The sequence below is a fragment of the Cetorhinus maximus genome, chromosome 2 (genome assembly GCF_964194155.1).
Source record: "Cetorhinus maximus chromosome 2, sCetMax3.hap1.1, whole genome shotgun sequence".
Lineage (NCBI taxonomy): Eukaryota > Metazoa > Chordata > Chondrichthyes > Lamniformes > Cetorhinidae > Cetorhinus > Cetorhinus maximus.
The window spans coordinates 4,478,065-4,614,180 of NC_135880.1; the positions used below are offsets into that span (position 1 = coordinate 4,478,065).

Below are 136,116 nucleotides of genomic sequence, written 5' to 3' on the forward strand. Positions count from 1 at the left end.
AAGTAGAGGCCTCCCTGTGACCTGGGGTTCGGGTTCACCCCCACCATGGGCTGGGCTGTGGGATGAGGCTCCTGAGTAAGCTGACCTGGCTCTTCCCATATCCCACAACATAACAAGAACTCCAAACAGGAGTAGACCATACGGCCTGTCGAGCCTGCTCCGCTGTTCAATATGATCATGGCCGATCTTGGTCTTCATCCCCACTTTCCCGCCCACTCCCCATATCCCTTCATTCCCTGAGAGACCAAAAATCTGTCCATCCCGGCCTTAAATATATTCAACGATGGAGCATCCACAACCCTCTGGGGTAGAGAAATCCAAAGATTCACAACCCTCGGAGTGAAGGAATTTCTCTTCATCTCGGTCCTAAATGATCAGCCCCTTACCCTGAGACGGTGCTTCCCCCAGCCCCACCCTGTGTTTTAGATTCCCCAGGCAGGGGAAACAGCCTCTCAGTATCTGCTCCCTGGCTGCTTCAGAATGTTGAATGTTGAATCTTGAACGGTGAAGTGTCCCACCACGGCAGCTGTTGGAATCTGAATTGAACTTTAATAAATCTGGAATTGAAAGCTAGTCTCAGTAATGGTGACCATGAAACCATTGACGATTGTTGTACAAACCCATCTGGTTCACTAATGTCCTTTAGGGAAGGAAACCTGCTGTCCTTACCTGGTCTGGCCTACAGGTGACTCCAGACCCACAGCAATGTGGTTGACTCTTGACTCCCCTCTGAAATGACCTCATGAGCCACTCAGTTCAAGGGCAATTAGGGATGGGTAACAATGCTGGCCTTGCCAGCGATGCCCACATCCCCGAATGAATTTTTTTTAAAAATCACCATCTTTGTCATGTTTAAAATAAATGCTCTCACCTTTGACCTTTACCCTCCCAGGTACCAGGTGATCAGTACTCCGACAGACATATTCATGGTGATGGAATACGTGGCAGGTGGGGAACTCTTCGATTACATCTGTAAGAATGGGAAGGTAAGGCCAGCGTCTGAGCATGTGGGGAAACCCCAGGTCTTTTGACCTGTTCACCTGTCCAACCACCCCCTTCAACATCTTATATTTTACCACATTTCTATTTATCTTTAGTTCTGATGAAGAGTCATACGGACTCGAAACGTTAACTCTGTGTTCCTCTCCGCAGATGCTGTCAGACCTGCTGAGTTTTTCCAGCAGTTTTTGTTTTTGTTTTAGATTTCCAGCATCGGCAGTATTTTGCTTTTACCCCAGTGAGTTGACTTCAGTGCGGACGATAGCTGGGGGTGTGACAACTGACCACTGGGTTCATGTCCCTGAGCACTGTCCAGCCATCCTGGTTGGGTAGGTGAACCCATGTAGATTGAGTGATGGCTGTGATGCCCCCTTCATAGCCAAATTGCCTGCTTGGATACTTGAGCTGAGCTTGCATGTGAGGTCTGGTGTCTTAGAGGAGGTGCCAGAGGGAGGGCTGGTGCTTGCGCTGTATGTTAGCACATTTCAGCTTTGGGTCTGGGGGGTGGGTATAGGGAACCAGCAAAAAGAAAGGTTATTTTTCTTTAAAGTAAGAGTGGGATTGTGTCGCCTGCAGCTGGACGAGAAGGAGAGCAGACGCCTGTTCCAGCAGATCATCTCAGCGGTCGATTACTGCCATCGACACATGGTGGTGCATCGGGACCTGAAACCAGAGAACGTGCTGCTGGATGCACAGATGAATGCTAAAATTGCCGACTTTGGTAAGCACCCTGTGCCCACCTGTCCTTTTGTTTCCTGCCTGTCTGTGCCCCCCAAGCCCCTCTGCCCCACCGTGAGCCTCCCCTGTCCCCCTGCAATCCCCCTTCCCATTGAGTTCTCCACCCCCCCCTCCTCACATCCTGTTATCTCCCACTTGGGGAGGGGGTGTAGGCAAAAGGCTTGGTCTTTGCTGTGGGTGGACTGTCATTGAGGGGGTCAGCTGTGACTCAGTGGCTCGCATTGTTTTGTGTTTGAGGCAGAATGTGTTGGTTTATTGAACCACTCCAGAGACTTGAGCGCAGAATCCAGTGCCATACTGAGGGAGCTCTGCACTGTTGTAGGTGCTGCTTCTTGGATAGGAAGCTACACTGAGGCCTTGTCTGCCCCCTCAGGTGGCTGGGAATTCTCCCCAATGTCCTGTCCAATAGCTTCCCTTAACCAATACCAGCTTTTACAGATTACCTGCTCATTCTCATATTACTGTTTGTGGGCTCTTCACTAAGGCCCACGTCTTTTAAATCCAACAGTGCAGCTTTGAAGCCCCACTCTCTGGCTCAGGTAAGAGAGTGTCTGAGCTGAACTGCCATCTGATATTGAAGAGGGTGTGCAGTGTCTGTAAGCAATTTACTTTACAAATTGACAAAGGCAGGGGACTGATTCCCTGGTCCAGGGAGTGTTTATTGCTCAATGTTATTATCTCCCTCGGTGATGCCATTATGAACTGGCCCTAATTCTCCCCTTTCCCTTTTTCCTCTGCGACCAGGTCTCTCAAACATGATGTCAGATGGAGAGTTCCTGAGAACCAGCTGTGGCTCCCCCAACTACGCTGCCCCTGAGGTTATTTCCGGAAGGTACTGTCAGCAGTCCCTGTGAAAGCCAAGTTCATGCCATCCTCCAAACCCACTCGCTGTCCTAAACAATAGCTCAAGGCCCCCTGTGGGGTTCAGCTGAATGAGTGAATCTCAACCAGGCCGTGGTAAAGTCTCCAGCATCTCTTGTGACAGAGAGAAAATCAGCTGGGGGAGCTGTGCTGCAAACAGTGTGTATGCAGTGTGACTGTGCTCGAGGGTCACTGTGTGTGTGAGGTGTCTGTGCATGAAGCTCTGTGCGTGCGGGGTGTGTGAGCGCGCGAGGCTCTGCGTGTGTGGTGTGATCGTGTGAGGCTGTGTGTAGTGCGCCCGCGCGCGAGGCTGTGTGTGGGGTGTGGGCGCGCGAGGCTGTGTGTGGGGTGTGGGCGCGCGAGGCTGTGTGTGGGGTGTGGGCGCGCGAGGCTGTGTGTGGGGTGTGGGCGCGCGAGGCTGTGTGTGGGGTGTGCGCGCGAGGCTGTGTGGGTGTGTGGGCGCGCGCGCGAGTCTGTGTGGGTGCGTGGGCGCGCATGTGAGGCTGTGGGCGTGCGTGTGTGGGGTGTGCGCGCGAGGCTGTGTGCGTGTGTGAGGTGGCTGGGTGCGAGGCTCTGTGTTTTTGGGGTGGCTGCGCGCGAGGTTCTATGCATGTGTGGGGAGGCTGCGCGCGAGGCTCTGTGTGTGTGTGTGTGTGTGTGTGTGTGTGTGTGTGTGTGGGGTATGGGATGGGACCCCTCATTGCTGAATGGTGGAGTGGGCTCTAGGGATCAGATGGCCGACTTGTGCTACATCTTGTGGATTCTGTGTATACTGATCTGGTGATTGCATACAGTCCCCCCTCTGGTTATGCACAGGCTGGGCTGACACCATAGTGCAACTGGGAGTCTCTGAGAGTGGTGAGGGGTTTATGATCCTAAGTGACATGTGCCTTGTGAGCTGTGTGTGTGTGGTCTTCCCTCAGGCTGTACGCTGGGCCGGAGGTGGATATCTGGAGCTGCGGAGTGATACTCTATGCTCTGCTGTGTGGCACCTTACCATTTGATGATGATCATGTCCCCATGCTCTTTAAGAAGATCTGTGATGGAATCTTTTACACACCGCAGTACCTCAACCCGTCTGTCATCAGCCTCCTCAAGCACATGCTGCAGGTCGACCCGATGAAGAGAACCACCATCAAGGACATCCGGTCAGTGTGGGCAGGATTGTATGTGTGACCTCTCAAGTGTAGCCATAGCTGAGAGTGTTCTGAATGCTTTGGTGGGATGTGGGTGTTGCTGGCAAGTCCAGCATTTGTTGCCCGTCCCTAATTGCCCTCGAACTGAGCGGCTTGCTGGGCCATTTCGGAGGGCAGCTAAGAGTCAACCACATTGCTGTGGGTCTGGAGTCACATGTAGGCCAGACCAGGTAAGGACGGCAGATTTCCTTCCCTAAAGGGGCATTAATTGATTAGTTGATAGATTAGATGATAGTTTCAGGGTATTACTGAGAAGAGCTTTATATTCCAGATTTGAATAATTGAATTTAAATTCTACCAGCTGCCGTGGTGGGATTTGAACCCAGAGCATTCGCCTGGGCTCCTGGTTTGCTAGTCCGGTGACATAACCTCCATGCCACAATCTTACCCCAGTCGAAGCGATTGGCTCTGCTGATCTTCTGCTCCTCGTCATCACTGCCCCTAGACCTGCCTTCTCTGGATGTCAGTGTAGAATGATTGCTGGAGAGCGGCCTAACCAACATGACATGAAAATGGAAGCAGGAGCAGACCATACAGCCTGTCTAGCTTGCTACCCCATTCAGTGCGATCATGGCTGATCTTGGACTTCAACTCCACTTTGCCACCTGCTGCTCCCCATATCCTGCCCACTTCACACATCCTGCCAGCTCCCCATAACCACACATCTCCAATCCCTGAATTCCCTGAGACCAAAAACCTGTCTGTCACATCCTTACTGTAACGTCAAATCCCGAATACCAAAGCATTTCTGGATTTCAGAATGATGTTAGATGTTAGATGAGAGACACCACAACGAGAAAGCATTATAAACATTAATTACTTAACCAAAGCGGTGATGAAACATTATAAAGCAGTAATATGTTATAAAGTAGGGCAGGGAACGCAATGACTGTACCACGGGAAAACAGGAAACAGAATTAACAATGGGCCCAGGTCTTACCTTATTAGCCTCCATCATCCATTTTGCATCCAGATTGCTCTTATCCAGCATTTCCCAAGCTGGGTTGTGATTTCTGATGGATTTGCAGAGAGAGATTTTGGGGGCGCAAACATTTAAAAAAAAAATAATAAATTCCCATCGTTTGAGATGTCATTACTTCAGCAAATCGCTAGATTTTTCTGATATTTTTAAACCAATTTCAACACTTTGTCTCCAACGCTAGGACCCATCCAAATATTTATACTAAAAACGGAAAATGCTGCCAAAACTCAGCAGGTCTGGTAGCATCTGTGGAGAGAGGAACGGGATTAACGTTTCAGGTCGCTGACCTTCCATTAGAACATCATCAAAGGTCATTCTTGTGCATGATAGCACCTTTTGTGTGGCACCTTATTAATTGCCTCGAGGGAAGGGTGTCAGTGGCTGAAGTAATCGAGTAGTCGCATGGTGTCGGGGGAACTGAATCAAGTTGAGTATCAGATAGAATTACTGAGAATGCAGAATGTAGAGCACAGAAACAGACCATTTGGCCCATACTGGTGTTTATACCCTACATGAGTCTTTTCCCATACCCCTCTATCATCAACATATCCTTCTATTCCCTCGTGTTTATCGAGCTTCCCCTTAAATCATCTGTGCTATTCACCTCGACTACCCCATGTGGTGGGGAGTTCCACATCCTCACCGTTCTGACTAAAGGAGTTTCTCCTGAATACCCTGTTCGATTGCTTAGTCGCAGTGTTAGGTTGGTGATGCCTAGCTCCGGTCTCTGAAAGTGGAAATATTTGCTCTATCCTTTTCAAATCCTTTCATAATATTCATAGACCCAGAAAACAGCCCCAGCCTGTCCCTTCGCTCCTGATACTAAAGCAAAATACCGTGGATACTGAAAATAAAAAGTGGAAAGTGCTGGGAACGCTATGCAAAGAGAAAGAGTTAATGTTTCAGATAAATGATGTCTCATCAGAGTGGGGGAGAGGATGCAATTCACACTTTGCCCAGTTCTGGTGGAAGGTCACAGACCTGAAACCTAACTCTGTTTCTCTCTCCAGTGATGCTACCCTGACTTGCTGCGTATTTCTAGCTTGTTCAGCCTTTGCTGATAGTTGATGAGCTTTCCGTGCTGGTATCATTCTTGTAAAGGAATACTGTCCATCCTTTCAGGGAGCATGAGTGGTTTAAGCTGGACCTGCCTAAGTACCTGTTCCCAGAGGATCCTGCCTACAGCACCAGCATGATCGATGATGAGGCCCTGAAGGAAGTGTGTGAGAAGTTTGAGTGCAGCGAGGAGGAGGTGTTGAACTGTTTGTACAGCCGTAACCACCAGGACCCACTGGCTGTGGCCTACCACCTCATCATCGACAATCGCCGCATTATGAACGAGGCCAAAGATTTCTACCTGGCCTCCAGCCCACCGGACAGTGCCTCCTTCCTTGACGATCAGCACTTTGTCTCGAGGGTTCACCCTGAGCGGGTGCCCTTCCTGGTGGCGGAGGCTGCTCCCAGGCCCCGGCACACCCTGGACGAGCTGAACCCCCAGAAATCCAAACATCCCGGGGTGCGCAGAGCCAAGTGGCACCTGGGCATCCGGAGCCAGAGCCGGCCAAACGACATCATGGCCGAAGTGTGTCGCGCCATGAAACAGCTGGGGTATGAGTGGAAGGTGAGAAACAACTGGAGTATGGGGGGAGAGAGCGAGAAATAGCTGGGGTACGGGGGAGAGTGAGAAACAGCTGGGGTACTGGGAGAGAGTTAGAAACAGCTGGGGTACGGGGGAGAGAGTGAGAAACAGCTGAGGTACGGGGTAGAGTGAGAAACAGCTGGGGTATGGGGGAGAGAGTGAGAAACAGCTGGGGTACGGGGAGAGAATGAGAAACAGCTGGGGTATGGGGGAGAGAGTGAGAAACAGCTGGGGTACGGGGTAGAGTGAGAAACAGCTGGGGTACGGGGGAGAGAGTGAGAAACAGCTGGGTTACTGGGGAGAGTGAGAAACAGCTGGGGTACGGGGGAGAGTGAGAAACAGCTGGGGTACTGGGGAGAGTGAGAAACAGCTAGGGTATGGGGGAGAGTGAGAAACAGCTGGGGTATGGGGGAGAGTGAGAAACAGCTGGGGTACGGGGGAGAGTGAGAAACAGCTGGGTTACTGGGGAGAGTGAGAAACAGCTGGGGTACGGGGGAGAGTGAGAAACAGCTGGGGTACGGGGGAGAGTGAGAAACAGCTGAGGTACGGGGGAGAGTGAGAAACAGCTGGGGTACGGGGAGAGTGAGAAACAGCTGGGGTACGGGGGAGAGTGAGAAACAGCTGGGGAACTGGGTAGAGAGAGAAACACCTGGGGTACGGGGTAGAGAGAGAGAAACAGCTGGGGTACGGGGGAGAGTGAGAAACAGCTGGGGTACGGGGCAGAGTGTGAGAAACAGCTGGGGTACTGGGAGAGAGTGAGAAACAGCTGGGGTACGGGGTAGAGAGTGAGAAACAGCTGGGGTACGGGGTAGAGAGTGAGAAACAGCTGGGGTACGGGGGAGAGAGTGAGAAACAGCTGGGGTACGGGGTAGAGAGTGAGAAACAGCTAGGGTACGGGGGAGAATGAGAAACAGCTGGGGTACGGGGGAGAGAGTGAGAAACAGCTGGGGTACGGGGGAGAGAGTGAGAAACAGCTGGGGTACGGGGGAGAGAGTGAGAAACAGCTGGGGTACGGGGGAGAGAGTGAGAAACAGCTGGGGTACTGGGGAGAGTGAGAAACAGCTGGGGTACGGGGTAGAGAGAGAGAAACAGCTGGGGTACGTGGGAGTGAGAAACAGCTGGGGTACTGGGTAGAGAGAGAGAAACAGCTGGGGTATGGGGAGAGTGAGAAACAGCTGGGGTACGGGGAGAGAGTGAGAAACAGCTGGGGTACGGGGAGAGAGTGAGAAACAGCTGGGGTACGGGGGAGAGTGAGAAACAGCTGGGGTACTGGGAGAGTGAGAAACAGCTGCGGTACGGGGGAGAGTGAGAAACTGCTGGGGTACTGGGAGAGAGTGAGAAACAGCTGGGGTACGGGGGAGAGTGAGAAACAGCTGGGGTACGGGGGAGAGTGAGAAACAGCTGGGGTACGGGGTAGAGGGAGTGAGAAACAGCTGGGGTATGGGGGAGAGAGAGAAACAGCTGGGGTACGGGGGAGAGTGAGAAACAGCTGGGGTACTGGGAGAGAGTGAGAAACAGCTGGGGTACGGGAGAGAGTGAGAAACAGCTGGGGTACTGGGGAGAGTGAGAAACAGCTGGGGTACTGGGAGAGAGAGAGAAACAGCTGGGGTACGGGGAGAGAGAGAAACAGCTGGGGTACGGGGAGAGTGAGAAACAGCTGTGGTACTGGGGAGAGAGTGAGAAAGAGCTGGGGTACTGGGAGAGAGTGAAAGAGCTGGGGTACTGAGGGGAGAGAGAGAGAAACTCTCCCTGTCTCCCCCTCCCCTTTTTTCTCAATGTCTAACTTCCTGATTTTCCTTCCACTTGGTCACCATTTCCCTTTCCCTCCTCTCCTACCCCTTTGTTCTCTCTGCTCCCACTCATTCCCACACTTTGCCTGATCTGTCCTTGGTTTGTCTCTTCCCGTCTAAGACATCTCTGTCCTGTTCCTGCCAGGTGGTAAACCCCTACTACTTGCGAGTTCGGAGGATGAACACCACTACAGGGACATTTTCCAAGATGAGTCTTCAGTTGTACCAGGTGGACAGCCGCACCTATCTGGTGGATTTCCGCAGCATTGAAGGTGATTGTTTGTCTGAGATCCTCGCCTCAGCTACTCCAGCACACCCTCTCGACACTGAGCATCCCTATAACCCAGCTTCTCTTGAAGTCTCAGGAGAGATGGGGCTGAGGGATCTGGTAAAGAGAGGAGGGAGTGGTGCGATGCGGTGAAGAGGGGAGGGAGAGGTACCAGGCTGGGTACGGTAAAAAGGGGAGGGAGGGGTACAGGGTGGGATACGGTAAAGAGGGGAGGGAGGGGTACAGGGTGGGATACGGTAAAGAGGGGAGGGAGGGGTATGGTAAAGACGAGGGGGCGGTACAGGGTGGGATACGGTAAAGAGGGGAGGGAGGGCAAACGAGTGCAGCTTTGGATCTGAGACCAGACCTGGGAGTTTGGTGAGTGGGGCAGTTTAAAGTGTTCTTGAAAAATCTAGTCTTGTCTGCAACGAGCAGTAACTGGAAAATGCCGTATAAGTAGACAAATTTTCTTTCTTTTTTCCAGCCTTAGGCAGGGTAAACACACTCTGCTGAGAGAGATATATATGAGTAATTAAGTAGCTAACTGGTTCAATCTGGTTTCTCTAGCACCAGTTCAGTTTACCATAAAATCAGGGTTCTTTCATGCAGCCTTGACAATGTGTGTTGCTTTGGAATTTTGTTTTGTTCATTCATGGGCTGTGTGCGTCAATGGATACACCAGCATTTATTGCCCATCCCTAATTGTCCTTGAGAAGGTGGTGGTGAGCTGCCTTCTTGAACTGCTGCAGTCCATGTGGTGTAGGTACATCCACAGTGCTGTTAGGAAGGAAGGTCCAGGCTTTTGACCCAACGACAGTGAAGGAACAGTGATATATTTCCAAGTCAGGAAGGTATGTAGCTTGAAGAGAACTCCCCTGTTGTTTCCATGTGTCTGCTGCCCTTGTCCTTCTGGATGGGTCGTGAGTTTGGAGGGTGCTGTCTAAGTAGCCATGGTGAGTTCCTGCAGGCTGTGGATGGTACACACTGCTGCTGTGCTTTGGTGGTGGAGGAGGTGAATGTTTGTGGATGTGGTGCCAATCAAGCGGGCTGCTTTGTCCTGGACGGTGTCAAGCTTCTTGAGTGTTGTGGGAGCTGCACTCATCCAGGCAAGTGGGGAGTATTCCATCACACTCCAGATTGTGCCTTATAGATGGCGGACAGACTTTGGGGAGTCAGGAGGTGAGTTACTTGTTGCAGGATCCCTAGCCTCTGACCTGCTCTTGTAGCCACAGTATTTATATGGCTAGTCCGGTTCAGTTTCTGATCAATGGTAACCCCAGGATGTTGATAGTGGGGGATTCAGTGATGGTAATGCCATTGAACATTAAGGGGCGATGGTTGGATTCTCTTTTGTTGGAGATGGTCATTGCCTGATACTTGTGCGGTGCGAATGTTACTTGCCACTTGTCAGCCCAAGTCTGGATATTGTCCAGGTCTTGCTGCATTTGGACATGGACTGCTTCAGTATCTGAGGAGTCGCGAATGGTGCTGAACATTGTGCAATCATCAGTGAACATCCCCACTTCTGACCTTATGATGGAAGGAAGGTCATTGATGAAGCAGCTGAAGATGGTTGTGCCTAGGACACTACCCTGAGGAACTCCTGCAGTGATGTCCTGGAGCTGAGATGATTGACCTCCAAAAACAACCATCTTCCTTTGTGCTAGGTATGACTCCAACCAGCGGGGAATTTTCCCCGATTCTCATTGACTCCAGTTTTGATAGGACTCCTTGATGCCACACTCGGTCAAATGCTGCCTTGCTGTCACTGTCACCCTATCTCTGGAGTTCAGCTATTTTGTCCATGTTTGAGCCAAGGCTGTAATGGGGTCAGGAGCTGAGTGGCCCTGGTGGAACCCAAACTGAGCGTCAATGAGCAGGTTATTACTAAGCAAGTGCCGCTTGATAACACCTTTGATGACCTCTTCCATTACTTTACTGATGATCGAGAGTAGACTGATGGGGCAGTAATTGGTCGGGTTGGATTTGTCCTGCTTTTTGTGTACAGGATATACCTGGTCAATTTTCCACATAGCCGGGGAGATGCCAGTGTTATAGCTGTACTGGAACAGCTTGGCTAGGGGCGCAGCAAGTTCTAGAGCACAAGTCTTCAGTACTATTGCCAGAATATTGTCAGGGTCCATAGCCTTTGCAGTATCCAGTGCCTTCAGCCGTTTCTTGATATCATGTGGAGTGAATCGAATTGGCTGAAGACTAGCATCTGTGATGCTGGGGACCTCCAGAGGAGGCCGAGATGGATCATCCACTTGGCACTTCTGGCTGAAGATTGTTGCAAATGCTTCAGCCTTATCTTTTGCACTGATGTGCTGGGCTCCCCCATCATTGAGGATGGGGATATTTGTGAAGCCTCCTCCTCCAGTGAGTTGTTTAATTGTCCACCACCATTCACGACTGGATGTGGCAGGACTGCAGAGCTTAGATCTGATCTGTTGATTGTGCAATCACTTAGCTCTGTCTATCACTTGCTGCTTATGCTGTTTGGCACACAAGTAGTCCTGAGTTGTAGCTTCCCCAGGTTGACACCTCATTTTTAGGTGTGCCTGGTGCTGCTCCTGGACAAACACGTCTGCAGTAAGTGTTTGCAGCTCGAAAAGCTTTGGCTCAGCATCGTTGAGCTGGAGGCTGAGCTGCAGATATTGCGACTTCAGGGAGGGGGAGCGTTACCTGGATGCTTTGTACCAGGAGGCAGTCACACCTCTTAGAACAGGTTCTTCTGATTTGGTCAGGGGCAGGAGAGTGTGACTGCGAATGCAGGTAAGGGGACCCAGAAGGCAGGAATGCAGGAGCTTCAACCTTTGCAATTGTCCAGTAGGTTTGAGGTGTTCTCAGCTCATTTGGATGAGCATGGGGACTGCAGGGTGGATGAGCGTGGCACCGTGGTACAGGAAGGCATTCAAGTGTGGGGAATGTAGTGGTAACAGGGGGAAGTCTAGTGAGGGGGATTGACTCCGTTCTCTGCAGCAAAGAACGGGAGTCCAAACAGTTGTGTTGTCTGTCCGGTGCCAGAGTTCGGGACACCTGCTCAGGGCTGTAGAGAGGCTTTTAAACTAAATAGTGCGGGCAAGGGATCAAATCTGGGAAGATGTGGTAACTCAGAGCACAGACAAGGCAAGAGAGAAAGGTATTAATGTGGGAAATGATAAACATAGTGTGACAGGAAGGGACAGGGTGTACACACCTCAGAATAAATCAGCAGCTAAGGCTAGATGTTACAAAAATAATACAAGGACAAAACTAAAGGCTCTGTATCTGAATGCACATAGCATTCGAAACAAAACAGACGAACTGATAGCACAAATAGAAATAAATAAATGCGACATGATAGCCATTACAGAGACATGGCTACAGGATGGCATAGATTGGGATCTGAATATTAAAAGGTTCATGACATTTAGGAAGGACAGGAAGCTGTGAAAAGGTGGAAGGGCAGCTCTGTTAATTAATGATGGTGTCAGCATTTCAGAGGGGGGTGACCTAAATTCAGGAAAGCAGGATGTAGAAATGGTTTGAGTAGAGATGAGAAATGATAAAGGCGAAAAGTTACTTGTGGGAGTGGTGTAAAGGCCATATGGTAGAACTAACAGTAACCATGCGGTAGGATGGGGAATAAAGGAAGAAATAATGGGCGCTTCTCATGGGGGATTTTAATCTAAATATAGACTGGAAAAATCAGATGTGCAAAGGTAGCCCAGATGAATTCATAGAATGTTTTCAGGATAGTTCCTTAGAACAGCATGCTCTGGTGCCAACCAGAGAGCAGATTATACTAAACCTGGTGTTGTGCAACGAGATGGGATTAATTAATGACCTCAGAGTGAAGGCGCCCCTAGGTAGCAGCGACCATAATATGATTGAATTTTACATTCAGTTTGAGGGAGAGCAGAGTGGATCTAACACTAGTATTTTAAACTCAAGGGCCACAATCAGGACATGAAAGCAGAACTACCTAAAGTGAACGGGCTAATTAAGTTAAGGGATAGGCCAATAGGGATGCAGTAGCAGACATGTAAGGGAATTTTTCAGAATATACAGAATAGATACATTCCAATGAGAAAGAAAAAACCCACCACCTGTGGTTAACTCAAAAAGTTAAAGATAGTATCAATTTTAAAGAAAAAGCACATAATTACGCATAGATGGGTGGCAGGTCAGAAGATTGGACAGAATATAAAGAACAGCAAAGAATGACAAAAAGATTAATAAGGAGTGAAAAATTAGGATTACAAGAGAAGGCTAGCTAGAAATATAAAGACGGACAGTAAGAGTTTCTATAGATAGTTAAAGGAGTTAACAAAGTGAGTGTTGGTTGTATAGAAAGTAGTCTGAAGACTTAGTAATAGAAAATAGGGAGATGGCAGATGAACTGAACAGGTATTTTGCATCGGTCTTCACTATTGAGGATACAAGTAATATCCCAGAAATAGCTGTAAATCAGGAAATGGAAGGGAAAATTACAATCACCAGGGAAGTGGTACTGAGCAAATTGTTGGGGCTGCCGGCTGACAAACCCCCGGGCCCTGATGGATTTCATTCTAGGGTCTTAAAATAAGTGGCTAGTGAGATAGTTGATGTGTTGGTTTTAATTTTCAAAAGTTTCCTAGATTTGGGGAAGGTCCCAATAGATTGGAAAATAGCAAATGTAACTCCTTTATTCAAAAAGGGGAGGGAGACAGAAACTACAGGTCAATTAGCTTAACATCTGTCATAGGGAAAACGTTAGAAGCTATTAAAGACGTTATAACAGGGCACTTAGATAAACTCAAGGCAATCAGGCAGAGTCAACATGGTTTTGTGAGAGGTAAACCATGTTGAATCAATTTATTGGAGTTCTTTGAAGAAATAACATATGCTGTGGATAAAAGTTGGATGTTCTGTGTTTGGAATTTCAGAAGGCGTTTGCTAAAGTGTCACATCAAAGGTTATTGTGGAAAATAAAAGCTTATAGTGTAGGGGTTAACATATTGGCATGAGTAGAAGATTGGCTGGCTAACAGGAAGCAGAGAGTAGGCATAAATAGGCCTTTTTATGGCTGGCAGGATGTAATGAGTGGAGTGCCACAGGGATCAGTGCCGGAGCCTCAACTGTTTACAACTTATATAAATGACTTGGATGAAGGGACCAAAGGAATGGTTGCCAAATTTGCTGACGACACAAAGATAGGCAGGAAAGTAAATTGTGAAGAGGACATATGGATGCTACAAAGGGACATAGGTTAAGTGAGTGATCTGGCAAATGGAGTATAATGTGGGAAAATGTGAAATTGTCCATTTTGGTAGGAAGAATAAAAAAGCATATTATCTAAATGGTTAGTATGCAGGTACAGCAAGTAATTAGGAAAGCTAATAGAATTTTATCATTTATAGTGAGGGGAATTGAATATAAAAGTAGGGAGGTTATGCTTCAGGGTATACAGGGCACTCCTGAGACCACATCTGGAGTACTGTGTACAGCATTGGTCGCCTTATTTAAGGGAGGGTGTAAATGCGTTGGAAGCATTTACTAGACTAGGTTTGTTAGACGAATACCTGGAATGGGTAGGTTGTCTCATGAGGAAAGGTTGGACAGGCTAGGCTTGTACCCACTGGAGTTTAGAAGAGTAAACAGGTGACTCGATTGAAACATGGAAGATCCTGAGGAGTCTTGACAGGATGAATGTGGAGAGGATGTTTTCTCTTGTGGGAGAATCGAGAACTAGGGGTCACTATTTAAAAATAAGAGGTCGCCCATTTAAAACAGATGAGAAATTTTTCCTCGGAGGGTCATGAGTCTTTGGAACTCTCTTCCTCAAAAGGCTGTGGAAGCAGAGTTCTTCGGATATTTTTAAGGTAGATAGATTCTTGAAAAGCAAGGGGGTGAAAGGTTGTGGAGGGTAGGTATGAATATGGAGTTGAGGTTGTAATCATGTGAGCCATGATCTTATTGAACAGCAGAGCAGGTTCAAAGAGCCGAATTGCCGCCTACTCCTGATTCCTTATGTTCATAACTATGGGGCGGGGTTCGGTAACGAGGAGAAGGAGGGGTACCTGGTGGAGTATGGTTATGGGGGAGGGGTTGTGGGGGGAGGAGGGTACAATGCACAGGCTGTGTTTCAGAGCTGGAGTGAGTGAGGGGTCGAGCGATAAGGTGTGGGTGAGATGAAGATTTGAGGGGGTCTAAGTTTTTTTGGGGTTGTAGGTGGAGAGGTGTGAAAGTTTGGAAGGGTCCGGCTTTGTGGAGCTGAATTTTGCGGTAGAGGCTAAGGGGAATGAGTTTTGGTGGGAGAGATGGGGCCAAGCTTTTGGGTGGGGAGAGGGCAAGGCTGAGTCCTTGGCGGGGTGGGGGTGTGGTGGGCAATGTGGGCCGAGCTTTGGGGGAAGGGCAGAGCATGTTTGTGACCTTTTGACCCTCTGTGTTATAATGACGTGTGTGTTATTAACAGCGGACGAGGTGATTGAGCCCAGATCCGGTTCCACCACTCCTCGGCGTTCCGGCTCCATCGGCAGCTATCACCGGAGCGGTTCAAAAAACGACTCGGACACAGATTCCACGGGGAAGCCTGCTGACGGGACCATGTCGTGGTCTGGGACCTCACTGGGCGAGTCTGGCCTCCCCTCCGAGCTGAACCCAAGGCCTGGCAGTCACATCATTGAGTTTTTCGAAATGTGTGCCAACCTGATTAAGCTACTGGCTCGATAATGGATGCCAGTTCCTCCTTTCTCTGTCTCCGCATTACAGTCTGATCGACTTTCACACGCAATGCACAAAGCAACATGGAGAAACAGATTAATGCTTCGAAACGTCTTCGTCTAAACTTCTATCTCACCTTGAGCGTTAAGCTACTGCCGGCAGTGTGAATCAGGAAGTGAGGCTGAGAGTTTAGAGTTACTCATGTGTTCCCTTCTCTCTGTGTCACTTGCTAGTCCTGTCCTTAGCTATCTATAGCTGGTGGTATGTTGATGTGAATCCATTGCTTTGCTGCGTCTTTTACAACGTGGAAGTACTATGTGTCGGACTGGAGCCCAGTGTTTGCCCCCTGCACCCTTCTCTGATCTAGTTGTCCAATGTCTGTCCATTGATTGGAACCGACCCAAATCCAACTCAGCAAGTGAATTCAGCGAGGGATGAGCAGAATTGTCTGGCAGCCTTTCAAGTAGAGAGGTTTGACAGTGTAAAGTCCCTTAAGATGCACCCCAGCCAACACCACTGTGGGGCAGTGTTCCATACACTGGCGTTGGGTTGTCTGCTCTGTGATAGTCTCAACTGTAGTGAACGACCCCTCTCAGGGCTTTTGCCCACGGTTCACTGCACAGTTTCAAACTCTTTAAAATTCTGGAAATGTTAGCTTGACCTCTTTCTAAGGTGGTTTCCTCAAAGGAACTCATGGATTCTGTCCCCTCAGCTGTTTGGAAAACAGCTGGCCATAAGAGTTTATAGCTTACTGGAGCCTGGGTATTGGAACTCAATGCCCTGTCTGATTTGGGGAGAGCTGCAACTGGAAAGGAAAGTCCTGAGTTAGCTACCTGTATTTATATAATAATTTTATTACAGTAAAAGATCCCAGTTCCCTGAGCTCTGGATTTGCCAGATTGTACTTTCTTTGTACTGCTTGCTGCCTGTGACAGTGTGACAGCCATCAAATGGTCAGGGTTTTTCATTGGGGGTTCGTTGACTCATCAGCACAGGTTGAGATGCTAGCTGTCCTTCAGGCATTGGGGTTATGGTCACTGTTAGAGCCTTGGTAGTGGGACTGAATGGTCAGTGTGGTCTGGGAAATGGTGGTGGTGGTGGGGAGGCGGGGGTGATGCCTGTTTGGAAGCCAAATGTCTCCGGCTCTGAGACTTGTTCAAATGGAGCCCAGATCAAGAGACGTGAGCTGCCTTTTACCGTGTCCTAAACTCAAGAGCTTGAGGCAGCCGCATGGTGGCTCACAGCAACAAGTGCTGTGGGAACACAAGCACGTGGCCACTCATCGTGAATTTTTCTATCACAAAGGATAGTTGAGTAGGAGATCAGGAATTTAGCACTGTAGAGGGAGAGAGGTAGCAGGTCTTGGGCAATGTGGAATCACAGAATTGTTTCAGTGTAGAAGGAGGCCATTCGGCCCATTGTGTCTGCACTGGCTCTCCGAGCATCTTAACTTAGTGCCAGTCTCCTGTCTTTTCCCCATAACCCTGCACATTGTTTCTATTTAAATAATCATCCAATGCCCTCTTGAACGCCTCAGTTGAAACTGCCTCCACCACACTTCCAGGCAGTGCATTCCAAACCCTAACTACTCGCTGTGAGAAAAAGTTTTTTTTTCACCTCACATTGGCTTATTTTGGAAAACACTTTAAAATTGTGCCCTCTGGTTCTTGATCCGTTTACGAGCAGGAACAGTTTCTCCCTATCTACTCTGTCCAGGCCCCTCATGATTTTAAAAACTTCTATCAAGTCTCCTCTTATCCATCTCCTCTCCAAGGAGGTATCGAGCCCTGTGTTGTGCCTTCTCTGGGAGTTACTGAGTTCCATAAAAGAATAAATGAAAAGTATCACTGGCAAGGCCAGCATTTGTTGCCCATCATTAATTGCCCTTAAAGTGAGTGGCTCACGAGGCCATTTCAGGGGGCAGTTAAGAGTCAACCACATTGCTGTGGGCCTGGAGTTACATGTAGGCCAGACCAGGTAAGGACGGCAGATTTCCTTCCCTAAAGGACATTAGTGAACCAGATGGGTTTTTATGACAATCGACAATGGTTTCATGGTCACCATTGCCGAGACTGACTCTTCAATTCCAAATTATTAATTGAATTTAAATTCTACCAGCTGCCATGGTGGGATTTGAACTCTTGTTCCCTTAACATGAGCCTGGGTCTCTGGATGACCAGTCCAGTGACATTACCACTATGCCACCATCTCCCCCACCTGTTTTTGATGGGGACAATGTAGAGGGAGGCTTACTCTGTATCGAACATAGAACTTAGGAGCAGGAGTAGGCCATTCGGCCCTTGGACTCTGTTCTGCCATTCACTAAGATCATGGTTGATCTGGCTGTGGCCTCAACTCCACTTTGTTGTCTGCCAGCCATTACCCTTGACTCCCTTGCCAATCAAAAGTCTGTGTAACTCTGCCTTGAATGTATTCAATTTTTCACTGTTTTCTGGGAAAGGGAATTCCAAATACTAATGACCGTCTGAGAAAAAAAAAACCTCACCTCCATCTTAAACAGTAGACCTCTTATTCTTAAACTGTGTCTCCCGGTTCCAGTCTCTCCCACAAGTGGAAACACCCAGTATCTACCCTTTCCAGTCCTCTCAGGATCTTACATATTTCAATAAGATTACCTCTCATTCTTCTAAACTCCAATGGGTATAGGTCCAACATGTTGAACCTTTCTTCATAGTATACATCCCCTCAGCCCAGGAATGAGTTGAGTGAAAATGCTCTGAGCTGCTTCTAACGCAATTATGTCTTTTTTTAAGATAAGGACATCAAACCTGTATACGGTATTCCAGATCTGGTCTCACCACAGCTGCAGTAAAACTTTCCCACTTTTATATTCCATTCCCCTTGCAGTAAACACCAACATTCCATTTGGCTTCCTAATCACTTGCTGTACTCTCATACTAACTTTTTGTCATTCATGTACAAGGGCACCCAGGTTCCTCTGTACCACTGGGTTCTGCAATCTCTCTCCATTTAAATAGCATACTGCTTTTCTATTCTTCCTGTCAGAGTGGGCAAGATCACATTTTCCCCACATGATACTCCATCTGCCAAGTTTTTGCCCACTCACTAACCTGTCTGTATCCCTTTGCAGACTCTTCTCTTGACACCTTACTTTTCTACCTTTCCTTGGTGTCCTCATGCTGGACCTGCCCTGAAAGTGTTTGATAGGACAGTGCAGAAGAAACTTTTTACTCTGTATCTAACCCTTGCTGTACATTCCATGGTGGTAAGGATGAATCTGGGTCAGCTGTGAAGGTCCATGTAGTCGATAATCCTGCAGAAGCTTAGTAATTTGAGTTCACGTGGCAAACGGGCACTTGGGTGAGTTAGATAGAGGTTAAGGAGCACCTGTATTGCAAGAGGGGAGCAGAATATGGTGGAGGGCTCAGGATTAGTGTCAGGCCAGTGAGCTATTGCCAACATCATTAGTGACAGGAAGATTGCTGCCCGGTCGGAATCCCCCTCAGCTGGAGGATCACTACTTTGATGTGAAATCTGTGACAGCAGAGCTGCAGGAATGGATGAAAGAATGAGGAAAATGCTGCAACTGCCCCACGAGGGATTGTATCACTTGAGAACGGGGCGTAAAAAGTGAACCAGAATGTTTTCTTTGTATTCTGCACACATTTAATTTTGTAGTTTTATTTTTAGACATCTGCTCACTAATATCTAATACTGAATATTATAATTAAATTTTTGCCACATAGTGGCATTCTGAAAAGATTAAAATTAACAAAGCAACTAATTTTGTAAGAAAATCATCAAATTGATTTTACAGTCAATGCAGCTAACTGTGTCCTGTGTTTCATTTCCAGTGTTCTGTCTTTCAGTCATGTTTATAGCTGCAGTGACCCCTGCACAAGACACTAACATGTCAGGTAATGTACAGGTTAGATACAGGGTAAAGCTCCCTCTACACTGTCCCTATCAAACACTCCCAGGGCAGGTACAGCACGGGGTTAGATACAGGGTAAAGCTCCCTCTACAGTGTCTCCATCAAACACTCCCAGGGCAGGTACAGCACGGGGTTAGATACAGGGTAAAGCTCCCTCTATACTGTCCCCATCAAACACTCCCAGGACAGGTACAGCACGGGGTTAGATACAGAGTAAAGCTCCCTCTACAGTGTCTCCATCAAACATTCCCAGAGCAGGTACAGCACAGGGTTAGATAGAGAGAAAAGCTCCCCCTACACTTTCCCAATCTAACACTCCCAGGACAGTGAAAGCACAGGGTTAGATAGACAGGAAAGCTCCCTCTACACTGTCCCCATCAAACACTCCCAGGACAGGTACAGCACGGGGTTAGATACAGAGTATGGTGAAAGAGGAGGTAATTATAGACTAGAAGGATGTAAAATTGATCATGATGAGGTGTTGTAAAGGCTGTCTGTAACTTACAGTTAATAAGGTACTGGGACCGAATGAGATGTATCCAAGGATGTTGGGGGATGAGTGTGTAGAATTTGTGGAGGCACTAGCCATAATTTGTATTCTTCTTTAGACTGGAGTTGGGGAGTTGGCGCCAGAGAACTGGAGAATTGCAAATGTTGTGCCTTTTTTTTTAAAAAAAGAGTGTAAAGATAAGCTCAGCAACTACATGCCAGTCAGTTTAACTTTGGTGGTGGGGAAACGTTTAGAAACAATAATTTGGAACAAAATTAATAGTCACTTGGACAAATGTGGGTTAATTAAGGGAAGCCCGCATGGATTTCTTAAGGGCAAATTGTGTTTAACTATATTAAAGCTTTTTGAGGAGGGAACAGGGTTAATGAGCGCAATGCTGTTGATGTGGTGTCCGTGGGCTTCCAAAAGGCATTTGATAGAGAGCTGCACAACAGACTTGTGAGCAAAGTTATAGCTCATGGAATAAAAGGGACAGGAGCAACATAAGTACAAAATTGGCTGAGTTGCAGAGAGTAGTGGTTAATGGATGTTTTTCAGACTGGGGAAGGTTTGTAGTGGAGTTCCCCGGGGTTAGTGTTGGGATCCTTGCTCTTCCTGATAAATATTGATGGCCTAGACCTTGCTGTACAGAAGCACAATTTCAGAATTTGTGGATGATATGAAACTTGCAAGTATTATGAACTGTGAGGAGGACAGTGTAGAACTTCTAAAGGACATAGACAAGTTGGTGGAGTGGGCAGACAGGTGGCAGATGAAATTCAGTGCAGAGAAATGTGAAGTGATTCATTCTGGTAGGAAGAACAGGAGACAATATATAATAAAGGGTACAACTCTAAAGGGGGTGCAGGAGTGGAGGGACCTGGGTGTATATGTGCATAAGTCATTGAAGGTGGCAGGACAGGTTGAGAGCGCGTTTAATAAAGCATACAGTATCCTGGGCTTTGTTAATAGGAGCATAGAGTGCAAGAGCAAGGAGGTTATGTTAAAGCTGTATAAAACATTTGTTTGCCCTCACCTTGAGTGTTGTGTCCAGTTCTGGGCACCACACTTTAAGAAGGATGTGAAGGCATTATACAGAGTGCAGAGATAAGGAACTTCAGTTATGAAGATCGATTGGAGTAGTTGGGACCGTTTTCCTTGGAGAAGAGAAGTTTGAGAGGAGATTAGAAGTGATCAAAATCATGATGGTCTGGGCAGAGGAAATAGGGAGAAACTGTTCCCATTGGTGGAAGGATCGAGAACCAGAGGGCACAGATTTAAGGTAATTGGCAAAAGAAACAATGGAGACATGAGGAAAAACTTTTTCATGCAGCGAGTGGTTAGGATCTTGAATGCACTGCCTGAGAGTGTGGGGGAGGCAGATTCAATTGAAGAATTCAAAAGGGAATTGGATTATTTGAAAATGAAGGTTGTGCAGGGCTATGGGGGGGGAAAGTGGGAGAGTGGCACTAGGTGAATTACTCATTCACAGAGCTGGCACAGATATGATGGGTTGAAAGGCCGCCTTCTGCACTGTAACAATTCTGTGACGTTGATATGTACATGTCTTGTTCAGGACGTGTTGTCATTTTTATTACCAGGGGCAAAGTACAAAAGTGTTGGGGGAAAACTCTACTGGTTGGAGTCATACCTAGCACAAGTAAGATGGTTGTGATTGTTGAAGGCTAATCACCTCAGTCCCAACTATCTTCAAATACCTTCTTGCCAGCATGAGGTCAGACGTGGGGATGATCGCACAATGTTCAGCACCCATTCTCAACTCCTCAGATAGTGAAGCAGTCCGTGTCGTTATGCAGCAAGACCTGGACAACATTCAGGCTTGGGCTGATATGTGAAAACATTCGTGCCACACAAATTGCCAGCCAATGACCATCTCCAACAACAGAGAATCCAACCATCCCCCCCCCCGACCACCCCCTTGACATTCAATGGCATTACCATTGCTGAATTCCCCACTACCAACATCCTGGGGGTTACCATTGACCAGAACCTGAACTGGACTAGCCATATAAATACTGTGGCTACGAGAGCAGGTCAGAGACTGTGAATTGTGTGGTGACTATCTCACCATCTGACTCTCCAAAGCCTGTCCACCATCTACAAGTCACAAGTCAGGAGTGTGATGGAATACTCTGCACTTGCCTGGATGAGTGCAGCTCCAACAACACTCAAGAAGCTCAACACCATCCAGGACAAAGCAGCTCACTTGACTGGCACCACAACAACCACTTTACACATCATCTCCCCCTGCCACTGACGCACAGTGGCAGCATCTACGTACCATCTATGAGATGCACTGCAGGAACTCACCAAGGCACTTTCAACAGCACCTTTTAAACCCACGACCACTACCATCTAGAAGAACAAAGGCAGCAGATGCATTGGAACACCACCGCCTGCAAGATCACCTCCAAGCCACTCACCATCCTGACTTGAGATTATATTGATGTTCCTTCACTGTCGCTGGATCAAAACCCTGGAACTTCCTAACAGCACATTAACTGCAGCAGGTCAAGAAAGCAGCTCACCACCATCTTCTCAAGGCCAATTAGGAGGGGCAATAAATGCAGGCCTAGCTAGTGACGCACTCACCCCATGAATTTAATAGACCTGGTATTGTGCAATGAGATCAGAGTAATTAATGATCTCATAGTGAAGGCACCCCTAGATAGCAGCGACCACAATATGATTGAATTTTACATTCAGTTTGAGGGAGAGAGGAGTTAGTCCGAGACTATGTTTTTAAACTTAAATAAGGGCGATTATGAGAGCATGAAAGCAGAGCTGGCTAAAGTGAATTGCCAAATTAGGTTAAGGGATAGGTCAATAAAGATGCAGTGGCAAATATTTAAGGGAATATTTCAGAATGCACAATAGATACATTCCAATGAGTAAGAAAAAGTCCAAGGGACAGACACACTATCCGTGGTTAACTAGAAAGGTTAAAGATAGTATCAAACTTAAAGAAAAAGCATATAATTGTGCAAAGACAGGTGGCAGGGCAGAAGATTAAACAATATAAGGAACAGCAAAGAATGACTAAAAGACTAATAAGGAGGGAAAAATTAGAGTGTGAAAAAACTAGTCAGAAATTTAAAAACATAGTAAGAGTTTTTATAAATATTTTAAAAAGAAACGAGTTAACGAAGTAAGTGTTGTTCCTATAGAAAGTGAGCCTGGAGAATTGATAATGAAAAGCATGGAAATGGCAGATGAATTGAACAAGTATCAGTTTTCACTGTAGAGGATACAAGTAACATCCCAGAAGCAGCTATAAACCAGGAAATGGGGGAGGAAGTCTGGAAATTACAGCCACCAGAGAAGTGGTAATGAGTAAGTTGATGGAGCTGTGGGCTGATGAGCCTGGGTCCTGATGGACTTTATCCTAGGGTCTTAAAAGAAGTGTCTGGTGAGATAGTTGATGTGTTGGTTTTAATTATCCAAAACTCCCTAGATTCGGGTAAGGTCCCATTAGATTAAAAGATAGCAAATGTAACTCCATGATTAAAGGGAGGGAGATAGAAAGTGGGAAACTAGAGGCCAATTAGCTTAACATCTGTCATAGGGAAAATGTTAGAAGCTATTAAACAACTTATAGCAGGGCACTTGGATAAGCTCATGGTCATCAGGCAGAGCCAACATGGTTTTGTGAAAGGGAAGTCATGTTTTACGAACTTATTGGAGTTCTTTGAGGAAGTACCATGTGCTGTGGATAAAGGGGAAGGTGGATGTACTGTATTTTAAAGTATAAAGGTGGATGTACTGTACTTAGATTTCCAGAAGGCATTTGATAAAGTGCAACATCAAAGATTATTGCGAAAAATTAAAGCTCATGGTACAGGGGGGAATATATTGGCATGGATAAGAAGCAGAGTAGGCATGAACAGGAAGCAGAGAGTAGGCATAAATGGGTATTTTTCAGGTTGGCAAGATGTAATGAGTGGTGTGCCACAGGGATCGGTACTGGGACCTCAGCTGTTTACAATTTATATAAATGACTTGGATGAAGGGATGGATGGGATGGTTGCCAAATTTGCTCATGACTCAAAGATAGGAAAGTAAGTTGTGAAGAGGACTACAAGGAGGCTACAAAAAGACAGATAGGTTAAGTGTGTGGGCCAAGATTTGGCAACTGGAGTATAATGTGGGAAAGTGAAATTGTCCATTTTGACAGGAAGAATAGAGAGGCATATCTAAATGGTGAGAGATTGCAGAGCTCTGAGGTGCAGAGGGATCTGGGTGTCCTACTGCGTGAATCACGAAAGGGTAGTTTGCAGGTACAGCAAGTAATTAGAAAAGCTAATATGTTATCATTTATTACAAGGGGAATTGAATACAAAGGTAGGGAGATTATGCTTATTTAAGGAAGGATGTAAATGCTTTGGAAGCAGTTCAGAGAAGGTTTACCAGACTAATACCTGGAATGGGCGGGTTGTCTTATGAGGAAAGATTGGACAGACTAGACTTGTATCTGCTGCAGTTTAGTAGAGTAAGAGGTGACTTAATTGAAACATAAGATCCTGAGGGGTCTTGACAGGGTGGATGTGGAGAGAATGTTTCCTCTTGTGGGAGAATCTAGAACTAGGGGTCACTGTTTAAAAATAAGGGGTCACCCATTTAAAACAGATGAGGCAAAATTTTTTCACTCAGAGGGTCATGAGTCTTTGGAACTCTCTTCCTGAAAAGGTGGTGGAAGCAGAGTCTTTGAATATTTTTAAGGCCGAAGTGGATAGATTCTTGGTAAGCAAGGGGGTGAGAGGTTATTGGGAGTAGGCAGGATGCAGATTTCCGGTTACTATCAGACCAGCCATGCTTGTATTAAATGGCGGAGCAGGCTCGAGGGGCTGGATGGCCTTCTCCTGCTCCTTGTTTGTATGTTCTTATAAATGAATAATAAACAATTTTTCAACTATGATCTGATTGAATGGTGGAGCAGGCTCCCGTGGCTGATTAACTCATACCATACTATGGCAATGACTCCCGACCTTGAGGTATTTGGTTCAAATCCCACCATAGCTGCTTATAGAGTCATAGAGGTCTACAGCACAGAAAAAGGCCCTTCGGCCCATCGAGTCTGCATCGGTCACACAAGTACCTAACTATTCTAATCCCATTTGCCAGCACTAGGCCCATAGCCTTGTATGCCATGGCATCGCAAGTGCACATCCAAATACCTCTTAAACGTTATGAGGGTTTCTGCCTCTTTCAGGCAGTGAGTTCTGGATTCCCACCACCCTCTGGGTGAAAAAATTCTTCCTCACATCCCCTCTAAACCTCCTGCCTCTTACCGTAAATCTATGCCCCCTGGTTATTGATCCCTCCACCAAGGGGAAAAGTTCCTCCCTGTCTACCCTATCTATGCACCTCATAATTTTATACACCTCAATCATGTCCCCCCTCAATCCCCTCTGCTCCAGGGAAAATAACCCCAGCCTATCCAATCTCTCCTCATAACTAAAACTCTCCAGCCCAGGCAACATCCTGGTAAATCTCCTGTGCACTCTCTCCAGTGCAATCACATCCTTCTATAATGCAGATTCCAGAACTGCTTGCAATACTCTAGCTGTGGCCTAACCAGCGTTTTATACAGTTCCAGCATAACCTCCCTGCTCTTATATTCTATGCCTCGGCTAATAAAGGCAAGTATCCCATATGCCTTTTTAACCATCTTATCTACCTGTCCCGCTAATTTAAGGGACCGGTGGACATGTACACCAAGGTCCCCCTGATCCTCGGTACTTCCCAGGGTCCTACCATTCATTGTGTATTCCTGTGCCTTATTTGTGCTGCCCAAGTGCATCACCTCACACTTATCCGGATTAAATTCCATTTGCCACTGATCAGCCCATCTGACCAGCCCGTCTATATCCTCCTGCTTGTTAATTCAAACATGGCCAAACCCACTTTCCCCCAAACCTTTTAATAAAAACCCATAAAAGCTGATGGAGGTCGGAATCTGCAAATTAGGTGCACCATGTTCTGCTGTGACTGCTTTGGGGATGCTGCAGCTGGAAAGGACGGCGCATGCGTGGGAACCATGGTAACCGGGGGGGCAGCTGGAAGCGCGCACGCGCATTGGACTTGTCTGGTCCCGTGACCAGCGCATGCGCATCCCGTGCGTGTGTGTGTGTGTGTGGTGTGTCTCCTGTGGGTGGGCGGGAGCCGGTGAGAGTGCGCATGCGCCCGACTTGGGGGGGGGGGGGGGGGGGGAGGTCACCATAGTAACCGGGCCTCCCAGCCAGCTGGTAGGCCTGTAATCGAGGGCCCGCTCCGCCGGTCGAGCCCCCAGGTCGCTGGGCGAGGCCTGGAATAGAAACCCCGGGGATTGGGGGCCTAGTTTGGAGTTGGCCAAACGGGAGATGAGATGTTTCAGAGGGAGTGAGTGATTCAAAGGAAGCGTTGCAGGTAATGGCAGCAGAGCCTGGGTAATGTAATAATAATAATGCACAGTAATGGCTGGTGCAGTGGGAATGTCACTGGACTAGTGACCTAGGTTAATGCTCTGGGGGCACGGGTACAAATCCTGCCACAGCAGCTGGTGGAATTCAAATTCTATTAACCAGCCTGGAAATGAAAGCCAGCCTCAGGGATGGTGACCATTAAAAAACCCACCCTGGTTCACCCATGCCCTTTGGGGAAGGGAACCTGCCCTCCTTACCCAGTCTGGGTCTGGCCCTGGCCTACCTGTGACTCCAGACCCACAGCAATGTGGTTGACTCACCAGGAACGGCCCAGCAAGACGCATAGTTCAAGGGCAATAAATCCTGGTTTTGCCGGCGGTGCCGTGAAAGAATAAAACGAATTCTAGATGATATTTTAAGTAATGCCCAACTACCGGTAGGTAGTTGGGCATTACTTAAAATATCATCTAGAATTTTACAACCTAGCTGGTATATGAATAAAATAAATTGCAAAATAAGTAAATCTAACGGTTTAATGTATAAATACGTTGTATGAAATAAAGTGATTTGTAACATTTATACAGCGGCAGTCTCCCATCTTGTAAGATGATGGTTTGTGCTGTGGTGGTCAACGTGTGCTAAACATCGCCTGACGCGGCCTCACTCTGGCATGACAGTCTCTGCCACATTTGCTGCAAAGGAAGACAGTGGCCTGAGAAGGTGCAAGATTCACTGGCGTCTGTTTTCTGCGGGCCCCCTTCTTGGCCGGCTGAGATTCCCTTTTCTGCTTGCCCCTTCCGGTGCCCTTCCAAGTATTCAGTCTCCAGAGGTCACAGCTGTCACAAACTGTCTCCCAGTCGTCAGTGTTAATGCCTGGCATCTTCATATCTCACTTGCAAGTGTCCTTGTAATGTGGTACGGCCACCCATCAGGTTATGACCTAGTGGCCAGTTCACCTTGCAGAACTGGGTGGCCACCATCCACCCAGTGAACATGGTTGAGCCAGCACTTTGGCTGATGGAATTAGCACATACCAAGACCTCCGAGTTGGTGATATTGTCCAGCCAAGAGATGCCTATAACATTTGACGGCATTTATATATGTCAAATATTTAATATTTACAATTTAAAAAACAACACTGGTGTCTAACATTTTAATATATGCCGTTTGATATATTTAATTTTTAGAATATCTAATGTTTAACAGCATGCAATATATATATGTAATGCATAACTTCTAATATTTTGATATGATTTGTATTTCTATTTTTTAGTCGTGTTTAGTAAGAGACCGGCATTGGTTATAGTGGTACAGAGTTACAGGAGTGGGCTCTGATGGGGACAGGAAGATTAATGCTGCTTCCCTCACTCTCTGCACTGGTTAGCCAGGTCACTGCATTAAGGCCGCTCCAACAAATGCACACAGTGGTACCTCAGTGAGGACAGTTGACTGGCCTTGTGGGCGAGGTTCCTAGGATTGTGCAGCCAGCTGGAGGGACAGGTTGTGCCTGGGTAGCCCTCATTCATGAACTTGTTACCTCTCGACTGTTCAAACACATTCCTGGCTGCACTCCCACATTCTACCCTCTGTAAACTTGAGGTCATGCAAAACTCTGCTGTTTGTGCCTTAACTCGCACCAAGTCCCGTTCCTCTTCATCCCTGTGTTTGTTGGCATTCATTGGCTCCTGGTCAAGCAATATTTAAAATTCTCTCCTTGTTTTCAAATGGGAAAGAAAGACTCTACCAGAAAGATGCATCATCTGTGGCTAACTAAGGAAATTAAGGATGGTATCAAATTGAAAGATAATGCTGTGAAGATTAGTGTAGGCCAGAAAATTTTAGAAATCAGCAAAAAAACAGAGGAATTAGAATATGAGAGCAAACTATCAAGAAATATAAAAATAGATAGTCAGTTCTTCTGAATGTATATAAAAAGGCAGAGAGTAACAAAAGTGAGCATTTAACCCTTAGAGGGTGAGACTGGGTAATTAATAATGGGGAAACAAGGAAATGGCAGAGACTTTGAACAAGTATTTTGCATCTGTGTTCATGATGGAAAACACAAAATTACATCCCTACGATAGTAGAAAATTAAAGGGCAACAGGCAGAGAGAAAATTAAAATACCCACAAGCACAATGCAAAAATAGGCAGGGAAGCAAGTTGCAAGGAGGATACATTAGGCTGCAAAGGGATATAGGTAAGTAATTAAATGGAAGTGTTTGATGGAACAGTGTAGAGGGTGCTTTACTCTGTATCTAACCCATGCTGTACCTGCCCTGGGAGTGTTTGATGGGGACAGTTTAGAGGGAGCTTTACTCTGTATCTAACCCCGTGCTGTCCTTGTCCTGGGAGTGTTTGATGGGGACAGTGTAGAGGGAGATTTACTCTGTATCTAACCCTGTGCTGTACCTGTCCTGGGAGTGTTTGATGGGGACAGTGTAGAGGGAGCTTTACTCTGTGGCCGAATTCCCCTGGACCTGATGGGTTGTATCTTAGGATATTAAAGGAAATAGCTGCAGAGATAGTGGATGCACTAGTAGTAATCTTCCAAGAAACCTTCGATCCTGGAAAAGCCCCAGAGAATTGGAAAACTGCCAATGTAACACCCTTATTCAAAAAGGGGGGGTAGACACAAAACAGGTAACTGTAGGCCAGTTAGCTTAACATCTGTCATTGGGAAAATGTTAGAGTCTATAATAAAGATTGTAAAAACAGCATTTAGAAATACATAATCTAATGAAGCAGAGTCAGCATGGCTTCATGAAGGGGAAATCATGCCTGACAAATTTATTAGAATTCTTTGAGGAGTTAACAAGCAGAATAGATAAACGGGAACCAATAGATGTAATATATTTGGATTTCCAAAAGGTGTTCGATAAGGTACCGCACTTAGGGCTACTTAGTAAGGTAAGAGCCCATGGCTTTTGGGGTAGTGTATTAACATGGATTGAGGAGTGGCTAACTAATATAAGACAGTTGGGATACAGGGGTCCATATTCAGGATGGCAACCTGTAACTAGTGGAGTGCCACAGGGATCAGTGCTGGGGCCACAATTATTTACAATATATATTAATGACTTAGATGAGGGAAGTGAATGTACAATCACCAATTTTGCAGGTGACACAAAAATAGGTGGGTAGGCAAGTGGTGAGGATGACACAAGGTGTCTACAGAGGGATATAGGCGGTTAAGTGAGTCGGCAAAAACTTGGCAGATGGAATATAATGTGGGAAAATATGAGGTTATGCACTTGGCAGGAAGAATAGAGGAGCTGAATATTATTTAAATGGAGAAAGACTGCAGAAAGCTACAGCACAGAGGGATTTGGGAGTCCTCGTGCATGAATCCCAAAAAGCTAACAGACAAGTTCAACATGTAATAGGGAAGGCAAATGGAATGTTGGCCTTTATTTCAAAGGGAGTGGAGTATAAAAATAGGGAAGTTTTGCTACAATTATACAAGACACTAGTTAGACCACACCTAGAATACTGTGAACAATTTTTGTCCCCTTATCTAAGGAAAGATATACTGGCATTGAAGGCAGTCCAGAGAAGGTTCATGAGGTTGATCCTGGGTTTGGAGGGATTTTCTTATGAGGAGAGGTTGATTAGGCCTGAACTCATTGGAGTTTAGAAGAATGAGAGGCGACCTTATTGAAACATATAAGATTCTTAGGGGGCTTGACAGGGTAGATGCTGAGGGGTTGTTTCCCCTTGTGGGAAAGTCTAGGACCAGAGGGCATAATCTCAGAGTAAGGGGTCACCCATTTAACACAGAGATGAGGAGGAATTTCTTCTGTCAGAGGGTGGTGAATCTGGAATTCTTTACTGCAGAGGGCTGTAGGGGCTGAGTCGTTAAATACATTCAGGGCTGAGATAGACAGATTTTTAATCAATATGGGAACGAGGGTTATGGGGAGAAGGCAGGAAAATGGAGTTGAAGATTATCAGATCAGCCACGATCTCATTGAATGATGGATCAGACTTGATGGGCCGAATGGCCTACTTGTCCTACACTTTGTGGTCTTATAATTATGGTCTAACCCCATGCTGTACCGTCCTGCGAGTGTTTGATGGGGACAGTGTAGAGGGAGCTTTACTCTGTATCTAACCCCGTGCTGTACCTGTCCTGGGAGTGTTTGATGGGGACGGTGTAGAGGGAGCTTTACTCTGTATCTAACCCCCGTGCTGTACCTGTCGTGGGAGTGTTTGATGGGGACAGTGTAGAGGGAGCTTTACTCTGTATCTAACCCCCGTGCTGTACCTGTCCTGGGAGTGTTTGATGGGGACAGTGTAGCGGGAGCTTTACTCTGTATCTAACCCCTGTGCTGTACCTGTCCTGGGAGTGTTTCATGGGCACAGTGTAAAAGGAGCTTTACTCTGTATCTAACCCCATGCTGTACCTGTCCTGGGAGTGTTTGATGGGGACAGTGTAGAGGGAGATTTACTCTGTATCTAACCCCGTGCTGTACCTGTGCTGGGAGTGTTTGATGGGGACAGTGTAGAGGGAGATTTACTCTGTATCTAACCCCCGTGCTGTACCTGTCCTGGGAGTGTTTGATGGGGACAGTGTAGAGGGAGATTTACTCTGTATCTAAACCCGTGCTGTACCTGTCCTGGGAGTGTTTGATGGGGACAGTGTAGAGGGAGATTTACTCTGTATCTAACCCCCGTGCTGTACCTGTCCTGGGAGTGTTTGATGGGGACAATTTTACTGAAGGCTCCCGTGCTGATAATTTGTCTCTTGAACAATGTGCTTGGATGTGAAATAAAAGCAGAAAATGCTGGAAATACTCAGCAGACCTGATGACGGGTCATGGACCTGAAATGGTAACTCTCTTTCTCTCTCCACAGATGCCGCCAGACCTAAGTATTTCCAGCATTTGCTCTTTCTATTTCAGATTTCCCACAGCCATGGTATTTTGTGGTTAGATGTTAGCCTTATATTCTGGCAGCTATAAAATGATGAAATATATTCAGTGATGGGAGCATACTGCTGCAGTTATTCCTGCTTCGCTCCTGTTACATTCATTAAAGTGTAAGTTGAGGACTTGCTGTTTCCCCTTCAGTCAAGGACAGCTGTGGGTGTGAGTTGATGTATTTTTTAGATTTGTAAGTGTGTTGTGTTCTGAAATAATGAAAGTTGCCCATTCTGACTGACCATTTATATCCCTCTTTCTATCTTTCTCTCTCTCTCTCTCTCTCATTCTCTCCCCCTCTGTGTGATTTACTTTTACTGACTCTACTCTTCCCTTGCTCTGTTGCTTTCTCTCTGTCCCTGGTGCTCTCTCTCTTGTGTCTTACCCTTTCCTTCCCCTCTCTCTTGCCCTCTCTCCGCTGCCTCTCTATTTCTTGTCTCATTCTTTGCTCTTTACTGTCTTTGCCTCTCCCTTCCTTTGTCTATCCCTCACTCTCCGCCTCCCCATTGCAAGCCTGCTCTCTGTTCTTTGTCTGTCTATCTTTTCACTCTTACCCCCTCATCATTCTCTCCCTATCTGTTTCCACTGTGTTCTTTTTCTCTTTGCCCCTGCACCCCCTCACCCCACCCCTGCCTGCAGTATGACATCTTTTGGCTGGAAGCGGAAAGCAGGGGAGAAAGTGTCAAAGGTTGCCTCACAGAACTTTGAGGCAGCAGCTGTGGATGATGGATTGGTTGACGCTGATGTGGACTGGTTGCATGTAACCAAACGGCAACGTAAGGCCCTGCTGGAAGACTGCACGGTGAAGAGCAAGAGGCTGAAGGAAGAGGGGATTTTCCTGTCTGAAAATGGAAGGTGAGCTTGGAAAGCCTTTGCAGCACCTGGATTCTTAGCAACTGTGAAAGGCCCATGGGTCAGACTGGTCGTTTGTTTACTACCCCCTGTGACTGGCTCCACATCAGTGTGCTCAGGCTGGAGCTCTCGAATCCCTGGGGGTCCACTGAGTCTTTCCACTGGTCTGTGAAATAATTGACAGGTGGCCGGAGCTGGGTTTGATGAGAGATGGGAGAGGAGTTTATTTTATTCGTTCATGGGATGTGGGCGCTGTTGGCTGGGCCAGCATTTACTACCCATCCCTAGTTGCCCTTGAGAAGGTGGTGGTGAGCTGCCTTGTTGAACCGCTGCAGCCCATGTGGTGTAGGTACACCCCCAGTGCTGTTAGGGAGGGTGTTCCAGGATTTTGACCCAGCGACAGTGAAGGAACGGCGATATATTTCCAAGTCAGGATGGTGAGTGACTTGGAGGGGAACTTCCAGGTGGTGGTGTTCCCATCTATCTGCTGCCCTTGTCCTTCTAGATGGTAGTGGTCGTGGGTTTGGAAGGTGCTGCCAAAGGAGCCTTGGTGAATTCCTGAAGTGCATCTTGTCGATGGTACACACTGCTGCTACTGTGCATCGGTGGTGGAGGGAGTGAATGTTTCAGGGGTGCTGATCAAGTGGGCTGCTTTGCTGTGGATGGTACAATCATCAATTGTGCAGTGCAGTGTGGTCTGGCTCACATCCAAGGAGGAGCATATGCAGGGTGGAGCACTGAGTGCAACATGGAGGTGACCAACTAGATCCACTTGCAGTCACCGAGGCTTGTTGCTGGGCACCGGCTGAGTTCAGCCTTGTTCAAGGGAGGGGAAATGTTTAAATACTGTGCAGTGCGAAGCAGACACACACATCTCGCTGCTATTTGTAAGTAAATACCTGGTCTTAAAAGTATTATTTAAGTATTTTTTTTACTTTCAGCACTTGCATGCTGTGAGCATTGTGCAGTATTATGAGATAGATGTGGCAGAGCGGATGATTAATTCATTTGAAAACGGGTGCTTCACCCAAGAGCTTGCTTGCACTGGGGAAGAGGATAGAGGGAGAGACAGATGAAGACATCAAAGGGCAGAGGACCACTACCCCAGGTAACACTGGGCTCAGCTGTGTCACATTTCGAGAGTTCTGGGGTGCCTCTCAGAGGGCAAACTTTTCATCCTGTGACTGCTTGGCTCCATACAGCCAGCCACAGCAGCATTGACTGAGGTCTGGGAACAGGCCACTCCGCAGCAGGTGAAATATTTACTTAACTGGCGCTGTAATTTTATAAAGCAGAGTTGGCTGGGTGGCAGAGACGGTGGCTGCTTGGAGCCAGTGGGGAATCTGGCAGGAGGTGAAAGATGACTTTTTAGTTGTTGTGAGTGAGTGTAAGCAGCTGGGCTGCAGACTCTGATGCCCCTGGGTTGGGGAGGGTGTTAGACAGGAGAAGGGGAGAGTTTCCTTGGTTGGATTTGCATGTGGGAGGGGAGAAGGGAAGCGGTGGTGTCTCTGGTTGCATTTGGGTGGGGAAGAGAGTGGGGAGAGGGGAAAGGAGGTGTCCCTGTTTGGAAAATTCAGGTCACTGATACGGGAAGTGGTTACTGTTCCCCAGATCAGTGATTAGAATCGACAAGCTTCTAGGAGAACTTAGTAGTTCCTATTTTAGCAACGAGGGGCAGATCCAGACCCCCGCTCATCTACCTGATGTTACTGTACAGATTCACTGTGCCACAACCCTGAAACCAACAGCACTTAGCAAGACCCATCAAACAGTGCACTTCACTGCTGCTCGAACAAGTTACTTCAGGCAGTTTATATGTCAAAGATGATACACAGGGTGGATCTGCAGCACTGGCCAACACTTCAAATATCTCTCTCAAATATTGGCTCTACATTTCAAAAATTCTGGTATGAACAAATGACAATGCTAATTCGACACGAGAGCCATGATGTCTGCAACCTCAGAATAACCTTAGCATTTGTAACCAGAGTAGAGACATAAAGAATGGCTTGCATTTATATAATGATTTTCACAACCTCAGGATGTCCCACAGTGCCTCCTATGAAGTATGAATCACAAAAGGCTAGTGTGCAGGTGTAGCAAGTAATTAGGAAAGCTGATAGAATGTTATCATTTATTGCAAAGGGAATTGAATACAAAAGTAGGGAGGTTATGCTTCAGTTATACAGAGCGCATCTGGAGTATTGTGTACAGTACTGGTCTCCTTATTTAAGGAAAGATGTAAATGCGTTGGAAGCAGTTCAGAGAAGGTTTACCAGACTAATACCTGGAATGAGTGGGTTGTCTTATGAGGAAAGGTTGGACAGACTAGGCTTGTATCCACTGGAGTTTAGAAGAGTAAGAGGGGACTTGATTGAAACATATAAGATCCTGAGGGGTTTCGACAGGGTGGGTGTGGAAAGGATGTTTCCTCTTGTGGGAGAATCTAGAACTAGGGGTCACTGTTTAAAAATAAAGGATCGCTCATTTAAAACAGAGATGAGGCAAAACATTTTCTGAGGGTCGTGAGGCTTTGGAACTGTCTGCTTCCACCACATTTCAGGAAGAGTCTTTGAATGTTTTTAAGGCAGAGGTGGATAGATTCTTGGTAAGCAAGGGGGTGATAGGTTATCGGGGGTAGGTGGGATGCAGATTTGAGGTTACTATCAGATCAGCCATGATCTTATTAAATGGAGGAGCAGGCTCGAGGGGCTGAATGGCCTACTCCTGCTCCTTGTTCATATATTTGTATTTTTGAAGTATGGCCATTGCTGTAAAGTAGGAAGCACGGTAGCCAATTTGCAAGATCCATAAGGTGGTTAGAAATAGAAACATCAGTAGGCCATTCAGCCCTTCAAGCCTGCTCTATCATTCAATATGATCATGGCTGATCTGATTGTGGCCTTAACTCCACGTTCCTGGAACCCAGCAACTACCGGCCAGTTAGCTTCATGTGAATGGTGAGGAATTCATTCATATTCATAAGGATGGGCCGAAAAATGAGAGCATGGGTTCGGAAGATGTTGTTGAAGGAGCTTCCTGAGTTGTTGCAGGGCATCATGTCGATGATGCCCAAGATTTTATTCCCCAGTGTTGATTCTGATTGACAGAGATAGGTCCTGAAGTGTGAGCATGCACAGTGTGCACACGTTTCCTAGCATTTATCTAGTCTGTGCAGTGTGCACAGTTCCCCAGCATTTATCTAGTCTGCGCAGTGTGCACAGTTTCCCACCATTTATCTAGTCTGCGCAGTGTGCACAGTTTCCCAGCATTTATCTAGTCTGCGCAGTGTGCACAGTTTCCCAGCATTTATCTAGTCTGCACAGTGTACACAGTTTCCCAGCATTTATCTAGTCTGCGCAGTGTGCACAGTTTCCCAGCATTTATCTAGTCTGCGCAGTGTGCACAGTTTCCCAGCATTTATCTAGTCTGCGCAGTGTGCACAGTTTCTCAGCATTTATCTAGTCTGCACAGTGTGTACAGTTTCCCAGCATTTATCTAGTCTGTGCAGTGTACACAGTTTCCCAGCATTTATCTAGTCTGCGCAGTGTGCACAGTTTCCCAGCATTTATCTAGTCTGCGCAGTGTGCACAGTTTCTCAGCATTTATCTAGTCTGCGCAGTGTGCACAGTTTCCCAGCATTTATCTAGTCTGCGCAGTGTGCACAGTTTCCCAGCATTTATCTAGTCTGCGCAGTGTGCACAGTTTCTCAGCATTTCTCTAGTCTGTGCAGTGTGCACAGTTTCCCAGCATTTATCTAGTCTGCGCAGTGTGCACAGTTTCTCAGCATTTATTTAGCCTGCACAGTGTGTACAGTTTCCCAGCATTTATCTAGTCTGCGCAGTGTGCACAGTTTCCCAGCATTTATTTAGCCTGCACAGTGTGTACAGTTTCCCAGCATTTATCTAGTCTGCGCAGTGTGCACAGTTTCTCAGCATTTATTTAGCCTGCACAGTGTGTACAGTTTCCCAGCATTTATCTAGTCTGCGCAGTGTGCACAGTTTCCCAGCATTTATTTAGCCTGCACAGTGTGTACAGTTTCCCAGCATTTATCTATTCTGCGCAGTGTGCACAGTTTCCCAGCATTTATCTAGTCTGTGCAGTGTGTACAGTTTCCCAGCATTTATTTAGCCTGCGCAGTGTGCACAGTTTCCCAGCATTTATCTAGTCTGCGCAGTGTGCACAGTTTCCCAGCATTTATCTAGTCTGCACAGTGTGCACAGTTTCCCAGCATTTATCTAGTCTGCACAGTGTGCACAGTTTCCCAGCATTTATTTAGCCTGCACAGTGTGTACAGTTTCCCAGCATTTATCTAGTCTGCGCAGTGTGCACAGTTTCTCAGCATTTCTCTAGTCTGTGCAGTGTGCACAGTTTCCCAGCATTTATCTAGTCTGCGCAGTGTGCACAGTTTCTCAGCATTTATTTAGCCTGCACAGTGTGTACAGTTTCCCAGCATTTATCTAGTCTGCGCAGTGTGCACAGTTTCCCAGCATTTATTTAGCCTGCACAGTGTGTACACTTTCCCAGCATTTATCTAGTCTGCGCAGTGTGCACAGTTTCTCAGCATTTATTTAGCCTGCACAGTGTGTACAGTTTCCCAGCATTTATCTAGTCTGCGCAGTGTGCACAGTTTCCCAGCATTTATTTAGCCTGCACAGTGTGCACAGTTTCCCAGCATTTATCTATTCTGCACAGTGTGCACAGTTTCCCATCATTTATCTAGTCTGCGCAGTGTGCACAGTTTCCCAGCATTTATCTAGTCTGCGCAGTGTGCACAGTTTCCCAGCCTTTATCTAGTCTGCGCAGTGTGCACAGTTTCCCAGCATTTCTCTAGTCTGCGCAGTGTGCACAGTTTCCCAGCATTTATCTAGTCTGCGCAGTGTGCACAGTTTCCCAGCATTTATCTAGTCTGCGCAGTGTGCACAGTTTCTCAGCATTTATCTAGTCTGCGCAGTGTGCACAGTTTCCCAGCATTTATCTAGTCTGCGCAGTGTGCACAGTTTCCCAGCATTTATCTAGTCTGCGCAGTGTGCACAGTTTCTCAGCATTTCTCTAGTCTGTGCAGTGTGCACAGTTTCCCAGCATTTATCTAGTCTGCGCAGTGTGCACAGTTTCTCAGCATTTATTTAGCCTGCACAGTGTGTACAGTTTCCCAGCATTTATCTAGTCTGCGCAGTGTGCACAGTTTCCCAGCATTTATTTAGCCTGCACAGTGTGTACAGTTTCCCAGCATTTATCTAGTCTGCGCAGTGTGCACAGTTTCTCAGCATTTATTTAGCCTGCACAGTGTGTACAGTTTCCCAGCATTTATCTAGTCTGCGCAGTGTGCACAGTTTCCCAGCATTTATTTAGCCTGCACAGTGTGTACAATTTCCCAGCATTTATCTAGTCTGCGCAGTGTGCACAGTTTCCCAGCATTTATCTAGTCTGTGCAGTGTGTACAGTTTCCCAGCATTTATTTAGCCTGCGCAGTGTGCACAGTTTCCCAGCATTTATCTAGTCTGCGCAGTGTGCACAGTTTCCCAGCATTTATCTAGTCTGCACAGTGTGCACAGTTTCCCAGCATTTATCTAGTCTGCACAGTGTGCACAGTTTCCCAGCATTTATTTAGCCTGCACAGTGTGTACAGTTTCCCAGCATTTATCTAGTCTGCGCAGTGTGCACAGTTTCTCAGCATTTCTCTAGTCTGTGCAGTGTGCACAGTTTCCCAGCATTTATCTAGTCTGCGCAGTGTGCACAGTTTCTCAGCATTTATTTAGCCTGCACAGTGTGTACAGTTTCCCAGCATTTATCTAGTCTGCGCAGTGTGCACAGTTTCCCAGCATTTATTTAGCCTGCACAGTGTGTACACTTTCCCAGCATTTATCTAGTCTGCGCAGTGTGCACAGTTTCTCAGCATTTATTTAGCCTGCACAGTGTGTACAGTTTCCCAGCATTTATCTAGTCTGCGCAGTGTGCACAGTTTCCCAGCATTTATTTAGCCTGCACAGTGTGCACAGTTTCCCAGCATTTATCTATTCTGCACAGTGTGCACAGTTTCCCATCATTTATCTAGTCTGCGCAGTGTGCACAGTTTCCCAGCATTTATCTAGTCTGCGCAGTGTGCACAGTTTCCCAGCCTTTATCTAGTCTGCGCAGTGTGCACAGTTTCCCAGCATTTCTCTAGTCTGCGCAGTGTGCACAGTTTCCCAGCATTTATCTAGTCTGCGCAGTGTGCACATTTCCCCAGCATTTCTCTAGTCTGCGCAGTGTGCACAGTTTCCCAGCATTTCTCTAGTCTGCACAGTGTGCACAGTTTCCCAGCATTGATCTAGTCTGTGCAGTGTGCACAGTTTCCCAGCATTTATCTAGTGTTGCGCAGTGTGCACAGTTTCCCAGCATTTATCTAGTCTGCGCAGTGTGCACAGTTTCCCAGCATTTATCTAGTCTGTGCAGTGTGCACAGTTTCCCAGCATTTCTCTAGTCTACGCAGTGTGCACAGTTTCCCAGCATTTATCTAGTCTGCGCAGTGTGCACAGTTTCTCAGCATTTATCTAGTCTGCACAGTTTCCCAGCATTTCTCTAGTCTGTGCAGTATGCACAGTTTCCCAGCATTTCTCTAGTCTGTGCAGTGTGCACAGTTTCCCAGCATTTCTCTAGTCTGCGCAGTGTGCAGTTTCTCAGCATTTATCTAGTCTGCGCAGTGTGCACAGTTTCCCAGCATTTATCTAGTCTGCGCAGTGTGCACAGTTTCCCAGCATTTATCTAGTCTGCGCAGTGTGCACAGTTTCCCAGCATTTCTCTAGTCTGCGCAGTGTGCACAGTTTCCCAGCATTTATCTAGTCTGCGCAGTGTGCACAGTTTCCCAGCATTTATCTAGTCTGCGCAGTTTGCACAGTTTCTCAGCACATATCTAGTCTGCAGTGTTCATAGTTTCTCAGCATTTATCTAGTCTGCGCAGTGTGCACAGTTTCCCAGCATTTATCTAGTCTGCACAGTGTGTACAGTTTCCCAGCATTTATTTAGTCTGCGCAGTGTGCACAGTTTCCCAGCATTTCTCTAGTCTGCGCAGTGTGCACAGTTTCCCAGCATTTATCTAGTCTGCACAGTGTGCACAGTTTCCCAGCATTTATCTAGTCTGCGCAGTGTGCACAGTTTCCCAGCATTTATCTAGTCTGCGCAGTGTGCAGTTTCCCAGCATTTATCTAGTCTGCGCAGTGTGCACAGTTTCCCAGCATTTATCTAGTCTGCGCAGTGTGCAGAGTTTCCCAGCATTTATCTAGTCTGCGCAGTGTGCACAGTTTCACAGCATTTATCTAGTCTGCGCAGTGTGCACAGTTTCCCAGCATTTATCTAGTCTGCGCAGTGTGCACAGTTTCCCAGCATTTATCTAGTCTGCGCAGTGTGCACAGTTTCCCAGCATTTATCTAGTCTGCGCAGTGTGCACAGTTTCACAGCATTTATCTAGTCTGCGCAGTGTGCACAGTTTCCCAGCATTTATCTAGTCTGCGCAGTGTGCACAGTTTCCTAGCATTTATCTAGTCTGCGCAGTGTGCACAGTTTCCCAGCATTTATCTAGTCTGCGCAGTGTGCACAGTTTCTCAGCATTTATCTAGTCTGCGCAGTGTGCACAGTTTCCCAGCATTTATCTAGTCTGCGCAGTGTGCACAGTTTCCCAGCATTTATCTAGTCTGCGCAGTGTGCACAGTTTCCCAGCATTTATATAGTCTGCACAGTGTACACAGTTTCTCAGCATTTATTTAGCTTACTAACATGTTTTTTTTTCCTCTTTCTCCAACAAATCTATTGTTCTACAAAATTATCTCAAGACAAAGTGGAAGGCAAATGTATATTGTATAATGTTTATGTGTGAAAAATGTTGCAGATTACTGATCGCAGACCTTTACTGGGCCCGAATTCTGATATAAAATAATCCTGTTACTATATTAAATTGGGACAAAATCTTTCCTGATCCTAATTTTGAAGTCTTTGTTTTTAGAAAGTGAGTGATGAATTTTGACAGCAAACAGAATGCGCTAATCATCACCTGTGATTTACTAACATTTAGAAATGGTGAGCACTGTAAATACAAATACGTGAGTGTGAGTGCCTAGGCTAGAACAGGAGAGTTCCTTTCCTAAAGGAACCTTTGGGAACCCTATGGGTTTTTATGATTATCCAGTAATTTCATGGTCACCATTACTAAGATTATCTTTTTATTCCAGATTTAATTAATCAAATTTAAATTGCCCGTGTTGTTGTGGGATTCCAGCTCACGTCTCTGGATCATTCACCTAGTCCTTTGGATTACTCGCCCAGCAACATAACTGCTCTGCTGCTATTCCCAGTGCAGTGAAGTGTGTTTTGCACCCTCCACCACTGACAAACACTAGGAATGTGCCAGTGATTTTTAACCCCTCATTCCATCCTCCCCAATCCTCCCAACCACAGTTCCGGCCAAAGCAAAATACCGCAGATGCTGGAAATCTGAAACAAAGACAAAAATAGCTGGAAAAACTCAGCAGGTCTGACAGCATCTGCGGAGAGGAACACAGTTAACGTTTCGAGTCCGTATGACTCTTCATCAGAACAGTTCTGGTAAAACCTGCTATACTGTATCATCAAAGTATTCCCCTTAGCCCCTGTCTGCCGGCATTCCATCCCCAAAGCACCAGTGTGTAAATTCTGATGACCATTTCCTACGGCTAGGATTTGAGTGATTCAGCCATTGTCAATCGATAATCTGATGCCCTTTTCCAGATGGCGTAAACACTCATAAAACATAATTTCTCTTGCTGACTCCCCTCCATCAGTGCCAGAGGAGATTTGCCTATGATTACATTAACATCCACGTGACCGCCCACTCTGCAGAGTAATCAGTTACTCCTTCCTGTGATGGTGTTTCAGAGCTCTGGTTCATGTTCCCCGTTAACTGTACTTCCTGCTTCTCAGTTTTCAGCTGAGATGTTAAATTAGGACCTGTCCACCTGCTTGGGTGGATGTGATCGATCTCACGCGAAGCATTCAGAGAACAGCAGGGAGTTCTCTCAGTGCCCTGCCCAACATCGATCCCTGAACAAAGATGACCAAAACAGATTAAATGCCCGTTTGTTTGTGGGAGGTGGACATTGCTGGACAAAGCTCTAATCGCCGTTGAGAAGGTGGTGGTTTTTGAATACAATTGCGAGGACACCTCAGAGGGCAGCTTAGAAGTGACCACATTGCAGCAGGCAGTATTCCCTGGAAACTGTGCATGCAGCTGTGAAACAATTGGATTTGAGCCAAACGGACCACGCACATGCAACCTTCCCTTTCAGATGTGTGTGTGTACAACTGTGCACCAATTTTAAAGGGACAGTGCTGTCTGACAAACTGGCCGCCCACAGCAAACAGAGGTTAGAGGGAACATTGGCTGTGGGTCTGGAGCCACATGTAGGCCAGACTGGGGAAGGATGGCAGATTTCCTTCCCTGAAGGACATTAGTGACCCAGATGGGTTTTAAGGATAGTTTCATGGTCACCATCCTCAGGCTAACTTTTTATTCCAGATTTTAGCATAGAAAGGAGGTTCTAAGTGGCCTGGCAGGCTTAAAAGTAGATAAATCTCCAGGCCCAGATGAAATGTCTCCCAGGCTGTTGAGTGAGGCAAGGGAGGAGATAGCAGGGGCGCTGGAAATAATTTTCAAAACTCTCTGGCCACAGGAGAGGTGCCAGAGAACTGGAGGACAGCCAATGTGGTACCATTATTCAAGAAGGGAGGAAGGGACAAACCAGGGAACTATAGGCCAGTCAGTCTAACCTCAGTGGTGGGGAAACTATTGGAAGCAATTCTGAGGGGCAGAATTAATCTACACTTGGAGAGGCAGGGATTAATCAAGGACAGTCAGCATGGTTTTGTTAAGGGAAGGTCATGTCTGACCAATTTGATGGAATTTTTCGAAGAGGTGACCAGGTGTGTAGATGAGGGCAATGCATTTGACGTTGTCTACTTGGACTTCAGCAAGGCTTTTGAAAAGGTCCCACATGGGAGACTGATAACGGAGGTAAGAGCCCATGGGATCCAAGGCAATTTGGCAAATTGGATCCAGAATTGGCTGAGTGGCAGGAAGCAGAGGGTGATGGTCGAGGGGTGTTTTTGTGACTGGATGCCTGTGTCCAGTGGGGTTCCACAGGGATCTGTGTTGGGTCTCTTGCTGTTTGTGGTACATATAAATGATTTAAACTTGAATGTAGGAGGGTTGATCAGTAAGTTCGCAGATGACACGAAAATTGGTGGGGTGGTAAATAGTGAGGAGGATAGCCTTAGATTACAGGAGGGTATAGACGGGCTGGTCAGATGGGCTGATCAGTGGCAAATGAGATTTAATCAGGATAAGTGTGAGGTGATGCACTTGGGCAGGACAAACAAGGCACAGGAATACACGATGAATGGTAGGACCCTGGGAAGTACAGAGGATCAGAGAGACCTTGGTGTACATGTCCACCAGTCCCTTAAGGTAGCGGGACAGGTAGATAAGGTGGTTAAGAAGGCATATGGGATACTTGCCTTTATTAGCTGAGGCATAGAACGTAAGAGCAGGGAGGTTATGCTGGGTCTGTATAAAACGCTGGTTAGGCCACAGCTAGAGTATTGCAAGCAGTTCTGGAATCCGCATTATAGGAAGGATGTGATTGCACTGGAGAGAGTGCAGAGGAGATTTACCAGGATGTTGCCTGGGCTGGAGAGTTTTAATTATGAGGAGAGATTGGATAGACTGGGGTTATTTTCCCTGGAGCAGAGGAGATTGAGGGGGGACATAATTGAGGGGTATAAAATTATGAGGGGCACAGATAGGGTAGACAGGAAGGAACTTTTCCCCTTGGTGGAGGGATCAATAACCAGGGGGCATAGATTTAAGGTAAGGGGCAGGAGGTTTAGAGGGGATGTGAGGAAGAATTTTTTCACCCAGAGGGTGGTGGGGATCTGGAACTCACTGCCTGAAAGGGTGGTAGAGGCAGAAACCCTCCTAACATTTAAGAAGTATTTGGATGTGCACTTGCAATGCCATGGCATACAAGGCTATGGGCCTAGTGCTGGCAAATGGGATTAGAATAGTTAGGTACTTGTTTGACTGGTAGAGACTCGAAGGGCCGAAAGGCCTTTTTCTGTGCTGTAGACCTCTATGACTCTATTTATTCTGAATTAATTGAATTTAAGTTCTCCAACTGCTGTGGTGGATTCTGAAATCATGTCTCAATACCATTAGTTAAGGCCAGTAGATTGCACCTGGTGACATAACCACTATGCTGATGTTCCCCTTCCTGTGCACAATTTCACCACTGTGTTGACAAATAAACAACTACACTGCAGAGATAATTCATTGGCTGTGAAATGCTTTGGGGCTTGCTATGGTGCTATATCAATGCAAGTTATTTGTTTATATGATTGAGCCAGCTGAGGTAGGTGATGCTGTATTTAATTGCTGCTGAGACCCTCCATACTGAACTTTCTAACAGACACCAGGCTACAGACAGGGGAGATTTGACAGTTAAATATTGTAGCCTGCAATGTGTTAGGAAGGAGGAGTAACTGTGTCAAAAAGCAGGAGCAAGACAGGACATAACTGACAGAGAGATAGAAACAGAATGCGTTTGGATTGAGTTAGTGATTGGTCACACTATGGTGGGATACTACAGCGCGGAGAGGAAATGGAGTGAGAAATTAGTAGGGACAATGTGAAGTGTGACAAACAATCATGGGGGATTTCATTTGCCTTCACCTAAACTCTCACTCCCTCTCTGAAAGGTGAGAAGGGGGGAGTGAGTTTTTAAAGTGGGTACCGGATTCCATTCTGGCCCCAGTGTGTAGGAAACACAAGGGAGGGTTCGTTGTTGGATCTGGTTACGGGGAATGAACCAAAGCAGATTGGAGAAGTTACTGGGTTCATTCCTACGGATGCAGAATACAAATGTTCTATGTTCTCTCTGTGCAGGAGAAAGTGTTTCCTGTAGCAGGAGGCTCAGTAACCAGAGGACAGATTTAAGGCGATTGACAAAAGAAGCAGAGTGGGGATGAGGAAGTATTTTTTATGCAGTGGGTTGAACTAACCTGGAACGCACTGTCTGACAAAGTGGTGGAATCAGATTCAATAGTAAGTTTCAAAAGGGGGAATTGGATAAATACTTGAAAAGGAAATGTTTGCAGGGATATGGGGAAAGAGCAGGGGCAATAATTGGGGAACTCTTTTGAAGAGTCAGCATAGTTAAGATGGGCTGAATAACCTCCTGTGCTGTATCATACTGAAAGCTGGGGGGTAATGTTAAATTTGATTCTACCACACTTGTAGAATCATTGAATGGATAAAGCACAGGAGGAGGCCATTCAGCCCATCATGCCTGTGCCAGCTCTCTGTAAGAGCAACTCAGCTAGCCCGACTCCACCCCCCCAACCCCCACCCCGAGTCCTGCACATTGTTTCACTTCAGATAATTGTCTTTTGAAAGCCTCAATTGATTTACCTCCATCACACACACTCGGGCAGAGCGTTCCAGATCGTAGCCGCACACTGTGTTTTTCCTCAATGTCAGTGTTGCTTCTTTTACCACTTGGGTGTACTATGCCATTCTAGTGTCCATGTTAAAGTAAAGATTACGAGGATATTACCAGAATTGAGAAACTGTAGGGCATGGGTGGGAAGAGGTAATAAAAATGGGATGAGGCTCGAGTGGAGTATATAAACTGTGTTCCTCTCCGCAGATGCTGCCAGACCTGCTGAGTTTTTCCAGGTATTTTTGCTTTTGTTTTGGATTTCCAGCATCCGCAGTTTTTTTTGCTTTTATCTCAGTTGTAGACCTGTTGTGTTGAATTTCTGTGGTGTAGTTTGTTTTCTCACCTGCAGTGCATGGACTATTCCAGCAGAGGGAGGCAGTGATCCACTCATTTGAAGACCTGCTCAGGGCCATGGAGCCGAATGTATTTGGGACCCATCTTGATAGCGCATTGGGAGAGAACTGCACTCTAGCTGTTTGTGTAGCCAAAGTGTCCCAGTCCCATAGTTAAAAACCACAAGGTTGACCTTAGCTCACCACCACATCACCATCATCAAGTAGCATTTAACATAGCAAAATGTTTCCAAGGAACTGCTTTATTTTTATTCATTCAGGGGATGTGGGCGTCGCTGGCTGGGTCAGCATTTATTACCCATCCCTAACTGCCCTTGAGAAGGCGGTGGTGAGCTGCCTTCCTGAACTACTGCAGTCCCTGTGGTGCAGGGTATTATAATGCCGTAAGGGCATTATAAAACAAAATATGACACCAAGGCAAGTAGAGGGATACAGGGGGGGACAGGTGACCTGAGGAGTGCTGAAAGAGAGAGGTTTTAAAGAACGTTTCGGAGGTGGAACACGGCAGCACCTACGCGTGTTTTAAAACCTACCACTGTTAGTTACGGAGGGGGGGGGGGATTCCCCCCGAGCTGGGGCCTAGACAACTGAAGGCATGGCCACCAGCAGTGGAGCAGTTAAAATTAAGGATAACCAAGAGGCCAGAGTTAGACAAGTTCCGATATCTTGGGAGGGTTGTGGGGTTGGAGGAGATTACAGAGATAGGGAGGGGGTAAGACCGTGGAGGGATTTTGAAAGCTGGGATGAGAACTTTAAAATCCAGACGTTGCTGGTCTGAGAGCCAGTATCGGTTAGCGAGTGTAGGGCGATAGGGGAACAGGACTTGCTGTCAGTTCAGACATGGCTAGCGGTGTTTTGGATGTTGCTGGGCAGGGAGCCAGTGTAGGTTAGCAAGCACTGGTGATGGGCGAGAAGGACTTGGTGCGAGTTAGGACATGGGCAGCAGAGTTTTCTTCGAGCTCAAGATTCACAACCCTTTGAATGAAGAGATCTCTCCTTACCTCAGTCCTAAATGGCCCACCTCTTCTTTTGAAATGGTGCCCCCTAGTTCTAGATTCCCCAGCCAGGGGAACCATCCTCTCAGCATCTGGCCTGTCAAACCCAAAGATGTTTCTCTGTTTCAGTTGGATCACTGCTCACTCTCCTAAACGATATAGGCTGAGTTTAGTCAATCTGTTCCCGGAGGACAGTCCCCTCATCCCAGGAAATAGTCTCAGCAACCTTCGCTGAACTCCCTCTTGCACATGTTTATCCTTCCTTAGTTAAGGAGACCAAAACTGTGTGCACTACTCCAGGTGTGGCCTCACCAAGGCCCTGTACAGCTGCAGTAAGACTTCACCAGATTCTTTTGAGGATAGTAGTGTCACCATTTTAAAAACAAAATCTATTTTTTCCTGCTAAAAGTGGATAACTCCATAGTTCCCTACATTGGGCAAGACATGGCAGATGGAATACAATCACTTATCTCACCCTATTTATTTGCAGCCTCCTTGCTTACATTCCCACCTAACTTTTGTAGCATCAACAAATCTGAATCCAATAAACTTGTTTGCCTCATTTAAGGCAATATAGATTGTAATATAGATTGTAAATAGCTGAGGCCACAGCACTGATCCTTGCAGCACTCTCCTAGTTACAGCCTGACAACTTAAAACATGTCTTAATTATCCCTACTCTCTGCTTCCTGTCCAAAATCTGAGAGCAGATTTCGTCAAAGGAGATCTGCTTTTCAAATACCAGTCCTACCTGGTTCAATAACCTCTGTTCCCTTGAAGCGCTTGCTTTGCTGAAACAACAGTATCAGGCAAGACATCCAAAAGCGGTAGCACTCTCAACTACAGCTGTGTAGAAGAGTTTCTTGATTGTAGGATCCACTCAAGTATTTTAATTTTCTGAGTTAGTGTAATTGTTAATGTCCCTTGACTCAAAGAGTTGCAATCTGTGACTGTTGATAACTCGAAAGAGTATACACTGTTCCCTTCAATTCAGCTATCCATTTAGTTTTGACAACGATATCATTAACTGGCTTTTATCCATGCTAATATATTACCCAAATCCCAGGAGCCGTAATTTTGAGTAATAACTTGTTGGGTAAGGAAATTACTGCATCTTATCAAATGCTTTTCCAAAGTGTTAATGCGCTACACCCACTGGTTCCTCTTTATCATGAGCATTCTCCCCATGTGATGCTCAACAGGGATCAGTTAACCAGCAATGCTAATACAGATTAACTGGCCATTTATCTTGTTGCTGTTTGCAGGAGATTTGATCACTGGAGAACAGCCAGACTGTGGGTGGTGCCTGGTTATCCCCCTTCACCTGGTGGTACTGAGGGCCCAGGGAGCACCCTCCTCCTTACTGGCACGAGTCTGACCAATTTGTTAGTGCTGGTTGGAGGGCACAGCCCCTTGACCTCAGTTACTTAGCAAAAGAAGCGCAACTTGTCAGGGAGAATGAGCGCCTTAATCACTTGGCTGTTTTAGAAAATTACCTTTTAAGTGAAAACACACATGCGGAGGGCAGCCCAGGAAATATTCCGGAAAGCACTGATGTGACATTACTCCAGAGCATGCCAGCTGGCTCACCAGCTAGAACAAGACGTTTCTGCAAAACAGTTCATTTCCTGTAGCTGTTTTCCTAGCGTCTACATCAAACCGTCCAGTGATCTTGGTCAGGCCCTGAAATGTCCCAGTGACACACAACCGTGGGGAGAAGATCAGATTGAAAGTCACACTAGCCCAGCCAGCAGATAGCACCGATGTTGAGATTATGAGAGACTGGGGAGATTGGCCTGATCCTTTGGCCGAGGATTTGCGCAAAGCTCCCAAGATATTCAGCCCAGCTGTGTTAGAGAGAATTGTTGGATGTTGTTCACAGGCAGTCAGGAAGCTGAGCTCATTAACACATTTGTCCAGCGGTTTTACTGATCTCCACCTCTCGGCTGACTTTTGCTGCTATGGGATTGCACGGTGGGGGGTGGGGGGGGGCAACGGCGCTCCTCATACCATGGTGACGTGGCTAATCTTCAGGTCTGAGTATAGCCAGTGACGTGTTCACTCGCAAGGATGTCTTGGGGTTTTTTATTCATTCATGAGATGTGAGCATTGCTGGCTGGGCCAGCATTTATTGCCCATCCCTAGTTGCCCTTGAGAAGGTGGTGGTGAGCTGCCTTCTTGAACCGCTGCAGTCCATGTGGTGTAGGTACACCCACAGTGCTGTTAGGGAGTTCCAGGATTTTGACCCAGCGACAGTGAAGGAACGGCGATATATTTCCCAGTCAGGACAGTGAGTGGCTTGGAGGGGAACTTCCAGGTGGTGGTGTTCCCATCTATCTGCTGCCCTTGACCTTCTAGGTGACAGTGGTCATGGGTTTGGAAGGTGCTGTCGAAGGAGCCTTGGTGAGTTCCTGCAGTGCATCTTGTAGATGGTACACACTGCTGCTACTGTGTGTCGGTGATGAAGGGAGTGAATGTTTGTGGATGTGGTGCCAATCAAGTGGGCTGCTTTGTCCTGGATGGTGTCAAGCTTCTTGAGTGCTGTGGGAGCTGCACTCATCTAGGCAAGTGGAGAGTATTCCATCACACTCCTGACTTGTGCCTTGGAGATGGTGGACAGGCTTTGGGGAGTCAGGAGGTGAGTTACTCATCACATGATTCCTAGCCTCTGACCTGCTCTTGTAGCCACCGTATTTATATGGCTAGTTCAGTTCCTGGTCAATGGTAACCCCCAGGATGTTGGTAGTTGGAACCAGCCTTGTCTTTGGCCGTGATTTGCATGGGCTGGGTCACAGTCAGGAACACTGACTGACTGACTGACTTTCCCCAGCTCTCACCCTCCGTGCTGCTGTCTAGACTTGGATCATGGATTGAACCTAGAACCTGTATGACTTGCATGGTTTGACTAATCAAGTGCCCTGGGGAATCCTTCCCTGCTTTGTTTATCAGCTGGTAAGTTCAGGTTCTCATGCTCTGTCCCTTTGAACCTCAATGCTGGGTTCACACGCAGTGACTGATCCCACTTTCAAACTTCTGTACGAAAAGCTTTTCCGATGGGAGTGTAGCCTAAAAATAAAACAACCTTGAACTGGTTCACCTTCTACCATCCTGATAGTCACACGTGATACAACGACAGTGGAGTCATTGATTAATCACTGTGACCAGTCTCTATCAATGAGTCTACAACAGATCCAGACACCAGGTGGAGAAAACCAGCGGAAGAACCAAACATCCAGACTCGCCTGTCCTTCACAATCCACAGCACACGCTGTGCCTCAAACTACTCATGCACTGTATCCCAAAATGTCATTTTCTGAAAAGCATTGATCCATATTTGAATGAATCAATACTGACTGTGTTCATCACCTCCCTGAGGACCTTGGTCACTCACTCGTGAATTCTGTTTCTGCATGGCAGTTGTGAATTTACCCCTCAAGTTGGGCTATTGGAGGCAGTCAATAAAATAAAATCAAGCTCTAGGGCTTATTTCTAGAGGGGTAGAATGGAAAAGTAGAGAGGTTATGCTAAACCTGTACCTTGGGGGCATTGTGTACACTTCTGATTGCCATATGTAAAGAATATAGGGCAGAATTTTACATCTCGCGGGCCCGAACGGACACACAATCGCGTAAGATGATGTCGGGCGAGCGTCCCCAATGTCATCCCACACACCAGCAACCCTCAGGCCTGTGGGCGCGGGTGTTGGAGGTGCACCCGGCAACAATTATAGGGTCACTTCAGGCCATGAAAAAAGCAGCTGATTTTGATTTTCCGTTGCCCGATTGATTTCGTGCTTGTCACACGGGCAAAACAGGCAGGCAGGCAGCCCACTTTCAACAAAACCTCATCGGGGGGGTGGGGGGGATAAAAAGGGGTCAGCAGCATTGCCAGTGTGAGTAGGGAGGAGTTTAGGATACAGTTTGCTGCTGGTTGCTTATTTGAACCTAACAGCTTCATCTCTGTTCTGAGCTTCAGTCTCAGCATTTCCAGGCTTTATTTCAGGGGTCATCGGTGTCTCCAAGGCCCCCAGAGGATTCAGACCATGTGGACTCTTCCAGGCACCAGACGGCCTTCCCTTACCCTGGGAATGGAGATTGGGGTCTCCGCTGGAGGCACCTCCTCTGAGGAGGGAGAGAGGGGCAGAAGGGAGAGGAGACTGGGTGTCCCAATGCAGCCTCCAGGGGAGGGACCTGTGGGAGAAGAGGCGCAGGCACAAGGGGCGTAGGGCCAGCAGGTAGTCCAAGGCAGAAGGGGCCACAGAAGATGCCATTATCCTGCTGCCGGGGTTTACAGGCAGCGATGCAGCGATCTCAATATGTCTGAGGTGCAATGCCAAAGGAAGCTCTGCCTCTCCAGATGACCTCCATTTGTCAGATGATTTGGCCTGAAATTAGCTCCGACTGTGTGGGTGGACACCCCATGCCAGTGGCTCTAAAGGTCACAGTGGCCCTCAACTTCTATGCCTCTGGCTCATTCCAGGGAGTCAGTGGGGAATCTGTGTGGAGTCCCCCAATCAGCTGTCCACAGTTGTGTCAAGCTGGTGACAGAAGCTCTGTTCAGGCGGGTACTGACCTTTATTCATTACCGTACGGACGAGGCCAGCCAGGCTGAGCGAGCCAGAGGCTTTGCAGCGATTGCTGGGATCCCCCGTGTCCAGGGTGCAATAGACTGTACACATGTGGCCATCAAGGAGCCAGAGGGTCAGCCGGGTGCCTTGGTCAACAGGAAGGGATTCCACTCAATGAACGTCCAGATGGTTTGTGACCACAAGACGCAGATTCTGCAAGTCTGTGCACGGTACCCAGGCAGCTCCCATGATGCTTACATCCTCCAGACACACTCAGGTGCCGAGGCTCTTCAGTGCTCCAGCCCGACTGGATGGATGGCTGCTGGGTGACAAGGGCTATCTGTTGAAAATGTGGCTCATGATGCCTCTCTGCCACTCAAGTTCAGAGTCAGGGCAGCATTATAATAGGAGTCATGTCTCCACAAGGACAGTGATAGAGAGGACCATAGGTCTTCTGAAAATACGCTTCCGATGCCTGGACCATTCAGGGGGAGCAGTGCAATATTCTCCAGAGTGGGTGTCACTGATGGTGGTTGAATGCTGTGATTTCCACAATCTGGCACTGGAGGAAGAGGAACTTGAGACAATTCCACAGGCCACAGAGAGTGAATCCAGTGGTGAGTGAGGAGAGGAGCCCGGTGAGGAGAATGCTGAGGGCATGGAGGCCGACCTCTGGATCCTTCAGGGATGCAGGGACACCTTAATCCAACGCTCCTTCAGCTCGTCTGTCAAAGACCAGCTTCCACCTCATGGCAGGGACACCACCTCCATCCCGGGTGCCTGAAATGACCCTTTCCTTTGAACCCAAAGTCCACTCAGTGCCTGTGCAATAAAGTTTAGAGCCACTCACCTCCAGCGTGAGATACTGGCGTGTCCTACAAAACAAGTGGAGCACGCTCAGGCCATTAAGACAAAATCAAAATTTATCTCATTTTGACACTTACATCAAATAAACGTAACTATATCTGGTGTTAATGGCCACACTAGTAAACATATTAACAAAACATGGCAGAACAGAAGATCACCCGTGAAACAGCCCCTCTTGTGCTCATGGTGAATTAAATTACGTTTGCAAATTCTGTATCTTGTAGCCCCACCCACCTCGCTGGCAGTGGCATTGGAGACAGCTGCTGACTGTGCTGCCCTGTCGGCCTTGATGAGCTTGGTGGTCGTCCTCTGGCCATTGGAGCCTGTGCTGGCCCCGCCTGGGAGGGAGAGGCCAGTGCCATGGTTGGCATCTCCCCAGTCATCGCAGCCTCATCAGATGTCACGGTCACTGGCAGAGGAGCTGCTGCCATCATCCAGAGCGCCCTCAGGGGAGCCCACAGAGACGACCAGCAACTCGTGTGCCAATGTGAGATTGCTCTGGACCTCCCTGCTCGCCTTTGATGGATGGGCACCGAGCTGGGATACTGGGTGCCTCACCCATCTCCCACACTGACACTGACCACCTGAGGTCATTGCCTGTGTGAGGGCTGCAGATCTGAGCACAACCCTGGGAGCCCCTGATTCTGTCCCAGGAGCTGCCTCTCCATGAGAGTCGCCACTCTGTCAATGGAGGAGACAGTGCGCTCGGCCATGAGGATCAACTCAGCGCTCATGCTCCACATGGACTCCTCCACAACAGAGACCATGGCACACATACCCTCATGGATCCCCACCAGATCCTCCTGCACATCCCGCTGAACATCCAGCATCTACCTCCTAATGGACGACTCCAGAGACTCATCATCAGCCTTTGAATCAGCATTGTCCTGGTCTCCAGCAGTCCTCCAACTGCCGGGCACACACTCCCTCTGCCTGCTCTCTAAGCGAGTGCGAAGTGCCCTCACCACTATGTGCCGACAACCTAATGCCCACCGAGGAGCTGGTATCTGGGCTGGTGCTTGCTGCAGAGAGGGGGTGTGACGCAAGTGCATCTAAAGCCCTGTGGTCCTCTGGCATCAAGGGTGGCTCTTCAGGATACTGCATTCATGGACGAGCTGGTGATTCTAGGGGAGCACAACGATATGTCATTAGTTTAGGTCATCACACTGTCACTGTGCATGCCAGGCACCCTGGTGAGACAATGGAGATCTGCATCATGGTGCCCTCACCTTTCAGTGATCAATGGGGACTCCAGGTTTGAGGCTCCCATCAATAATGAGACTACACAAGAATATTTGCACAATCCCGACACTCTCACCTCTGTGCACTGCTCTCTTACCTTCGTCAGAGAGCCCTGCCTCTCCACGACTGGCTGACAGAGGTGGGTGGCAGCACTCCAGCTCCAAGGCATCCATCTCTTACCTCGTCATTTATTGCCACCGGCATTTATTGCCCATTCCTCCATCCCTAGTTGCCCTTGAGAAGGTGGTGGTGAGCTGCCTTCTTGAACCGCTGCAGTCCATGTGGTGTAGGTACACCCACAGTGCAGTTAGGGAGGGAGTTCCAGGATTTTGACCCAGCGACAGTGAAGGAACAGCGATATATTTCCACGTCAGGATGGTGAGTGACTTGGAGAGCAGCTTCCAGGTGGTGGTGTTCCCATCTGTCTGCTGCCCTTGTCCTTCTAGATGGTAGTGGTCATGGGTTTGGAAGGTGCTGTCGAAGGACCTTGGTGAATTCCTGCAGTGCAACTTGTAGATGGTACACACTGCTGCTACTGTGCGTCGGTGGTGGAGGGAGTGAATGTTTGTGGATGTGGTGCCAATCAAGCAGGGCTGCTTTATCCTGGATGATGTCCAGATTCTTGTGTTGTTGGAGCTGCTCTCATCCAGGCAAGTGGGAGGATTCGATCACGGTCAATGATAACCTCTAGGATGTTGATAGTGGGGGATTCAGTGATGGCAATGCCATTGAACATCAAGGGTGAATGGTTAGATTCTCTCTTATTGGAGATGGTCATTGCCTGGCACTTATGTGGTGCGAATGTTAATTACCACTTGCCAGCACAAGCCTAGATATTGCTGCATTTGGACATGGACTGCTTCAGTATCTGAGGATTTGTGGTGCTGAACATTATGCACTCATCAGCAAACATTCCCAATTCTGACCTTATGATGGAAGGAAGGTCATTGATGAAGCAGCTGAAGATGGTTGGGCTGAGGACACTACCCTGAGGAACCCCTGCAGTGATGTCCTGGAGCTGAGATGACTGACCTTCAACACAACCATCTTCCTTTGTGCTAGGTATGACTCCAACCAGTGGAGAGTTCTCCCCCTGATTCCCATTGACTCCAGTTTTGCCAGGGCTCCTTGATGCCACACTCGGTCAAATGCTGCCTTGATGTCAAGGACAGTCACTCTCACCTCACCTCTGGAGTTCAGCTCTTTTGTCCATGTTTGAACCAAGACTGTAATGAGGTCAGGAGCTGAGTGGCCCTGGCAGAAACCAAACTGGGTGTCAGTGAGCGGGTTATTACTGAGCAAGTGCCGCTTGATAGCACTTTGATGATTCCTTTGCACCGATGTGTGCCGCACAACATTGTGGCTGCTGACCTCGGCTGCCTCTCCTCCCAGGCTTTTTTGGTCAGATGTGGTGGCCTCCTCCTGCCATCCTTGGGAACAAGAGTGTCTTCTGCCTGACACCGACCTCCTCCTCCAGGACCACGAGACATTCGTCCAAGAAACAGGGGGCTGAGCGCCCACCTGACTTTCCCTCCCACCTGACGTCTCCAGCCGCTGGTTGAATGAAATGGTTTCTCGTGCAGACTCCAAAGATTCTCCCCTGGTAGCCTTCAGGGAGCTGCCTGTGCCGGTTTTAAAGTGCTTGCTGGGTCGCCATTGGACCGGGCGCCTAACGGGCTCCCGCCTTCGCCTGGCCCTTTCCGACCATTGAGAATACGCGTTTCACGCTGGGCGGACCTTAATTGGCCATCCAGTGTGAAATCGCGTTTGCAGCAGGACCGCGGCCAGGAGCGGATTCCACATCCGCTTCCGCTGCCGCCGACTTGGCGCAAATGCCAAGCGAGAAACTCAGGCCATAGACTCACTGGAGAAGGTGTAAAGAGATTCACAGGGATGGTACCAGAACTACAACATTTTACCTATCAGGGAAGGGTGAACAGCCTCGGTCTCTTTTCTCAATGAGAAGGCTTGAAGGGTGACCTAATAGGTCTTTACGTTATGAAAGGCTTTGACAGAGTGGATACAGAGAGAATATTTCCTCTTGTGGGGAAGAGCATAACTAGAGACCATCAATATAAAATAGTCACCAAGAAATCCAATTGGGTATTCAGAAGTAACTTCTTTACCCAGAGAGTTTGGAGAATGTGGAACTCGCCACCACAGGGGCTGGGTGAGGTAAGTAGTATGGATGCGTTCAAGGGGAAACTTGAGGAACATGTGAGGTGGTTTTGTCACTGGACTAGTATTCTAGAGCTCCAGGGTAATTCCCTTGGGACCTGCGTTCAAATCTGACCATGTGGCAGATGGTGAAATTTGAATTCAATACAAATCTGGAATTAAAAACCTGATGACCATGAAACCATTGTCGATTGTTGTAAAAACCCATCTGGTTCACTAATGCCCTTTTAGGGAAGGAAATCTGCCATCCTTACCTGGTCTGACCTACACATGACTCCAGACCCACAGCAATGTGGTTGACTCTTAACTGTCCCCTGAAATGGCCTACCCAGCTACTCAGTACTATCAATCTACTAAAACTTCTTAAAGGAAAGAAACCGGATGGACCACCCGGCATCGACCTAGGCACCAGAAACGACAACAGCAAACCCAGCCTGTCGACTCTGCAAAGCCCTCCTTGCTAACATCTGGGAGCTAGTGCCAAAATTGGGAGAGCTGTCTCACAGACTAGTCAAGCACAGCCTGACATAGTCATCCTCATGGACTCATACCTTACAGATAATGTCCCAGACACCACCATCACCATCCCTGGGTATGTTCTGTCCCACCTGCAGGACAGACCCAGCAGAGGTGTTGGCACAGTGGTATACAGTCGGGAAGGGAGTTGCCCTGGAAGTCCCCAACATCGACCCCGGACCCCATGGAGTCTCATGGCATCAGGTCAAACATGGACAAGGAAACCTCCTGCTGATTACCACGTACCGCCCTCCCTCAGCTGATGAATCTGTGCTCCTCCATGTTGAACACCACTTGGAGGAAGCACTGAGGGTGGCAAGGGCACAGAATGTACTCTGGGTGGGGGACTTCAGTTTCCAAGAATGGCTCGGTAGCACCACTACTGACCAAGCTGGCCGAGTCCTAAAGGACATAGCTGCTAGACTGGGTCTGCGGCAGGTGGTGAAGGAACCAGCAAGAGGGAAAAACGTACTTGGCCTCATCCTCACCAACCTGCCTGCTGCAGATGCATCTGTCCATGACCTTATCGGTAGGAGTGACCACCGCACAGTCGTCTTGGAGACGAAGTCCCACCTTCACATTGAGGATACCCTCCAACACCTTGTGTGGCACTATCACCCTGTTAAATGGGATAGATTGCAAACAGATCTAGCAACTCGACTGGGCATCCATGAGGTGCTGTGGGCCATCAAACACAATCTGTAACCTCATGGCCTGGCATATCTTCCACTCTACCATTACCATCAAGCCTGGTTCAATGAAGAGTGCAGGAGGGCATGCCAGGAGCAGCACCAGGCATACCTAAAAATGAGGTGTCAACCTGGTGAAGCTATAACACAGGACTACATTGTGCCAAACAGCATAAGCAGCAAGTGATAGAGCTAAGCAATTCCACAACCAATGGATCAGATCTAAGCTCTGCAGTCCTGCCACATCCAGTCGTGAATGGTGATGGACAATTAAACAACTCACTGGAGGAAGAGGCTCCACAAATATCCCCATCCTCAATGATGGAGGAGCCCAGCACAGCAGTGGAAAAGATAAGGCTAAAACATTCGCAACAATCTTAAGCAAAAATGCTGTGTGTATGAACCATCTCTGGCTCCTTCTGAGGTCCCCAGCATCACAGAAGGGAAGGTGGTGACATAGTGGTATTGTCACTGGCCTAGTAATCCAGAGACCCAGGGTAATGCTCTGGGGACCTGAGTTTGAATCCCACCACGGCAGATGGTGAAATTTGAATCCAATAATAACCTGGAACTAAAAGTCTGATGGCTAGGAAACCATTGCCACCTGCCGTAAAGACTCAACCCTTTACGGAAGGGAATCTGCCATCCTTACCTCGTCTGGCCTACATATGACTCCAGACCCACAGGAATGTGCTTGACTTCTAAATCACCTCTGAACAAGGGCAATTAGGGATGGGCAAAAAATGCTGGCCTAGCCAGCGACGCCGTATCCCATTAATTAATAAAAAGAAAATCAAGAAATGGCTGAAATCACTGTAATGGCTATTGGCCCTGACAATATTCGGGCAATAGTACTTGTACCCTAGAAGTTGCTGCGCCCCTCGCCAAGCTGTTCCAGTACAGCCACAACCCTGGCATCTACCCAGCTATGTGGAAAATTGCCTAGGTATGTCCTGTACACAAAAAGGACAAATCCAACTCAGCCAATCACCAGAAGTCAGTCTACTCTTGATCATCAGTAAACTAATGGAAGGGGTCATCAACAGTGCTATCAAGTGGCACTTGATTAGCAATAACCTGCTCACTAATGCTCAGTTTGGGTTCTGCCAGGGCCACTCAGCTCCTAACCTCATTACAGCCTTGGTTCAAACATGGGCAAAAGAGCTGAACTCCAGAGGTGTGGTGGGTGTGACTGCCCTTGACATCAAGGCAGCATTTGACTGAGTGTGGTAACAAGGAGCTCCTTGCTGGAGTCAATGGGAATCAGGGGGAAACACTCCGCTGATCATGCCTAGCACAAAGGAAGATGGTTGTGGTTGTTGAACGTTAATCTATCTCAGTTCCAGACCATCACTGCAGGAGTTCCTCAGGGTAGTGTCCTAGGCCCAACCATCTTCAGCTCCTTCATCAGTGGCCTTCCTTCCATCATAAGATCAAAAGTGGGGATATTCACTGATGATTCAGCACCATTCGCGATGACTCAGATGCTGAAGCAGTCCATGTCCGAACGCAACAAGACATGGACAAAACCCAGGCTTGGGCTGACAAGTGGCAGGCAATGACCATCTCCAACAAGAGAGAATCTAACCATCGCCCCTTGATTCAATGGCATTACCATCACTGAATCTCCATTATCAACATCCTGGGGGTTACCATTGACCAGAAACTGAACTGGACTAGCCATATAAATACTGTGGCTACAAGAGCAGGTCAGAGGCTAGGAATCCTGCGACGAGTAACTCACCTCCTGACTCCCCAAGAACTGTCGACCATCTATAAAGCACAAGTGATGGAATACTCTCCACTTGCCCAGATGAGTGCAGCTCCAACAACACTTAAGAAGGTTGACACTATCCAGGACAAAGCTGGATTGGCACCCTATCCACAAGCATTCACTCCCTCCACCGCCAATGCACAGTAGCAGCAGTGTGCACCACCTACAAGATGCACTGCAGAAGCTCACCAAGGCTCCTTAGACAGCACCTTCCAAACCCACGACTGCTACCACCTAGAATCTAGAAGGACAGAGGCTGCAGCCATATGGGAACACCACCACCTGGAAGTTCCCCTCCAAGCCATTCACCATCCTGACTTGGAAATATGTTGCCGTTCCTTCACTGTCACTGGGTCAAAATCCTGGAACTCCTCTCCTAACAGCACATGGACTGCAGCGGTTCAAGAAGGCAGCTCATCACCATCTTCTCAAGGGTTATTAGGGATGGGCAATAAATGCAGGTGTAGCCAGTGACACCCACACATCTGATCAATGAATACAAAAAAAGGGTTACTATGATAGAGTTAGAGGAGGAGCGATGGAATGTTCAAGAGGAGCATAAACACAGGCCTGGACTGCTTGGGCCAAATGGCCTGTTTCTGTGCCCTATATTTTTAAAATGTGGGTCGCGCTTTCTGGTTCTCCTGATGTGGGCAAGGTGAAATAAGTTGTCATGGTCTACAGTGTTTGAAAAGGATGCAAATTTGAAGGAATGAAACACCAGATTAGGATGAATAGGCACAGAAGTCTCTACATAAAGTTTAAAAAGTTAGAAAATGAATAGAAGGAAGAATGGATGACTGAGCATGTAGATATCAAGCAGCTCTTTTCTTCACCTTTTTAGGTGTTTAATTAAATAGTAGCATTAATATCCTAATAATGAAAATCTCCTTGATGTGAGTAGATTTATTGCTGTGATATCAGTGTTTGTTTAGTGGTAATATTGCAGTAATTAACCTCTGATTTTGGATCATTAATTGAAGAGGACAAATGTGCAGGGCTCCCGGGAAAAGGTGGAGGAGTGGCACTGTCCTTCAGAGAGTCAGCACGGATACGACATGTTGGTCTGTGCTGCAACCATTCTAAGCTTCTATGATTGAGGAGATTTGTTGCTGTTAATGCTTGTTTAGGGGTACACAAGTAATGTCTATATCCCTTATGTAACAGCAGATCTATTCCTGCAGTATGAAGATTTGTATGGTGGTAATATCCCATTAACGAATCTCCCTGATGCATGTTGATTTATTGTTATAATGTTAGAATGAGGTGCTGTGGCTAATCCCAGTCATACCGTTGGCCGTGTCGCTGCATCAACCTTCTCTGTGCCTCTTCTTGTGACTGTTCATGGTGCAGAAGTGACTCGTGCTCCCTACACCAAGCCCGTATGGAAATGACAGAGAACATAAAAGAGAAGTGACCTTCCTGTTTAAGAAACATTGCAGAATTCTTGTCATGTTTGTATAAATACAATGCAAAGACGTAGTTTATTTGAGTCAGACTTTGGGATTGTTTCCCAGACTGCTGTCATTCTGTAAGCTGTACAGGGAATAAACTGTCCTACAGTGCTTAACCCCACTGTTCCTCAATCCTTATCCTCTGTTTAAAGTTTCTTTTGAAAACCAAAAGCTGGCAACAATTTACATTAGGGCTGGTGGCAAGAAAGATTGAGCACAAGATTGATTCTAACAGCTTTGGATACTTGTAATCAGACACATGACTGTTAGTTTAAGAAAATTTATATAGCACCTTTCACATCTTTCCTGCATTTCAAGCTGCTTTAGTTTGAATGAAATATTTTTGAAGTTGGGTTTGTGTACAGCAACACCTTATAGACAGTTAATGAGATGAATGGCCATTTAATCTCCTTAGTGATGGCATCTGAGGGATAAATGTTGGCCAAGACACTAGGAGAGATTCCCTTCTCTTCCACCAGTGCCATGGGATCCACCTGATGTAAATGATTGGTTTAATGTCTCATTGGACACCTTCCTCACTGATGTTGGTGTGAGCCTCCCATGCCATTGCTCAGCATGAGTCAGGGCAAGTTATTTTATAAAGACAGGAGAATTATTTAATTGAATGTAGGTACGCATTCTGTTACGATCTTCATAGAGATCAGTAACGTTTAAACAGATTCGAACTTCCAGTTAATAGCTGAAAGAATGACATTTCTAGATTTTGCATTTTAAGACATTAACTGTAACAAAGGACTAGAAATACGTTTAACTAAACATTATCTTTGTAGGCAACTTGTACATTAAACCACAGAATGGAATACCACCCTCCCCACTTCTCCTTGGCCTAACTGGGAAAAAACACACTTCACAGGTATACTTTACATTGTCCTTTCCATAGACATTCAATTTTCCCAGAATAAATCCAAAGTGATTCCTAATTCCTGAGGGTTTATTTCTGTTCTTTTCTTTCTCAGCCAGGTACCTTCCAATTTTAATACTGTGTCTCCCAGTAAGGTTTTCTTTTCCCAAAGACTCTCCCTCTAGCCCAAGCTAAGTGACTCTTCCAGTCTCATTTTAACTCCCCACAAATTTGATCTTTTCAACCAGAAACTGAACTGGACTCACCATATAAATACAGTGACTACAAGAGCAGATCAGAGGTTAGGAATCGTGGGGGCGAGTAACTCACCTCCTGACTCCCCAAAGCCTGTCCACCATCTACAAGGCACTAGTCAGGAGTGTGATGGAATACTCCCCATTTGCCTGGATGAGTGCAGCTCCAACAACCCTCAAGAAGCTTGACACCGTCCAGGACAAAGCAGCCCACTTGATTGGCCCCACATCCACAAACATTCACTCCCTCCACCACCAAAGCACAGTAGCAGCAGTGTGTACCATCTACAAGATGCACTACAGCAACTCGCCAAGGCTCCTTAGAAAGCACCTTCCAAATCCATGACCATTGCCACCTAGAAGGACAAGGAGAACAGATATGTGGGAACGCCATCACCTGGAAGTTTCCCTCCAAGTCACTCACCATCCTGACTTGGAAATATATTGCCATTCCTTCACTTTCACTGGGTCAAAATCCTGGAACTCCCTCCCTAACAGCACTGTGGGTGTACCTACACCACGTGGACTGCAGCGGTTCAAGAAGGCAGCTCACCACCACCTTCTCAAGGGCAATTGGGGATGGGCAACAAATGCTGGTCCAGCCAGCGAAACCCACATCCCACGAATGAATTTTTAAAAAAATTTGAATGCGAGTTTCCACTCGCATTACTGCGCGGTGAAGCATAGCGACTTTTTTGACTTCTAGTAGCTTCCTCTCTCCCAAATCCAGGCTTCCTCTGCATCCTTCCCTGTAGCAATATGAATCACGTTGGTTTTGTATCTAGGTAGAAATGCTAATTATCTACCCTTGAGAGCCCAGCTTTCTTTCGCCTTGGAAGTAAATGGACAATTTAAAGCACAACTGATTACAACCGACAACTTTCTGGGACTTTGGAGACTCAATCTCCAATGTTAATCAAGAAACTGCTGCCTTTGTCTCCAAGTGTAAATACCTTGAACCATCTCTGCAGTAAAAGAATCTAAACCTTCCTTTAATCTCTAACAATCAAATTCGGGCTTACTGTTAGACACAGTCCCAAAACACAACAGTCATATTCACAACCTCAGAATTGTAACAATTCTGGTAGGCAACGAGTGGCAGGAGAAAGAATTTTTCTTCTGATTGGCATGTCGTGACAAGTGGCATTTCCCCAGGATCTGTATTGAGGCCTCATATTTATTAGACTTTGACAAAGGAATAGGGTCTTGTATATCCAAGTTTGCAGTTGACACAGTTAAATGGTGAGAAGCTAGGAACTGCAGAGGAACAGAGAGTGTTGGGAGTCCAAGTGTAGAAATCACTGAAAGTAAATGGGCGTATACAATAAGGAATCAACATGGCTGTTTCCCAGAGGCTGGAATATAAAAGGGAGGAAATGATGCCTCAGTTTCTAAAATAATTGGGAAATAAATAAGAACAACAGGTATTAATAAACCTGAAGCTGTCAGACTGTCGTAACACTGCAGCTGGCTTAATGATGTCCTTCAGGAAAGGAGACTTTACTGTTCTTACCAGCAATGGGCCAATGTCACCCCAGAACCACGCCGACTTGGGTGTCTCTTAGCTGTCCTCTGAAGTGGCCGAGCGATTGCTGCATTGGTTGAAGAAGGCAGACCACGAGGGCAACCTTGCCGGGAAAATTAGCGATGGGCAATGAATGCCAGCCTTGTCTGTGATGCACGCATCCCCAGAATGAATGAATGAATAGATAGGTCAGGTTAGCAGATAATCAACAGACTTCAGATTATTTTGTTTTTTGACCTGGGTCCAGAATATCTCCAGGCACCAGCAGTGATTATTGTCTGCAGCTGATTGTATAGCACGTGGGAGCCTATAAAAGCCTGCAGTTGTATGGGACCAGCCCGCTAGCTATTATCTCGCCGCCCGTGAGGCAGCCATTCAGTCTGCGAACCTCCTACTACTTCAAACTGGTCTGCCAGGCAAGAGTAACCATAAAGGACTGTTACAATGAGTGCAATAAACAGTCACAGTGGTTTAGTGAAACCCTTCTAGAGTGGGTTCCTCTCAGGCCATAGGATGACTTGCCCAGATAGTCTTTTTGGTAAGCAAATACTCTTAAACGGCATCTCAAGATGGTGTTCGCAGAGTTGGGTATGACTCAGTTATCAGATCAGCAAGAGCTAGGCCTAAGGATTAATTTGAAACAAAGTGACTGTTGCTGAGTGCTGCTTTATAATGGGCTCAGTGCTCCATGTGGTGTTAGTTATCTGATTAGCGCAGCCCCATCAGATGTGAAGATCATAACAAAGGAAGCGACCATATTTCTCCCCACTGTTGGGCTGCCTCTAGCCCCAGCCTGAACTCTCCTGCACTGCCAGCTTCTTTCCACCAGGTCTCTTGCTGATTCTTTCCCACTTTGAGATGGCCGTCCATTCTTCCCTGGCATCTCTCTGCCTCCACTCCCCAGTACCGAGCCTGTCACTGCTGAGAGCAGCACAGTGGGAGATTATTCAATGCCTTTGTTGCAAAGTGGTGGCATCTTCACAACAAAACTTCTCATTTCAGTAGAGGCCATCTTATTTGGAGCAAGTCGGAGCTCCAAACTCCTGAAGTAGCTGACTCTTCCTGAAGTAGCGAACCACAGGCGCTGGTTGACTCCTGTTACCTCACCATTCCTTATCTATTGCCTGTACACTGAAGGCCACCAGGTTATCCCATTATTAGTGGAAGCTTGGGGAGGTCTGATCCCATTCTCACTTTCCTCACACACACTCTCATTCCACCCTTCACCCGCTCCTCCACTCCACCTTCCTTCTCCCCTCTCCCCTCTTTGTCCAGGACGCTGAGGTCAGTTATAGTAACTTGGCTAACTAGTGACCAGCTGAGATCAGTGGCGGAAGCTGCCACCTTGCTTCTCTACCTGCCACCAGCCAGATCAGCTGCCTCCCAGATCAGTTGACTTAACTCAGACCCCACAGTTTGACATGCTGTATGCCCATGTGGCCACACACAACCTCAATTGTTCTTATTTACAGTACTGGAAGGTCACTTGGGATACAGACTCCTTAGTTTATCCTCTGAGCCAGCTGCCTAATGGTTAATTAGTTCTGTTAAACCTAAACAGTGTATGACACACAGCTGTTTACTCATACAGTGACATTTTCAAGTGAGTCAACGGATCTTCCTAACTAAATAAAGAAAATCAAAATATTCCTTTGCCAGATGTGCCCCGACACTGTCCCCTTATAGTTAAATTGCTGCATAAAACACCCACATCCCATGAATGAATAAAAAAACCTTGCATTTAAGTAGCACTTTAACATAATAAAACTCCCCCAGAAGCTTCACAGGAACATCATCAAATAAGATTTGGCACAGAGCAACATAGAGACAGTCGGACAGGTGACCAGAGCACTTAGGCAAAAATAAAAGCTTTAAACAGTGTCTTAAAGGAGTAGAGAGGGAGATTGAAAGGTTTATGGAGGGAATTCTAGAGTTTGGGGCCTACACCTCTGAAGGCACAGACACCAGTGTTGAGGTGACGGATATGGGCATTGCACAAGATGTTTTCTCTTTCTGTGGAACACTGGTTATTTTTATCTTGTCAATCCCAGGGCCTACACTGCAGGAGACCAGCAAGATAGGATAGAAAACACATTCAGTCAGGAAGCAGTGCTTAGATCATAGAATGTTTACAGCATAGAAGAAGGCCATTCAGCCCATCATGGCTGTGCCAGCTCTCTGCAAGAGCAACTCGGCTAGTCCCACTCCCTTGTCCTATCTCCATAGCCCTGCATGTCTCTCCTCTTCAGGAGCTTATTCAATTCCCTCTTGAATGACACAATTGAATCTGTCTCCACCACATTTTTAGGCAGTACATTCCAGATCCTAACCACTTGCTGCATTAAAAAGCTTTTCCTCATGTCATTGCAGGTTCACCTTAATCACCTTAAATCTGTGCCCTTGGTTTTCAACCCTTCCGCCAATCGGAACAGTTTCTCCCTATCTGCCCTGTCCAGACCCCTCAAGATTTTCAATACCTCTATCAAATCTCCTCTCAACCTTTTATTTGTTAAGGAGAATGGCCCCAGTTCTCCAATTGATCCACTTAACTGAAGTTCCTCAGCCCAAAACTATACTTGTAAACCTTTTCTGCATCCCTCTAAAGTCTTCACATCCTTCCTAAAGTGTGGTGCCAGAACTGCACACACTACTCCAGTTAAGGCTAAACCAGTGTTTTAGACAGGCTGATCATAACTTCCTTACTCTTGTAATATAGTCCTTTTTTTAAACCACTTTCTCAGCGTGCTCTGCTATTTCCAACGATTGTGCACATATAAACCCAAGTCCCTTTGCTCCTGCGCCCCTCTTAGAATTGTGCCCTTTATTTTATATTCTCTTTCTTCATTCTTCCTATCACAGTGAATCATGTCGCACTTCTCTGCATTCAATTTCATCATCCACTTGCCCACCTATTCCACCAGCCTGTCCATATTCTCTTGAAGTCTATCACCATCCCCCTCACAGTTCACAATATTTCTAAGTTTTGTAACTTCTGCAAATTTTGAAATTGTGCCCCACACAACAATACGTTAAGAAAACCAGTGGTCTTGATGCTGACTGCATGGGGACTCCAGTTTATACCTTTCCTTCAGTCCGAAAAACACCCGTTCACCACTATCCTCTCTTCCTGTCATTCAGCCAACGTCATAACCATGCTGCCACTTTTATTCCATGGGATTTAACTTTGCTGGCAAGTGTGTTATGTGGCACTTTATCAAATTCCCTTTTGAAGTTCCTGTACGCTACAACCTCATCAACCTTCTCATTCACCTTATCAAAAAATTTAATCAAGTTAGTTAACAAATTTTCCTAATTAATCTGCACTTGCCAACTATGTTTTTGAAATCTCCCTTGATTTAGAAGGAAAGGGGAAGTGCAGTGTATCAGTCAGTATTTATTTGATTTTATGTATTGGACAGTTACATCGAATTGCTTTGAATTGACAGCACAGCCATTTGGCCCAACTGGTCTATGTTGTTCTTTATGTTTCACTTAAGTCTCCTCCCACCCTTTTTTTAATCATTCTTCCATGGGATATGGGCATCACTGACTAGGCCAGCATTTATTGCCCATCCCTAATGGCTCTTATTCAGAGGGCATTTAAGAGTCAACCATATTGCTGTGGGTCTGGAGTCACATGTAGGCCAGACCAGGTAAGGACGTCAGATTTCCTTCCCGAATGGTTTCGTGGTCATCATCAGACTTAATTCCAGATTTTTATTGAATGATGGGATTTGAACCCAGGTCCCCAGAGCATTACCGTGGGTCTCTGGAATACCTCCCTCTCCTAACCTAAGCCTATCAGTATTCTTTACTATCCCTTTCTCCCTTGTATATTTATCCAGCTTCCCCTTAAATGTAACTATGCTATTTGCCTCACCTATTTCCTCTGGTAGCAAGTTCCCCATTTTCACCACTCTGGGTAAAGAAGTTTCTCCTGAATTTTCCTATTGAATTTGTTAGTTCAAGCCCATTTTCCCATCCAACACTAGAGACCAGCGTCATGGCTGTTGAATGCAGTGATCCAAATGTCTGCACTATTCCAGGTGTAGCCTGGTCTAGATCTGGACAGCATCAGGAAACTCGCTCACTCCACAAAACCCTTTTAACCGTTGTCCTTTTTTGGATCCGGAGAGGAGCTCCCCTGATAGCTCAGCCAGTTTGTCCAGGATTAACCTGGCTGATTCCATATAACTGTCTCTCTGCTTCCTGAGCTGAGCTTGGCAGATTGGTGATAAAGGTGAGATTCTTCTCTTCGTCACAGGTACTGGGAGGCGATTGGTCGGTGGGATGAAGCCATTCAGCTGATGCCGGACAGTGCCGCACTCTACGAGATGAAAGCACAGGTATTAACACCAGACTCCCACATTTAACTCACTCAGTTATCACTTTTCATTAGTTTTAATATCTGTTTAACGTGATGATGCGTACTGTAATCTCTACGAGCAAAAACATGCCAAAAGTCCAACAGTCCTGCCTCATTTTGATTGATTACTCACCTGTCCAATGCTTTCTCACTCCAGAAAGCCATCTCATTGTCCCCTGACCTCATTTACACTGACTTCTTAGTATCAGCCATGGCTTGGCTCAGAGTTAGAAGCTTGTGGGTTCAGGCCCCACCCCTGAGACTTCAGAGACTGACACTCCAGTGCAGTACCAAGGGAATGTTGCATTGTCAATGGTGCCGTCTTCCAGAAGAGACATTAAACTGAGGTCCCGTCTGCCCTCTGAGGTGGATATTAAGGATCTCACGACACTATTTGAAGAAGAGCAGAGGAGTTATCCCTGATGCCCTCACCCAAGATCACTGAAATAGATGATCTATTAATTTATGAATTCACTGTACACAAAACTTCATGTTGCAATGATGACTACACGAGAGAAGCATTTCATGGCTATAGAGCTTTGGAGTGTCCTGAAGCTATAAAAGGTGCTGCAAAGGTTTCCCAGCTCCTGACTCTATCCCTCTCCCTGGTTACCTGAGATTAAGCCAGTTTGTTTGCAACCTTGGTGTCACATTTGATCCTGACATGAGATTCTGACCTCATTCATGCCATCAATAAGACCGCCTATTTCTGCTTCCAAAACTCGCCCCTGGCTCAGCTCATCTGCTGCTGAAACCCTTATCCATCCCAGGGCACCCTCTGGACTGCAACGCACTCCTGGCTGCTCTCCCACATTCTACCCTCCGTAAACTTAACCATGTCTGTGACCAACGTGGTTGCATATTTTTGTAGAGGTCAGCAGCAGGGTAGATAAGATGCTATGTGTGTGGATTGTCAGAGGAATTTGGGGAGGTTCTGCACAATAAGAACATACAAAATTGACTATGATTAGTTGAGAGGTAAGATACAGAAGTAGAGTGTAATAGGTGGCGTTCCCCAGCATTCTGCACTGGTGCCTGAACTTTTGGAAAGCAATATGAATGATTTAGACAACTCTTTATTCTTTCCACTATGAAAGTTGCCAGATGGCAATGAATTAGGAAAAACAGTGAGCTCTGTTGGTGAGAGCAGGAGGTTACAATGGGATTAAATGAGTGTGAGATAATGCGCGAATTGGACTATATTTTTCACAGCAAAAAAGAAGGAGCTGCGTAGGAGCAAATCATTAGAAACTGGTGCACAGGTACAAAGCCGAATCAAAACGAAAAACGGAATGTTGGTTTTCACCTTTGGGTGGGGGAGCTGGAATACAAAGGGATGGAACAGACTGAATACCCTTTTCTGTTCCTGTTTCACGGAAGATAACCTGTTTCACGGAAGATAACCCATACTGTATCTGCCCTGGAGTGTTTGCTGGGACAGTGCAGAGGGGACTTTACTCTGTATCTAAGCCCGTGCTGTACCTGTCCTGGGAGTGTTTGATGGGGACAGTGTAGAGGGAGCTTTACTCTGTATCTAACCCCGTGCTGTACCTGTCCTGGGAGTGTTTGACGGGGACAGTGCAGAGGGGACTTTACTCTTTACCTAACCCCGTGTTGTAGCTGTCCTGGAAGTGTTTGATGGGGACAGTGTAGGAGGGGCTTTACTCTGTACCTAAACCCATGCTGTACCTGTCCTGGGAGTGTTTGATGGGGACAGTGTAGAGGGAGCTTTACTCTGTATCTAACCCTGTGCTGTACCTGTCCTGGGAGTGTTTGATGGGGATAGTGTAGAGGGAGCTTTACTCTGTATCTAACCCCGTGCTGTACCTGTCCTGGGAGTGTTTGATGGGGACAGTGTAGAGGGAGCTTTACTCTATCTAACCCCAAGGGAGTGTTTGATGAAAATGCAGAAGGAGACTTGTTCTGCACCTACCCTGTGCTGTGAGCTTTCTGAACTACAGAAGTGGCACTGTTGGTTGCTCAGTGTTTAGTTCCATTCACAGCTCCTCAGATAATGAATCGGGCCATTTCCATATGCTGCAAGACTTTGGCAACATTCAGGTTTGTGCTGCCAAGTGACAAGGAACATTTGTGCATCTAAGTGCCAGGGACTGACCGTCTCCAACAGGAGTGAATCTAACCATCGGCCTTTTATATTCAATGGCATTGCTATCGCTGAATTTCCATACCACCAATATCCTGAGGGTTACCATTTGCCAGAAACTGAACTGGACTAGCCATATAAATAATGTGGCTACAAGAGCAGGTCAGAGGCTAGGAATCCTGCGATGTGTTATTCACCTCCTGACTCCTTAAAACCTGTCTACCATCGACAAGGCACAAATCAGGAATGTGATGAAATACTCTCCACTTGCCTATATGAGTGCAGCTCCAACAACACCCAAGAAGCTCGACATCATCCTGGACAAAGCAGCCTGCCTGATTGCAACCCCATCCACCACCTTAAACATTCACTCCTTCCACTACTGTCGCACAGTGGCAGCAATGTCTACCATCTACAAGATGCACTGCAGCAACTCACCGAGGCTCCTTTGACAGCACCTTCCAAACCCGCAGCCTCTACCATCTGGAAGGACAAGGACAAGGGCAAGGACAAGCTGAATGGGAACACCACCACCTGCCCTTCTGTCAGTGCTGTGCTCCCTCGGTACTGACCCTCTGACAGTGCTGTACTCTCTCAGTACTGACCCTCTGACAGTGCAGCACTCCCTCAGTACTGACCCTCTGACAGTGCAGCACTCCCTCAGTACTGACCCTCTGACAGTGCAGCACTCCCTCAGTACTGACCCTCTGACAGTGCAGCACTCCCTCAGTACTGACCCTCTGACAGTGCAGCACTCCCTCAGTACTGACCCTCTGACAGTGCAGCACTCCCTCAGTACTGCAGTGAAGTGTCAGCCTTGATTTTCCACTGAAGACTTTGGAGTGAGTTTGAATTTCATACGCTTCTGTCTCGCGCGAGGTTGATACCAACTGACTCAGCCTGACTGCGGTGGAAGCTTGTTGTTATGGAGTTTTGATGGATTGAAACTTTATGGGAAAAGAACAACACATTAACCAATGGCTGAAAAAATAGCAGTTACTGGAAAATCATTAAGTGTTTTTTCAGATGCTCATCTCATGCTCCTTTTCCAAGAGAAACAATGCTAGAGTCGGCGAACATTCCTGTTCACAACCAAGCTGTTTAACAGGGTCATACCTAATATTCTCGCACAAAGTGTAAACAATGCCTAGAATGGGGAATTGGCTAGTGGGAGAATGAGGGTCTGTGCCCTCTGTTATGTGTCAGTATTTGCATGTATGCTGACAGCATCTGACTCTACATCACCACCCTCTCTCTCACTCCCTTCACCGTCTCTAAATTATCAGACTGCTTATCTGACATCCAGTAGTGAATGAGCAAAAATTCCCTCCACTTAAATATTGGAAGATGGAAGACATTGTCTTCAGTTCCCAGAATGAACTCTCTTCCCTAGTCACTGACCTCATCCTTTTCCCTGGCAACTGTCCGAAGCTGAATCAGATATTTGCAACCTTGGTTATATATTTGGCTGCAAGATGAACTTGCAACCACATTTCTGCAACATCATTAAAACTGCCTATTTCCATCCCTGTAATGTTACCCCGTCTCGGTTCACCTGCTGCTAAACCCTCATTCATGCCTTTGTTACCATTAGACTTGTCTATTCCGGCACATTCCTTGCTGGCTTCCATGTTCGATTCTCTGTTAAACTTGAGTTCTTCCAAAACCCAGCTGCCTGTGTCCTTGTTCACACTATGTCCCCTTGTTCCCCCATCACCCTTGTGCTGACTAACCTACATTGGCTCACCGTTAAGAAATGCTTCGATTTTAAAATTCCCATCCTTGTTCTCAAATCCCTCCAAGGCCTCGCTCCACCCCATCTCTGTCATTTCCTCCAGCCCCACAGCCTCCTGAGATCTCTGCACTCATCTAATTCTGGCCCCTTGAGTGTCCCAATTTTAATTGCTCCTCTGTTGCTGACCATGTTTTCAGCTGCCTGGATCTTTAGGCATTTTCTGGGGCTGAGATAACACCAGCAAGCAAGGTTGCCTTCCTCTGATTGAGGATGCCTTCACCTGACTGTTATTCTACTGCCCTAACAAGATAACTCAACCCCTTTTGGCCTTTCGACTCTAAGTTGGTGGCACATGTTGGGGATCGACTCTGGTCAGACTTCTCGATCTTTCTCAACTTAATTCTCCTCTATGTCATGATTCGTAGAGTAAAGCAAGTTAACGGAAGATTTAACAGAGTTGTTTAAAATTATGAGAGTGTTTCGCTAGACTTGATATAGGAAATAATGTTTCCATAAACAGGATGATTGGTAACCAGGGCGCACAGATTTATGACGATTGTCAAAAAAGCCATGGGGAGATGAGAATTTTTTGTATTTAGCAAGTTGTCATATGTGGAATGTGTTGGCTGCAAGGATCATGGCAGCAGATTCAATGATAACTTCCAAAAAGAAATTGGTTAAATCTTGAAAAGGAATGAAAATTGAAAAGAGCACGGGGAAAGAACAGGGACTAATCGGATAGCTCTTTCAGAGAGTTGATGAGCTGACTGATCTTTCTCTGTGTTGTAAGATCTTGCGGGTATCAGTGTTGTCCACTTTCCTTCCAATTTTGCATTTGTCCCTAGTTAATTTCATCTGTCATTGTTCTGCCTAACTGCATATTTCATACAACTTTCTATTTCCCAAGCTGCTTCATCAATGTCCTTTGTGCCCCTCTGTTTGGTGTCACCTGCAACTGTAACTAAGTGATTGATCTAAAGTGGGGGACCCCATGGATCAGTACAGAGACTCCTGGGAACACAATTCAGCACTTACCTGTTCCCTGCAATCCTAGCCTATCGTTATCTCTCAAACCAGTGAAGGAGCTACCATTTATATAGTGCATTTCATGGTTTAAGGATATCCTGAAGCACCTCATAATCAATGTACTTTTTTTTAACAGTGTGACCCATGTTATGATAGGGGAAAACATTACAACAGATTGTTTTTCTACCTTTGAGCCAAAGAAAGACTTACATTTCTATAGTGCCTTTCACAACCTCAGGAGGTTCCAAAGCACTTCACAACTAATGAAGTATTTTGAAACGTAATTACTGTTCTAATGTAGGAAATGTGACTGCACAGCAAGCTCCCACAATCAGCAATGTGTTCATGAGCAGATGATCAGTTTTTGTGATGTTGATTGAGGGATAAATATTGACCTGGACCCTGGGGTGTTCTTCTTCAAAATAGTGTCTTGTGACCCTTTTATGTCCACATTGAAAGCTGTTTAATGTTTTAGCCAAAAGGTGGCATGTCCAACAGTGCAGCACCCCCTCAGTATTGCGCTGAAGTGTCAGCCTAGTTTTTTTCTGCTCTAATTTCTGGAGTGACACTGGAACCAACAACCTCCTGACTCAGGTGAGAGTGATCTTAATGCAGTGGGTAATGATGAGCTGATGTAAAACTTTAATTAGACCTTATTAGGTAGTTAGTCCATAACAAGGGGCTGTAGATAAACATTAAATGAGATTCAGAGCAGGAGAAAATTCCTCACAAGAGAGTTGTGGGGCTGTGAAATTCACTTCCAGAGTCACTGGTTGAAGCAGAAAGTGTCAATACTCAGGATCAGATTGAAGAAATGAGTGAAGGAAAATGGGAAAGGGGTAGGGAATATGATTAGAACCATTTGCTGTGTGGAGGGTTAAGGGCTGACTGAGACTAGTGGGAACAACTGGTCTGTTCTCATAGATAAAAACAAAAAGCTAAAAGCTACTGCGGATGCTGGAAATCCAAAACAAAAACAGAATTACCTGGAAAAACTCAGCAGGTCTGGCAGCATCGGCGGAGAAGAAATCAGTTAACGTTTCGAGCCTTCATGGCCCTTCGGCAGAACTGAAGCATAGTTAGAAGAAGGGAGCCCTTCTTCTAACTATGCTTCAGTTCTGCCGAAGGGCCATGAAGGCTCGAAACGTTAACTGATTTCTTCTCCGCCGATGCTGCCAGACCTGCTGAGTTTTTCCAGGTAATTCTGTTTTTGTTTTGGTCTGTTCTCATGTTGTAAGTCCGATGTAAGCTGCAGAAGTGAAAAGTTTGATAAAGGGTTGGGGATTAGGTTGGGTATATGTGGTGAGAACTATCTGCTCACATGAATCTAGATGGACTGGTGGGACCTAAAGGCCAGTTTCCGTATTGTAACAACGATACCCTCTTGAATCCTCATTCCCAGAAGTGTGAAGCTTCACGGTCAACTAGTCCTTTTCAGTGTGTGGAAATTTGTCAGGTAACTTTTGAAAGTTTAGCTGCACACATTGTAGGAGTATTCCCCACTGCACTGCCACACCTCCCCTTTCCCTGCTCCCCACATTGTAGGAGTATTCCCCACTGTACTGCCACATCTCCCCTCTCCCTGCTCCCCACCGCTCCCCCAAGCAGAGATTGGTCAGGCTCAGCTCCCTTTGAACCCAGGTTGTGCCATTTTAAGCAATTACAGTAGCAGTCATCTGACGAAGATGGCTTGGAGCAGCCAGGAGCTTTCCCAGCTAGTGCATGGCTTCCACTTGGACTACACCCACTTCGAACAAATGGAAATGCGAGACACCGTTTTAAAATAAAATAGCAGTAAATTACAGACAGAATGATCCTGCAGCGCGTGATTAGATAGTCGGGATACAGAGTTTACCATCAGCGCTGACATGATGGATCCAAATTAGAGACTGGCTTCTAAGTGACTCTGATGAGCTGCCCTCATTCCCCAACTGCTTTACATCACAGTGTGGCCAGTGATTGCTAATGTCGCTGCTATTCCTGTCCTGACATTACTTTTTAACATTTCAGTGTAATTCGTTTTAAATGAGAAAGCAGATTGCAGCAAAAATTAAAGAAATCGAACTCATCTCTTTTGCCTGCCAATGGTGCTGTGTTTGTGTTTTTGCCTGTTTATTGTCCCCTCTCCCTGCAGCCTTCCTCCCCACACTGTTCCTAATGTGGTAACACAAACTGGTCAGACTATGTTTGGGGAGCAAGTGAGGGGAGAGCAGGCACCCTGGCATTCTTCTTCATTCCCAGAAGGGTGAGGAACATGCATTGTACCAGATTAGTGGTTGGGGAGAGCATCAGGCAGTCTTGGATATGATGGTATGCCCCAACCATTGGGAATTCCAGCATATTAATCCAGGGACAATGAAGGAATGACATTATAAATTAGGAGCCAAAACAAGTGTCGGGGAAACTTTTTCTCCCCAAAAGGGTGATTGATTTATGGGATGCTATCAGTTAAGGACACTAAAGCAGAGAGGGATAAATGAAAGCTATTAGAGGAGAGGAGGGATCGAGGGAGAGGAGGAGCTGAAGCGGTGTGGGGAGGAGGGACCAAGGGTGAGGAGGAGCTGAGGGGTGTGGGGAGGAGGGACCAAGGGTGAGGAGGAGCTGAGGGGTGTGGGGAGGAGGGACCAAGGGTGAGGAGGAGCTGAGGGGTGTGGGGAGGAGGGACCGAGAGGAGGAGCAGCTAAGGGCGTGTGGTGAAGAGGGATCAAGGAGCAGGGAACGGAGGAGCTGTGGGGATGTGGGGTGGTGGGATGAGAAGCGGTGGGGGAGGAGCTGAGGGGGTGTGGGGAGGAGGCATCGAGGAGGCAGGGAGCAGAGGAGCTGAGGGGGTGTAGGGAAGAGGGACCGAGGATCAAGGGGACAGAGGAACTGAGGGGTGTGGGTTGGTGTGACCAAGGGGGAGAAGGACCTGAAGGGGCATGGGGAGGAGGGACCGAGGGTAAAGAGGAGCTGAGGGGTTTGGGGAGGAGGGACCGAGGGTAAAGAGGAGCTGAGGGGTTTGGGGAGGAGGGACCAGGGTGAGGAGGAGCTGAGGGGGTGTGGGGAGGAGGGACCGAGAAGCAGGGAGTGGAGGAGCTGCGGTTGTGTGGGGAGGAGTGAGCGAGTAGCAAGGGGCGGAGGAACTGAGGGGGTGTTGGGAAGAGGAACTGAGGAACAGGGAGCGGAAGAGCTGAGGAGGTGTGGGGGTGAGTGACTGAAGAGTAGGCGCAGGGGAGATGAGGTTGTGTGGGGAGGAGGGACTGAGGAGCAGGGAGTGGAGGAGCTGAGGGGGTGTGGTGAGGAGGAACCGAGGAGCAGGGAGCTGAGGGGGTGGGGGGAGGAGTGAGGGAGTAGCAGAGGCTGGAGGAGATGAGGGGGGTGTGAGGAGGAGGGACTGAGCAGCAGGGAGTGGAGAAGCTGAGGGGGTGTGGGGAGGAGGGACTGAGGAGCATGGGGCAGAGTGGGTGAGGGGTGGTGGGATGAGGAGTGGTGGGGGAGGAGCTGAGGAGTTGCAGGGAGAAAGAACCGAGGAGCAGGGAGCTGAGGGGGTGTGGGGAGGAGGGGGTGTGGGGAGGAGGGAGCTGAGGGGGTGTGGGGAGGAGGGAGCTGAGGGGGTGTGGGGTGGAGGGAGCTGAGGGGGTGTGGGGAGGAGGGAGCTGAATGGGTGTGGGGAGGAGGGAGCTGAGGGGGTGTGGGGAGGAGGGAGCTGAGGGGGTGTGGGGAGGAGGGGGTGTGGGGAGGAGGGAGCTGAGGGGGTGTGGGGAGGAGGGAGCTGAGGGGGTGTGGGGTGGAGGGAGCTGAGGGGGTGCGGGGAGGAGGGAGTCGAGGGAGTGTGAGGAGGAGGGAGCCGAGGGGGTGTGACGAGGAGGGAGCCGAGGGGGTGCGGGGAGGAGGGAGCCGAGGGGGTGCGGGGAGGAGGGAGCCGAGGGGGTGTGAGGAGGAGGGAGCCGAGGGGGTGTGAGGAGGAGGGAGCCGAGGGGGTGTGAGGAGGAGGGAGCCGAGGGGGTGTGAGGAGGAGGGAGCCGAGGGGGTGCGGGGAGGAGGGAGCCGAGGGGGTGTGAGGAGGAGGGAGCCGAGGGGGTGTGAGGAGGAGGGAGCCGAGGGGGTGTGAGGAGGAGGGAGCCGAGGGGGTGCGGGGAGGAGGGAGCCGAGGGGGTGCGGGGAGGAGGGAGCCGAGGGGGTGTGAGGAGGAGGGAGCCGAGGGGGTGCGGGGAGGAGGGAGCCGAGGGGGTGCGGGGAGGAGGGAGCCGAGGGGGTGTGAGGAGGAGGGAGCCGACGTTCCTGAGGGTCTGGAAACTTCAGGCATCTGCTGCACCTAAAATTTCAAACGTCCCAGTGGCTGGTGGGATCGCTCCAATCTGCCCAGAATAGGGTAGGTCATCCTAGACCAGGTAACCAGGCCAGCCCTGACTCACAGATCAAAGTAATCCATTCACAACTGAACTGGCCATGATCTGTTAGCCCGAATCCCCGCTGACCTGCTGGGTGTGGGAGGTGTGGCCTGGAGAAGATTTTCCTCTCTTGCCTGACAGTTTATTAGCACAGCAGAAAATACTGGATGGAGAATTCTGGTCACTGCCCTCTTCCTGTGAACTCAGGCCTGCCCACCCCCCACATGGCCCCCGCCCCCCCCCCACACACCCACCCCGTCCCCCAACACAGCCCCCGAGCCCCACACACCCCCCACATGGCCCCCCCCCCCCCCCCCCACACACACACCCCCGTCCCTCAACACAGCCCCAACATGGTCCCCACCCACCCACACCCCCCCGTCCCCCAACACAGCCCCCGAGCCCCAACACAGCCCCCCCACACACCCCCCGAGCCCCACACACCCCCCACATGGCCCCCCCCCCCCCCCCCACACACACACCCCCGTCCCCCAACACAGCCCCAACATGGTCCCCACCCACCCACACCCCCTCCGTCCCCCAACACAACCCCAACATGGTCCCCACCCACCCACACCCCCCCCCGTCCCCCAACACAGCCCCCCCACACACCCCCCGAGCCCCACACACCCCCCACATGGCGCCCCCCCCCCCACACACACACCCCCGTCCCCCAACACAGCCCCCGAGCCCCAACACAGCCCCCCCCACACACCCCCCGAGCCCCACATGGCCCCCACCCCCCCACAAACCCCCCCCACCCCATGTGCACTCAGACCTGCCCACTCTGCCCCCACCATGTGAACTGGCGCCTGTCCACTCCCCCCCCCCACCCCGTGTGTACTATATCTGCCCCATCAAATCTCTGCCATTTCAAAAGCCTTGATGAGATCGCCCCTCAATCATGTCCACTCAGAGGCATCTAACTTCTTCGTAATTTAACCCTTGGAAGCCCAGGTATTATTGAGGTGACTGTGAGCTACACTGCGCTGGAGGTGCCTGACCAATGTTCAGATTTTTCTTTTCACTGTGAATTCTCCTGATACAGAACAGGTAACCGATGCTAAAAGTCCTGCACTAACCCTCATGTTGTCTCCTTTTCCAGGTTCTCATGATCCTGAACGAGGTTTTCCAGGCAGTTCAGGCAGCAGAGATGGCGGTGCGTCTGAATCCCCAGTGGTGGGAAGCACTGCAAACCCTGGGCCGTGCTCAGCTCAGCCTGGGCGAGATAACCATGGTGAGTTCCAGCACTTCACTGGGTATGTCGGGGCGGCCAATTTCAGCCAATTTCTCCATACTGTGCAAGACTCTTCTTTTACTGAGGACCCAGGTGAAGGGGCAGTGGGGAGGTGCAGGTCAGCAGAAAGGGGAGGAATGAAGGGTCAAATAGGCTGTAGAGTGTAGGTGATACTTAAGGTTGGGTTTTAAAAGGGATTGCCCCTCCAATTCCATCCATTTTCAAACTTGTTCTTTGCCTGGGATTCCCGATTAAACCAAAACGTCCAATTGTGATTGGAGAGGAGGCCACGGGCCATAGGCAGAGTTGTACTCACCCCTCACTGGGGTAGTAGACAGATCTTGAGTTCACCCCTCGCAGGGGTAATAGGCAATCTGAGCCCACCCCTCACTGGGGCAATAGGCAGATCTGAGTTCACCCCTCATAGGGCAATAGGCAGCTCCAAGCTCATCCCTCACTGGGGCAATAGGCAGATCTGAGTTCACCCCTCATAGGGCAATAGGCAGGTCTGAGCTCATCCCTCACTGGGGCAATAGGTAGATCTGAGTTCACCCCTCATAGGGCAATAGGCAGGTCTGAGCTCATCCCTCACTGGGGCAATAGGTAGATCTGAGTTCACCCTTCATAGGGCAATAGGCAGGTCTGAGCTCATTCCTCACTGGGGCAATAGGTAGATCTGAGTTCACCCCTCATAGGGCAATAGGCAGGTCTGAGCTCATCCCTCACTGGGGCAATAGGCAGGCCTGAGCTCACCCCTCACTGGGGCAATAGGCAGAACCTAGCTCATCTGTCACAGGCAAGATGGAAAGACAGGCATTCCAAAATGCTTTCCTGGCAGTGAGGTATTGTTGAAGTTCATTCACTGTTGTAGTGTAAGAACCGTGGTAGTCGATTTACACACAGGAAGATCCCACAGGTGCCAATGAGGTAATGAGAGAACACCACCGTCTGGAAGTTCCCCTCCAAGCCACTCACCATCCTGACTGGGAAATATATCGCCGTTCCTTCACTGTCGCTGGGTCAGAATCCTGGAACTCCCTCCCTAACAACACTGTGGGTGTACCTACACCACATGGACTGCAGCGGATCAAGAAGGCAGCTCACCACCACCTTCTCAAGGGCAATTAGAGATGGGCAATAAATACAAAAGTCCCTTGAAAGAATAAAAAAACTGGCCAGAGAAAGTGTGTATTAGTGATGTTGGTTTGGGGTGAATATTAGTCCGGATATCAGGAAGAACTCTCCTCCTGCTGCTCTTTTTCTGCTGTCATGGGGTCTGCAAGGGAGGCTGGGGATGTGGTGTCTTGCAAGGAAACCAAGAGCAATAATGAACCAAGGAGCAATTTTACCCTCAAAATTTAAACTAAAGCATTTTTTTTGCTGTTTCCAACTTGTTTCTACTGCCCATTCTATATACAGCTTCAAAACTGAGTCAAGACATATCAGAGAGATAGAGATTGGAGATAAATAATTTTTTTCAATTCCACGGCCCGGCCCCAACATAATGCGAGCCACAGATAAATAGAAGATAGCTGCTGATAAACAGATGGCCTGCAGATGTGTGTAATTTTCATTTCTTAATATAACCCCTCAGTCTTTCTCTCCTGATCACACTGTCCCATTTCTCTCACACTATAACCCCTCAGTCTCTCTCTCCTGATCACACTGTCCCATTTCTCACACACTATAACCCCTCAGTCTTTCTCTCCTGATCACACTGCCCCATTTCTCTCACACTATAACCCCTCAGTCTCTCTCTCCTGATCACACTGTCCCATTTCTCTCACACTATAACCCCTCAGTCCCTCTCTTCTGATCACACTGCCCCATTTCTCACACACTATAACCCCTCAGTCCCTCTCTTCTGATCACACTGCCCCATTTCTCTCACACTATAACCCCTCAGTCCCTCTCTTCTGATCACACTGCCCCATTTCTCACACACTATAACCCCTCAGTCTTTCTCTCCTGATCACACTGCCCCATTTCTCACACACTATAACCCCTCAGTGCTTCTCTCCTGATCACACTGCCCCATTTCTCACACACTATAACCCCTCAGTCCCTCTCTTCTGATCACACTGTCCCATTTCTCACACACTATAACCCCTCAGTCCCTCTCTTCTGATCACACTGTCCCATTTCTCACACTATAACCCCTCAGTCCCTCTCTTCTGATCACATACTACATCATATTTACAACCCAGGAATAGGCTAATCGGCGGATTTGATCTATACCGGTGTTTATACTCCTAACAAGCCTCCTTCCACCTTACTTTATCTAATCCTGTCAATATATCCTCCTGTTCCTTTCTCCCTCATCTCTTTATCTACCTTTGCTTAAACACATCTATACTATTCGGCACAACTACTTTTTTGGCAGCACTGTCAACATTCTCCCCACTTGCCAGGTGATGATGTTTACCCTGACTTCCCTGTTGGATTTATTGGTGTTACTATCTTATATTTATGGTCCTTTCTCCTAGCTTCACCCACAATCAGAAAACATTCTCTTTATCAAGTTTCAAATGCTTTAATAATTTTAGACCTCTATCGGTCACCCCTAAGCCTTATCTTTTCTAGTGTAAAGAGCACCCGTCTGCTCAGTCTTTCCTGATAAGCATTGCTTCTCAATTCTGCCACCATTCCAGTAAATCTTTTTAGCACCTTCTCTAGTGCCTCTATATTCCTTTTTACCAGATGAAGAGTTTAACTGCGCTGGGCTTATTAACCTATTAACCACTATTAGTAATAAAAACAAAAAATGCTGAAAACACTCAGCAGGTCTGGCAGCATCCATGGAGAGAGAAAGAGAGTTAACATTTCAGGTCAATGACCTTTCATCAGATCACGACATTTATTGATTTGTGTATCTGTACCCATCAGATCCCTCTCTCCCTCTACCCTATTTAGACACTTAATTTCCAAAGGACGTGTGATTTCCTGATCCTTCCTGTCAAAATGTAACACTTTGCACTTAATTATGTTAAAGTTCATGTGCCAATCACACCCCCCATTCTGCGAGTTTGTTAATAGAACCATAGAAATGTTACGACACAGAAAGCCCATTCAGCCCATCATATCTGCGCCAGCTGAAAAAGAAAAAAATAAACAAACTAGCTGCCCGTTTTAATCCCATCTCCTGGCACCTGGTCCGTAGCCTTGCAGGTTCCAGCACCTTAGGTGCAGATCCAGGTTCCTTTTAAATGAGTTAAGGGTTTCTGCCTCCACCATCAAACCAGGCAGTGAATTCCAGACACCCACCACCCCCTGGGTGAAGAAGTTTTACCTCATGCCCTCTCTAATCCTTCTACCAATCACCTTAAACGTGTGCCCCCCTGGTAATTGACCTCTCAACGAGGGGAAACAAGGCATCCCTGTCTGCTCTATCTACGTCCCTCATAATTTTGTACACCTCAATCAGGTCACCCCTCAGTTTCCTCGGTTCCAAGGAAAACAACCCCGGTGTATCCAATCTTTCCTCACAGCTGCAATTTTCAAGCCCTGGCAGCATTCTTACAAATCTCCTCTGTACTCTTTCCAGAGCAATTATGCCCTTCCTGTAATGTGAGCTGTACACAAAATTCCAGCTGTGGCCTAACCAGCAGTTTTATACAGTTCCATCATTACATCCCTGCTTTTGTATTCAACACCTCACCCAATAAAGGAAAACACTCCATGTGCTTTCTTTACCACATTATCCACCTGTTCTTTCACCTTCAACAACATGCACCCCAAGGTCCCTCACTTCCTTTACCCCTCCCAATATCCAGTAATATCTTTCTGTATTTGTCACAGTTCTCTTCTGCATCACACCCAAACAATTTATGTTGACCAAATTTCAAAATGGTGTTTCTGTTCCCTGAGCCTCCATTGTTTATGTAAATAGAGAATTACAGTGATCCTAACACCGATGCTTTTGGGCCAACCCTTCACACCTTTCACCAGCCTGAACAACTACCTTTAAGCCCTACTCTGCTTACTATACTCGACCTTTCTGTTATTACATCAGGAAATTTAATAACATTGGTGAAGGATGGTCATTTCTTTTGAAATCCATGCTAACCAACCTTTATTATATTTTCAGTTTCTCGATTTTCTCCATTAGATCTTTGGTAAAGATTCCACTCTCTTTCTTAACACTGATGCTATGTTAATTGGGATATAATTCCCTGGACTACTACTTGTCCTCTTTTTAAATTTAGGAATGACATTAGCTGTTCAGCACTTCATTGACACTATTTCTTTTCCAGTGATTCTTTTACATACTATTTTTTTCTCTAACTACTTTAAAATGCATAAGTCTGATGCAGTTCCCTCGACACTGCTCCATCAAACACAGGATTAATCATTTGGAGTTGCTGAATCTGGTGTGCAAATTTAACAGACGGCATTGTTTTCAATGTCACTGAAAGGCCTATGTTAACTCTCTAGTTCATCCCAGATTCAGACTGGGTTATGGTTTGGACCCTTCTGTTGTATTTGCTATCCCTGGGTTAGAAAGGAAGTAAAACAGCTAGGACTCCTTCTGATTCCTGCTCAGTGATGCCTGATGAAAGGTTTGTGAGTGGGCGTGTATGGGCAGGTAGGCGTGTGTGGGTGGATGCGAGAGAGAATGCATGTGTGCATGTGCCTTTTAGTGGCATATATGTGTCAGCATATGTGTGTGTTGTAGAGTGCAAGTGCCTCATTGCGTGTGTGTGTTAGTACATAGTATTGGATAGTGTCCTCCTCCTCAGCATTAACGCCTCTGACACAAACCAAATTGAAATTCTCAACAGAGATTTAATTTTGAACTTTTTCTGAGCTCATTTTGAATTTTCTAAACTTACTGTTAGTGTATTTAACAGTGTTGAGAATTGCCCCTTGGTGGTGATGTAGGGTTAGAATTGATCCAGCTGTATCTTGTTTGTAGTTCAGTTACTGGAATTCTAAGAATGGCAGGCTCTGGGAGTGTATATTAGGATAGATTTTCCCCCCAGTAAATTATCTGGAAAGATCCCTAAGTATGCTGTGTAAGAGATGTACCATATACCAAGCCCCCCATCTGTACTGTGGCACATTCCGTCCAGGGCTCTACAAACACCTCTCGCGTCTTACAGCTCGACAATGGAAAGCAAACTGATATCAGCTCATACTGTCACCCTAACCTCCATCTGCTACATCACAACTGCTGAACCATTTTATCATCTATGTTACTCAGTACAACCCTGAACTTGCTCCTTTCCTGCAGACTCTTCAACCTCTCTGCACCCCCAAGTCATTGCTGCCCCGCGTACCGCACACCCGACTCATCGGTGCCCCGCGTACCGCACACCCGACTCATCGGCGCCCCGCGTACCGCACACCCGACTCATCGGCGCCCCGCGTACCGCACACCCGACTCATCGGAGCCCCGCGTACCACACACCCGGCTCATCGGAGCCCCGCGTACCGCACACCCGACTCATCGGAGCCCCGCGTACCGCACACCCGACTCATCGGAGCCCCGCGTACCGCACACCCGACTCATCGGCGCCCCGCGTACCGCACACCCGGCTCATCGGCGCCCCGCGTACCGCACACCCGGCTCATCGGCGCCCCGCGTACCGCACACCCGGCTCATCGGCGCCCCGCGTACCGCACACCCGGCTCATCGGCGCCCCGCGTACCGCACACCCGGCTCATCGGCGCCCCGCGTACCGCACACCCGGCTCATCGGCGCCCCGCGTACCGCACACCCGGCTCATCGGCGCCCCGCGTACCGCAGACCCGACTCATCAGCGCCCCGCGTACCGCAGACCCGACTCATCGGCGCCCCGCGTACCGCAGACCCGACTCATCGGCACCCCGCGTACCGCAGATCCAGGTCATCAGCACCCCGCGTACCGCAGATCCGGCTCATCGGCGCCCCGCGAACCGCAGACCCGGCTCATCGGCACCCCGCGTACCGCAGATCCAGGTCATCGGCACCCCGCGTACCACAGATCTGGCTCATCGGCACCCCGCGTACCGCACACCCGGCTCATCGGCACCCCGTGTACCCCACACCCGGGTCATCGGCGCCCCGCGTACCACAGATCTGGCTCATCGGCACCCCGCGTACCACAGACCCGGGTCATCGGCGCCCCGCGCACTGGAGACTGGGTCACCATCGGTCTGATCAAACCACTTCCCATTCACTCCCATTGCAAATCATCCCAATGGACCCAAAGCCCCTCCAATTCCATCAAGTATTCATGATTAGCAACAAGAATCTTTGTTTTTTTTGACTCATGATTTATTTTTTTGCCTACGTCATTTAATATTTAATCTTTGAGAATTCCAGTAATAAGACTAATGGATGGGCACCCGATGAAGTATTTAACTGATGATGTTGAGACAGATGTAGTTGATTATCTGTTATTTATTATTTGGTCGCTGGAGCTAACAGCACCACGTTCCCGAGCATGAATTACAGCATCAAGTATAGCTGACAGCTGTCACATGTAAACATGGCACATAGCTTCCGGCATGTCTGTAAACCAAGAGGAGCTGTACAGTTGACCTTCATTAATCAGACTCAGTAGAGTGTTGACAGAATTCTTCAACCACAGTCACCATGTTGGAATATAATCTGGAAATTGTTCTTGGGCCAAGAAGTTGAAATCTGCATTACTTTTCCTTGGCTGGGCTAAGTGAAGGATTTGTCAGGAATGATTCATTTCAGAGACCCGATATCACCATGTAGCAGGGGGTGGATACAAAGTAAAGCTCCCTCTACACTGTCCCCACCAAACACTCCCAGGGCAGGTACAGCACGGGGTTAGATACAGAGTAAAGCTCCCTCTACACCGTCCCCATCAAACACTCCTAGGGCAGGTACAGCACGGGGTTAGATACAGTGTAAAGCTCCCTCTACACTGTCCCCATCAAACACTCCCAGGACAGGTACAGCACGGGGTTAGATACAGAGTAAAGCTCCCTCTACACTGTCCCCATCAAACACTCCCAGGACAGGTACAGCATGGGGTTAGATACAGAGTAAAGCTCCCTCTAAATCGTCCCCATCAAACACTCCCAGGACAGGTACAGCACGGGGTTAGATACAGAGTAAAGCTCCCTCTACACTGTCCCCATCAAACACTCCCAGGACAGGTACAGCACGGGGTTAGATACAGAGTAAAGCTCCCTCTACACTGTCCCCATCAAACACTCCCAGGACAGGTAGAGCACAGGGTTAGATACAGAGCATAGTTTACTCTACACTGTCCCCATCAAACACTCCCAGGACAGGTACAGCACGGGGTTAGATACAGAGTAAAGCTCCCTCTACACTGTCCTCATCAAACACTCCCAGGACAGGTACAACACGGCGTTAGATACAGAGTAAAGCTCCCTCTACACTGTCCTCATCCATCACTCCCAGGACAGGTACAGCACAGGGTTAGATACAGAGTAAAGCTCCCTCTACACCGTCCCCATCAAACACTCCCAGGTACAGGTACAGCACGGGGTTAGATACAGAGTAAAGCTCCCTCTACACTGTCCCCATCAAACACTCCCAGGACAGGTACAGTACGGGGTTAGATACAGAGTAAAGCTCCCTCTACACTGTCCTCATCAAACACTCCCTGCAGCATTATGACAGTTTCCTTTACCCATCCCAATGCCCCTGTGGCCTCTCAGATTTTGATATTCTGCTTCATTTGGAATTTGTGCTGTGGATTTAGTTTGCCCAAGCTCATTTAACACATGACCCTGGCAAGAATCATTCATTCTCTCTGTCTGCACTCGATTGAACCTTTGTCTCTATGTTGATAGGTCAGCCTCTATCTGCCTGCGTCAAGCTCTTCTGTGTCTGTGTTATATTCATCCCAGTCTCATTAATCTTAATGTGCTTCGTGGGAGTCACGATAAGACCCACCACCAGATGGTCAGTTTAATCGGAAGGAATTGTGCAGACTCCCAGTTGGAAATGAATAAATTGCACCTTTCATCTTTATCTTGGCTCGATCATGCTGGCTGCTGATTTGCCTGTTCCTTTGGGGTTACTGGGCAATCTATCAACATCCACTCGATCTTGAATTCTCTTAACAGGAATCTCCAGACACAGCAGTAGTGTTTGCACTCTGGTCGAAGGGTACAGATTTGCTAGCCAGTCTGTAGGTCCTTAATACCAGCCCAGGTTCCACAAATGGCAGCATTGCTCGAACCTGAAGTAGTGACACATCACAGCATACCAAAGGTAACACACCGTGACACACCACAACACACCGTGACACACCACAACACACCGTGACACACCACAACACACCGTGACATACCACAACACACCATGACACACCACAACACACCGCGACACACCACAACACACCGTGACACACCACAACACACCGCGACACACCACAACACACCGCGACACACCGCGACACACCACAACACTCCGCGACACACCGTGAAACACCGCAGCACACCACACCACAACACAACAGAGCATAGGTGACATACCAAAACACACCACAACACACCACAGGTGACACAATGACACATCACAACAGAGCACAGATAACACCATGACACACCCCAGCACACCGCAACGCACCACAGGTAACACACCACAGCACAGCACAGGTAGCACACCACAACACAGGTGACACATTACAGCACAGGTGACACACCACAGCATATGTGGCACACCTTGACACACCAGGGGTGCTATTGTGCCCACTCACTCAATTTGCTTCTCTGCTTTTTCACAGCGGGTTTTGTGTCACTTCAGGCAGAGGCTTTGATAGAGCTTCTGTTCATCATGGAGCATTGCCGTCTGGGGCTGAGGTTCAACCTTACGCTGGTGAAATACTTTTATCCTTGGTGTTACAGTACAATGGCTGTGATGTCAGAGATGCAACAACAACCTATATTTATATAGTGCCTTTAACATAGTAAAAATATACAGAATTGCAAGATGCAGGGGCTGGCCAGTGTGTTATACAGAACAGGGCTGGAGTCTGGACAGTGGGTTAAATAAATCATAGAATGTCTACAGCACATAAGGAAGCCATTTGGCTAATCCTGCCCTTACACCTCTCTCCAAGTAACTCAGTTAGTCCCACTTCCTTATCGTTTGCCCATAGCTGTGTAAATCTTTCCTCATCAAATAAATATTCAATTCCCTTTTGAAAATAATGATTGACCCTGTCTCCACCACACTCCCAGGCAGCACATTCCAGACCCTTGCCACTCACTGCATTAATAAAAAGGTGTGCTGAGGCTTCATTTTAAAAAGAGAGCAGGATGATTTCATTTTAAAAAGATGGTGGAGCGTGGGGCGACTTCATAAAGAGGCGCAAGAGGGAGAGCAGAGAGACTTCATAAAGAGCGTGAGAGGGAGAGAGCAGCGAGACTTCATAAAGAGTGCAAGAGGGAGAGGAGGCAACGATTGGTGGGTGACAGGTGAGTAAACACTTTATATGAAGTTTAAGGCATGTCAATGCAGCTCGGCCATGTGGAATGTGCATCCTGCCGAATGTGGGAAGCCGTGCAGGCACAAAGTGCCCTAGATGACCACATCTGCAGGAAGTGTCACCAGCTGCAGAAACTTGAGCTCCAGGTTACAGAACTTGAGCGGTGGCTGGAGTCACTGTGGTGCATCCCCAAGGCTGAGGATTACCTGGACAGCACATTTCGAGAGGTGGTCACACTGCAGCTAAGAAGTGCACAAGCAGAGAGGGAATGGGTGACCGCCAGAGTATCCAAGAGAAACAGGCAGGTAGTGCAGAAATCCCCTGAAGCTATCTTGCTCTCTAACCACTTTTCCATTTTGGATACTGGTGAGTGAGATGGTTCCTCAGAAGACTGTAGCAAGAGCCAAGTTCATGGCATCGTGGGTGGCTCAACTGCACAAGAGGGTAGGTGGAAAAGTGGAAGTACTATAGTGATAAGGGATTCCATAATTAGAGGAGTAGGCAGGTGTTTCTGTGGCTGTAGATGTGACTCCAGGATGGTATGTTGCCTCCCTGGTGCCAGGGTCAAGGATGTCACAGAGCGGCTGCAGGACATTCCCCAGGGGGAGGGTGAGCAGCCAGAGGTTGTGGTCCACATTGGGACCAATGACATAGGATAGAAAAGGGACATGGTCCTGAAAGCAGATTCTAGGGAGTTAGGAAGGAAATTGAAAAGCAGGACCTCAAGAACAGTGATCTCAGGATTACTCCCAGTGCCATGTGCTGATGAGCATAAGAATAGGAAGATTGAGCAGTTCAATGCGTGACTGGAGAAATTGATTAAGAAGGAGGGCTTTAGATTTCTGAGGCATTGAGACCGGTTCTAGGGCAGGTGGGGACCTGTACAAGAAGGACAGGTTACACCTTGACAGGACTGAGACTAATGGCCTTGTGAGGTTTGCTGGTGCTATTGGGGAGGGTTTAAACTAGATTGGCAGGGGGATGGGAACCTGAGGGGAAATTCAGAGAAGAGAGGAGAAAAACTGGCAGTGGGAAGTAGAGAAGTATTAACTAATAAGGAGGATATATCAGAGAGTAATATCAAGGTAAATAGAATACTTGGAGAGTTTGATAGAATTAGAGTAGGCTATGGTAAGTCACTTAAATGGGGTCAGAGCAAGGGGGAAAGTTAAAAAGCCTAAATCAGGATTAATGTGCATGTATGTAAATGCATGGAGTGTGATTAATAAGATTGGTGAACTACAGGCAAAGGTTGACAAATGGAACTATGATATTATTGATATTACAGAGACCTGGCTCAAAGAAGGACTGAACGTTAAGTGTTCCTGGGTACAAGGTATTTAGGAGAGACAGGATAGGAAGAAAAGGGGTTGGGAGTGGTAGTATTGATTAAGGATGGTATTCCAGTACTGGAGAGACAGGGTGTTCCAGTGGAGTAAAGCACAGAATCTCTCTGGCTAGAGGTAAGGAATGAAAAAGATGCAATAACATTGATCGGTGTAGCATATAAGACCACCAACTAGCGGAAGGGATGTAGAGAAACAAATTTGCTAAGAAATTACAGAAAGGTGCAAGAATTATAGAACAATTATAATGGGGGACTTCAATTATCCTAATATAGACTGGGATAAGAATAATGTGAAGGGACACGAAGGGCCAGAGTTCCTGGAGTGCGTTCAAAATAATTTTCTGCAGCAGTATGTTTCCAGTCCAACAAGAGGGCAGGCACTGTTGGATCTGGTTCTGGGGAATGAGTTGGTCCAAGTGGATCAAATATCAGTGGGAGAGCCTCTAGGGGACAGTGACCATTGTATCATAAGTTTCAGGTTGGCTATGGAGAAGGGCAAAGAGCAATCCAGAACAGGGATAATTAATTGGGGGAAAGCCAACTTCGATGGGATGAGAATGCACCTGAGTCGAGTGAGCTGGGATCAAATGTTGGCGGAAAAGACAGTGGCTGAACAATGGGCCACCTTCAAAGATAGTATTGCAAACAATGTCAAGGTATATTCCCTTGAAGGGGAAACGTAAGACAAATAAATCTAGGACACCCTGGAAGGCGAGACAGATAGAGGTGAAGATGAAAAGGAAGAAGCGCGTGTATGACAGATGTCAGGTAGAAAATACAATGGAGAATCAGGCTGAATATAGAAGGACCAGAGGGGAAGTGAAAAAACTAATCAGAAAAGCAAGGAGGGAGCATGAGAAGAGACTAGCGCTAACGTAAAAGGGAATCCCAATCTCTTTTATAAACATGTAAATAATAAAATGGTGGTAAAAAAAGTAGTGTCAATTAGGGATAAAAGAGGACACTTGCATTTGGAGGCAGGAGAAGTAGTGGAGGTATTAAACAAGTACTTTGCATTGTCCTTTACAAAGGAAGAGGATGCTACCTAGGCCGAGGTGAGAGACAAGGTAACTGGTACACTCAAGGAATTTACAATTGAGAAGGAAGGGGTGTTAGAAAGGCTATCTTTACTGAAAATTGAAAAAGTACCAGGATCAGATGAGATTCATCCGAGGATACAGAGGGAGGAGAGTGAATATTTCAGAGACCCTGGGGATAATCTTCCAGTCTTCCTTAGACACAAGGGTGGTGCTGGAGGACTGGAGAATTGTGGATGTTACACCCTTTGTTCAAAAAGAGGTGCAAGGATAATGCCAGCAACTACAGACCAGTCAGTTTGACTTCAGTCGTCAGGAAACTTCTGGAAACTATAACTCGGGACAAAATTAAGGAAAGCCAGCATGGATTCATCAAGAGAAAATCATGTTTAACTATCTTGCTGGAGTTTTTTGGGGAGGTACCAGAGAAGGTTGATAAGAGCAATGCTGTTAATGTGGTGTGTATAGGTTTTCAAAAGGTATTTGATATAGTGTCACACAATAGACTTGTGAGCAAAATTCTAGCTCATGGAATAAAAGGGAGAGTAGGCACTTGGATAAGAAATTGGCTGAGTGACAGGAAACAGAGAGTAGTGATAAATGGTTGTTTTTCAGATTGGAGGAAGGTCTATCGTGGAGTTCCCCCCGGGGCCAGTGTTGGGACCCTTGCTCTTGATATATATTAATAGACTGTGGTATGCAGGGCATGATTTTCAAAATTTGCAGATGATACAAAGATTGGAAGCATTATCAACTGTGATGAGGATAGTCTTGAACTAATGGCAGCTGAAGTTCAATGCAGAGAAGTGTGAGGTGATTCATTTTGGCAGGAGGAAAATGGAGAGACAGGGAAAAATAAAGGGAGAAACTAAAGGAGGTGTAGAAACAGAGAGACCTCGGTGTATATGTACATAATCATTGAAGGTGGCAAGGCATGCTGAGAGAGCAGTTAATAAAGCATATGGTATCCTAGGTTTTATTAATAGGGGCATTGGGTACAAGAGTTAAGGTGGTCATGTTAAACTTGTATAAGACACTAGTTAGGCTTCATTTGGAGTACTGCATCCAGTCCTGGGCACCATTCTTGAGGAAGGATGTGAAGGCATTTGAGAGAGTACAGAGGAGATTCACAAGAATGATTCCAGGGATAAACGACTGTAACCATGAGAATAGATTGGAGAGGTTGGATCTGTTTTCTTTGGAGAAAAGAAGGGTGATAGGAGACATGACAGAGGTATTCAAGATCCTGAGGGGTATGGGCAGGGTAAATATTGAGGAACTGTTACCACTCAAGAGAACATCAAGAACTAGAGGGCACAGATTCAAAATAATGGGCAAAAGGTGTAGAAGTGATGTGAGGAATTTATTTATTTTTTAACTAGAGGGTGATTGGAGTCTGGAACAAACTTCCTGAGAGGGTGATGGAGGTAGGTTCGATCGAGGTATTCAAAAGGGAATTGGATTGCTACCTGAAAAGAGAGAATGTGCAAGGTTACGGGGATAAGGCAGTGGAGTGGGATGAGGTAGAATGCTCTTTCTAGCGAGCCAGTGCAGACTCGATGGGCCAAATGGCCACCTGCACGGTAAAGATTCTGTGATTCTCATGTCACATTTGGTTCTTTTGCCCTCCACTTTAAACTGATGAACACTGGTTCTCGACCTTTCCGCCAATGGGAACAGTTTCTCCCTATTGATCTTCCCCAGATACCTCAAGGTTTTGAAAGTTTCTGTCAAATCTCTTCTCAACCTTCTCTTCCCCAAGGAGAATAGCCCTCTCTTCTCCAGTCTTTTTTTGTAACTGAAGTTCCCCATCCCTGGAACCATTCTCATGAATCTTTTCTGTACACTCTAATGCTTTCACATCCTAACTAAAATGCAGTGCACAAAACTGGATGCAATCCCCCAGTTGAGGTTGAAACAGTGCTTTATAAACATCATAACTTCATAACTTGAAGTTATCATAGTTCATCATAACTTGTTTGTTTTTGTACTCTATGGCTCTACTTCTAAAGCTCAGGATCCCATATGTTTTATTCACCATTTTCTCAACCTGTCCTGTCACCTTGAAGGATATGTGCTCTTGTAAATCCAGGTCCCTCTGCTCCTGCACCCCCATTAGAATCGTACCTTTTATTTTACATTGTCTCTCCACATTTTCCTACCGAAATGAATCAATTCACAGTTCTCTGCATTAAATTTCATCTGCCCCAGTTCTCCGCCCATTCCACCATCCTGTCTATGTCCTCCTCACAGTTCACAATACTCCCAAGTTTTGTGTCATCTGCAAGTTTTGAGGCTGTGCCCTGTATACCCAAGTTTAGGTCATTAATATCGATCATGAAAAGTAGGAGTCTTGGTGCCGATCCCTGGAAACCCCACTGTATACCTTCCTCCAGCCTGAAAAACAACTGTTCACCTCTACTCGGCTCCTCGCCTCTCAGTCAACTTCATAACCACTGTTCTTTCTTATTCCTTGGGCTTTAACTTTGCTGACAAGCCTGTTTTCCAGACAAGCCTGTGGCACATTATCAGAAGTCTTTTAGAAGTCCATGTGCCCCACATCAAACACATTACCCTCTCTGTTACTTCATCAAAACACCCAATCAAGTTAGTTAAACACACTTTTTTGATTTTAATAAAACTTTAATAACTTTGACTTTAATAAATCTTTGCTGACTTTGCTTAATTAATCAGCGTTTGTCCAAGTGACTGTTAATTTTGCCCTGGATTATCGTTTCTAACAGTTTTTCCAACACTGAGATTAAATTGACTGGCCTGTCTTTGCTGGGTTTATTCTTACACAATTGTAGTTGTAAACAGGGAGGGCATGACTGAGTCTCATCCTTTTTGAACAAGGGTGTAACATTTGCAATTGTCTGGCCCTCTGGCATTGCCCCGAGTCTAAGGAGAGTTGGGGGATTATGGCCAGTGCCTCCACAATTTCCACCCTTGCTGCCCTCAGTATCCTCAGACGCTTCTCATCCAGCCCTGGTGACTTGTGAACTTTTAAGTATAGCCAGCCTTTCTAATACCTCCTCTTTGTCAATTTTGAACCCATCAAGTGTCTCAACTACTCCCTCATCCACTATGACTTGGGTAGCATCTTCCTTGGTAAAGGCAGATGCAAAGTATTCATTTAGAATTTAGGAAGGGAGGTGAGAGTGACTGCCCTTGTTATCAAGGCAGCATTTGGCCCTGACAAAATTGAAGTCAATGGGAATCTAGTAAAACTCTCCATTGTTTGGAGTCATACCTAGCACAAAGGAAGATGGTTGTGGTTGTTGAGGTCAGTCATCTCAGTCCCAAGACATCACTGCAGGAGTTCCTCAGGGTAGTGTCCTAGGCCCAACCATCTTCAGCTGCTTCATCAATGACTTTCCCTTCATCTTGAGGTCAGAAGTGGGGATGTTCACTGATGATTGCACAATGTTCAGCACCATTCGCGACCCCTCAGATACTGAGGCAGTCATGTCTATATGCAGCAAGACCTGGGCAATATTCATTTTTTAAAAAAGAGCTTTGAAGAAGGATCATACAGACTCGAAATGTTAACTCTGTTTCTTTCTCCCAGATGCAGTCAGACCTGCTGAGTTATTCCTGCATTTTCTGTTTTTATTTCTGGACAATATTCAGATTGATAAGTAACATTTGTGCTGCTCAAGTGTCAGGCAATGACCAGTTCCAACAAGAGAGAATCTAACCATCACCCCTTGACATTCAATGGATTACCATTGCCGAATTCCCCACTATCAACATCCTGGAGGTTACCATTGACCAGAAACTGAACTGGACCAGCCATTTAAATACTGTGCCTATAAGAGGAGGTCAGACACTGGGAATTCTATGGCAAGTGACTCACCTGCCGACTTGACACCATCCAGGACAAATCAGCCCGCTTGATTGGCACCCTATCCACCATCTTAAGCATTCACTCCCTTCAGCATCGATGCCTAGTGGCAGCAGTGTGTACCATCGACAAGATACATTGCACCAGCTCCCCAAAGCTCCCTTGACAGCACCTTCCAAACATAAGAAATAGGACCAGGAGTAGACTATTCGGGCCCTTGAGCCTGCTTCACCATTCAATAAGACCATGACTGATGATCTTGTGATTTGATTTCCACATCGACCCCCCCCCCCCCCCCCCCCCCTCCTCCTCTTACGAGAAAGGCCTGGAGTCTGGACAGTTCTCTGTCTTGTACAGAGCTTGCTTTGGGTGTTGAGGGCCAACAATGTAAATGTTCAGAAGCAGTTGTAAACAGGGAGGGCATGACTGAGTCTCATCCTTTTGTGTATAACCAGACTGAAACAGATGTCAGGGGACTGCCATTAACATTCCTGCCAGTAGGAATTGAATCTAATTGGAAACGATTATTCTGGCAATGCTGCTATGCATTTGGAAAGTAAAACAGGTTCCTTCTGAAAACAAATCAGAACTGGTTGGTCTGTATAAAGAGGGAAAGAAAAGTGAATCCGGACCTAGAGGAATAGAATACAAGGGGGTAGAAATCATGCTTCAGCTGTACAAAACCCTGCTTAGACTATATAAAATACTGTGAGGTGTTCTGGACACCACACCTTAGGAAGGATATGTTGGTCTTGGAGGGAGTGCAGCATAGATTTACCAGGACAATACCAGGACTGTGTCAAGAAAACAAGAAATTGTAATATTTATCTTCTGGTCACAACACTGTCATATTTCTTATGTACTGGAAGACAGGCTGTTAGGGGTTGTAAATATGGTAATTGACGTAAGAGCCAGAGTGACTGCAAGAGTCTAAAACCAACAGGTTTTGATATGTTAATGAACCAAAAGGAACTTCAATCAGAATTTTACATAAAGCAAAAGCAAGAGTAGTTTTGAATTGAGTTGTTTTAGTTCAAAGGGGGATATATGCAGTTTGTAAAAGATATGAGTAAGTGAGATAAAGATAGGGTAAATTTGTTTTTGATAAGCCTAAAAGCTAGAGTAAAGAAACGAGTTTCATCTATTCTGGGAAGAAAGCATTTCTGAAGAGACTGGTTGAGACAATAGAGGAATCAAAGGGAAGGAAATACTGAAGCCTATGTGAGTGGATAGCTGTTTAGATCTTCCAGAAGACAGCAGGATAGCTGGTCAGAACTTCTAGAAGACAGTGTGAACAAGGCCAGACTGAAAGAAGCAATTGCTGGCATCCTGAGAGGACACCCCAAAGATAAAGGCACTGTGTGGTATAAATTACTAGAATCCTATAGATTTTGAAATCGATAAAGATAGTTGCTGAACAGAAAAAGGGAAGGTTAGCTCTGAGGGTAGTTAAGATCTTGTGGAACTGTTTTAAAGTACTGTTTACTGTGTGGAGCCATTCACATGTTTAAGTGTAATTGTGTTTTTTTTTGCTTTTTTAAAAAAAAAGTTTTGTATAAAATCATCACAAGTAGTCATTGGTATTTAGAAATTGGTCAATCCCTGCTTCAAACATACTCATTTCCTGATTTCAGAACCTCTCCTCATACTATACAAATTGCAAAAACTATTTTGGCTGCTGTTTCAATCCCTTTTGGATTTGGGCAGCTCAGCATTTACCATCAGCTGTGCCATAACAAAATTGGGGGCTCGCCCAGGATATTAAAATAATAATTCCTTGATTGGCTTGGAATTGGTGAATTTAAAGGCAACGCGGGTGAGGAGTATACTGAACCAGGAGAGGTTTAAACCAGTAAGGTTTAAAAATGGGAGACTGCAAAGTGGCTTTAGCAGCTGTTTCAAGTTTCCCTTTGGGATTTGGGTAGCTCAACATATACCATCAGCCATGCCGTAACAACTGCAAAGAGAGATTACTCAAATTAGGGTTGTATTCTCTGGAATTTAGAAGGTTAAGAGGGATTTGTTCAAAGCTTTCAATATATTAAGTGCAACAGGTAAGCAGATAGAGAGAAACTATTTCTGCTAGTTGGGGAATCTGGGGCTAGTAGGCAAAGTCTAAATGGGTCTAAATGCTGGCCTAGCCAGTGCCATTCACATCCCATGAGAGAATAAAAAAAAATAGAGCCAGACCTTTCAGGAGTGAAATTAGCAAATACTTCTGCGCACAAAGGGTGATGGAAATTTGGAACTCACTTGTGCAAACGGCAATTGATAGTTTTAATATCAACTTTTGAACTACCGAGATTGGTAGCTTGTTGTTACCCAAAAGGTATTAAAGGAAATGAAAGGGCAAAGTGTGTATCAGGACTTAGGTCGCAGATCAGCCATGATCTCATTCGATGGTGAAACAGGCTAGAGGGGTTGAATGGCCTCCTCTTGTTTCCATGCTCCTAGAAGAATTTTTCTGAGGTATTGAATTAAAACTGATGAGTCGTTAGTCCCATCATGAGTACTGATCCTGTGCGTTCCTGGGTGTTGTACAGTAATGCTGTGCATTTTTGGGTGTTGTGCAATACAGCTTTGCACTGTTGGGTGTGGTACAGTGATGCTCTGTGTAGTTGGGTGCTGCACAGTGATGCTGCGTGTTGGGTGTTGTGTGGTGATGCTGTGCTTGGTTGTTGTACGAAAAGCTGTGCATTGTTGGGTGTTCCTAACTCCCTAAAATCTGCTTTCTAGGACCACATCTCTCTTCATACCTATGTCGTTGATACCAATGAGGACCACAACCTCTGGCTGTTCACCCTGCTCCCCCCCCCCCCCCACCCCCCCCCCCCCCCCCAAGAGGGATGCCCTGCAGCAGCTTCATGACATCCTTGACCCTGGCACCAGGGAGGCAATATACCATCCTGGAGTCACGTTTACTGCCACAGAAATGCCCATCTGATGATCTGACTATTGAATCCCCTCTCACTGTTGCTCTTCCACTTTTTTTCTTCCCCCCTTATGCAGCTGAGCCACCTGTGGTTCCACAGACGTAGCTCTGGCTGCACTCCCATGAGGAAACATCGGTATCCACAACGGAAAACCCATTAGCAAGCAAGATGGCCTCCTGCCCTACCTGCCTGGTTCTCTTAGACTGCCTGGGGGGGTCACCAATTCCCTCCCTGCTTGAATGCTCCTAACCTGCAGTGTGACCACCTCCCTAAATGTGTATTATGCCCAGTCCCTGGATGAGGTCCCCCAATTTGTTATGATCCCGGACGAGATTCCCCAAATTATTATGCTCCCGGGTGAGGAGGAATGAACTGGCTGCCTTTCTTTGTTCATCACCCTTGGTTGGTCGCAACAAGGTTAATTTAAAACGGATCCCTTCCCTTGTAGACACCTTTTCCCTTTTTAGAAGGAGCCAATTTAACCAGACTTTCTTGAGTCAAAGGCAGAACGAGTTTATTAGTTACTAAAACACAAGAGAAAAAAATAATAAAAATACAACACACATACACACAGATTAGAAATGAGAAGTGAGTCCAAAAAGAAGATATGCGGATCAGTCTTTGGCTTGTCCACGTGGAGTAGATGGCGAGCTGTAGCAGCTGTTAAGTTGGATGATCCCGGTAGAGCTGACTTTGGCAGCTGAGCAGTTGGTTTGGAGATTCTTGGTACTGCAGGTCAGCTGAAAGGAGTTGCCCTGTTTCCTCCTCAGCAGTGGCTTTGCTGACTTGTGACTTATTTCCAGCAATCGGAGAGAGAGAGACTTCTTTTCTTTTTTACCTGCAAGCGCAGGGATGCCTAGCTGATATTCTTTAGCTGTGACCTTTGTAGCACACACTAGTACAGTAGAATTAGAACACCAGACTAGCACAGAGAGACCAGGGTTGCATTCGGCTTTTTAACCCCTTTTCTTGTGTATTTCTGGAAGGGAAAAAACAAACATGTCTTTCGTCCAGACCTGCTTCCTTTCAACTCAGATCATGCCCTCAGTCTGGGATATAACCCAACAGGCCACGGTTTCTGCTGAGATGGTAATCAGTTTCTATTATCTCCGCAAACACAGGAAATTACAGTTTAGTCTTTGCATTGCCTCTCTTCCTTTAAAGTGTCGTCTCTGCCTGATGTCGGTCTTGACACATTTTTAGGTGCAACATTTCATTCTCCCTGAGCTAGTTGGTCAAGTGTAATCCACATAGGAATTTTCCAGCAAGTGATTACTTTACAGTCTCAGCCAGTATGTCCTTTTTTAAAAACACACATATGTCTTTCTTAAAAGTTCGATATGTCCGTAAGTAATTTGGGGCTACAATCCATTGTCATGACATGTGCTTTCCATGTGTTCCTCAGCTTCGCGGATGCACCTGAGTGACTCCAGCTGCCGCTCAAGTCCCGAAACCCGGAGCTCAAGCTTTTGCAGCTGGCGACACTTCTTGCAGATGTGCTTGTCTAGGACACATGGTGCGTCCACGACTTCCCACATACTGCAAGATGTACATTCCACTGGGCCGAGCTGACCTGCCATACCGTAACTTTAAAAGCTATTTATTACAATTAGAATAAGTGTATAACTTACTGTACCAGTCACTCACCAATTAGCTTCTTCCCTTGTATCATAGTAAGAGCCAACTATTGGAGACTGAAAAAAGGTAGAAAAGGAAAGGAGAAACTCCCTCACAGAACTCCCCCACTCACCAAACTCCCACTTTGCACTCTGTGCATCCAAAGCAGAACTCCAGCGCAGATTATTTTTTTAAGCAGCATTTCTGTGATTTATTTAATTCCATTTCCAATGATAGAATGGGGTATGCAATCACACAATACAATACAGAGGTGCTCCATCTTCATAAGACCCATGTAATATAAAAATTGCAACATTAAACAGTTTTAATGGACAAGAGGATGGATCATAGCCGTTCATGATTTATGAAAATATTCCCCCAGCCTCCCCAGTTGAAGCTGTCAAGAGCCCAGGGTGAGGCAGTGACGAGCTGGTTTGGGTCCTCTTCCGAAAGGAAGACACTTGTCCGATGTTAGCTGTTGTACAGTGACACTGTGCGTTGCTGGGTGGTATATAATGACGCTGTGCATTGTTGGGTGTTGTACAGTGAGGCTGTGCATTGTTGGGTGTTGTACAATAATGCACATTGGGTGTTGTACAGTGAGGCTGTGCATTGTTGGGTGTTGTACAATAATGCACATTGGGTGTTGTACAGTGAGGCTGTGCATTGTTGGGTGTTGTACAGTGAGGCTGTGCAATGTTGGGTGTTGTACAGTGATACTGTGCATTGTTAGGTGTTGTACAGTGAGGCTGTGCATTGTTGGGTGTTGTACAGTGAGGCTGTGCAATGTTGGGTGTTGTACAGTGATATTGTGCATTGTTAGGTGTTGTACAGAGAGGCTGTGCATTGTTGGGTGTTGTACAGTAATGCTGCACATTGGGTGTTGTACAGTGAGGCTGTGCATTGTTGGGTGTTGTACAGTGAGGCTGTGCATTGTTGGGTGTTGTACAGTGAGGCTGTGCATTGTTGGATGTTGTACAGTGAGGCTGTGCATTGGGTGTTGTACAGTAACACTGCATTGGGTGTTGTACAGTACAATTGTGCATTGGGTGTTGTACAGTAACACTGTGCATTGGGTGTTGTACAGTGAGGCTGCGTGTTGGGCGTTGTACAGTGGGGCTGCGCGTTGGGTGTTATACAGTGGGGCTGCGCGTTGGGTGTTATACAGTGGGGCTGCGCGTTGGGTGTTGTACAGTGAGGCTGCATGTTGATGGGTGTTATACAGTGGGACTGCGTGTTGGGTGTTATACAGTGAGGCTGCGTGTTGATGGGTGTTGTGCAGTGGGGCTGCGCGTTGTTGGTTGTTATACAGTGAGTCTGCGTGTTGATGGGTGTTGTGCAGTGGGGCTGCGCGTTGTTGGGTGTTATACAGTGGGGCTGCGCATGGGGTGTTGTACAGTGAGGCTGCATGTTGATGGGTGTTATACAGTGGGGCTGCATGTTGTTGGGCATTGTACAGTGGGGCTGCGCGTTGGGTATTATACAGTGGGGCTGCGCATTGGGTGTTGTACAGTGAGGCTGCATGTTGATGGGTGTTGTACAGTGGGACTGCGTGTTGTTGGGTGTTGTACAGTGGGGCTGCATGTTGTTGGGCGTTGTACAGTGGGGCTGCGCGTTGGGTGTTATACAGTGGGGCTGCGCGTTGGGTGTTGTACAGTGAGGCTGCGTGTTGGGTGTTATACAGTGAGGCTGCGTGTTGATGGGTGTTGTGCAGTGGGGCTGCGCGTTGTTGGGTGTTATACAGTGGGGCTGCGCATGGGGTGTTGTACAGTGAGGCTGCATGTTGATGGGTGTTATACAGTGGGACTGCGTGTTGGGTGTTGTACAGTGGGACTGCGTGTTGGGTGTTGTACAGTGGGGCTGCGTGTTGGGTGTTGTACAGTGAGGCTGCGTGTTGGGTGTTGTACAGTGAGGCTGCGTGTTGGGTGTTGTACAGTGAGGCTGCGTGGTGGGTGTTGTACAGTGAGGCTGCATGTTGGGTGTTGTACAGTGGGATTGCGTGTTGGGTGTTGTACAGTGGGACTGCGTGTTGGGTGTTGTACAGTGGGACTGCGTGTTGGGTGTTGTACAGTGAGGCTGCGTGTTGGGTGTTGTACAGTGAGGCTGCGTGTTGGGTGTTGTACAGTGGGGCTGCGTGTTGGGTGTTGTACAGTGGGGCTGCGTGTTGGGTGTTGTACAGTGGGATTGCGTGTTGGGTGTTGTACAGTGAGGCTGCATGTTGATGGGTGTTATACAGTGGGACTGCGTGTTGGGTGTTATACAGTGAGGCTGCGTGTTGATGGGTGTTGTGCAGTGGGGCTGCGCGTTGTTGGGTGTTATACAGTGAGTCTGCGTGTTGATGGGTGTTGTGCAGTGGGTCTGCGCGTTGTTGGGTGTTATACAGTGGGGCTGCGCATGGGGTGTTGTACAGTGAGGCTGCATGTTGATGGGTGTTATACAGTGGGGCTGCATGTTGTTGGGCGTTGTACAGTGGGGCTGCGCGTTGGGTGTTATACAGTGGGGCTGCGCATTGGGTGTTGTACAGTGAGGCTGCATGTTGATGGGTGTTGTACAGTGGGACTGTGTGTTGTTGGGTGTTGTACAGTGGGGCTGCATGTTGTTGGGCGTTGTACAGTGGGGCTGCGCGTTGGGTGTTATACAGTGGGGCTGCGCGTTGGGTGTTGTACAGTGAGGCTGCGTGTTGGGTGTTATACAGTGAGGCTGCGTGTTGATGGGTGTTGTGCAGTGGGGCTGCGCGTTGTTGGGTGTTATACAGTGGGGCTGCGCATGGGGTGTTGTACAGTGGGGCTGCATGTTGATGGGTGTTATACAGTGGGACTGCGTGTTGGGTGTTGTTCAGTGGGATTGCGTGTTGGGTGTTGTACAGTGGGGCTGCGTGTTGGGTGTTGTACAGTGAGGCTGCGTGTTGGGTGTTGTACAGTGAGGCTGCGTGGTGGGTGTTGTACAGTGAGGCTGCGTGTTGGGTGTTGTACAGTGGGATTGCGTGTTGGGTGTTGTACAGTGGGACTGCGTGTTGGGTGTTGTACAGTGAGGCTGCGTGTTGGGTGTTGTACAGTGAGGCTGCGTGTTGGGTGTTATACAGTGGGGCTGTGTGTTGGGTGTTGTACAGTGAGGCTACGTGTTGGGTGTTGTACAGTGGGATTGCGTGTTGGGTGTTGTACAGTGGGACTGCGTGTTGGGTGTTGTACAGTGAGGCTGCGTGTTGGGTGTTGTACAGTGAGGCTGCGTGTTGGGTGTTATACAGTGGGGCTGTGTGTTGGGTGTTGTACAGTGAGGCTACGTGTTGGGTGTTGTACAGTGGGATTGCGTGTTGGGTGTTGTACAGTGGGGCTGTGTTGGGTGTTGTACAGTGGGGCTGCGTGTTGGATGTTGTACAGTGGGGCTGCGTGTTGGGTGTTGTACAGTGGGGCTGCGTGTTGGGTGTTGTACAGTGGGATTGCGTGTTGGGTGTTGTACAGTGGGGCTGCGTGTTGGGTGTTGTACAGTGGGGCTGCGTGTTGGGTGTTGTACAGTGAGGCTGCGTGTTGGGTGTTGTACAGTGGGGCTGCGTGTTGGGTGTTGTACAGTGAGGCTGCGTGTTGGGTGTTGTACAGTGGGGCTGCGTGTTGGGTGTTGTACAGTGAGGCTGCGTGTTGGGTGTTGTACAGTGGGGCTGCGTGTTGGGTGTTGTACAGTGGGGCTGCGTGTTGGGTGTTGTACAGTGGGGCTGCGTGTTGGGTGTTGTACAGTGGGATTGCGTGTTGGGTGTTGTACAGTGGGACTGCGTGTTGGGTGTTGTACAGTGGGACTGCGTGTTGGGTGTTGTACAGCGGGACTGCGTGTTGTTGGATGTCATTCAGTGATGATCGCTGTATGGTTTGAAAAGTTCCTGGTGTTTGTTCTTACTATTCAGGCTCCCCCTCTTGTTCACCAGGCTTTGAGAAGTTTCCAGACAGCGCTGCACATGTGCCCGAATGAGAGCTCATTGTGGGAGGATGACCTGGCCTGGGCATTGGAGCTGCGGAGGAAACAGCAGGAGGTTGGCGAGGATGTTACTGCGGAGGGAGGGGTCCAGAGACAGGAACCCGCCAGACAGCTGCCGGACTACGACTTTGAGAGCGACGAGCTGGTGGAGGCGTGTGCAGCTATTGCAGAGAGGGACAGGCGTCCAGCAGTGACCAGGACCAGCATCTTCATCACTGCATCGCAGGGAACGGAGTGTGTGACTGAGACAGCTGGTCGACCGAGACAGGGAGATCAAAATTTCATCCAGGCACGATAGCATCAGCCTCTCGCTACACTGCACGGCCCACTAGACAGCCATGTGTCCCGCTCTTTTTCTCGAAGGGTCCGTGAGTTCTCAATGTTTGCTGCCTCGCCCCGGGTGTGTGTAATGGCATCTCACTGTCCGCTGGAATAAGTGGCCTGGTTTCCATGGCATCCTCCCCATCCACACTGGCAGTTTATAATCATCATTGCACTCAGCTTGGTAACCGCTTAAACCAGTCTCCCCTCTTTCTACATCCAACAGGTATAGATCGTTTGGGATGGAGGAGGGGAAGAGAGGAAGTGTGCACTTCCTCTTTATACTGTTGACCTTACGACATTCTCCATGTAGTTCCTGTGCTCTTTGCACTGCTATAGTGTAGCCGAACCCACAATAACTGTCCCTCAAGGTAATCTCCCGGAACCACCAGTACCACATGGTGATCTCCCGGAACCACCAGTACCACATGGTGATCTCCCTAGATATAGATGCTCCCTCGTGGTGTTCCCCCAGAGTTGCTGACTCTCATGATAATCTCCCAGTGATCTGATAGTCCCTCATGGTGATCTCTGGGGCTCGGGTGATCCCTCATGGTGATCTCTGGGGTTCGGGTGGTCCCTCATGGTGATCTCTGGGGTTCGGGTGGTCCCTCATGGTGATATCTGGGGCTTGGGTGATCCCTCATGGTGATCTCTGAGGCTCAGATAGTCCCTCATGGTGATCTCTGGGGCTCAGGTGATCCCTCATGGTGATCTCTGGGGCTCGGGTGATCCCTCATGGTGATCTCTGGGGTTCGGGTGGTCCCTCATGGTGATCTCTGGGGTTCGGGTGGTCCCTCATGGTGATCTCTGGGGCTCAGATAGTCCCTCATGGTGATCTCTGGGACTCGGGTGATCCCTCATGGTGATATCTGGGGCTTGGGTGATCCCTCATGGTGATCTCTGAGGCTCAGATAGTCCCTCATGGTGATCTCTGGGGCTCAGGTGATCCCGCATGGTGATCTCTGGGGCTCAGGTGATCCCTCATGGTGATCTCTGGGGCTCAGATAGTCCCTCATGGTGATCTCTGGGGCTCGGGTGATCCCTCATAGTGATCTCTGGGGTTCAGGCGATCCCTCGTGGTGATCTTTGGGGCTCGGACGGTTCCTCATGGTGATCTCTGGGGTTCGGGCGATCCCTCATGGTGATCTCTGGGGCTCGGGTGATCCCTCGTGGTGATCTCTGGGGCTCGGGTGATCCCTCATGGTGATCTCTGGGGCTCGGGTGATCCCTCGTGGTGATCTCTGGGGCTCGGGTGATCCCTCGTGGTGATCTCTGGGGCTCAGGTGGTCCCTCATGGTGATCTCTGGGGCTCGGGTGATCCCTCATGGTGATCTCTGGGGCTCGGGTGATCCCTCATGGTGATCTCTGGGGCTCGGACAGACCGTTATGTGATCTCCGGGGCTCGGCCAACATCTCTGTCAACTCATTGGTTTGTATTTTGTGCTGTGTGCTTTTCCTTGGCTGTCCGTCTGTAGGTTAACCAGGCCCACAATCGCCAACTCTGAGTGGGTGTATTCCTGAGGTAGTGTCACATGACTACAAACCACCACACTCCCATCATTGGTCAGCCGACACACCAATGCTCAGTCAAACCGCTTTTAACCCATCTCCATTAGTTTTATCAGTAATGAAAGAAAGTGCTAAAAGAAAATAATCCAGTTATTGTGTGTATCAGTCCCTAGGATTTACCTCCTGATTTAATCTCACTCTCATGGAGATTAATCTTCAATTTGTGATTACACCATGACATTCCCTGAGAGTTGGTGATACTGGACTGGCCTGAAGCATCTACACAACCTGATTTATGCTGTACAGTACACTTAGAATAAAGTATTACATTATTAACAGATACACTATATGTCGAGTTTTCGTCTTTTCATTTGCCCGTTATAGAGAAAAAGAAAGAGACCATTGATCTATTCAAGCCAGACCCACCATCATAGAATCTCCCCACCCATTTAATCCCCTCCCACAGCCCCATGTACACTCTCCCCCTATCACTGACTCTACCCCCCATTTAATCCCCTCCCACAGCCCCATGTACACTCTCCCCCTATCACTGACTCTACCCACCCATTTAATCCCCTCCCACACCCCCATGTACACTCTCCCCCTATCACTGACTCTACCCACCCATTTAATCCCCTCCCACACCCCCATGTACACTCTCCCCCTATCACTGACTCTACCCACCCATTTAATCCCCTCCCACAGCCCCATGTACACTCTCCCCCTATCACTGACTCTACCCACCCATTTAATCCCCTCTCACAGCCCCATGTACACTCTCCCCCTATCACTGACGCTACCCACCAATTTAATCCCCTCCCACAGCCCCATGTACACTCTCCCCCTATCACTGACTCTACCCACCCACTTAATCCCCTCCCACAGCCCCATGTACACTCTCCCCCTATCACTGTCGCTACCCACCCATTTAATCCCCTCTAAATGCTTACATTCCCGAGACCTTGCTTGATCTCCCAAGTTGGAGTTGGGAGAGTTTTTGCAGTTTTCTCTGAAATTCAACACACGACTTTTGTTGTGTTTGATTTCCCTCCCCTAATGAGTTAGCGTTGCAGGTGCTAGGAGCAGAGCTTGATGGGTCTTTTCACACTCCGGCTGGCCCAAGACTGTCTAACTTGCTTTTGTTGTTTCGATCTATCTGCAGTTTATACACTGCCACAATAGCCAGCTCTAGAATGCTGACAGGCAATGTTTGGTGTCTCTGTATCATCATCTTGAACTGGGAGAGGGGAACCCACATATTTGTTTAATCTACAGGAAGCACAATACACAATGAGCTGTAGGCTGGCTTTTTGATTAAAAGGGCAATATCATACAATGCATTCTCATCTACTGATCTGATGTGAGTTAAGACAAGTACACAAGGTGCTTTAGTCTGTATCTCCATGCTCTAGCTGCTTTGGGAGTGTTTGATGGGGACAGTGTAGAGGGAGCTTTACTCTGTATCTAACCCCGTGCTGTACCTGTCCTGGGAGTGTTTGACGGGGACAGTGTAGAGGGAGCTTTACTCTGTATCTAACCCTGTGCTGTACCTGTCCTGGGAGTGTTTGATGGGGACAGTGTAGAGGGAGCTTTACTCTATATCTAACCCCGTGCTGTACCTGTCCTGGGAGTGTTTGATGGGGACAGTGTAGAGGGAGCTTTACTCTGTATCTAACCCCGTGCTGTACCTGTCCTGGGAGTGTTTGATGGGGACAGTGTAGAGGGAGCTTTACTCTATATCTAACCCCGTGCTGTACCTGTCCTGGGAGTGTTTGATGGGGACAGCGTAGAGGGAGCTTTACTCTGTATCTAACCCCATGCTATGCCTGTCCTGGGAATATTTGATGGGGACAGTGTAGAGGGAGCTTTACTCTGTATCTAACCCCGTGCTGTACCTGTCCTGGGAGTGTTTGATGGGGACAGTGTAGAGGGAGCTTTACTCTGTATCTAACCCCGTGCTGTACCTGTCCTGGGAGAGTTTGATGCGGACAGTGTAGAGGGAGCTTTACTCTGTATCTAACCCCGTGCTGTACCTGCCCTGGGAGTGTTCGATGGGGACAGTGTAGAGGGAGCTTTACTCTGTATCTAACCCCGTGCTGTACCTGCCCTGGGAGTGTTTGATGCGGACAGTGTAGAGGGAGCTTTACTCTGTATCTAACCCCGTGCTGTACCTGTCCTGGGAGTGTTTGATGGGGACAGTGTAGAGGGAGCTTTACTCTGTATCTAACCCCGTGCTGTACCTGTCCTGGGAGTGTTTGATGCGGACAGTGTAGAATGTGTCATGAGGCCTGTGGTGGGTTTTCTTCTCACTCCACAATTCCTCACCGTGCTTTTGTATTTGATCAATGAATTTCAAGGAAAAATACTTTGTTGAATTTTATTTAACAATTCAAAGAATCAGCATCACAGTTACACCAACAAACCACATCACTGGCTACACTGAAACCTTCTCACAGAGAAGAATGGAATAAACATCTTGTCAATAACAGAAACCCAGACACGATATTTACACTACTGGGTTCCTACATAAAACATACCCCAAACCACAGGCTGTCAGCCAACCCACTGTTCACTCTAAACCAATCCTCTGGTTAACACAGTTCAGTCTCCCCACCCCTCCCATCCCCCCTCCCAAGGTAACACAGCTTAGTCCTCACACTCCCCTGGGTATCATTGTTCAGTCCCCACACTCCCCTGGGTAACGCCCAGTTCAGTCCCCACACTCCACTGGGTATCATTGTTCAGTCCCCACACTCCCCTGGGTATCATTGTTCAGTCCCCACACTCCCCTGGGTAACACCCAGTTCAGTCCCCACACTCCCCTGGGTAACACCCAGTTCAGTCCCTACACTCCCCTGGGTATCATTGTTCAGTCCCCACACTCCCCTGGGTAACACCCAGTTCAGTCCCCACACTCCTCTGGGTAACACCCAGTTCAGTCCCCACACTCCCCTGGGTAACACCCAGTTCAGTCCCCACACTCCCCTGGGTATCATTGTTCAGTCCCCACACTCCCCTGGGTAACACCCAGTTCAGTCCCCATACTCCCCTGGGTAACGCCCAGTTCAATCCCCGCACTCCCCTGGGTAACGCCCAGTTCAATCCCCACACTCCCCTGGGTAACGCCCAGTTCAATCCCCACACTCCCCTGGGTAACGCCCAGTTCAGTCCCCACACTCCCCTGGGTAACGCCCAGTTCAGTCCCCACACTCCCCTGGGTAACGCCCAGTTCAATCTATACCATTCTCCTGGGTTCAGTCTTCACACACGCCAGGATAATACATAGTTCCTTCTGTGCTGCTGCCACAGTTTTATATACACTTCTCAGCCACTCCTGTTTGCTCGTTGGTGAAGGTTACTTGTAAGGAGCTGTCAATATTGGTGTTGGCCACTGGTATCTTCTCCAGTTTGGAGCACCCCCTCAGCAAGAGCCCAGTATCCTGCTGGAGCTGCTGCCTGGATTGTGGTTGCTTCAGGCTATTTTGTGTTCCCAGGGACCCTGGCAACATTTCAGCCAGCTCCAGGTTATAGAGCAGAGTTTGTGAGGTGTTACCATCAGCCAGTTCCTTGGAGATGAAGGAGGGGGATTGACTGGAGGCTGCTGAGGTCCGACGGGGCCCCAGGTGTTGGGAGCTGCTGTTGGCATGAGGGGCACGTCCCCCCAGTTTACAGAACAGACACTTGATCTTTTCCAACAGCTTGGTGAGGACAGTTTTACGCAGCAAAATGTAGATCCACGGATCCAGGATCGGATTGACCGATGCAATGCGAATAGCCATGAGGTCAGGATTTGTGTCGTCCTTCTTAATTTCCGGACGGTACAGCTGATTAATAAAGACCCTCACCTTAAAAGAGAGAGAGAGAGAGAGAGCATGTCAGCAGAGGTAAAACTAACCACAAAAATACAAGAACTAGGAGCAGGAGTAGACCACACGGCCTGTCGAGTCTGCTCCACCATTCAATACAATCATGGCTGATCTTGGGCTTCAATTCCATAGTCCTGATTACTCCTCATATCCCCTAATTCCCTAAGAAACCAAAAACCTGTCCATCCCGGCCTTAAATATATTCAACGATGGAGCATCCACAACCCTCTGGGGTAGAGAAATCCAAAGATTCACAACTCTCTGAGTGAAGGAATTTCTCTTCATCTCAGTCCTGAACGATCGGCCCCTTATCCTCAGACTGTGGCCCCGGGTTTTAGATTCCCCAACCAGTGGAAACAATCTCTCAGCGTCCACCCTATCGAGCACCTTCGGAATCTTGTAAGCATCAATGAGATCGTCAAAGTACGCTTGGGAAAGACCCTTCCACCCTTGGTTAATGCCCCCTTGCCCACTCCTAGGAAGGGTACATCGCTATGCCAGCATTATTGAATAAGGCTCGGCAATGTTAATGTTCAGGTCCGACGATGGTCTATCATGTTCAGCGGTCAGGAAGTTGCTGTTTGTTGTTCCAAGCTCTGACCTGCACCACACAGCACAGACTGGGAATCCGGAGGTTCAGGCTGAAGCTACTTACCACTTCTCGACAAACACAGAGAACTGCTTTAATGGACAGAATGGCAACATGGCCACATTGCTACCTATGGAGTGACGCAGGGGATCCTTGAACAACATGTTGCTTCTGTTAGGTCAATGTCAACAACACTACTGTCCTCCCACTGACCAGAAGCCACCTTGCACAACCACAAAACACTGGACCAGCACCTGGGTCAGAGCATCTCCCCACATCCAGATCCACTAACTGAAGGTTATTTCATTATCAAATTATATATATATACGTTATAAACGTTAACTGATTTCTTCTCCGCCGATGCTGCCAGACCTGCTGAGCTTTTCCAGGTAATTCTGTTTTTGTTTTGGATTTCCAGCATCCGCAGTAGCTTTTAGCTTTTTGTTTTTATATTTATATATATATTCTCTTTCTCTGCCTGCCTCTCTACATAGTGCTGACCCTGTGGCTTGTGGAATGCCATTGTTCACCTTTCTCAGTGTTATACAATCATCGAATGGTTACAGCACAGAAGGAGCTTATTAGGTCCATTGTGTCTGCCAGCTCTCTACAAGAGCAACACAGCTAGTCCCACACCCCTGATGTTTCCCTGCAGCCCTACAATGTTTTTCTTTCTCCAGATAATTATCCAACTCCCTTTTGAAAGCTGTGACTGAACCTGCCTCCACCACTCACTGTGTGAAAAAGTTTCCCCTCCTGTCTCCATTGCTTCTTTGCCAATTATCTTAAATCTGTACCCTCTGGTTCTCGATCCTTCCACCAATGGGAACAGTTTCTTCCTATCCACTCTGTCCAGACCCCTCATGATTTTGAACACCTCTATCAGATCTTCTCTCAAGGAAAACAGTCCCAACTTCTCCAATCTATCTTCATAACTGAAGTTCCTCATCCCTGGATCCATTCTTGTGAATCTTTTCTGCACTCTCTCGCCACAAGACCACAAGACGTAGGAGCAGAAGTAATCCTTTCGGCCCATCGAGTCTGCTCCGCCGTTCAATGAGATCATGGCTGATCTGATAATCAACAACTCCACTTTCCTGCCTTTTCCCTTCACATCCTTCCTAAACTGTGGTACCCAGAACTGGACACAGTCATCCAAATGAGGCCAAACAAGTGTTTTATATAAGTTTAACATAACCTCCTTGCTTTTGCACTCTATGCCCCTATTAATAAAGCCCAGGACGCTGCATGCTTTATTTACCAGTCTTTCAACCTGTCCTGCCACCTTCAATGAGTTACACACATTTACACCCAGGTCCCTCTGCTCCTGCACCCCCTTCAGAGTTGTACCCTTTATTTGATATACTCTTTTCATGTTCTTCCTCCCAAAATGAATCGCTTCACATTTCTCTGCATTGAACTTCATCTGCCACCTGTCTGCCCACTCCACCAACTTGTCCATGTCCCTTTGAAGTTCCTGCCTTTTCCCCATACCCATAACCCTTGATTCCCTTACTGATTAAAAATCTGTCTATCTCAGCCTTGTATATTCTTAATAACCCAGCCTCTACAGTCCTCTGCAGTAAAGAATTCCACAGATTCACTACCCTCTGAGAGAGGAAATTCCTCCTCATCTCTGTCTTAAATGGGTGACCCCTCACTCTGAGATTATGCCCTCTGGTCCTAGACTCTCCCACAAGGGGAAACAACCTCTCAGCATCTACCCTGTCAAGCCCTCTAAGAATCTTATATGTTTCAATAAGGTCACCTCTCATTCTTCTAAACTCCAATGAGCACAGGCCCAACCTACTCAACCTCTCCTCATAAGGAAATCCCTCCATACCCAGGATCAACCTAGTGAACCTTCTCTGGAGTGCTTCCAATGCCAGTGTATCTTTCCTTAGATAAGGGAACCAAAACTGTTCACAGTATTCTAGGTGTGGTCTAACTAGTGCCTTGTATAGTTTTAGCAAGACATCCCTATGTTTATACTCCATTCCATTTGAAATAAAAGCCAACATTCTATTTGCCTTCCCTACTACCTGCTGAACGTGTATGTTAGCTTTTTGTGAGGACCCCCAAATCCCTATGTGCTGCAGCTTTCTGCAGTCTTTCTCCATTTTCCCACATTATATTCCATCTGCCAAGTTTTTGCTAACTTACTTAACCTGCCCATATCCCTCTGTAGATGCCTTTTGTCATCCTCACCACTTGCCTTCCCACCTATTTTTGTGTCATCCGCAAACTTAGCGATAGTACATTCGCTTCCCTCATCTAAGTCATTAATGTGTTTTGTAAATAATTGTGGCCCCAGCGCTGATCCCTGTGGTACTCCACTAGTTACAGGTTGCCATTCTGAAAATGCCCCCCTTATCCCAACTCTCTGTCTTCTATTAATTAGCCAATCCTCTATCCATGCTAATATACTACCCCCAGCATCACTGGCTCTTATCTTATTAAGCAGCCTTATCGAACACCTTTTGGAAATCCAAATATATTACATCTACTGGTTCCCCTTTATCTATCCTGCTTGTTTCCTCCTCAAAGAATTCTAATAAATTTGTCAGGCATGATTTCCCCTTCATGAAGCCATGCTGACTCTGCTTGATTAGATTATGCATTTCTAAATGCTCTGCTATTGCATCCTTTATAATAGACTCCAACATTTTCCCAATGACGGATGTTAAGCTAACTGGCCTGAAGTTACCTGTTTTTTGTCTCCCTTTTTGAATAAGTGTGTTACATTGGCAGGTTTTGAATCCTCTGGGACTTTTCCAGAATCTCAGGATTCTTGGAAGATTACTACCAGTGCATCCACTATCGCTGTAGCTACTTCCTTTAATATCCTAGGATGCAACTCATCAGATTCAGGTGACTTATCAGCCTTTAGCCCCATTAGTTTCTCTAGTACTTTTTCTCCAGTGATAGTTATTGTATTTATTTCCTCTCCCCCTTTTGCCCTTTGATTATTTAGTATTTTTGGAATGCTATTAGTGTCTTCTACTGTGAAGACTGATGCAAAGTATTTATTCAACTCCTCTGCCATTTCCTGATTCTCCATTATTATTTCCCCAGCCTCATTCTCTAAGGGGCCTTTGTTCACTTTGGCCTCTCCTCCTTTTTATATATTTAAAGAAGCTCTTACTGTCTGTTTTTATATTGCTTGCTCATTTACCCTCAAAGTTTATTTTCTCTCTCTTTATTATTTTTTTGCTCATCTTTTGTTGGTTTTTAAAACATTCCCAATCCTCTTGTTTACCACTAATCTTTGCCACATTATATGTTTTTTCTTTCACTTTGATACTGTCCTTAATTTCCTTGGTTAACCATGGTTGGTTTATCCCCTTCCTTGAATCCTTCTTCCTCACTGGGATATATCTTTGTTGTGAGTCGTGAACTATTTTCTTAAACATCTGCCACTGTTCATCAACCATCTTTTCTGCTAAACTCCTTTCCCAGTCCACTCCAGCCAACTCTGCCCTCATTCCTCTGTAATTACCCTTTTTTAAGTTTAGCACAGTTGCTTCCGACCCAAGTTTCTCACTCTCAAACCGAATGTTAAATTCTATCATATTATGGTCACTGTTTCCTTGGGGATCTTTAACTCTGAGATCATTTATTAAACCTGCCTCCTTACACACTACCAGATCCAAAATAGCCTGATCCCTGCTTGGATCCACAACATATTGTTCCAGGAAACTGTCCTGAATACATTCTATGAATTCTTACTCGAGTCTACCTCTGTCAATTTGATTTTCCCAATCTACATGAAGATTAAAATCACCCATGATTAATGTACTGCCTTTTTTACATGCCCTCATTATCTCCTGATTTATTCTCTGTCCTACAGTATAGCTACTGTTCGGGGGCCTGTAGACTAATCCCACCAGTGTCTTCTTCCCCTTGTTATTTCTTACCTCCACCCATACGGATTCTACATCTTCCGATCCAAGATCATTTCTTGCTCTGGTACTTATTCCATCTCGCACTAATATTTAGTTCCCAGCTTTGATCTCCTTGTGACCACGGGCAGGGTTATCAGCTCCGCATGTGGGCACACGCCTGACACGCACAAGTGTGAAATAGCACGTGATGATATCGGGCGAGCGTCCCGACTTCATTGCGCATTCGCCCGATATTTCGGTCAGCGGGCACGCCCACCGACAAGTAAGAGGGCTGCTAAGCCCCTTAATCAATTAAAGTAAGTTTTTCCCTGCCTGTCCAACCTTACACTTGGCGGGCGGGTGAAAGGCCAAGCGGCCTTTGCATTTTTTGTGAAACCTCATCCACAGGCGGGATGAGGTTTCGAATAGTGATTTAAAAAAAAAACATTTTTTTTAACTCATACTCCACATGTCCCTGTTCGTGTGACAGAGTCACATGTGGAGACTTGTTTTCTTTATTTTTGAAATCTTTATTTTTAACGTTAAATATCCTCCTCTCCCTGAAGCAGCTCCGTGCCTCCGGGGAGCTTTCACTGAGCGCACCCCCCGGCGCTGACTCCAGCGCTCGCCCTCCTCCTGCCCCCCCACCCCCACCCCCACCCCGGCAGCACTGAGGTTATCAGCGTGCGTTTCACACCGGCCAGTCAGCGTGACGTCACGGTCAGGGCCCGATCGCGGGCGGTGGGACCACGCACAACGCGGACACTCCCGGGCACGCCCACTGTGCCCACCCGATGAGGGGAAATCCCTCCCCCCATCTCTCCGTAATGGCTATAAGATCATACCCATTAACCTCTATTTGCGCCGTTAATTCATTAATTTTGTTCTGAATACTACGTGCATTTAAATAAAGAGCCATTAATTTTGTCTTTTTATCACTTTTTCCCCCTTTGACCCTATTTGCTGCTGTTTTTTAATGTTTGTACTCTCTGTCCCTTCCTGTCACACTCTGGGTATCATTACGTAAATAGCTGCCCTGCAATGCTGCCATATCCTTTTGCTTTGTAAGTCTACGTCTCTCCAGAACTCTCCCCCCACCCCACCACCACCCCCGCTTCTATTTAGTTTAAAGCCCTCTCCACAGCCCTAGTTGTTCGATTCGCCAGGACACTGGTCCCAGTATGGTTCAAGCAAAGCCCGTGCTACACTATCCTCCTCATACTTCATAATACGTTGTTGCTCTTGGCTGACAACCCGTGAGTGTTGGAGTGAATGGGGGGGGGGTCCTGCCACTGACTGCTTTCCCCTGCTCTCAGGCAGAGGCAGTGTGGGTTAGCAGAGGTGAGCAATGTCTGGACTAGCCCCATCCTTTCCTCCCATCATTCCTCCCCTTAAGGCAGTCCTGCCCCACTGTGGGAGAAGCGAGTGGAGGAGATCAGTGAAGTCCTGCCCTCTCTGACTGCCATCTTTGTCAAGATCAGTCTCGTGGCTGCAGCCTGCGCAGTTGCCACCTGCACCTGGGCTCAGGTTATAATGTCTGTCAGCGTTGAGCGGTGCGGATGAGCGGCAGCAGTACACGGAGCCTGCCACAGGCTCCATGGTAGATTGAACCGCAGCGCTATGTCCCCCACGCTATCACCCGGGAGGGAGACCATGTCCCCTGCTGGTGGGATTAAGAAATCTGTCACCATCACGGGGGCCTGAGGAAGTGGCAGAGGTCAGAGTGTAACCACCAGCTCATGGATTCAGTGCCGCAAGCTGATTAATGGCCTGACCCAGTCAGGAGCTGCCTATTACTCCCAGCACTAGGGAAAGTGCCAAGTATGATGGGAGGGGTGTGGTTTTTTATATTCATTCATGGGATGTGGGCATCACTGGCAAAGCCAGTTTCCCTAAGAAGGTGGTGGTGAGCCTTGAATAAATCTGAGTATCTCGCCAGGCCATTGCAGAGGGCAGCAAAGTGTCAACCATGTTGCTGTGGGTCTAGGGTGAGTCTGGAGTGTGAATCTCTAGTGCGTCTGGTGTGTGAATCTCTAGTGAGCTTGGTGTGTGAATCTCTAGTGCGTCTGGAGTGTGAATCTCTAGTGCGTCTGGTGTGTGAATCTCTAGTGCGTCTGGAGTGTGAATCTCTAGTGCGTCTGGTGTGTGAATCTCTAGTGAGCCTGGTGTGTGAATCTCCAGTGCGTCTGGTGTGTGAATCTCTAGTGCGTCTGGTGTGTGAATCTCTAGTGCGTCTGGTGTGTGAATCTCTAGTGAGCCTGGTGTGTGAATCTCTAATGCGTCTGGTGTGTGAATCTCTAGTGAGTCTGGTGTGTGAATCTCTAGTGCGTCTGGTGTGTGAATCTCTAGTGCGTCTGGTGTGTGAATCTCTAGTGAGCCTGGTGTGTGAATCTCTAGTGCGTCTGGTGTGTGAATCTCTAGTGAGCCTGGTGTGTGAATCTCTAGTGCGTCAGGTGTGTGAATCTCTAGTGCGTCTGGTGTGTGAATCTCCAGTGCGTCTGGTGTGTGAATCTCCAGTGAGCCTGGTGTGTGAATCTCTAGTGCGTCTGGTGTGTGAATCTCTAGTGAGCCTGGTGTGTGAATCTCCAGTGCGTCTGGTGTGTGAATCTCTAGTGCGTCTGGTGTGTGAATCTCTAGTGCGTCTGGTGTGTGAATCTCTAGTGCGTCTGGTGTGTGAATCTCCAGTGCGTCTGGTGTGTGAATCTCCAGTGAGCCTGGTGTGTGAATCTCTAGTGCGTCTGGTGTGTGAATCTCCAGTGCGTCTGGTGTGTGAATCTCTAGTGCGTCTGGTGTGTGAATCTCTAGTGCGTCTGGTGTGTGAATCTCTAGTGCGTCTGGTGTGTGAATCTCCAGTGCGTCTGGTGTGTGAATCTCCAGTGAGCCTGGTGTGTGAATCTCTAGTGCGTCTGGTGTGTGAATCTCCAGTGCGTCTGGTGTGTGAATCTCTAGTGAGCCTGGTGTGTGAATCTCTAGTGCGTCTGGTGTGTGAATTTCTAGTGAGCCTGGTGTGTGAATCTCTAGTGCGTCTGATGTGTGAATCTCTAGTGCGTCTGGTGTGTGAATTTCTAGTGAGCCTGGTGTGTGAATCGAGTGAAGCTGGAGTATGAATCTGATCAGTTCCAGGTTAGAGCCACAGGATGGCGACATTACGCCACCGTCCACGGTTGGGACTATTGGTCAGTTTAAAGGGAGCTTGGGTTGTCTGAGCTCGGTTACATCGGGAAGCCAGTGTGAGGGACCGAGGACCCGGTGACAGGGGCGGCCCAGACTGCACACAATCAAAATTAGGTCAAGCCACGAGTATTCAAAGCCTGCGTTCAAAGGCAGGGAAAGCTAAGAAAGCTAAAGGAGATAGAGAGAAACTATTTCCTCTGGTGGGTAACCTTACATTGAAAAGAAGTTCCTCGCACAAAGGGAAAGGGAAATCTGGAACTCTCTCCCCAGAAAAGCTGCTGATGCTCAGGGTCAGTGGGAAATTTTAAGACTGACATCGATGTTTGTGCGTTATCAAGGAAAATGTGGGAAAGGCAGGAGTTGAAGTTCAGATCGACAATGATCTAAATGAATGCTACAACATGTTCGAGGGGACGAATGGCCATCCTGCTGCAATATCTAGCAGACAGGAAGTAACGAGGATAATCAACGTGATCTTGTCCTCAACAATCCACCTGTCACAGACAATCTGCCTGTTGCAGTGTTGCTCAGAGTCACCGCCGCACAGTTTACTGTGGGAGACAATTTCCAGTACTGGTTAGGCAGAACTTCCTTCCAATTAATGTTAGACTTTGCTCCTTCACTACCAACCCTCTCTCTGGCAGCAACCTGAGGCTGAACAGTCTGCTTGCAGCTTTGGTGTCACATTTGATCCCTACATGAGCTTCCAAACACACGTCTACGCTGTCACTCAGACAGCCTGTTTTCACACCGTACATCCCCCCCGTGTTCACCCCTGTCTCAGCTCATCTGCTGCTGAAACCCTCATCCAGGCCTTTGTTACATCGACACCCGACTATCCCAACTCACTCCTGGCTGCTCTCCCACATTCTACTCTCTGTAAACATGAGACCATCCAAAACTCTGCTTTCCAAGTCTTAACTCGTAGCAAGTCCCGTTCCCCTATCGCCCCTGCGCTCGCTGTCCTACACTGGCTCCCAGTCTAGTGACGTCTTGATTTTAAAATTCCCATCCTTGTTTTCAAATCCCTCTCTGCTCTTGCCTCCTCCCTAATCTAACCAGACAGGAAGCAGAGAGTCAGGATAAACTTCCAGGATGGTAAACTGTAACTAGTGGAGTACCACAGTGGAGTGCTGGGACCTCAGCTGTGTACGGTCTATATTAATGACTTGGGTGAAGGGACTGTAGCTAAATTTGCTGATGATACAGAGACAGGTAGGAAAGCAAGTTGTGAATACACAGAGTCTGCAAAGGGATATAGATGGGTTAGGTGAGTGGGAGAAATATTGGCAGCTGGAGTATAATGTGAGAAGACGTGAGGTTGGGAGAGAGACCGCAGGATGCTGCGGTACAGAGGGACCTGAATGTCCCTCGATTGAGGTGTTCAAATTCATGAGGGGTCTGGGCAGAGTGGATAGGGAGAAACTGTTCCCATTGGTGGAAGGATCGAGAACCAGAGGACAGAGATTTAAGGTAATTGGTAAAAGAAGCAATGGAGACAGAAGGAGAAACTTTTTCACACAGCGAGTGGTTAGGATCTGGAATGCACGGCCTGAGAGTGTGGGGGAGGCAGGGTCAATCGAGGCTTTCAAAAGGGAGTTGGATGATTATTTGAAAAGAAACAATCTGCAGAGTTACAGGGAGAAGGCTGGAGAATGGAAGTAGGTGAGTTGCTCATTCAGAGAGCCAGCACAGACACAATGGGCCGAATAGCCGCCTCCTGCAGTAACAATTCTGTGATCTGGTGAGTGTTGACCTTTATTGCAAGGGGGATGGAGTATAAAAGTAGGGAAGCCTTGCTCCAACTGTACATGATATTGGTGAGACCGCACCTGGAGCACTGTGTACAGTTTTGGTCTCCTCACTACAGAAGGGATGTACTTGTATTGGAAGCAGTCCAGAGAATGTTCACTGGGCTGATTCCTGGGCTGAAGGGGTTTGTCTTATGAGGAAAGGTTGAACAGGTTGGGCTGCTACTCATTGGAGTTTAGAAGAAAGAGAGGTGATCTTATGAAACATAAAAGATTCTGGGAGGGTTTGACAAGGTGGATACTGAGAGGATGTTTACTCTCGTGGAAAAATCTAGAACTGGGGCATGGTTTAAAAATAAGGGGCTGACCATTTAAGACAGAGATTAGGAGGAACTTCTTCTCTCAAAGGGCCGTTAGTCTATGGAATTCTCTCCCACAGGGAGCAGTGAGGCTGGGTCATTGAATATACTCAAGGCTGAGTGAGGCAGATTTTTGATTGACAAGGGAGTCGAGTGTTATGGGGGACAGACAGGAAAGTGGAGCAAAGACCACAACCAGATCAGCCACCATCTTATTGAGCTTCTGAGCAGAGCGGGTTCGAGGGCTGAATGGCCTACACCTGCTCCTATTTATTATGTTCCTTATTCTGTAACATTCTCTAGATCCGCAACCCTCCAACAAACCTACAGTCCTCCAATTCCAGAGTCTTGAATGTCCCCGGTTTTAATCGCTCCGTCATTGATGGTTGTGCTTTAAGCTGCCAAGACCTTTAGCTCTGGAACTTGCCTCCATAAATCTCTCTGCCTCTCCACTTCTTTCTCCTTCCCTTAAGACACTTTTAAAAACCAACTTTTTTGACCAAGCTTTTAGTCATCTGTGCTAATATATCATAACATGGCTTTCCGGTAATTTTTCTTTGATTACACTCAAAACTGGGCTGCGGCGCTGTGGGCCATCAGCAGAAGCGGAATTGTAGACAACCACAATCTGTAACCTCATGGCCTGGCATATCTCCCACTCTACCATTACCATCAAGCCAGGGGATCAACCCTGGTTCAGTGAAGAGTGCAGGAGGGCATGTCAGGAGCAGCACCAGGTATACCTAAAAATGAGGTGTCAACCTGGTGAAGCTATAACACAGGACGACTTGTGAATCAAACAGCATAAGCAGCAAGTGATAGACAGAGCTAAGCGATCCCACAACCAACGGATGAGATTTTTAAGCTCTGCAGTCCTGCCACATCCAGTACTATTCCTGCAGCACTCCACTATTACTGTTTTGCCATGCTGAACATTTATCCCGACTCTCTGTTTTCTGTGTAGCTAGAATAGGGAGGGGTGAGGGCATGGAGGAATTTGAAAACAAGGATGAGGATTTTAAAATCGGGAGCCAGTGCAGATCAGCGAACAAAGAGGCGATGGGGGAATTTAAGCAACTAACATGAGGAGGATGCCCACAACCGCGCCCTTCCCCAAGGATGGGGGAGCCCAGCACATCAGCGCAAGATTAATTTCAGTAAGGTTTATCTCCTCACCGCTCAGTGCATTGCTTCACAATCAGGGCTGATTTATTGTCAGGAAGCTCAGCTCTCTGAATATATTACACAGCTCATACAGATCTGATAACCAGCCCTTACCACACCTCACAGGGCTCGCTTACAATGAGGAGACTGTGGTGGGGGGGGGGAGGGGAGGGGAGGGGAGGGGGAAGCTGAGGAGACTGGGGGCGGGGAGGAGGGGAGGGTGGGTCCATTCTGCCGCTGATATACTCCTGGCAAATTGGGAAAAATCCACACCAATTCTGGCCCGAACAATGTGAATTGTCTGTCTCGGTGCGGCCAGTCCTGCTTGCCTCTTGGGAACGTTCCAAGTGGTGGGAATGTGGGGAATGTGTGCAGGCGTTGCCCTGACATGGCTTCTCCACACCCCCCCACCCCCCCAGCACCCCCCACCCACCCGGTCTCCATGGGACTGGGAAAGTCCACCCATTTGCTTTTAATCTCTTTCCACAAACTGCAAGGAGAGTTGAAGTGTTGAGGACAGAATCCAGGAAAACTAACCAAGCTGTCACTCCCAAACAGGTAGACAATGGAAAAGGCACAGGTACTCCTGATAAACACCCGAGATTTGCTGCTGATGACTGGACCTCCTGGTTAATTCGATTCTTTCTCAGTTTCTCGCCTCGGGTCCTTTGAGAGTTTGGAGTGATTCGGAGTCAGCCAGCAGGCTGCTTACTGACACTTCCCCAAGCGTTTACAACCCCCCCAACCCCACCCCCATTCACCAGATCACAATGAGTTAACACTTAAATCGATCGGACAGTGAAGAGTGGAGAGGATGTGATGGGGCTGGGCTCTGACTGCTAGGTATCCACCTCCTTATTCTCACTGCGACAGGTTTAGACTGAAAGTGTTCCATTCTCTGAGGGACCTGCCCTCCCCCAGCCAGAGTTAATGCCTTACAGGGCAGGCTGGAGAGAGCCTTCACTCTCTGTTATTGCTCTGACCTGGATTACTCTGATCCACATTGGCGCGGGTGCAACTTGATCTGCAGAGGTCCCCGGCAAACAGAGCCTGGAAGAGGCCATTCAGCCCCTCGACCCTGCTACACCCTACAATTAGATGCTGGCTGCTCCATATCTACATTTGTTGGTCTTCATTCCTTGAGCTTCCATATTGTTACCTGTCTATCGGTCACAGTCATGAAATTGTCAATGGACCCACAATGTTTCAGGCGAGAGAGTTCCAGATCCATTCCCTTTGTGTGAGGAAGATGTTTATCACTGCCTCTGATGATAAGGTTTTATCTCCTGGTCCTGGGGGCACAATTTTACCGTGCACCCGCTGGGGCGGTGTGGAGAATAAAGTTCCCCGGATGGCCCTCCTGCCACTTTCCATCCACCCCTGCCCTGTCCACAATCTTATGGGATTGCGGGCAAGGGCGAGGGTGGCCCACCTGCTCTCTCACCCCAACTGAGGCCACTTCCCGCCCAGCCTCAATGTCAAGGCTGGCGGGAGAGGTTTGTGGAGGGGGGGTGGAGGGAACGCCCGGCAGGTCACTCTGCTCGCACTTCGGTGGGAACGAGGGGGGGGGGGGTCCTTCCTCATGGGCCCCCCTTTCCAGATTGGGTGCCCCCCACCCCGAGGTCTGCCTCTGTGAGTGCTCCCTCCTTCACCCCAGCCTCTCCATCAAGACCCTACCCTCGGATCTACCCTCCCTGAGACCCAAACACTGGCCCCCCTCCAACCCTCAATCCCAGACTCTGAGACTCGGAATCTGGGGACCACTTGTGACCACTCAGTGGGCACTGACACTGCTGGCACTGCTGGCACTACAGAGGTGCCACCAGTTGGAGTGTCAAATGGCTGTGGGACTGACATGTTTGCTGGGCTGCATTCCCCTCCCACTCCTCACGTGGCAGAACCAGAGGGCCAGCTATCCAAAAAAATCCTGCACCTAGATTCCACCCCCCAACCCACCTCGAACCCGACCCCACCTCGAACCCGACCCGAAAGCATCTCCTTTCCATCTGCCCTGTTGAAACCTTTAATCGTTTTAACAACTCAATCAGATCACCCCCTCGGTCACCTATTCTCAAGCAAACAGGCAAGCGCAGACTAGGCAACCCGTCCTGGTCGATTAACCCTTTGAGCCCCGGTCTCATTCCGCTCAATCTGCACCCCACCCCCTCCCCGGCCTGCGGTGGGGTTCCCAGAATGGAAGGCAGGAACTGGGCACATCGCTGTGGATCCCTCTCCCGATGTGATGCCCGATCTCCTCAATCAGAGTCTACAGGAGGCGACACACCCCCCCCACCGTGAAACACTCCTAAAATTAACCTGTTTTACACGCTGAATATCACACTTTATCACTTAGCCTACATAACAACTGGAGAATTTAACTTTAAGATAATTGGCAAATGCCCCGGGGCGGAGTTGAGCAATGATATTTCGAGCAGCAAGGCGGTGTGATCTGGAATGCGCTGCCTGAGTGGGCGGCGGAAGCAGATTCAATAATAACTTTCAAAAGAGAATTGGATAAATACTTGAGGGAGAAACATTTTAAGGGCAATGGGGGAAAGAGTAGGAAGTGGGGGACTATTTGGATAGCTCTTTTCAAAGAGCTGGCACAGGTGGATGGGCCGAATGGTGTCCTGTTCTGTAAGAATCTACAATGCGGCCAGTTGATTATTTAATTGGCTTTCAATAAACATTAAAACCATTGCCGACGCTTTCAGGGAATGGAACTGACTGCACTGCTCTACAGAGAGCCAGCACGAATTCAATGGACGGAATGTGGCCTCTTCCTGTGCCATTATAATGCTGCGACTCTCAGTGACACTTGGGGGTCGGATTCACGCTGTGTGACAACAGGAGGAGGGGGTGTAAAATTCCTTTTCCCTGTTGTTTTAGTAAAGGAGCAGTTGTACCGAAGAAATCAAACACGTGAAATCTTGCCAGGGAAAATGCTTCACTGCCGAGCGGGTCAAGGGTACAAATCCCGAACCGTGACTGTTAACAACTGTTAAGGACTTTAAGATTATGATAGAGTTTCAATCGAGTAGACGTAGAGACTTGTGGGGGAGACAGAAGTACGGGTCATGAACAGATAATTACAGATAAACCAACAGGGGAAGTCAGGAGGAATTCTCACAGAGTGGGGGGAGTGTGGAATTCACTACCCAGGAGGGAGTGGTCGAGGCGAATAGCAGAGGGTATTAAAGCAAAAGGTACACGAGGGAGACAGAGGGTAGGAGGAATATACCAAGAGGGTTAACTGAAGAGGGCTGGTACACAGCATAAACCCCAGCAGGAGCCAGATGGCCTGTTTCTGGGCTGTCGACTCCCTTGCAAAATGACTTACCACCAGCGGGATGGAGCAGATGAGGACCACGGCCGAGGTGGCGATGAGCAGGATGACCATCTGGATCTCGGCGCCTGCCATGCGCCGGAAACTCCTGCGCCGGCGCAGCTCCCGCAGCCGGGGGTCGTTGCCCAGTGAGGTGCGGCGGATGAACTGGCGATGCATGCGGATCAAGGCCATGCACACCAGCACGTTGCAGATCACCGTCACCAGGATCAGGAAGGAGCTGAAGCCAGCGTACATGTAAGAGTAGACGGCGTGCTGGGGCTCCTCCGTCTGCCAGTCAATGAAGCACCAGGTCTGAGGGAACTGCTTGACCGTCTTACCCAGGCCGACGTTGGGCAGGGCGCAGAAGAGGGTGTTGGCCACGTAGATGGTGAAGAGGGTGAGACCAGCCAGCTTCTTATCCACGTAGTGACTGTAGAAGTAGGCATGGTTAATGGCCAGGTACCTCTCGATGGACATGGCACAGATGATGCTGAGACCTGATGTGCCGAAGAAGAGGAGGACAAAGGAGTCATACTCACACAGCGCACTGTCCCCTGGCCAGTTCCCTTTGACATAGGTGATGATTGTGATGGGACTGACCAGACAGGTACCCAGGAGATCAGTCACAGCCAGGCCACACACCAGAGTGTAGAATGTCGTCTCCTTTTGCTCCTTTCGAGATTTGCAGAGAACCACGATAGCGATAAGATTCCCCACGACCCCAAAGACAAACATGACTGTTGGGATAGCAGGGAACTCTTTGGGATGGGTGGTGCTGTTGTTGCTGACATGGTCACTAACATTCAACACACTCATCCTCTGAGCCTCTCGCACAAGAAATCCCTCCAGCTTTTAAACCGGTCGACAAAAAAGCAACCCGATCTTGTCCACAGTGATGATATCCCTCTTTAACGACCAGTCCTGCCGGAGTGAAAAAACAGTCCTGCTGTCAATTTGAAAATTCCAGCTCCTTCCTCTATCCAATTCCTGTGTGACAATCCTGCCAGAATATGGATGGATAGGTAATGCCAGCAGCCGCTGGCAATTTTAATTTTCCAGATTTCGAGTTAAAGAAACAAAACAGGGACGGAATGATTTTGAGGCAATTCAGGGGGGATGGGGTTGAGGGGGGGGGGTGTGGTGACAAGATATGGTTGTCACTCTGCAAACCAGTTTCGCATTCCTTGCAGTGCGATGCACACCTAGTCGATGAACATGTAGCCCATGGGATCTTCCTGTTCCTTCACAGCCAGCACTGGCCCCTCTGTTTCTTCATTGCTGCTGTGTTCTCTCCTCTCCCACTGTGTCCAGACTGCACGATTATCTCAGTATTTCCAAACTCTGACCCTGCTTCTGCCTGACTCCTGCCTCTTTATTGAGGGAGACCCTGTTGAGAAAGTGCTGAGTGTTTGTCAGACTCTCTCTCTCTCTCTTGAATTCCTCCCAGCCTCTGCAGTGAATCGCTCCTGTGACTGAGGAAGCACGTTTCCCAGTCTCTCAGCCTCTCTGTCTGACTCTGGCAGGTTGACACCTCCTGTTGTATTCTCACTAACACCAAACTCTGCCCCTCTGTCTCCATTGGCTAAGGCAGCTCACTAGATTCAGACTGGGTCCTAGAGCCTGCCCTCGCATAGTCTTTAAGACTACATTTCAGTTTTTGCTTCTTTCAATGAATTACTAATTTTACACGCAGTTTATTTCCCTTTACTTTAGGCTGTCAGCTATGGCTCAGTGGCCATCGCCTGACCCATTCATCCCTCCGTCTCTCCCGATCATCATATCTCAATCACAACGTTGAGAGTTCAAGTCCTGCTCTGACAACTTGAGCACAAATGCCAGGCTGACACTCCGATGCAGTACTGAGGGAGTACTGCACTGTCTGAGGCACTGTCTTTCAGATGAGATGTTAAACCGAGGCCTCATCTGTCCTCTCAGATGGATGTAAAAGCCCCCCGTGACCCAGCATTTTGAAGAAGGGCATGGGGAGATCCCCCCTGGTGTCCTGGCCAATATTTATCCCTCAATCAACATCACAAAAAACAGATTCTCTGCTCATTATCACACTGCTGTTTGTGGGATCTTGCTGTGCAGAAATTATCTGCCACCTTTGCTAAATTACAACAGTGACTGTACTTCAAAGACCCTTAAGCAAGATACTGCGGATGCTGGAAATACCCGGCAGGTCTAACAGCGTCTGTGGAGAGAGAAACAGAGTTAGCGTTTCAGGTCGATGACCTTTCACCCAAATTCATTTTGCATGGACCAGCTGGAGGGATGTGATGGAGAGACGTGAAAGAGATGGAGGGATGAGTGGGAGAGATGGAAGGATGAGTGGGAGAGACGGAGGGGTGTATGGGCGAGATAGAGAGATGATTGGGAGAGATGAATAAATGTGTGGGAGGGATGAGTGGGACAGATGGAGAGGTGTAAGGGCGAGATAGAGGGATGTGTGGGTCAGATGGAGGGATGTGTGGGAGAATGGAAGTGTGAGTTGGAGAGATGGAAGGATGAGTGGGTGAGATGAAAGGATAAGTGGGAGAGACGGAGGGTTGAGTGGGTGAGACGGAGAGTTGAGCGGGTGAGACGGAGGGATGAGTGGGAGAGACGGAGGGATGAGCGGGAGAGATGGAGGGATGAGCGGGAGAGATGGAGGGGTGAGCGGGAGAGACGGAGAAGTGAGTGGGAGAGACGGAGGGGTGAGTGGGAGAGACGGAGAGGTGAGTATGAGAGACGGAGGGGTGAGTGGGAGAGACGGAGAGGTGAGTGGGAGAGACGGAGGGGTGAGTAGGAGAGACAGAGGGGTGAGTGGGAGAGACGGAGAGGTGAGTGGGAGAGACGGAGGGGTAAGTGGGAGAGACGGAGGGATGAATGGGAGAGACGGAGAGATGAGTGGGTGAAACGGAGAGATGAGTGGGTGAAACGGAGAGATGAGTGGGTGAGAAGGAGGGATGAGTGGGAGAGACAGAGGGATGAGTGGGTGAGACGGAGAGATGAGTGGGTGAGATGGAGAGATGAGTGGGAGAGAAGGAGAGATGAGTGGGAGAGATGGAATGCTTTCTGGCTTCAGCACTGTGGCTGGTCACTGGGAATGCCCCTAGCCTTGGCAGATGGTGGAATTTGAATTCAATAAAAATCTGGAATCAAAAGTCTGATGCTGACCATGAAACCATTGTCAATTGTTGTAAAACCCCATCTGGTTCACTAATGTCCTTTAGGGGAGGAAATCTGCTGCTCTTACCTGGTCTGGCCAACATGTGAATCCAGACCCATAGCAATGTGGCTGACTCTTAACTGCCCCCTGAAATGGCCTAGCCAACTACTCAGTTGTACCAAACTACTAAAATGTCAATGAAAAGGATTGAAACTGGACGGACCACCCGACATCAACCTAGGCACCAGAAACGACAACGGCAAACCCAGCCTTGTCGACCCTGTTAGGTCCTCTTTACTAACATCTGGAGGAGTGGGCCAAAATTGGGAGAGCTCTCTCTCAGTCTATTGAAGCAACAGCCTGACATAGCCATCCTCACAGATTCGCATCTTACAGATAATGCCCCAGACACCACCATCACCATCCCTGGGTATGTCCCGTCCCACCAGCAGGACAGACTCAGCAGGGGTGATAGCACGGTGGTATACAGTCGGAAGGGAGTGTCCTGGAAATCCTCAACATCAACTCCAACGCCCACAAAGTTTCATGGCATCAGGTCAAACATGGGCAAGGAAATCTCCTGTTGACTACAGAGTAGTGTCCTCGGCCCAACCATCTTCAGCCGCTTCATCAATGACCTTCCTTCCATCATAAGGTCAGAAGTGGGGATGTTCACTGATGATTGCACAATGTTCAGCACCATTTGCAACTCCTCAGATACTGAAGCAGTCCATGTCCAAGTGGCAAGTAACATTCACGCCACACAAGTGTCAGGCAATGACCATCTCCAACAAGAGAGAATCCAACCATCGCCCCTTAATGTTCAATGGCATTACCATCACTGAATCCCCCACTATCAACATCCTGGGGTTAGCATTGACCAGAAACTGAAGTGGACTAGCCATATAAATACTGTGGCTACAAGAGCAGGTCAGAGGTTAGGAATCCCGCAACGAGTAACTCACCTCCTGACTCCCCAAAGTCTGTCCACTGTCTACAAGGCACAAGTCAGGAGTGTGATGGAATACTCTCCACTTACCCGGATGAGTACAGCTCCCACAACACTCAAGAAGCTGGACACCATCAAGGACAAAGCAGCCCGCTTGATTGGCACCACATCCACAAACATTCACTCCCTTCATCACTGACACACAGTAGCAGCAGTGTCTACCATCTACAAGAGGCACTGCAGGAATTCACCAAGGCTCCTTCGACAGCACCTTCCAAACCCACAACTACTACCATCTAGAAGGACAAGGGCAGCAGATACATGGAAACCCCACCACCTGGAAGTTCCCCTCCAAGTCACTCACCATCCTGACTTGGAAATATATCCCCGTTCCTTCACTGTCACTGGGTCAAAATCCTGGAACTCCCTTCCTAACAGCACTGTGGGTGTACCTACACCACATGGACTGCAGCGGTTCAAGAAGGCAGCTCACCACCACCTTCTCAAGGGCAACTAGGGATGGGCAATACATAGCCAACAGCACCTACATCCCGTAACTGAATTAAAAAAACACTACAGAGACGCCAAGCTCTGGAATTTCGGGAGTTGCAGCTCAGTTGGGGGAGACCTGGGCTCCAAACTGTCGTGAGTCCTGATCCAAAAGCTCAGGGAGGTGTCACACTGGAGGCCTGTTAACAGCTACAAGTGTTTAAATAGGAAGAAAGCTTTACAGTCCTGGAGTTATACAGCACAGAAACAGGCCCTTCGGCCCATTGTGTCCATGCTGGCCATCAAGCCCCTATCTATCCTAATCCCATTTTCCAGCGCTTGGCCCATAGCCCTGTATGCTATGGCATTTCAAGTGCTCATCTAAATACTTCATAACTGTTGTGAGAATTCCTGTCTCTACCACCCCCTCAGGGACTGTGTTCCCGATTCCAACCACCCTCTGGGTGAAATAATTTTTCCTCAAATCCCCTCTAAACCTCCTGCCCTTCACCTTAAATCTATGCCCCCTGGTTATTGACATCTCCGCTAGGGGGGGGAAAGTTTCTTCCTATCTGCCCTATCTATGCCCTTCATAATTTTCTATACCTCTACCAGGTCTCCCTTTATTCTGAGCATTCTGCTTTTCAATATTGAAAAATGAAATGGTTTCTCCTCAATGGGTTTCCCTGAAGCCTGACAGTTTCCTACAGTTACTGCTGGCTTCTTGGGGGTTCCAGACGAACCCAGTGGAGATCTATAGATAGTAGATCCTGTTGTTTTCCATAAGGCAACATCGACGAATCACAGAATTATTACAACGCAGAAGGAGGCCATTCGGCCCATCATGTCTCCACCAGCTCTCCGGGTGAGCAACTCACCTAGTGCTGTTCTACTGTCTTCTCCCCATAACCCTGCACATTCTTCCTTTTCAGATAACACCTAATTCCCTTTTGAAAGCCTCGATTGAACCTGCCTCCACACCACACCCTCGGGCAGTCCGTTCCAGACCCCAATTCTACTCGCTGTGTGAAAAGATTTTTCTCATGTTGCTTTTGCTTCTTTTACCAATTACCTTAAATCTGTGCCCTCTGGTTCTTGATCCTTCCACCAATGGGAACAGTTTCTCCCTATCTACTCTGTCCAGACCCCTCATGATTTTGAACACCTCTATCAAATCTCCTCTCAATCTTCTCTCTTCCTAATTATTTACTGTGCTTTCATGCTGAGTTTGTGTGATTCATGTACAAGGACAGCCAGGTCCCTCTGTACCGCAGCATCCTGCGGTCTCTCTCCCAACCTCACGTCTTCTCACATTATACTCCAGCTGCCAATATTTCTCCCACTCACCTAACCTATCTATATCCCTTTGCAGACTCTGTGTATTCACAACTTGCTTTCCTACCTGTCTCTATATCATCAGCAAATTTAGCTACAGTCCCTTCACCCAAGTCATTAATATAGACTGTACACAGCTGAGGTCCCAGCACTCCACTGTGGTACTCCACTAGTTACAGTTTACCATCCTGAGAGTTTATCCTGACTCTCTGCTTCCTGTCTGGTTAGATTAGGGAGGAGGCAAGAGCAGAGAGGGATTTGAAAACAAGGATGGGAATTTTAAAATCAAGATGTCACTAGACTCGTCCCCCTTGTCCTCACTTATCACCCCACCAGCCTCCGCATTCAAAGAATCATCCTCTGCCATTTCCGCCAACTCCAGCATGATGCCACCACCAAACACATGTTCCCTTCATCCCCCTGGTGGCATTCCGCAGGGATCGTTCCCTCCGGGACACCCTGGTCCACTCCTCCATCACCCCCTATACCTCAACCCCCTCCCACAGCACCCCCCCATGCAACCGCAGAAGGTGCAACACCTGCCCCTTTACTTCCCCCCCTCCTCACCGTCCAAGGGCCCAAACACTCCTTTCAAGTGAAGCAGCATTTCACTTGCACTTCCCTCAATTTAGTCTACTGCATTCGCTGCTCCCAATGCGGTTTCCTCTACATTGGAGAGACCAAACGCAGACTGGGTGACCGCTTTGCGGAACACCTTCGGTCTGTCCGCAAGCACGACCCAGACCTCCCTGTCGCTTGCCATTTTAACACTCCACCCTGCTCTCATGCCCACATGTCTGTCCTTGGCTTGCTGCATTGTTCCAGTGAAGCCCAATGCAAACTGGAGGAACAGCACCTCATCTTCCGACTAGGCACTTTACAGCCTTCCGGACTGAATATTGAGTTCAACAATTTTAGATCATGAACTCTCTCCTCCATTCCCACCCCCTTTCCGATCCCCCTTTTTTCAATAATTTATATAGATTTTTCTTTTCCCACCTACTTCCATTATTTTTAAATGTATTTCCATCCATTGTTTTATCTCTACCTTTTAGCCTATTTCGATCCCTTCCCCCCACCCCACCCCCACTAGGGCTATCTGTATCTTGCTCGTCCTGCTTTCTACCCTTAATTAGCACATTCCTTAGATAATATCACCACCTTCAACACCTCTTTGTCCTTTTGTCTGTGACATCTTTTGGTTATCTCCACCTATCACTGGCCCTCTATCCAGCTCTACCTGTCCCACCCCCCCTTAAACCAGCTTATATTTCACCTCTTTTCTATTATTCCTTAGTTCTGTTGAAGAGTCATATGGACTCGAAACGTTAACTGTGTTCCTCTCCGCAGATGCTGTCAGATCTGCTGAGTTTTTCCAGGTATTTTTATTTTTGTTTTGTCACTAGACTGAGTAGGTCAGCAAGCGCAGGGGCGATAGGGGAACAGGACTTGCTACAAGTTAAGACTTGGAAAACAGAGTTTTGGATGGTCTCACGTTTACAGAGTTCTGGAGATGCAGAGGGAACATGACAGAGAGGGTAGAGGTCAGGGTGGTCATTGGATTGGCACGGACTCCCAGTGATAACTTGATGTCTCCATTTAAAAAGTCAAATGATGTTTAAATTTGTGCCTCTGTTTTTACTGTGATAACCGTCAGCTGATCGACTTTCCCCATTGGTCTTGAAATAAAAGATCTCTGCAGCTTTCGGGTCTACATTAAAGAGGTGGTGGTGTCTCTCTCACCCTTCCCTCTCCCTGCTCCTTTCTTCTCACTGACATTAAGAATGTTTTCCTACAAGTTCAGTGTCTCTCCAATGCTGAAGCCTGTCACTGCCGAAGATTAACAAGCTGTTCTCTCTCTGTCTCAGCTGTTGTCTCAGTGCTTTGCAATCTTTCTTCTTCACGCCCCTCCTCTCTCTCTCTCTCTCTCTCTCTCTCCCTCCTTCTCTCTCTCTCACTCACTCCCTCTCTCTCTCTGTCTCTCTCTCTCTCTCTGTCTCGCTCCCTCTCTCTCTGTCCCTGTTCTGTGTCTCTCTCTCTCTCCCTCCTTCTCCCTCTCTCTCTCTCTTTCTCACTCCCCCTCTCTCTCTCTCTCTGTCTCTCTGTGTCTATCCCTCTCTCTCTGTCCCTGTTCTGTGTGTCTCTCTCTCTGTCTCTCTCTCTCTCTCTGTCTCGCTCCCTCTCTCTCTGTCCCTGTTCTGTGTCTCTCTCTCTCTCTCTCTCTCTCCCTCCTTCTCCCTCTCTCTCTCTCTCTCACTCCCCCTCTCTCTCTGTCTCTCTCCCTCTCTCTCTGTCCCTGTTCTGTGTGTCTCTCTCTCTGTCTCTCTCTCTCTCCCTCCATCTCCCTCTCTCTCTCTCTATCTCTCTCTCTCTCTGTCTCTCTCTCTCACTCACTCCCTCTCTCTCTCTGTCTCTCTCCCTCTCTCTCTGTCCCTGTTCTGTGTGTCTCTCTCTCTGTCTCTCTCCCTGTCTCCCAGAATTTGCTGGAAAATTAAAGCAATGTTTAACGAGACTCATCATTATTGGTGGGTAAATTGTGAGGAAGAGTTATTCTGTGCCTTCTGATTTGCCACGTTGTTCGATGAATACCCATTATGGGAATTCATCCCAAACCTCCTGGGGATTTTCGGGGAATTGTTGGAATTGTGCCTTAAGTACAAATGAATCTTGCTGCAGACATTTAGGGTGGTTATTTAAAAGTAAAAGATCCTTTTAATGACATTATTTATGCTCCTGCGATGAGACTTGGTCTCCCAAGCCCAGGAAATGAACCATTGAGACTGCAGAGTCTCACTCCCACAACTAGTAGATCATTGTTAGAGGTTTTCACAAAGTCTTTCATTTTTGCTTTCTGTCTTTCTTCTCTCTCTCACTCTCTCTTAACAACAGCAACTTATATTTATATAGCACCTTTAACATAACGAAACATCACAAGGTGCTTCACAGGAGCGTTTTAAAACAAAGTGTAACACGTTTACTCAATGTCAACACTCTTTGCTTAACTAACACAACCAGAAAGTGATTAACTGTCAAAATTCCTAGTTGTGGGATCTTGCTGAGCACAAAATAGCTGCTGCCTTTGCCTAGATAATAACATTCACTGTGCTTTACTAATTCATTGTCTGTGAGCTTGTGGTAGAGGGCCATGGGAGGAGGTAGGGGTGAGGGCAGAGGGATATGGGAGGTGGGGATAGGGGTAGAAGGATATGGGAAGTGGGGATGGGAATAGAGGGACATGGGGTGAGGTGGGGGGTGGGGGAAGAAGGATGTGGGAGGAATGGGGTGTAGATAGAGGGATATAGGGGTAGAGCAATATGGGGCAAGGTGCAGGTGGGATGGAGGGAGTTGGGGGTGGGAAAGAGGGAAGAGCTGGGAGTTGCAGATGGAGTTAGAGAGATATGGAGGGAGGTGGTAGTGGGGTAGACATATATGGGGGAGTGGGATATGGGGTTTGGGTAGAGAGATGTGGGGGAGATGTTGGTGGCGTAGTGGGATATGGGGAGAGATGGGGGTGGGGGTGGAGAGATATAGAAGGAGGTGGGGTGGGGTAGAGAGATATAGGGGTAGGTGGTGGTGGGATAGTGGGATAAGGGGAGAGATGGGGTGGGGGTACAGGGATCTGGAGGGAGATTGGGGTGGGAATAGAGGGAGATGGGGGAGGGTGGTTTGTGGGGGTAGGGAGGGGTGAGCTAGTTGCTCCCACTGCCTCTTTCCTCTCAGTTCTGCTCTCAGAGAGATTTGCCCTGGTTTTCAGGGAGCTGGATAATCAGCAGTTGCCCTGCTTGTACGTGCCACAGCCGACACTAACACTTTCCTGTTTTCAGATCAGAAGCAGCAATATCCAAAACCAATGATTGTTGTGCAAGCAGGAAGACGCTGAGATGGAGGGGGTGGCTGAACAAACACAAGGTGTCTGGAAATTTGTCAATCCTCCTGAAGCGTTGGCTTTTGCTCAGAACCATGAAACAAACTAGAGAGAAGGTGATGGAGAAGGGGCGTGGATGGGAATGGGGGAGGGGGATGGGGGAGGGGGTGGAGTTGGTGGAGGGGGATGGGGAGGGGGTGGGGTTGGTGGAGGGGTTGGGGCATTGATGGGGGTGGGAGTGGGGGAGGGGGGTGGGGTGGGGGAGGGGGATGGGGAGGGGGTGGGGTTGGTGGAGGGGTTGGGGCATTGATGGGGGTGGGGGTGGGGGAGGGGGGTGGGGTGGGGGAGGGGGATGGGGAGGGGGTGGGGTTGGTGGAGGGGTTGGGGCATTGATGGGGGTGGGGGAGGGGGATGGGCGAGGGGCTGGGGTTGGTGGAGGTGTTGGGGCATTGATGGAGGTGGGGGAGGGGGTGGGGTTGGTGGAGAGGTTGGGGCGTTGATGGGGGTGGGGGAGGGTGTGGGGTTGGGTGGGATGGGGGTGGGGGATGGGGTGGGCGAGGGGGAGAGGGCGTGGGTTTGGGGTGTGTTTGGGGGTGGGGGAGGGGGTGGGGGAGGGGGTGGGGTTGGGGTGTGTTTGGGAGTGGGGGAGGGGGATGGGGTTGGGGGTTGGGGTGTGGATGGGGTGGGGAGGGGGGTGGGGTTGGGGTATGGATGCAGGTAGGGGAGGGGGTGGGATTGGGGTGTGGATGGGCGGGGTGGGGTTGGGGTGTATTTGGTGCTGGGGGTAGAGTGGTTGGGGGTTGGGGAGGGATGTGTGGTTGAGGGTGGGGGAGAGGGGTAGGGTTGGTGTGTGGATGGGGGTGGGGGAAGGGGGTGTGGTTGGGGGTGGTGGAGGGGAGGGGGGTTTGGGTGTGGATGGGGGTGAGTGTGGGGGAGGGGTGTGTGGATGTGGTGGGGGAGGGGGTGTGTGGTTGGGGTGTGGGTGGGGTGGGGAGGGGGGTGTGTTTGGGGGTGGGGGAGGGGGTGTGTGGTTGGGGAGGGGGGGTGTGTTTGGGGGTGGGGGAGCGGGGTGTAGTTGGGATGTGGTTGGGGTTGAGGGGGTGCTTGCGGGTGGGGGAGGGGAGTGTGGTTGGGGTGGGGGAGGGGGTGTGTTTGAGGGTGGGGGAGGGGGGTGTGGTTGGGGTGGGGGAGGGGTGTGTGGTTTGGGTGGGGGAGGGGGGTGTGGTTGGAGTGTGTTTGGGGTGGGGGAGGGGGTGTGGTTGGGGTGTGTTTGGGGTGGGGGAGAGGGGTGTGTTTGGGGTGGGGGAGGGGTGTGCGTTTGGGGGTGTGGTTGGGGGTGGGGGAGGGGTGTGTGGTTGGGGTGTGTTTGGGGTGGGGGAGGGGGGTGTGGTTGGGGTGGGGGAGGGGTGGGGGAGCGGGGTGTGGTTGGGGTGGGGGAGGGGGTGTGTTTGGGGTGGGGGAGGGGGGTGTGGTTGGGGTGGGGAGGGGTGTGTGGTTGGGGTGGGGGAGGGGGATGTGTTTGGGGTGGGGGAGGGGGATGTGTTTGGGGTGGGGGAGGGGGGTGTGGTTGGGGTGTGTTTGGGGTGGGGGAGGGGGGTGTGTTTGGGGTGTGGTTGGGGTGTGTTTGGAGTGGGGGAGGGGGTGTGGTTGGGGTGTGTTTGTGGTGGGGGAGGGGGGTGTGGTTGGGGTGGGGGAGGGGTGTGTGGTTTGGGTGGGGGAGGGGGGTGTGGTTGGGGTGTGTTTGGGGTGGGGGAGGGGGTGTGGTTGGGGTGTGTTTGGGGTGGGGGAGGGGGGTGTGTTTGGGGTGGGGGAGGGGTGTGTGTTGGGGGTGTGGTTGGGGGTGGGGAGGGGTGTGTGGTTGGGGTGTGTTTGGGGTGGGGGAGGGGGGTGTGTTTGGGGTGGGGGAGGGGTGTGTGTTTGGGGGTGTGGTTGGGGGTGGGGGAGGGGTGTGTGGTTGGGGTGTGTTTGGGGTGGGGGAGGGGGGTGTGGTTGGGGTGGGGGAGGGGTGGGGTGTGGTTGGGGTGGGGGAGGGGTGTGTGTTTGGGGTGGGGGAGTGGGGTGTGGTTGGGGTGGGGGAGGGGGTGTGTTTGGGGTGGGGAGGGGGGTGTGTTTGGGGTGGGGAGGGGTGGGGGAGCGGGGTGTGGTTGGGGTGGGGGAGGGGTGTGTGTTTGGGGTGGGGTGTGGTTGGGGTGGGGGAGGGGGGTGTGTTTGGGGTGGGGGAGGGGGGTGTGGTTGGGGTGGGGGAGGGGGATGTGTTTGGGGTGGGGGAGGGGGGTGTGGTTGGGGTGTGTTTGGGGTGGGGGAGGGGGCTTTGTTTGGGGTGTGTTTGGGGTGGGGGAGGGGGGTGTGGTTGGGGTTGGGGGAGGGGAGTGTGGTTGGGGTGTGTTTGGGGTGGGGGAGAGGGTGTGTTTGGGGTGAGGAGGGGGGGTGTGGTTGGTGGTGAGGGAGGGGGTGTGGTTGGGGTGTGGTTGGGATGTGTTTGGGGTGGGGGAGGGGGTTTTGGTTGGGGTGGGGGAGGGGTGTGTGTTTGGGGTGGGGGAGGGGGGTGTGGTTGGGGTGGGGAAGGGGGGTGTGTTTGTGGCGGGGGAGGGGGGTGTGGTTGGTGTGTGTTTGGGGTGGGGGAGGGTGTGTGGTTCGGCTGTGTTTGGGGTGGGAGAGGGGGGTGTGGTTGAGTGTGAGGGAGGGGGGTGTGGTTGGGGTGTGTTTGGGTGGGGGAGGGGTGTGGTTCGGGTGTGTTTGGGGTGGGGGAGGGGGGTGTGTTTGGGGTGGGAGAGGGGGGTGTGTTTGGGGTGGGGGAGGGGGTGTGGTTGGGGTGTGTTTGGGGTGGGGAAGGGGGGTGTGGTTGTGTGTTTGGGGTGGGGGAGGGGGTGTGTTTGGGGTGGGGAGGTGGGTGTAGTTGGGTGTGTTTGGGGTGGGGGAGGGGGTGTGTTTGGGGTGGGGGAGGGGGGTGTGGTTGGGGTGTGTTTGGGGTGGGGAGGGGGGTGTGTTTGGGGTGGGGGAGGGGGGTGTGGTTGGGGTGTGTTTGGGGTGGGGGAGGGGGGTGTGGTTGTGTGTTTGGGTGGGGAGGGGGTGTGTTTGGGGTGGGGAGGGGGTGTAGTTGGGGTGTGTTTGGGGTGGGGGAGGGGGTGTGTTTGGGGTGGGGGAGGGGGGTGTGGTTGTGTGTTGGGGTGGGGGAGGGGTGTGTTTGGGGTGGGGAGGGGTGTGTGGTTGGGGTGTGTTTGGGTGGGTGTTTGGGGTGGGGGGGTTGGGGTGTGTTTGGGGTGGGGGAGGGGGGTGTGGTTGTGTGTTTGGGGTGGGGGAGGGGTGTGTTTGGGGTGGGGGTGTAGTTGGGGTGTGTTTGGGGTGGGGGAGGGGGTGTGTTTGGGGTGGGGGGAGGGGGGTGTGGTTGGGGTGTGTTTGGGGTGGGGGAGGGGGGTGTGTTTGGGGTGTGGTTGGGGTGGGGGAGGGGGGTGTGGTTGGGGGTGGTGGGGGTGTGTGGTTGGGGTGTGTTTGGGGTGGGGGAGGGGGTGTGGTTGGGGTGTGTTTGGGGTGGGAGGTTGGGGTGGGGGAGGGGGGTGTGGTTGGGGGTGGGGGAGGGGGCGTGTGGTTGGGGTGTGTTTGGGGGGTGTTTGGGGTGGGAGAGGGGGGTGTGGTTGAGGTGTGGTTGGGGGTGGGATTTCAGGGTTATGTGGGGTTGGGATCGAAGATCCAAATGAGTCCAGTGAGTTTAGACAATGGCCTTTTACCTTAGGGACCTGATTGAAATCCAGAACAGGCCAATGGGATGAGAGGACCATCTGCATGGTGAGTTCGAGCATGGGTCAGCGGAGCATTTCCCTGGGTCTCTGGATTACTAGCTCAGCGACAAAACCACTACACCATCGCCTCCCCCTTTTTCAGCAAGGCTCCTTCGACAGCACCTTCCAAACCCATGACCACTACCATCTAGAAGGACAAGGGCAGCAGATAGATGGGAACACCACCACCTGGAAGTTCCCCTCCAAGTCACTCACCATCCTGACTTGGAAATATATCACCGTTCCTTCACTGTCGCTGGGTCAAAATCCTGGAACTCCCTTCCTAACAGCACTGTGGGTGACAGTGGAACTCCCTTCCTAACAGCAATGGTGACCCCCCAGGATTTTGATAGTGGGGGGGTTCAGTGATGATAATAACATTGAGCGTCAAGGGGTGATGGTTATACTCTCTCTTGTTGGAGATGGTCATTGCCGGACACTTGTGTGGTGCGAATGTTACTTGCCACTTGTCAGCCCAAGCCTGGATATTGTCCAGGTCTTGCTGCATTTGGACATGGACTGCTTCAGTATCTGAGGAGTCGTGAATGGTGCTGAACATTATGTATTCATCAGTGAACATCCCCACTTCTGACCTTATGATGGAAGGGAGGTCATTGATGAAGCAGCTGAAGATGGTTGGGCCGAGTGAATTGATGTGAGTTGGAGACCAGCAGGATGGGGCTCCGGTGGGTAGACCAAGATAGGGGTGGGTAGGGGGCTACTGGGAGTGGATACGGGTAGGGTTAGTGAAACGGTTAGGGATAGGGTTATGGAAATGGTTAGGGATAGAGTTAGGGATAGGGTTAGAGATAGGGTTAAGAACAGAGTTAGGGATAGGGTTAGGGATAGGGTTAGGGATAATGTTCGGGATCTATAAGATTGCTACAGTTGATTGTTGGGTTAGGGAGGGATGTTCCAGTTGGTTAGTAGGGATTGGATGGGGTCATGTGTGAGATTTAGAGGGTGGTTGGGGTATAGGGTAAGGGTGGGTACAGCTCGGTCCATAGGGTACAGTAGGGGCTGATGGGGTTTAGATGTTGGAAGGGGTCAACGAGGGTGGGTGGTCAGAATGCTGATCAGGGTCAGTAGGAGTCATTAGAAGTCCATGGGAATCAATAGGGGTCGGAGGGTTTGGTGGGGGTCTGTGGGGGTTGGTATAGGGGTTGGGAGGGATTAGTAGGGGTTATTAGGTGTTAGTAGGGCTCATATGGGTCAGTAGAGGTTGTTGGGGTGTTACTAGGGGCTGGTAGGGGTCAGTAGGTGTTTGTGGGGGTCAGTGGGGTTTGAGGGTGTCAGTAAGATTCGGAGGGGGTCAGTCAGGGATAATGAGAGTCAGTAGAGGTTGCTGGGGGGTCAGTAAAGATTTGGGGGTGTCAAGAGAGATTGGTGGAGGTCAGTAAGGGTCATTGGGGGTTGATGGGGGTCAGTAGGGGTTGCTGGGGGTTAGTGAGGGTCAGTGGGGGTCAGTAGGTATTTGGGGGAGTCAGTAAGGATTGGCAGAGGTCAGTAGTGGTCATTGGGGGTTGGTGGTGGTCAGTAGGGGTTGGTGAACATCAGTAGGAGTAGCGTGGGTCAATAGGGGTCGTGGGGATTCAACAGTTGTCGGTGGGGGTCAGTAGGGGTTGTTGGAGGTCATTGGGGCCAGTGGGGGTCAGTAGGGAAATATGGGAGTTGGCGGTGGTCAGTAGGGGCTGATGGGCATCAGTATGGGTTGGTGGGGGTAAATAGGGGTCATGGGGGTCAGTAGAGGCTAGTAGATGTCAGTGGGGGTTGGTAGAGGTCCATAAGGGTCAGAGTGGGCCATTAGGGGTTGGTGGGGGTTAAAAGGGGTCAGTGGGGGTCAGGAGGGGTCGTTAGGGATTGGTAGGGGTGATACAGTTACTGGGTAAGTGTGATTAATGCTCCATGTGTGTGAGTATCAAGTGAGGACAGAATGAGTCTCAGCTCTGGTTGAATATCTGGCCAGCATGAACTGTCCTGACTAACCCAGGATGAATCCAGCAGTGACGGAGACTTTACCTGGAGAAGAAGGGAACTTTCGATTTTTGTGTC

General features: G+C 48.4%; 3 protein-coding genes across 6 annotated transcripts in view; 2 read left to right on the top strand and 1 right to left on the bottom strand.

Annotated features, from left to right (window-relative positions):
• Positions 1 to 18,967, top strand: part of LOC144691783 (5'-AMP-activated protein kinase catalytic subunit alpha-1-like) — a 19,106-nt gene extending 139 nt beyond the window's left edge. Inside the window, exons 2-8 of the mRNA XM_078560252.1 lie at positions 893 to 986; positions 1,576 to 1,720; positions 2,482 to 2,569; positions 3,522 to 3,746; positions 5,899 to 6,397; positions 8,351 to 8,477; positions 14,913 to 18,967. Coding sequence (XP_078416378.1) covers positions 893 to 986; positions 1,576 to 1,720; positions 2,482 to 2,569; positions 3,522 to 3,746; positions 5,899 to 6,397; positions 8,351 to 8,477; positions 14,913 to 15,169 — 1,435 coding nt within the window. The 3' untranslated portion in view covers positions 15,170 to 18,967. The remainder of the gene's footprint in view (positions 1 to 892; positions 987 to 1,575; positions 1,721 to 2,481; positions 2,570 to 3,521; positions 3,747 to 5,898; positions 6,398 to 8,350; positions 8,478 to 14,912) is intronic.
• A 6,819-nt stretch (positions 18,968 to 25,786) lies between these two features.
• On the top strand, positions 25,787 to 102,427 carry ttc33 (tetratricopeptide repeat domain 33). Of its 4 annotated transcripts, XR_013579219.1 has the most exons (6): positions 25,787 to 25,992; positions 31,549 to 31,764; positions 65,808 to 65,889; positions 76,250 to 76,381; positions 100,481 to 101,755; positions 101,787 to 102,427. XR_013579219.1 is itself a non-coding variant. In XM_078560268.1 (5 exons), exons 2-5 carry the CDS (start codon positions 31,550 to 31,552, stop codon positions 100,847 to 100,849), a joined length of 798 nt encoding a protein of 265 aa, XP_078416394.1. In that variant the 5' UTR covers positions 25,787 to 25,992; position 31,549; the 3' UTR covers positions 100,850 to 102,427. The 4 variants fall into 4 exon arrangements, 3 of the variants coding, with proteins under 3 accessions (XP_078416394.1, XP_078416406.1, XP_078416415.1); XM_078560268.1 differs by having other exon boundaries at positions 100,481 to 102,427; XM_078560280.1 differs by having other exon boundaries at positions 100,502 to 102,427.
• A 2,318-nt stretch (positions 102,428 to 104,745) lies between these two features.
• On the bottom strand, positions 104,746 to 121,607 carry LOC144691803 (prostaglandin E2 receptor EP4 subtype-like). The gene is made up of 3 exons (XM_078560302.1): positions 120,512 to 121,607; positions 105,137 to 106,229; positions 104,746 to 105,012 (listed from the first exon to the last, which is right to left on the bottom strand). The coding sequence occupies exons 1-2, from the start codon at positions 121,313 to 121,315 to the stop codon at positions 105,696 to 105,698; spliced, it is 1,338 nt and encodes a 445-aa protein (XP_078416428.1). The 5' UTR covers positions 121,316 to 121,607; the 3' UTR covers positions 104,746 to 105,012; positions 105,137 to 105,695.
• Positions 121,608 to 136,116: the final 14,509 nt, after the last annotated feature.

Bases quoted from the DNA above. Each gene is read 5' to 3' on its own strand.
- ttc33 (XM_078560268.1), top strand. From the start codon at position 31,550: ATGACATCTTTTGGCTGGAAGCGGAAAGCAGGGGAGAAAGTGTCAAAG. The intron at 65,890-76,249 runs GTATTAACACCA...CTCCTTTTCCAG, and splicing joins TCTACGAGATGAAAGCACAG to GTTCTCATGATCCTGAACGA. The intron at 76,382-100,480 runs GTGAGTTCCAGC...CTTACTATTCAG, and splicing joins GCCTGGGCGAGATAACCATG to GCTCCCCCTCTTGTTCACCA.
- LOC144691803 (XM_078560302.1), bottom strand. From the start codon at position 121,315: ATGAGTGTGTTGAATGTTAGTGACCATGTCAGCAACAACAGCACCACC. The intron at 106,230-120,511 runs GTAAGTCATTTT...CTCTCTTTTAAG, and splicing joins TCTGCTCCATCCCGCTGGTG to GTGAGGGTCTTTATTAATCA.